The following is a 131,402-nucleotide window of genomic DNA, read 5'->3' as shown; positions in this document are numbered from 1 at the left end:
AAGTGGTTGTTAGGTCCTCACAGTGAGTCACTATCTCCTTAAGAGACTTGACTAGAAAAACACAAAGGGTCCGCTATTTGGGTCACAGAGGTCTAATAAGAGGAGACACTGGTGCTCCTGCACCACTCTCTGAAGATCGTCCATTTATTCTGATAGACATCATTAGAAGATTGCCTTCTGTGATTGCCTCTGCAACCGCTTTAGAAAATCCTTTCTTTCTAAGGAGTTTCTTGACGGTTTGAAGCCTGTCAGGGCCAGAGATGACAGGCCTTGGTGGAACCTCTGGAAGTGTGGTTATCTGAGTAGCTGCCTCTTTTGAGGAAGCAGCCTCGGTAAATCCACTAGGTGGTCGATGACATCAAGAAATCATTCCTTCAACGGGCAGAAAGGTGCTTTCAGAATTAGAGACATTCTGGTATGACAAAAACTTGTTTAACACGTCTTATCAAAGTGCCCTGAACTGGTACACCGTCCCGTCGAGGATAAAGCGGAGGTACTTCTTGGAGGATTGATGGACAGGTACCTGGAAATACGCATCCTTCAAATCCACAGAAAGCATGAAGTCGTTCTCCCTAATGGAATCGAGCACTGAACGTGCTGTTTCCATCGTGAACCAAGTCTGGCGAACGAATCGGTTCAAGGGAGAGAGATCTATCACCGGGCGCCAGCCCCCCAAAGACTTCTCCACAAGAAAGAGGCAGCTGTAGAGGCCAAGCGACTGATCCTGAATGATCTCCACAGCTCGTTTGCTCAGCATGGCTTCTACTTCCTGCCGAAGCATCACGTCTTTGGTCGAGCCAGGAATGTAGGTTTGGAGATGGACCGGGTTGGAGGTGAGGGGTGGCCGTGACTCGAAGGGTAGTAAATATCCCTCCCGAATGACATTTACTATCCAGGTCTCCGCACCGTAGCGCTGCCATGTTGCCCAATGGCTCGCCAGGCACGCCCCCACTTCCAGCAGCAGGTGAGGGGGAACGCCATCCCTAGCGTTTCCCACCTCTCTTCGACTTCTTCTTACCCGTCCCCCTCCCCCCCCCCCCCCCCCCCCTCGTGAGAAGGAGGGCTGGGAGGAGGGATGGTGACGGTCGCCCCTTGAAGAAGTTGAAGGTAGAGTCTTTCCTTTGGGCTTTGACGATGCGATCGTCTTGGCCACAGAGGAAGCGCTAACCAAACTCTTAGGTTTGGCCGCAGTAACTCGAGGCTGCCTAGACGCCTTTGAGACTGCCTGGTGTACTAAACGGTCACTGTCGCCAGTGTGCCGTCTTTCCACCGCAGCGTCCACCATCTCTCCTGGGAAGAGAGAGGAGGAACTCTGCATCGGTCCGTTGCGAAGATCCAGAGCCGCCTCACGCCCGGCCGCCCTGGTCACTCGGGTGAGAACAGCGTCTCTACGCCGGAGAACCAGGTTGGCCCACAGGTTGGCCGTCTGGTGGGCCAGGTAGGCGATAGCCCTACCCCCAGACTGGCACATTCTCACGAAAGCCGGGTCCCTTTCAGGAGTGATGTTCCCTAAGGACGCCGCGGTTTTTGACACTGAGAGACCACAGGTCGAGCCATGAGACTGCTTGGAAGGCTGCCATTGCGGTAGACTGCTTGGAAGGCTGCCATTGCGGTAGACTGCTTGGAAGGCTGCCATTGCGGTAGACTCCAAGGCAAGTGCCTCTTGCTGCGAGAACCAGAGGTTCTCCGACAGGAGCTGCGGCAGAGACACCCCCGGAGTTAGCCTGGCTAGCTCCAGGTTAACCTGTTTGGGCGGCAGAGGGTCCTCCGAAGGCACGTAAAAGCACCTCTGTCGCGGTAGAGGTGGAGGAAGGAGCTTAGCAGACCTACTGGACCGAAGCGAACCCTCCTGTCTGGAGACGCTGTCAGCCAAAGCTGATCGTGGCAGACCCACCGCCGTTTTGGGGACCTAAGAATGCTGTCCTGGGTTCCTTCTTAGGTCCCCAGAACGTCTCCAAGCCCGATGTGGGTTTGGTAGGTGGGAGCGGCGATCCTTCTCCGAGGTCGTTGTGCTGACGGATCAGCGCAATTACCTCTGCGAACGACCTCTGGATCTCGGGAGTGACTGCATCCTGTGAAGATGGACCGTCAAGCCCTTCCAACGAGAATGCCTCCCGAGAACCTCCTCCTTCCACAGGAGGAACCACGACAGACCCCTCCTGGTCTCCTCCTACCACTTGCGCATACGATCTGGTTGGTCCGAGGACCGTGCCAGGTTCGTAGGGCGTCGTGGCGGGATCGCGAGGGGCACGCCCTTCGTGATCACTCCTGATCACCTCGCTCTTCCCGGTAAAGCCCGAGGAAGTTGAAGGAATCAGAGAGGCAGACCTGACGCTCCCCCTGTGCCCACCGGCAGAGCCGGTGTGCTGAGGGGGCTGCAGGCGATCGCCAACCCGCGGTGGCGATCGGTCTGCAGGCCTGGTCGAGAGACTCTCCCGGGGAGAGCGGCTGGACCGAGAACAGCGGCGACAGTCCCGAGCGTCAGAAGAGCTGCTGCTGGTCCCCCTCTCCGCCCGGTCCCGGAAGGAGCGGCGGTCAGGGGACCTGCAGAGTCCACTGTCGCAGTAGGAGCGAGAGGCCTATCTTCACGGCGCGTCACGCCGCCTGGACCAGCCGAGGCTGGTTCAGGCGACCGAGGGGACTGCTTCCTCGCCTCAGCCCGCGAGCGGTCTGGGACCATCACGTCAACCCTGGGTACCAGCGCATCTCCGCGAGAGCGATCGCTGGTCTGGTGAGAGTCGCCCGAGCAACTCCCTCCAGTCTTCTGTCCCGTGCCTGGATCCTGGCGCTGAGCGAACTCGGATGCCTGGGTCTTGGCTGTCCGGTCAGGTGACTCTCGCGAACAAGAGGCCGAGACGGTACCTGGCGCCAAGGCACGAGACTTCTTAGCAGGGAAGGAGGCAGCCTTCTTCTTCGGCTTGGGGACCTTAGAAGTTGAAGGGGAAGCGGCGGCAGGCAACGACGACAAAGATGATGATGATGAAGATGAAGACGACACCTTCCTCCTCTTCCTCTTCGTCAGCACCACCGTCAGGTCTTCCATCCAGGACGGAGCCGGGACAGTTGCCGAAGCAACAGGGCCCAACTGCACCTGTCCTGAAGGACCTGGGGTGGGAGCAGCAACACCACAGGCAGGAACGACGGCGACAGGAACTGGTACCAAGGCTGGAGCGGCAACGAAATCAGGAACAGGAGGTGGGGCAGGAACCGGCAGCATCCTCTGCACAGGAGGTAGGTCTAGCGGTGAGCTCTTGGGACACCGGAAGTCCGGGGCTGTGGCAGGAGCGGGAAAACCAGGAGGCGGTGTAGCAACGGGCAAGGATACCTCCGGCAGCGGAGCCTGCACAGCAGCTGTCGGGGTCACCATGGCTACATGCTGCATATAAACCAGGTGAGGCGGAGCAGCGTAGCCCGGCGTGGACACAGTCGTGGTAGTCGTGGTGGTAGGCCTGTGCGTAACCGGCGTAGCCCCTTTCGCCAGATGACTAAGCAGCCCCTGGACCGTCGGTGTACCTTGCAGCCCCAGCAAGTACCAGGCCCTACCGAGATCATCGCCCGTGGTCAGCAAGTCTGAGGGAGGAAAAGTCGGTCAGATTAGTGGGGGGGTTCCCCCCCTCACCCGGGGGGGGATAGTTCCCAGCCTGAGCGAATGGAGGACCCCGAGTACAAATGGATGTCGGGGTATCTCGCCCCCTCCTCTACGTTCAACTGATCGAGGGAGGAGAGGGAGTGAGAAACCTCCCCCGAAGGGGAAGGAGCCATACGAGGGAGCTGAGCCGGAGGGAGAAAGGAGGAAGACATATCGGTAACCAAGGGCGTAGCCGGGGAGTCCTCCTCCGACTCATTAGCCAGCTTCCGCGGCTTCTTACTCCCCCTGTAGCGCTCCCACTGTGCCTCCGACCAAAAAATACATTTCACAAGTCTCAGTGCGAGAGCATTCATGCCCTCTACACCGAGCACAAAAATCATGAGGATCAACCTCCACAGAAGAGCGGAAAGCCCCACACTTACAGCCCCCAATACCCGGGCATAGTCTACGGTCGATGGGGGGGCGAGGGGGTTTCTCCGGCTCTTGTTGCATAATTTCCATAATAAAATAAAACCAAAACAGACACGCACTTACTTTTGTACTTGCAAACACACACAAGTAAAAGAAAAAGCAAAAAAGTCTTCACACAGTGAAGTAAACCAAGCATACGACAGAAGCGGGCAGAGAGACAAAGAGCAGCACGTCCATCCACGAGTGCAGCCGAAAGCAAAGTGACTTCTTGCCTCGCAGTCGAGCGTACCGCTAACTGCCGGACAAGTAGTTAACTACCGAACCCATTGTTCGAAAGCTTGTGACCAGTTCAGCTGCCGCTAAGTACCTTTCTACTGTAAAGGACCGAAGGTTTGTATTCCGTATCAGAGCAAACTTCTTATTCCCGGGGTCATGGTTTGAACTGAAATTCATTTTTACCTTGTATTCAGAGGTTTTATCTTTACTACCATCACAACTGAAACTCCACAGTGCTTATTTGATTGTAATTATACATGTTTTACTCTTAATTCACTCCAATTGTACTCGAACTACGTTGTGGTTCCTGGTTCCTAAGCTCTCACTCCACAAACACAGTTACGGGCACCACAAGAGTACACGGTTTATGAGATGCAAAGCTTTATTCCCTTAATTGTTTACTTTACTCATTATTTAGTTTAATTTTACTTTGTTACTTCAAAATGTTTATTTAATTCATGTCTATTATCCCTTTTTTGCAACCAAATTAACCCCGAAAAATTACAGATATTTCTGAAGTACATACGAGCAGACGACGGCAAAATGACTCATTGTTACCAATCTAGTGGAGCTTTACACATACGCCGATGCATTTGCAAACTATTTCCATGAATTCTAGTTGTCATCGTAATGCAATAATGATAAAATTGCTCTAATATGTAAATATACTACAAATAGATACACTAATTTCATTTATTTCCCCAGTTTTGTATAAGTCTTATACCCAGTTTGGAGGGTAAACACATACCAATTGGCAACACTGATAAACAATTGAAGAGCGCGAACAACGCCGTAGGTACCGTTCATATGCAAAACTGTTGATATTTGCGTCAGGAATCTAGTTACTTTTTCAACAACGAACACTTTCAAATTAATAATCATGAATATGTAAAAATATTTATGCAATTCATGACCTTCTACTGCCATTTAACTATTTATTTAAATAATTTTCTAGTGCACGCTTCTTCTTCTTCTTCTACCATAAATCGTAGTTTCCTTAAAAAAGTAGTGGTTGGAAGTCGTTGTTTATGATTTTTGTGAAGAAAGTGCCCCAGTCTATGGGTACAAGTGGTGTGCGGATTTAGCACATGGAATGGGAAGTTTGTTGACACAAGCGACTTTGCAAACATCAAGATGGCGTCAATCTTCTAAATATTCCGAATTGTAAGTAAAAATTTTGAAAGCGTCATGGAGGTATGCGTGCACTGCGTAGAGCCAGACTTTTCATTACCCTCTGTTTAATCTTAAAATATGGCCTTAATTTCTAACTTTGGAGAAAATACTTACTTCAAAAGGAGAGTAGAGGTCTCAAGCTCCTCCTCTCACCACCAACAATGGTGTCAGGATGTGTTAAAGTACTTTTTCGGAGGGTGGCCTCAAACGCGGTAGTCAGTGGCTCAGCTAGTCCAGTCGGTTGTGTACCCTAGTTACTATTTCAACAAATATTTTCATATTAATTATCATGAATACATAATAAAATTATGTAATTCATAACCTTACACTGATGTTTAACTATTTATTTCAAAATTATTCTATGCACTCTCCTTTCCTCCCGAAAAATCGTGAGTTTCCTTGGACTCAAGGGCGAATGTCGTCATCGTTTCAGGTTGTTGGGAAGAAAGTGTCCCAGCGTCTATGGGTGCGAGTGGCGTGCAGATTTAGCGCATGAAATGGAAAGTTTATTGACACAAGTGACTCCGCAAACATCGAGATGGCGTCAATCTTGTACACGTAAGGTGTTTTAAGTAAAAATTTCAAAAGCATCATGGAAGTGTCATGGAAGTAAGTTTGCACTGCGCATGGCTAGACTGTCATTAACCTCTGTTTAATCTTAATTTATGACATTATTTTGTACTTTAGGAGAAAACTTATTTCGAGAGGAAAGTAGAGGTCTCGAGGTACTGCTTCCACGACCGATGACTCGTGACTGGTGTCCATCTCTAGTGTCAGGATGTGTTAAAGTACTTTTTCTAGAAGGTGGGTTGGTAATTCTAAGCCCTCATTCCGCGGTAAAGTAGATTATGGCAGTTGACGTTTTCGTACGTTATTTTACTTACTGAACAAAAATTTAAAATATTCATTCAGACGATTGTAATTAACCACCAGGGGCCAGTACTAAACACAGCGAAATACATTGGACACCACATTCCCTAGTGGATGTCGTATCTGCGGTTAGGTTTTTTGCAGTCCATGCGGAACTAGGGTAAACAATCACGGACGATCCATCATCATCACACTGGCCGGGTCTTATTCACTCGATATTTAATAGGTGAAACAAGAATACAATTACAACTCTAAGCATACCATTCAAAAGATTGAAGTTTCGTCAACATAGTGTGATATATGAAAGCCCCATACGAACTAAAATAAGCATGTGACGCTCTTCGTAAAATAAAAATTTGTCAAAAATTGTATTTTTCCTAACTATACAAACCTGAGGTCCTTTACAATAGGAATGTAACTTGCGGCAGCTGGAACCGGTAGTAAGCTTTGAACAAGGGAGTTCGGTAGTTAACTGCTTGTCCGACAGTCAGCGCACCGCGCAACTGGGAGGTGAAGATCCACTTTGCTTTAGGCCCAGGAAAAAACAGAGTGAGGGGTGGCATGAGGTGGGACTATGTGTAAAGGACCTCAGGTTTGTATAGTTAGGAAAAATACAATTTTCGAAAAATTGTTATTTGTTCCGATATGAATACAAACCCTCAGTCCTTTACAATAGGAAGACTCACTTTTGGTGGGTGGAATCTGAGTCTTATGAACAGACTGGTGTTCGTCCAACCTTGGTTCCCTCCCTGGTCGTAAGAGCAGAGGGAGGGATCCTAGCCTCTGCCCAATGATCGGGGTATGTACCGCAGGATCAATGGTCAGACCTCTGGACCAAATTCATAAGAGGGAGGCAAGCGGACCTCTTAAAACTAGCAAGAAAGAACTTGTTCCTATTGCAAGAGGCAATATGAAGTCATGGGTTTGTCTCTTGTTGGCTTCCACCTCCCTCCCCCTTGTTGGGGAAGTGGTGGATAATCGCTCCTATCCCTAATGAAAGGGATAGGATGGAGCTCGGTCAAGTAGCTTACCTGCATCGCTTCCTGTTCCAGCTTAGTGACGACCTCGTCCCTCTGCCCACAGGTAGAGGGAGAGAAAAAGATGGAGAAGAGAAGGCCAGTCACACACTCATTCACTCATCCATTCATGCAGTCACACAAGGATGTGATGCTGTTCTGTCCGCTCGGGTGCTGGGTAAGCTACACAACGTGTTGAGCAGCCACCATGGATCCCAAGGAAAAAGTGTCCAAGGACCTGTGGGCTATATCCCGAAGGTAGGAGGTGAAGGTGGTCTGGTTGGACCAGACCCCGGCCTTCCGGACCTGCGCCACGGAGAAGTTCTTGCGGAACACAAGGGTTGGACCAATACCTCTGACTTCGTGGGCTCTCGGACGAAGGGTACGGATGTCGTCGCTACCATCAGCTTCGTACGCCCTCCTGATCACCTCACGCAGCCAGAAAGAAAGTGTGTTCTTGGATACTTCTTTCTTGGTCACCCCGGTGCTAATGAAGAGGCGTCGACACTCAGGCCTGAGGTGCCGAGTTCTCTTCAGATAGCGCTGTAGCGCCCTCACAGGTCAAAGCAGCATCTCATCCGCATCGTTGTCGGTGAAGTCCATTAGGGAGGGGATTGTGAAAGACTCGAACCGGTCATCAGGGACGAAGGATTCTGAGTCTTCGCTACGAAGTTCGGGACGAAATCGAGCGTCACAGATCCCCATCCCCTGGAATGCTTAACATCGAAGGAAAGACCATGCAGTTCCCCTACTCTCTTCGCCGATGCCAGGGCCAGCAAGAAGAGGGTCTTGAGGGTCAGATCCCTGTCTGACGACTCTCAGAGTGGCTCGAAGGGACTTTGAGTTAGACTCCTAAGGACGAGAGTCACGTCCCACCCAGGGGGCCTGAGTTCCCTGGGTGGGGAAGACCTCTCGAAGCTCCTCATAAGCAGGAAGATCTCGAACGAATTCGAGATATCCACTCCCCTCAGTTTCAGGACTAGGGCCAGGGCAGCTCTGTATCCTTTGACTGTGGGGACGGAGAGGAGCTTGTCTCAGCGAAGAAACACAAGGAAATCCGCTACCTGATGAAGAGTGGCTCTGGGAGGAGATAGACCCGGTCTATGACACCAACCACAGAAGACGGCCCACTTTCCCTGGTATAAAGCTGCAGAGGACTGTGATGTACCCAGACATCTCTGTTGCTGCTTGGCAAGAAAAGCCTCTCGCTCGCAAGAGATGGTGGATAACAGCCAGCCGTGAAGATGTAGGGACTGGACTGCTCAGTGGTACCGTTCCACGTGTGGCTGGACGAGAAGGTTCTGCCAAGGGGGAATCTCTCTCGGTGCTTCTGCAAGCAGAGCCAGCAGGTCCGGGTACCAAATGGCCGCCACCAGGATCATCCGGAGATTCAGGGTGACCAGCAATTGGCTGATCACCTTGCGAATCAGGCAGAACGGGGGAAAGGCGTACGCGAAGAGGTTGTCCCACGGGTGCTGAAGAGCATCCTCTGCAGCTGCCCATGGGTCCGGCAAAGCCGAGAAGAAAACCTGAAGTTTTCTGTTGTGCCAAGTGGCGAACAGATCCACTACTGGACGCCCCCACAGGTTGAAGAGCCTTTCCGCCACGTCTGGGTGTAGGGACCATTCGGTCCCTATCACCTGATCCCGACGGCTGAGCTTGTATGCTACTACATTCATCTTGCCTGGAATGTAGCAGGCTGACAGCTCTACCGAGTGGGCCTGGTGCAACGGGAGAGACAAAAGGCCCCCCTGTTTGTTGACGTATGCCACTACTGTGGTGTTGTCGCACATCAACACCACCGAGTGTCCCACCAAGCGGTCCTGGAACTCTTGGAGAGTGAGGAACACTGCCTTGAGCTCCAGGACGTTGATGTGAAGGTGTCTGTCGTGACGATCCCACACTCCTGCAGCCAGCAAATCCTCCAGGTGTGCGCCCCTTCCCTCAGTTGACGCATCCGAAAACAGCAACATCTTGGGGGGGGGGGGGGGGGGGGGGGGGGGGGGGGGGGGGGGGGGGGGGGGGGGAGGGGGGGGGGGGGGGGGGGGGGGGGGGGGGGGGGGGGGGGGGGGAGTGGGGAGAGGCACTCCTCTTAAGAGGTTCCTGTCGTCCAGCCACCAGGCTAGGTCCTGCCTCACCTCCTCTGTGAGGGACACGGGGAAGTACGGTGGGTCTGTTGCCTGTGACCAACTCTCCTTTAATCTCCACTGGAGAGACCGCAGGTGAAGACGCCCGTGAGGGACTAACTTCTCGAGTGACGACAGGTGGCCGATCACGACTTGCTATTGCTGAGCTGGCTGTTCTTGCAGAGACAGGAACTAGTAGGCTGCCTCCCTGAATCTGCTGATCCGCGAGTCTGCGGGGAAGACTCGCCCTGCTACCGTGTCAATCAGCATACCCAGGTACTTCATCCTCTGCTTGGGCTTGAGATTGGACTTCTCGAAGTTCACCACGATCCCCAGATTGCAGCAGAACTCGAGAAGTCGAGCCCTGTCCTGTAGCAACTGCGAGCGGGAGCTCGCCAGGACCAACCAGTCGTCGAGATACCTCAGAAGACGTATCCCTGACGAGTGGGCCCAAGCAGACACCAGAGTGAACACTCGCGTGAACACCTGTGGGGCGGTTGAGAGACCGAAGCAAAGTGCCCTGAATTGGTACACCATCCCGTCAAGGATGAAGCGGAGGTACTTCCTGGAGGATTGATGGATGGGTATCTGGAAATACGCATCATTCAAGTCCACCGAAAGCATGAAGTCATTCTCCCTGATGGAGTCGAGCACGGAACATGCCGTCTCCATCGTAAACTGAGACTGGCAAACGAATCGGTTCAGGGGAGAGAGGTCTATCACCAGGCGCCAGGCCCCCGAAGACTTCTCCACCAGGAAAAGACGGCTGTAGAAGCCCGGTGAACAATCCCTGACGATCTCCACAGCTCCCTTGCTCAGCATGGCTTGGACTTCCTGCCGAAGGGCTACGTCCTTTGATGTTCCAGGTACGTAGGTCTGAAGGTGGACCATGTTGGAGGTGAGGGGTGGCCAAGACTCGAAGGGTAGTAGATACCCCTCCCAAAGGACGTCTACTATCCAGGACTCCACTCCGTAGTGCTGCCATGTTGCCCAATGGCTCGCCAGGCACCCCCCCACTTCCGGCAGCAGGTGAGGGGGAACGCCGTCCCTAGCGTTTCCCACCTCTCTTCGATTTTTTCCCAGCCCCCCTCGTGGGAAGGAGGGCCGGGAGGAGGGCTGATGGCGACCGCTCCTGGAAGAAGTCAAAGGCAGAGTCTTTCCCCTGGGCTTCGACGATGCAATCGTCTTAGCCACAGAGGAAGTGCTAACCAAGCTCTTGGGCTTGGCCGCAGTCGATCGAGGCTGCCCAGACACCTTCGAGACTGCCTGGTGGACTAGACGGTCACTGTCATCATGCGCCGTCATTCCACCGCAGCGTCCACCATCTCTCCTGGGAAGAGAGAGGAGGAACTCCACACCGGTCCGTTGAGAAGACCCAATGCCGCCTCACGCCCAGTCGCCCTGGTCACTCGGGTGAGGACTGCGTCCCTACGCCGAAGTACCAGGTTGGCCCACAGGTTTGCCGTCTGGTGGGCTAGGTAGGAGATGGCTCTACCTCCAGACTGGCACAGTCTCCCAAAAGCCAGGTCACCTTCGGGAGTGATATTTCCCAAGGTGGCCGCGACCTTAGACACCGTGAGGGACCACAGGTCTAACCAGGAGACTGCCTGGAATGCCGCCATGGCAGTGGATTCCAGTACAAGTGCCTCTTGCTGCGAGAACCATAAGTTCTCCGACAGGAGCTGCTGCAGAGACACCCCCGGAGTTAGCCTAGCTAGCTGCGGGTTAACCTGTTTGGGCGGCATAGGATCCTCCGAAGGCACATAGAATCTCCTCTGTCGCAGTAGAGGTGGAGGAAGTAGCTTGGAAGACCTGCCGGACCGTAGCGAACCCTCCTGTCCGGAGACAAGAGAGTCCACCTGGCCCAGCACCAAGTCAGCCAGAGCTGATCGCGGCAGACCCACCGTCGTCTTGGGTTCCTTCTTAGGACCCCAGAACGACTCGAGCCGGGACGTGGGCTCAGAAGGTGGGAACGGCGATCCTTCCCCGAGGTCGTTGTGCTGACGAATCATCACAATAACCTCTGCTAATGACCTCTGGATCTCCGGAGTGACTGTGTCTTGAGGAGTAGGACCGTCAAGTCCCTCCAACAAGAACGCCTCTCGAGACCCTCCTACTTCAGAAGGAGGAACTGCGACAGACCCCTCCTGGTCTCCTCCTGCCACTTGCGCATACGACCTGGTCGGTCCTAAGACCGTGCCTGGCTCGTAGGGCCTCGTGGTGGGACCGTGAGGAGTGCGCTCCTCACAATCACTCCGGATCACCTCGCTCTTCCCGGTGTAACCCAAGGAAGTTGAAGGGATTGGAGAGGAAGACCTGACGCTCCCCCCTCGCCCACCGGCAGAACCGGCGTGCTTGGGGGGCTGCTGGCGATTGTCAATCCGCGGTGGCGATCGAGCTGTAGGCCTGGTCGCGCGGCTCTCCTGGGGGGAGCGGCTGGACCGAAAACTGCGGCTCCGGTCCCATGTGTCAGAGGAGCTGCTGCTGGTCCCCCTACCCGCCCGGTCCTGGTGGGGGTGGCGGTCAGGGGACCTGCCTGCAGAGACCAATGTCGCAGTGGGAGCGGTGCCTGTCGTCACGGGGCGTCAAGCCGCTGGCTGGTTCCGGCGACTGAGGGGACCTCTTCCTAGCCTCAGCCCACGGCCGGTCTGGGACCGTTGCGTCAACCCTGGTCACTTGTGGATCGCCACGAGAGCAATCGCTGGCCTAGCGGGAATCACCTGTTCGAAGCTTACGACCGGTTCCAGCTGCCGCAAGTTACATTCCTATTGTAAAGGACCGATGGTTTGTATTTGTATCAGAACAAATATGTTTTCAAGGCAGTTTTGAAATCCAATATGGCGGCTATCGTCAGGCTGGCCGGTCTAATCACGGACAAACCACCATCTTTCCCAGCCTTCCCAGCACTCATTTGAACAATGTTAGCATATATATGTAACGTTTATTGATCTTACTCAAGATTGCAGCTGTAATCAGCACAATAAAACAACATTTTGTTGCCTATATTACTGAAAGTATGAAACTTCTTATTCCCAGGGTCATGGTTTGAACTGAATTCATTTATACCTTGTAATTGGTGGTTTTATCCTCACTGCCATCACAACTGAAACTCCACAGTGCTTATTTGATTGTAATTATACACATTATTGGTCTTAATCCACTCCACATTGCACTTGAACCACGTTGCTGTTCCTGGTTCCTAAGCGCTCATTCCACAAACACAGTTATGAGCAGCAGACGACGACACTGTTTATGAGGTGCAAAGCTTTATTCCCTTAATTGTTTACTTTACTCATTATTTAGTTTAACTATACTTTACTTCAAAATGTTTATTCAATTCATGTCTATTATCCCTTTTTTGCAACCAAATTACCCCGAAAAATTACAGATATTTCTAAAGTAGATACAATCCAATGTTTCTAACCTTGTACATCTGGCTGCCGAAAACCATCGCGGAGCAGACAACGATTAGTGGATTATATATATATATTTTTTTTTGCTAGCACTTTTCATTGATTTAAGTCTATATTAGTATTTTGATTTTTTTTTAATAACTGTATGCCAGAAATAAATGTAACCTTTAATGTTTGCATGCTAAGAATGGCAAAATCATCCTTGCCACATTAGTGGAGCTTCACACATGCGATAATACATTACCATAAACTGTTTCCATGAATTCTAGTTGTCATAGTAATGCAATAATGATAAAATTGCTTTAATATTTATGTATATATACTTCCAATACATAGGCTAATTTCACCAATTTCCACGTTTTGTGTAAGTCTTATACCCAGTTTGGAAAGTGAACACATACCAATTGGCAACAGAGAGAGAGAGAAGGGAAGGTGAAGGAAGGAAGAAGGACAGGGGTGGTGGTGGTGGGGGGGAGGGGTGGGGAGGGGAAAGGGTAGGTGGAGCTGTTTACGCGTGTTCGTATCCATTTCTGGATAATGGAATTTTTGTCTCTTGGTACAAGGACAAGTGTCGTTATTCTTTACGATTAGTGATTCACGATACCCTTATAAATTACGGCACTGGTTGTAATGCACTATAGCAAAATCTCGTTCTGATACGAGTGTTCGTTACAGAAATAGGTATTGCCCCAAAAAATTGCTTGCACTGTCTCTGAAACCCATAGTAGGTATGCTGCTTAGTTGTCAATCAAGTTTTTTGTAATCAAGTATTTTATACAAGCTAGCTATTGAATAAATTTGTATTTTTCTCAATCAAAACATATGCCCCTCAATGCTAACTTTCTTCTTTTAACGACTTTCTGGTCATTGCAAATTCGGCCCCATAATTTCTTATGGTGCGAAAACAGAGGCCAAGGGAGCGAAAGCGATTGCGTCACACTACGGCGGTAATCCGGCTGTAAAACATCTTCATATATCCAAAAAGTAAATAATAAAAATATATATGCGCATTACGATTATAACAATTACATGAATAGCTGATAACAATCTGCATGAATAATTGGTAAACTGTTCTGCAAGAAAGTTGAGTATAGCAATTCATTTACAATAGGTACGAAAGTCAAGATGTCGTGATGTCATAATACAGGACTTAAAAAAACGTTCTAACTCCAAAAAACAATTACTTAAATTTGAGTCAAGAATAGAATTACTTTTTCAATAACGAATATTATCAAATTAATCATCATAAATATGTAAAATATGGCAATTTGTCAAAAATTGCATTTTTCCTAACTATATAAACCTGAGGTCCTTTACACAAGGAAGATTACTTTAGCGGTAGCTGGAACGGTCGTAAGCTTCGAACAAGGGGTTAAGTAGTTAACTGCTTGTCCGCCAGTGCGCGCACCGCGTGACTGGGAGGCAAGGAATCACTTCTGCTTTAGGCCCAGGAAAATGCAGAGTGAGGGGTGGCATGAGGTGGGACTATGTGTAAAGGACCTCAGGTTTGTATAGTTAGGAAAAATGCAATTTTCGAAAAATTGCCATTTGTTCCGACACGTTATACAAACCATCGGTCCTTTACACTAGGAAGAATCACTTATTGGTGGGAGGACCTGAGTCTTAAAGAACAGACTGGTGTTCGTCCAACCTTGGATATCCTCCCTGGTCGTAAGAGCAGAGGGAGGGATCCTAGCCTCTGCCCAATTGATCGGGGTGTGTACTGCAGGATCAGTGGTCAGACCTCTGGACCCAAGTACTAAGAGAGAGGTAAGCGTATCTCTTAGAACTAGCAAGCAAGAACTTTGCTCCTGTTGCAAGAGGCAACATAAAGTTATGGGTTTGTCTCTTGTTGGCATCCACTTCCCCCCCCCCCCCCCCCCCCCCCCCCCCCCCCCTCTTGTAGGAGGAAGTGGAGGATATTTACACCTATTCCTAATGAAAGGGATAGACTGGAGCTCTGTCGGGTAGCTTACCTGCATCTTTTCCTCTTCCAGCATGGTGACGACCGAGACCCTCTGCCCACAGGTAGAGGGAGAGAAAGATGGGGGAAGAGAAGCCAGTCACACTCTCATTCACCACATTCATTCCTTCAATTGCACCAAGGAATCGATGCTGTTCTGCCTGCTAGGGTGCTGGGTAAGCTTACACAACGTGTTGAGCAGCCACCACAGGTCGCAAGGAAAAGGTCCCACTTTTTGTGGAAAAGGTATCCAAGGACTTGTGGGCAACATCCCGAAGGTAGAGAAGGTAAAGTGGTCTGTGGTTGGACCAGACCCCTGCCTTCAGGACCTGTGCCACGGAGAAGTTCTTGCGGAACGCCATTGACGGGGCAATGCCTCTGACTTCCGTGGGTCTCTCGGACGATGGGGGACTGGATGTCGTCACTTACCATCATTTCGTATGCCCTCCTGATTCACCTAACACACACGCCAGAAAAGAAACTTGTGTTTCTTGGATACTTCTTTCTTGGTAACCCCAGTGCTAATGAAGAGGCGTCGACACTCAGGCCTGAGGTGCCGAGTTCTCTTCAGATCGCGCCATAGCACCCTCACAGGACAAAGCAGCATCTCATCCGTATCGTTGTCGGTGAAATCCATTAAGGAGGGGATTGTGAAAGACTCGAACCTGTCGTCAGGGATCGACGGATTCTGAGTCTTAGCCACGAAGTTCGGGACGAAATCGAGCGTCACAGATCCCCATCCTCTGGAATGCTTAACATCATAAGAAAGACCATGAAGTTCTCCTACTCTCTTCACCGATGCCAGGGCCAGCAAGAAGAGGGTCTTGAGGGTCAGATTCCTGTCTGACGACTCTCGGAGTGGCTCGAATGGTCTTCGAGTCAAACTCCTAAGGACGAGAGTCATGTCCCGCGCAGGGGGCCTGAGTTCCCTGGGTGGGCAAGACCTTTTCAAAGCTCCCTCCATAAGGCAAGGAGATCTCGAACGAATCTGAGATGTCCAATCCCCTCAGTTTCAGGACCAGAGCCAGGGCGGATCTGTATCCTTTGACTGTGGGGACTGAGAGGAGCTTCTCTCGGCGAAGAAAGGCGAGAAAATCCGCTATCTGTTGAAGAGTGGCTCTGAGAGGAGAGATACCCCGTCTACAACACCAACCACAGAAGACGGCCCACTTTCCCTGGTACACAGCTGCAGAGGACTGCCTGACGTGTCCAGCCATCTCTGTTGCTGCGCTGCGAGAAAAGCCTCTCTTTCGCATGAGATGGTGGATAACAGCCAGCCGTGAAGTTGAAGGGACTGGACTGCCTGGTGGTACCGTTCCACGTGTGGCTGGGCGAGAAGGTTGTGCCAGGGGGGAATCTCTCTTGGTGCCTCCACTAGAAGAGCCAGCAGATCCGGATACCAGACGGCTTGCGGCCACCTGGGGGTCACCAGGATCATCCTGAGATTCGGGGTGACCAGCGCTCGACTGATCACCTTGCGAATCAGGCAGAATGGAGGAAAGGCGTACGCGAAGAGGTTGTTCCAGGGCTGTTGAAGAGCGTCCTCTGCAGCTGCCCATGGGTCCGGCACGGCTGAAAAGAAAACCTGAAGTTTTCTGTTGTGCCGGGTGGCGAACAGGTCGACGACTGGACGCCCCCACAGGTTGTAGAGCCTTTCCACCACGTCTGGGTGTAGTGACCATTCGGTCCCCCTATCACCTGATCCCAACGGCTGAGCTTGTCTGCTACTACATTCCTCTTGCCTGGAATGTAGCGTGCTGACAGCTCTATCAAGTGAGCGATGGCCCACTCATGCACCTGCATTGTCAACTGGTGAAACGGGAGAGACATCAGTCCCCCCTGTTTGTTGACATATGCCACTACCGTGGTGTTGTCGCACATCAACACCACCGAGTGTCCCATCAAGCGGTCCTGGAACTCTTGGAGAGCGTAAAACGCCGCCTTGAGTTCCAAGACATTGATGTGAAGGTGCTTGTCGTGATGGTCCCACACACCTGCAGCCAGCAACTCCTCCAGGTGTGCGCCCCATCCCTCGGTGGATGCGTCTGAAAACAGCAACATCTCCAGGGGGGGAGTGCTGAGAGGCACTCCCTTTAAGAGGTTCCTGTCGTCCAGCCACCAAGCGAGATCCCATCTCACCTCCTCCGTGAGAGCCACAGGGAAGTACAGCGGGTCCTGAGCCTGTGACCAACTCTCCTTTAGTCTCCACTGAAGAGACCACAGGTGAAGACGCCCGTGAGGGACTAACTTCTCGAGTGACGACAGGTGGCCGATCACGACTTGCCATTGCTGAGCAGGCTGCTTCTGTCGAGACAGAAACCGGATGGCTGCCTCCCTGAACCTGCTGATCCGCAAGTCTGTGGGGAAGACTTGCTCTACTACCGTATCGATCAGCATGCCCAGGTACTTCATCCTCTGCTTGGGTTCGAGATCGGGCTTCTCGAAGTTTACCACGATCCCAGATCGCGGCAGAACCTGAGAAGTCGATCCCTGTCCTGCAGCAACTGCGAGTGGGAGCTCGCCAGGACTAGCCAATCGTCGAGATACCTCAACAGACGTGTCCCATTCGAGTGGCCCCAAGCAGACACCAGAGTGAACACTCGTGTGAACACCTGTGGGGCGGTTGAGAGACCGAAACAAAGTGCCCTCAACTGGTACACCGTCCCGTCGAGGATGAAGCGGAGGTACTTCCAGGGGGACTGATGAATGGGTATCTGGAAATACGCATCCTTCAGGTCCACCAAAAGCATGAAATCGCTCCCCCTGATGGAATCGAGCACAGAACGTACCGTTTCCATCTTGAACCGAGTCTGGCGAATGAAACGGTTCAGGGGAGAGAGATCTATCACCGGGCGCCAGCCCCCCAACGACTTCTCCACCAGGAAAAGGCGGCTGTAGAAGCCCGGTGATTGGTCTCTGACGATTTCTACAGCTCCTTTGCTCAGCATGGTCTGGATCTCCTGTCAAAGAGCGATGTCTTTTGCAGATCCTTTGACATAAGTCAGAGGTTGGACCGGGTTGGAGGTGAGGGGTGGCCGAGATTCGAAGGGTAGTAGATATCCCTCCTGAAGGACGTCCTGGTTGATCCTAGGACAGAACCAGGCGTGTACTGCATCGTGACGGGATCACGAGGAGCGCGCCCCTCGTGACGCTCCTGGTGTCTCGCCCCTCCCGGTGTAACCCGAGGAGGTTGAAGGCACAGGAGAGGAAGACCTGACGCTCCCTCCACGCTCACCGGCAGGACCGGTGGGCTTGGAGGGCTGCAGGCGATCCCCAACCCGCGGTCGGGATCGAGCTGCAGGCCTAGTCGTGACGCTCACCTGGGGCGAGCGGCTGGACTGAGCACAGCGGCGCTGGTCCTGTGCGTCAGATGAGCTGCTGCCGCTCTCCCTACCCGACCGGTCCCTGTGGGAGCGTCGGTCAGGGGAGCGGCAGAGCTCGCTCTCGCGGCTGGACCAGTGCGTGGGCTCACGGCGCGTCGAGCCACTGGCGCCAGCCGAGGCTGGTGCTAGCAGCCGGGGGGACCTCTTCCCTGCCTCAGCCCTTGGCTGGTCAGCGACCGTCACGTCCACCCTGGGTACCGGCAGGTCGCCACGAGAGCGGCCGCTGGCCTGGTGAGAGTCACCTGAGCGGCTCTCACAAGCCTTCTGCTCCGTGCCACGGTCCTGGCGCCGAGCGAACTCAGGCGCCAAAACTTTGGCTGTACGGTCTCCCGAGGGAGAGCGTTCACTCGGGATCTCTCGCGAACGAGAGGCCGAGCCCGATCCTGGCTTAGCGGCAGTGCTGCTAACACCAGGCGAGGAAGAACCGGTCAAAACCGGTGCTCCTCTGGTCCCTGCCTTCCTCTTCCTTGCGGAAGGGGAGGCGGGCCCTGCTCCCGAAGGAGCAGGAGGACCAGCAGAAGGACCCCCCGTCCCACCGAGGTGAGACGGGCCCTTAGAAGTTCCCGAAGGAGACTTCTTAGGGGGGGGGGGGAGGCAACCTTCTTCTTCTTCGGCTTGTGGGCCTTAGAAGTCGAAGGGGAAGAGGCGGCAGCAGACGACGAAGACAAAGACGACACCTTCCTCCTCTTCTTCCTCTTCTTCGTCAGCTCACGCAGGACAGTCGTCAGGTCCTCCATCCAGGCCGGAGTCGGGGCTATTGCCGAAGCAACACAGCCCGACTGCACCTGTCCGGAAGGACCTGGGACTGGGGAAGACACACCGTGGGCAGGACCAGCATGGACAGGGGCAGGAACAGCAGGAACAGCAGGAGCGGCAGGAGCGACAGGTACAGCAACCATCTCAGTAGCGGCAGGAGCGACAGGTACAGCAACCATCTCAGTAGCGGCAGGAGCGGCAGGAACATCGGCAGCGGCAGACACAGCAGGGGCAGCCAGGCCAGCAGCAGGGACCAGATCAGCGGCAGGTACGGCAGGTACGGCCGGTGCAGCCATCATCATATCGGTAGTATCGGCAGCCAGCGGGAACCTGGGTACTGGCAGCCGGTCCAGGGGTGAGCTCTTGGGACAGCAGAAGTCTGGGGCAGGCAACACGAAGAACCCAGGTGGCGGCGGCATACCCACCCTCGGTACGGCGGCGACCGGCCCTTGTACAGCGGCAGACGGCGTCACCGACACAGTATGGGGAGTGTAGACCAGGTGGGGGGGAGCAGCATAAGCGGGCATGGAAATCGTGGTGGTAGTAGTGGTGACCGCTCCATGGGTCACCACCCCAGACCCTGCAGCAGCCCCTGGATGCTAGGCACGCCCTGCAGCCCCAGCGCAGCCCACACCTGTCCAAGGTCGTCACCCACGGAAGTCTTACCTGCGGGAGCAAGAGTCGGGTTAGATAGAGGGGTTCCCTCACGCACGGGGGGAGAAGTGCCCCACCCCGAACGCACGGAAGACCCCGAATACAATTGAACGTCCGGGTAACGGGTGCCCTCCTCCACACTCGACGGATCAAGAGAGGAGAGGGTCTCCGAAACTACCCCCGAAGGGGAAGGAACCAAACGCGGGAGCTGAGCGGGTGGAAGGAAAGAAGAAGTGTCCGTAACCAGGGGAGTCACAGGAGAATTTCCCGACGACTCCCTGGTAGGCCTTCTCTTCCTCCTCCCCTCGTACAGCCCCCACTGTGCCTCGGACCAATGCACACATACATCACAAGTATTAGACCGAGACCAATCACGCCCTCGGCATCGTGAACATAATTCATGTAGGTCAACCTCCACAAATGAGCGAAATGCACCACATCGGCGCCCATCCACTCCAGGACAGACTCTACATGAGGTGGTAGGGCGCGGCATAATCTCAGCACTTTGATCCATATCAATGATTGCAATAACAAATGAAAATGAGAGATACAGTACTTACAATCACTTTTTCACACTATCAAACAAACCAGATTTAGGTGCACAAATACAATCCAAAGCGAACGACGATCAGCGGGCAGAGAGCGCGACGAACACGTCCTCATCCATCACGGCCGAAAGCAAAAGTGATTCCTCGCCTCCCAGTCGTGTGGCGCGCGCACTGGCGGACAAGCAGTTAACTACTTAACCCCTTGTTCGAAGCTTAGGACCGTTCCAGCTGCCGCTAAAGTAATCTTCCTAGTGTAAAGGACCAATGGTTTGTATAACGTGTTGGAACAAATTGATGTTTTACTATTTATTTAAATAATTATCTAGTGCACGCTTCGTCGTCGTCTTCTACCAAAACAGTAGTTTCCTTAAAAACGTTGTGGCCAGGGACCGTTTTACGATTGTTGTGATGAAAGTGCCCCGGCATCTATGGGTACAAGTGGTGTGCGGATTTACCACAGGAAATGGGAAGTTTGTTGACACATGCGACTCCGCAAACATCAAGATGGCGTCAATCTTCTAAACTTTTTTAATAGTAAGTAAAAATTTCGAAAGCATATTGGTGAAGTTTGCACTGCATTGGCTACCCTTTTCATTACCCTCTGTTTAAAGCTTTAAATTTGGCCTTAATTTCTAACTTTGGAGAAAATACTTACTTTGAAAGGAGAGTAAAGGTCTTTAGCTACGTCTCTCACCAACAACAACTCGCGACTGATGACCATCTCCGGTGTCAGGACACGTTATAAGTACTTTTTCGGAGGGTGTCCAGCCGTGACCGTTGGTGTGTTGGCCAGTTCATGCGGTTGTTTACCCTATTCTTTAGAATTTGCTATCCTGCAAGAAACGTAACCGCGAATACAACATCCACTAGGGATTGGGGTGTCCAATGTATTTCGCTGTGTTTAGTACTGGCCCCTGGGGGTTAATTACAGTCATCCGAATAAATATTACTTTAAATTCTTGTTCAGTAAGTAAAATAACGTAGGAAAACATCAACTGCCATAGTCTACTTTACCGCGGAATGAGGGCTTAGAATTACCGGTGGGTCAACAAGCTGGCAAGACTGGCCCAGGTAGTCCACTCGGTTGTTTCCCCAAGTGCCACCCCTCCATTATGCAGCTGTGCCCCAAGGTGCCCAGCCACTGACAGACTCCTAGCTACGCCACTGCGTGTCTCTGTTAGGGGGAAACACCAGCGACTACCAACCCTTATCACGGTGGACAGGTCTTATTCACTCGATATTTAAATGGTGAAACAAGAATACAATTACAACTCCAAGCATACCATTCAAAAGATTGAAGTTTCGTCAACATAATGTGATATATGAAAGCCCCATACGAACTAAAATAAGCATGTAATGCTCTTCGTAAAATATGTTTTCAAGGCAGTTTTGAAATCCAATATGGCGGGCTAACGTGTGGATGTACAGGTTCTGATCAGTGACGACAATCATCTTTCCCAGCCTTCCCAGCACTCATTTGAACAATGTTAGCGTATATATGTAACGTTTATTGATCTTACTCCAGATTGCAGTTGTAATCAGCACAATAAAGCAACATTTTGCTGCCTATATTACTGAAAGTATGAAACTTGTTATTCCCGGGGTCATGGTTTGAACTGAATTCATTTATACCTTGTAATCAGTGGTTTTTATCCTTACTGCCATCACAACTGAAACTCCAAAGTGCTTATTTGATTGTTATTATACACATTTTGGTCTCAATTCACTCCACATTGCACTTTAAACAAGTTGCTGTTCCTGGTTCCTAAGTGCGCATGCCACAAACACAGTTACTAACAGCAGACGACGTTATTTAGTTCAACTTTACTTTGTTATTTAAAATTTTTAATTTAATTCATGTATATTATCCTTTTTTGCAAGCAAATTACCCCGAAAAATTACAGATATTTCTAAAGTAGATACAATCCAATGTTTCTAACGTTTTCGTACATCTGGCTGCCCAAAACCATAGAGGAATGACTACAGATAAGTGGATTATATATATATTTTTTTTTTTTTTTTTTTTTTTTTTGCTAGCACTTTTCATTGATTTCAGTCTATATTAGTATTTTGAATTTCTTTAATAACCGTATGCCAGAAATAAATGTAACCTTCAATGTTTGCATGCTAAGAATGGCAAAATCATCGTTGCCACATTAGTGGAGGCTTCACACATACGCCGATTCATTATAGTAAACTGAGTAAAGCAATAATGATAAAATTGCTTTAAAATATTTATGTATATATATACTTCCAATACATAACCTAATTTCACCATTTCAACGTTTTTGTGATTTTGTGTGTAATCTTATACCCAGTTTGGAGGGTTAACACATACCGAATGGCAACAGAGAGAGAGAGAGAGAGAGAGAGAGAGAGAGAGAGAGAGAGAGAGAGAAAAAAGGAATGAAGGCAAAGGAACGAAGAAGGAAAGGGGAAAGGGTGGCGGTGGAGGGGGGGGGGGGGGGGGGGGGGGGGGGGGGGGGGGGGGGGGGGAGAGGGTAGGTGGAGCTTTTTACGTGTGTTCGTATCCATTTCTGCATAATGGAGTTTTTGTCTCTTGGTACAAGGACAAGTGTCGTTATTCTTTACGATAAGTGATTCACGATACCCTAATAAATTACGGCACTGGGTGTAATGCACTATAGCAAAATCTCGTTCTGATAAGAGTGTTCGTTACAGAAATAGGTATTGCCCAAAAACGTGCTTGCACTGTCTCTGAAACCCATAGTAGGTATGCTGCTTAGTTGTCAATCAAGTTTTTTGTAATCAAGTATTTTTTACAAGCTAGCTATTGAATAAATTTGTATTTTTCTCAATCAAAACATATGCCCCTCAATGCTAACTTTCCTCTTTTAACGACTTTCTGGTCATTGCAAATTAGACCCCATAATTTCTTATGGTGCGAAAACAGAGGCGCATCGACCGAAAACGATTGCGTCACACTACGGCGATAATCCGGCAATAAAACATCTTCATATATCCAAAAAGTTAATAATAAAGATATATATGCGCATTACGATTATAACAATTACATGAAAAGCTGATAATCTGCATCAATAACTGGTAAACTGTTCTGCAAGAGAGTTGAGTAAAGCAATTATTTACAATAGGTACGAAAGTCAAGATGTCGTGACATCATAATACAGGACTTAAAAGAACGTTCTAATTCCAAAAAATAATTACTTAAATTTGAGTCAGAATCAAGTTACTTTTTCAATAACGAATATTTTCACATTAATCATCATAAACATGTAAAATATTGATGCTTTACTATTTAGGGGGAAACATCACAACAGGCCAACCCTCATCACGGTAGACGGGTCTTATTCACTCGATATTTAATTGGTGAAACATGAATACAATTGCAACTCTAAGCATACCATTTAAAAGACTGAAGTTTCGTCAACATATTGTGATATATGAAAGCCCCATACGAACTAAAATAAGCATGTGAGCTCTTCGTAAAATATGTTTTCAAGGCAGTTTTTAAATCCAATATGGCGGCTACGTTTTTCATGGACGGTTCTCATCAGTGACGGCCACCATCTTTCCCCAGCCTTCCCAGCACTCATTTGAACAATGTTAGCGTATGTATGTAACGTTTATTGATCTTACTCAAGATTGCAGTTGTAATCAGCACAATAAAACAACATTTTGTTGCCTATATTAGTGAAAGTATGAAACTTGTTATTCCCGGGGTTATGGTTGGTTGGAACTGAATTCATTCTTACCTTGTAATCGGCGGTTTTTATCCTTACTGCCATCACAACTGAAACTCCACAGTGCTTATTTGATTGTTATTATACACATTTTGGTCTCAGTTCACTCCACATTGCACTTTAAACCCGTTGCTGTTCCTGGTTTCTAAGCGCGCGCGCCATAAACACAATTACAAACGCAGCAGACGACGACAGACGACGAAAACTGCAAAGTTTTATTCCCTAAACTGTTTACTTTACTCGTTATTTAGTTTAAATTTGCATTGTTATTTAAAAATTTTGATTTAATTCATGTATATTATCCCTTTTTTTGCAACCAAATTACCCCGAAAATTACAGATATTTCTAACGTAATAAAATCAAAGTTTTCTAACGTTTTTCGTACATCTGACTGCCGAAAACCATAGAGGAACGAATACGGAAAAGTGCATAGAGGAACGACTACGTTTTTTTTTTTTTTTTTTTGTTTTTTTTTTTTTTTTTGCTTTTTGTTTTTGCTAGCACTTTTCATTGATTTCAGTCTTTATTAGTATTTTGAATTTCTTAAATAATCGTATGCCAGAAATAAATGTAACCTTTAATGTTTGCATGCTTTAATGTTTGCATGCTAAAGAATGGCGGCAAAATCATCGTTGCCACATTAGTGGAGGCTTCACACATACGCCGTTCCATTATCCTGTTAAGCGTCCGCCCCTGATGAGCTCGCTGCTAACGTACCGTCACGCTTTTTTTGTAATCAGCGATCATAGCACTGATGATAGTTTTTCAAAGTAATATTGATTTTTATGCTTGTTTTATTCATACTGTAATTAACTGTAGGAAATTCTCTCTCTCTCTCGGTTAGTCCAGTCACTCGGCAAAGAAAAGTCATCTTCACTCCCGCAATTGGAAGAAGAAAAAAGTTTGTATCATCACTGGAGGATTCAGAACTAGAGCTCTCATCATCAAATAGTTATCAATACACACTCCTCATCTAGTATTTGATTGGATCTCACCTAAAGAAAATATTGCCTCCTCTTTGGGACATTCATTGTGAAAGACGCGAAATCAAATTTTGTCTCGATAAACGCCCGAAGCGTATTGAAAGAAAACCAACAGGGACAGGCAGTTTTCTAGCATAAGCGACCACCCAGGAAAGGAGTTGCCAGGCTGGAAATAAGTTTCCCATGTGCTGAGAGTGTTACCAAATGATGTTCCTACACTTTCTATACGAGTAAACGTATTATTACGGGGCTGACGGCTTGACAAGCACAGTTAAAGTCTTGAACGTAATATCCCGTTGAAGGCGCTACCGAGTAGATCGCGGTAAACGTATTATTATGTGGGTGACGCTTAACAGGTTATAAACTGTTTCCATGAATTCTAGTTGTCATAGTAATGCAATAATGATAAAATTGCTTTAATATTTATGTATATATACTTCCAATACATAGCCTAATTTCACCAATTTCAACGTTTTGTGTGTAGTCTTATACCAGTTTTGGAGGTCAACACATACGAATGGCAACAGAGAGAGAGAGAGAGAGAGAGAGAGAGAGAGAGAGAGAGAGAGAGAGAGAGAGAGAGGAAGGCGGAGGAACGAAGAAGAAAAGGGATGGCGGTGGAGGGGGGGGGGTTGGGGAGAGGGTAGGTGGAGCTTTATACGCCGTGTTCGTATCCATTTCTGCATAATGGAGTTTTTGTCTCTTGGTACAAGGACAAGTGGTCGTTATTCTTTACGATTAGTGATTCACGATACCCTTATAAAATTACGGCACTGGGTGTAATGCACTATAGCAAAATCTCGTTCTGTTAAGAGTGTTCGTTACAGAAAATAGGTATTGCCCAAAAACCTGCTTGCACTGTCTCTGAAACCCATAGTAGACATGCTGCTTAGTTGTCAATCAAGTTTTTATAACCAAGTATTTTTTACAAGCTAGCTATTGAATAAATTTGTATTTTTCTCAGTCAAAACATATGCCCCTCAATGCTAACTTTCCTCTTTTAACGACTTTCTGGTCATTGCAAATTCGGCCCATAATTTCTTATGGTGCGAAAACAGACAAGAGGCCCATGGACCGAAAACGATTGCGTCACACTACGGCGATAATCCAGCAGTAAAACATCTTCATATATCCAAAAAGTAAATAATAAAGATATATATGCGCATTACGATTATAACAATTACATGTATAGCTGATAACAATCTGCATGAATAACTGGTAAACTGTTCTGCAATGACAGTTGAGTATAGCAATTATGTACAATAGGTACGAAAGTCAAGATGTCGTGACGTCATAATACAGAACTTGAAAGAACGTTCTAATTCAGAAAAATAATTACTTAAATTTGAGTCAGAGTCGAGTTACTTTTTCAATAACGAATATTTTCAAATTAATCATCATAAATATGTAAAATATTGATGTTTTACTACTTATTTAAAAATTAGCCAAGAGCACGCTTCTCGTCATCTTCTATCCCACGCCTGGCTTGTTGTTGATGAGAAATCGTGTTTCGATTGTTGTGATAAAAGTGCTCCAGCGTCTGTGGGTACAAGTGGTGTGCGGATTTATCACAGGAAATGGTTAGTTTATTGACACAAGCTACTCCGTAAACATCGAGATGGCGTCAATCTTCTAAATACCTCGAGTTGTAAGTAAAAATGTTGAACGCGTTTTGGTGAGATTTGCACTACGTTTGAGACCGTTTTCACTACCCTCTGTTTAAATCTTAAAATTTGGCCTTAATTTCTAACTTTGGAGAAAATACTTACTTCGAAAGGAGAGTAGAGGTCTTTAGCTCCGTTTCTCACCAACAACAAGTCGCGACTGATGCCCATCTCGGGTGTCAGGACGCGTTATAATGTACTTTTTCGGAGGGTGGCTTGCATTGATGGTAGGTGGCCTGCTTGGCCTGCTGTGATGATCTACCCTATTTAAAAAATTATCGAAGTGCACGCTTCGTCGTCGTCTTCTACCAAAACAGTTGTTTACTATTAAACAAGCCGGTGAGGGACCGTTTTCCGATTGTTGTGATGAAAATACCCCACCGTCTGTGGGTACAAGTGGTGTGCGGATTTATCACAGGAAATGGTTAGTTTATTGACACAAACGACTCCGTAAACATCGAGATGCCGTCAATCTTCTAAGTTATTTAATTGTAAGTATAAATTTCGAAAGCGTTTTGGTGAGATTTCCACTGCCGTGGACACCCTTTTCACTACCCTCTGTTTAAATCTTAAAATTTGGCCTTAATTTCTAACATTGGAGAAAATACTTACTTAGAAAGGAGAGTAGAGGTCTTTAGCTCCGTTTCTCACCAACAACAAGTCGCGACAGATGCCCATCTCCGATGTCAGGAAGCGTTATAATGTACTTTTTTGGGGATTGTTCACGTTGATCGTACATGGTCCACTCCTGTACCTTGCGGTTTTTTACCCTACTTAGATCAAACCAAATATCTTATTCTTCAGGTGGTTTGGGACTTCATTTTTCAATAGGAGGTCCGTTACTATACTACTTCAATAACGATCTTGTCTTACCTTTTAACTTAACCACAAATCACGGCCGCAACCCGATTCGACGATCTACGACAAGTAATGACATTTGTATTAATAGTGGTAGTAGTAGTAATAGGCGCGATTTGCTTCTGAAACAGCTCACTTGTTCGTATTATTCCTCCTTTGTTTGCGTTTGTTTAATTTTGTTTTACTCTAATACCAAAAATCTGGTATAAATTCTTTTCTATTTTCGACTTCGCACGCCAGCAAGTCGTAAATAAGAAAATATCAGCTATCAATTACACATTATTTTCCTGTTATGGCTGTTACACTAAATTATATGTTTCTAATCTCATTATATGCTGGGCAGTAGATTAAGAAATGTTCTTCTAAGCTTTCATTTCTTTCCTCCCAGCATAAACATCTTGTATCTTCCCATTTTAGCCTATTCTTATCATTTAATAATTATTCTAGTGTGCCTAGTCTAGCCCTGCTGATCAGCATAGTTTTTTCAGTGTTATCATACCAGATTATTTATCTTGTATTTAATCTTTGTCTTCTAGTCTTGTTACTGATTTATCTCTACCATGCTTTTTCGTCCCAGGTATTTATGATTTTTTTGTAATTGCCTACCTTTAAGTGATTCAATTTTACTTAAATTTATGTTGAATCTTTCAGACACCATTGTATTTGCAGACTCCAGGGGGTTTTCTCATTTTCGTATTGTTTGTTTGTATGGTGCTTTTACGTTGCATGGAACCAATGGTTATTCAGCAACGGGACCACCGGCTTTACGTGACTTCCGAACCCCGTCGAGAATGAACTTCTATCACCAGAAATACACATCTCTGACTCCTCAATGGAATGGCCGAGAATCGAACCCGCGACCACCGAGGTGGGACGCTAATACCATACCAACCACGCCACTGAGGCGCACTCATTTTCGTATTGACCCATATATCTCCCATAGGAGCCTATTTCCACTACTCTCAAGGGTACCTATGTTCCAAATTGAATAGTTTATTCTTCATACCTCTTGCGTGGCAGGAATTATTATTATTATTTGTTTAAGCAGGAAGACCCCCCATTTCAGATCTTCAAGCACAACTTGCTGTGTAACTTGGTGCTTTTAGAATTGTTCCATATAATTGGTTGTCTAATCTTTGTATCATTTATGAGTTTCTTGTTGTGTATCAGACTTCCATGGCACACATGAGGGGTGGCATCGCTAATCCTTTCCAAAACAGTTCTCTTATTTTCACCCTGCTACAGCTTTTACTGATGACTGCATTAGCCACATTTGCCTTTTTCTGCTTTTCTTAATTTGGGCCCTTTTAGTCTCTTCTCTGAAGCTTTTATCTTTCGTGTTGCCGATTGTTACTCCTGGATATTTTATGTGCTCAACTTTTTCTTATTCCTTCTAAGTGCTGCAATTTTCCACATCATCAATACTACTATACCAGTTGACGATATATATATATATATATATATATATATATATATATATATATATATATATATATATATATATATATATTCCTATATATGTTTGTTTATTGTTTGTTTGTATGGTGTTTTTATGTTGCACGGAACCAGTGGTTTATTCAGCAACGGGACCAACGGCTTTACGTGACTTCCGAACCACGTCGAGAGTGAACTTCTATCACCAGAAATACACATCTCTCACTCTTCGGTGGAATGGCCGAGAATCGAACTCGCGACCACCGAGGTGGGACGCTAACACCATGCCAACTACGCCACTGAGGCGCTTGTCTTTGTTTATATTTAGGCCACATTAGCTTGTTATTTCCATAAGGGTTTGTATTGCTTTTGTTATTTCTTCAAGGGTGTACTAGGATTAATGCATCGCCTGCATAAAATAATGCCACATTCCCTATAACTTCATTTCTGAAACCTTTCGTTGTACTTAATATTTTTCTGATTATCAAGCAAGTTATTAGCTTATTAACCGAAAGGATATGGTCGAGCCATTGCACCCCTGCCTTATTCCATTTGTTGCATTTAGCTCTCGACTTACATGCAAATTGCATATATCTTTGCTACTGCACTTATCACCTCTGCATGAGAGAAGGGTTGGAGATTGGCAGGGGTCTTTAGAGAGGGGTGGCTTAAAGGTGAATGTGAATAAAAGAGAGGTTTTTGCTGAGCAGTAGGGAAGATAGTGACATAAAAGTAATACAAGAAAGAAGAGGCACGTTATAAAACAGACGTTAAAGTTTAAATACTTAGGATCTACTTTAAGCCAAGAGGGAGGATGTGAGGCTGAAGTTGACAGTAGGACAAAAGCTGCAATGGGGGAAGTGGAGAGAGGTAGCTGGATTGGTATGTGATAATTATTACAGTATATCAATAAACTATTAAAAAGAAGATGAATTAAGTATGCTATCCGAAACTTAAGAAAAATTGCCTAAGTTACGTCACCAGCTAATGCATGAGCAGATTTACACAAACCACCATAGAGTCTATTTGAATACTGTATGCAAAATCACTTCAAAATATCTTCCAATACATGTTATGATATTAAAATTTGTATTTTTTTATATATAAAATATCCTTGTAAAATAGGAGCACTTTTCATAGCCTCTTTATGCTTTAAGAATGTGACGTCATTATTGGTGGGTGAATACCAACAGAGGGGGAACACTGACCGAATGCTCTAGCTGGTACGAAAACTATTTCAAATTTTGCACCGAAACTCGACACCAACACAGCAACGATCTCAGTGAACAATATGAAAAGAACAGGTTTACGCCACGTCGTCTGTGTTTATCAGGTAAGAAAATTGATTTTTTGTTGTGATTTTTCACCTTCTCATATAGTTTCTCACGTCCGTGAATATGGTGTGAGTTTCATTATATTTAGCCATATTAACACATTATAAAGTGAAATGAAGTATGTCCTTTTGAAGTGGCTGCCAGGCATTGTTTAGTGCGGCGCGTCGCTAAAATCGACGCTTTATATGCGGCGTAAGGACGACGTCGATTTGATGGAAGTTTTATTTTCAAATATCACGGTTAATTTAGCACCTCCCCTTAGTTCTGTTTCAGTGACGTCAACAGTCTCACCAGCCATTTAGATTTCTCTTAATCATAGGTATCAAATAGCATAATTGCAAACTTCCGTCAGTCCCGGTGGGGCCGGACCAGGGAGGCTTTCATATCTTGAATTTACAACGTCCGAAAATTTATATAAATCTTTGTTGATATTGTAAAGTTTCGGTGATAATGGCTTTTGATGATGATGCTTATTCTTTTCCATCAAATACTGATATAGAGACATAATTATAGCGACAGTGACGATAGTAATATACACCGATTCAACCAGTTATTAACTGCTGTATATATTTTGCAATTTTATAGGTGTTTCTTGAATAACTAAGGAGTATAATGTCATGAAAAAAAATGTGAAATTATCTAAGAAAATATGGAATAAGCATTCCAAAACTAAAATGCATTTTTTTAAAAAGAACGTTTTCTTTCCAAAATATTTTTTTTTAAATATTAATTTTCTAAATATCTTGTATTTCATATTCTATTTCTGGGCTCAGCTCGTGTCGCTGCGCGAAATATCCTTTAATCTATTATTTCTAGGGTAAATGTACTAACACATACCAGAGAATAAATAAAATAAAGAAAAAGGTCAGTATAACTGACTCGCTCACCCTCCAAGAGGGTGTCGGTATGAACACTAGGCGAGTGAGACCACTACCACGAGCCAAATACCAATAGAAATCTCCCACAACAAAAAACCCTCCTATGAGGAGAGCCGACCCCACAGAGTGAGCAGCTCGTACTACTACTACTCCATCCCATGCTGCCAACTGCTGCGCCTCTGGTGGACATCCTTGTTCAGTTAGCGCACACGAGTCACACGTGATATTTTTCTCTCTGTGTTTTTTGTGCCCTTTCGTTGGATTTATCTATGATGGAGCGTGCAGCTATTGCAGCAGCTAAGTTAAGTACTCAGTATTTATGGTTAGTTGGTTTTTTCCGGCCCTCAGTCAGTATTTGCCGTTTTTTAGGTATAAATACGAACTCGGGGTCGGAAGCATGGCAGCATGGTTCTGCCGTGTGGTGGGTTCGTTCTCGGGTTCTCCCATACCTAGAACATCCCCTTATCTATATACGCTCTATATTTATTATCCATTTTACTTAGGGTACTGTCTACTCAGGTTTGTCATGCATGCATGTCTTTTACCTTATGTAGGCTTCTTCTTTCCAGACCCTAGTCCCGGCTCTTAGTATCGGCCTCTGACTAGCTTTGAGTGGTAGACTTTCCTTCGGGTTAGTCGTACACTCCTGGATTTTTTCTCCTACTATATTGTTTTCTTTCTTTTATTTTATTTTATTATACCATGTATTTTGTTGTGGCTAGGTTAGTTAGGTGTCTGGCTTAGCCTAGGTCCTGGCTCCTTGAGCCTATGCTACCGCTCATCAGTTCGGTTGCTTCCTTTAGCATCTCTCTGATCAGTCGGTTTTGGCCCAGTAGGTCTCCATGCTACCGCTTTTTCAGTTTCAGTTGCTTCCCGATAGCATCTCTCTGATCAGTTGGTTGGTCCTAGGCTTAGTTGTCTTATTTTAGTCTTACCGCCTCGTGGTCACTACGCGATCACGAGACAGCCAGACCAGACGCCTGCCCAGTCCCCTTCCCCCTCCCCCCCTCCTCCCGCTCTTCCATAGAGTCGGGGAGGGTGGGTCGGTCTGCCCACGCTCGCTCCACATACCCGAGCATGCCTCCCTCTCTCCCCCCAGGCGGAGGGGCCAGGGAGACGGGACAGACCCAGACTGGACGCGACCATCCTGACTGCCGACCTCTTTTTTCCCGGCTTCTCGGTCCGGCCCGTGGTGATGTGGTGGGGGGTACTGGCCCTTTCCCCCCATCCGTTGCTTCCTTGTCGCTCCGGTTCGCTCGAGCCTGTATGTCTCCTCGCTCTTCCCGACCTTGCTAGGACTCCTTTCCTGATCGGAGTCCTGGCATCCAGCGGGAAGATGTTAGTCCACCCAGTAGAGTGGACCGGAACATACAGTGGGTCCCTGCTAACCTTACCGCATTGCTGAGTTTCTAAACTCCGCTACGTACTGGACTTGGTCCGGTTCGTTTGAGTTTTAGGTTTAAGTGTTATTAGATTAACTATAAGTTTATCTTAAGTACCTAAACCTTTTTCCCCCCTTTTCCCCCCCTCCCTTGCATGTCTTACCGGATATCTCCGGGATTATAGCCTATTCAGCGAGGCAGGGGGGGGTTATGCCCAAATTTTTTCCGAGCTCCGGCATGCAACGGAGTTCTTCTGTCCTTTAGCCTGTAAGTGTTTATTCTTTAAGATACTCATGTATCTTCCCACTTACAGGCCACCAACTGTGAGCATCCGGGATGCGCCGCCACACTTCAGGACCCATGTGGACACGAAGTTTGCCGGTCCCATGCTCCATGCGCGACGCTGCACGGGGACATCCAGGTCTGGTACCATGAGACGTGTACCATATGTTACGATATTGGTGAGCCAGCTTTTAGAAGGGGTGAGTATCCCATCTCCGGTAGCTGCTCCGCTTCTGTTTTAGTGCTTAAGTTTTCATCATCCACTTAACTTAAGGCATCTAAGTTTAAGTTATATTTTAAGTTTTAGTTTTAAGTGATTCTTAAATCTAATCTACGCCCTCTCTTTCCAGGCGCCGGCAGTTGAAGGATAACCGCACTGGCAACCCTGCGGGCCCCTGGGTCGGCGGTTTTGGGAAGAACGCCGCCAAGGGTATGCCCTACATCTTGGAGAAGCGGTTGGCGCTGTTAATCTTCCCCGGAGGCAAGGCGACAGGATACGTCGACCCAGTAGAGGCGGCCCCTACTATCGCCTTCATCCAACAACAGCTGGCTGCCTCATTAACTGATCAAGACCAGGATATCTCCACGGACGTCGCGACTCTAGATATTAATGTGGAACCTATGGTAGGTGTAGACGACCTGTTGGTCGAGGTAAGTAGGGTGGACACCCAAGGGTCACCCTTGGGTGTAACTGTTTCTTCTACTCCTGCAACCTCTCCATCCTTCCAAGGCTTTACAGGTGATGAATTATATACTCTCCTGACGCTTCGTTAGACCCAAGTCAAGGGTCAAGCAGTGAAATCCTTGACTAAGACGTCGTCGTCGTCTAAGAAGTCGACTTCGGCGTCATCCTCCTCACGTAAGTCTCCGGCTGCGAATCCCGAGCAGACAGGTCTAAAGCTTCTAGCTCCGGCTCTAAGTCCTCGAGGAGTAAATCCTCCAGAGAGAGATCTCGCACCCCGGCAGAGTCACCAGTTCCGCTACCCTTGGTTCCGATTCAGAGCCACCCCTCCACCTCCGCAGCAGCTCCGGCCTTGGACTCCAATGCTGGCCTGTTGCAACAGGTGGGCGACCTGGTTGGGTCCCTAAAGAGTAGCATGGAACAAATGATCTCTCGTCTGTCGGATAGGATTACTTCCCAAGACTCCATTATAGCCGGACTGAGAGAAGCCCCTCTAGCCTCTCCTCCACTTTCCAATACGAGTGGAACTCAGCTTCCTCCGTATGACTCGCTACCTCCAGTTCTCGGGATGAACAATCCATGGAGAGTAGCGTCATACGCCCCCTTCCAAGACGGTCTCATTTCCATACCGGAATTCGGAACTCGAAGGATAGAGGACTTCGAGTTCTTCCCGGAAGACCTCCAGCCGCCCCCCGTTCTAGGGCTAGGTACGCAAGGCTTACAGCGTCAGCCATGGTTCGGGATGATAGGGTACCAAAGGAGACAGTCCTCTATTCACGAGACCAGGCTCAGAGAGAATGGCTCAGATGTTTAGAGGACATGGGTTGTTCTAATACCAGGATACAACCTTTCAAGAGTCCCTTTACCATTTTTCACAATGGATGAGAGTTACCCCGCTCCCGTTCCTGACAAAGATCGGAGGCTACCATCCCAGCGGCCCAGAAGGGGGAACCCATGCCTCAATTGAAGGAAGCAGATCCCACATCTCCGTTGCTCCCCCTCAGCCGGAGAATTGTGGGAGGACTTGCCAAACACCTTCTCAGCTGGCAAACTCAAACCGGGACTGTGCTATGGAGCAGTTTGGTGAAAAGCTACCCAGGCTCCCAGATGGCCTTATTCAGGCTGAATTTGACGCGAAATCGCGATTAGCCAGATCAATTAACTCTATGGCTATAGTCGAGGTAGCAACCATAGCTTTATGGCTCAGAACCGCTTTTTAAGCTCATGACCAAAGCCCTGACTCAAACGGTACAGTCGGATATGTTTGAGTTTGCCACTGCTAGAACGAATTGTAGGAAGCATGTCCTAACAAGAGGCAACCATTCGACATGAGCCGAATAGGTTACTCTCGTCTAACATCTGGGGAGCAGATCTCTTCCCAGAAGCTATGGTGAAGGAAGTCCAGTCAGAGGCTACGAGGCTGAACCAGAGCCTTAAGGACCGTTGGGGCCTTACGGCTAAGAGGAGACAAGACCTAACACCTAAAAGGTAAGGGACAGAGGAAACCTAGGCGAACCATCCTTTTATACCAGAAAAAGAAACAGCTACGCTTTCCTCAGCAAGTTCCAGCGGTGCCCTTAGTGCAAACAGCCCAACCTTCCACCTCTAAGGCTCAAATCACAGCCAATTTATGTGATATCCCCTCAGCCTCAGCCCTCCACCTCTTACGCCATCTCTCCAGCTTACAATCAAGCCTTCGAGAGTCAAGCTTCACAGAAGTATGACCGCTCGGGTAAGGGAGGCAGAGGTAAGCGTTCCTTTCGTGGGAGAGGATCGGGAGCCCCTTTAACAGGGGAAAGCACTTCAGAGGAGGCCGAGGCGGTTACCAGAACCAATGAAGAACTTCAGGTAGGAGGGAGGCTGTTTCACTTTCGCCACCGGTGGAACTTCAGCGAATGGGCTCAGAGCATAGTGTCAAAAGGCCTGGGTTGGAGCTGGTTGACGAACCCACCTCCATCCAGACCTTTCCGTCAACTTCCTTCCAAAGAATTGACAGAGTACGCAGAGGACCTCCTTCAGAAAGGAGCTATAGCGAGAGTCAAGAGATTAAAATTTCAAGGTCGCTTGTTCAGCGTGCCAAAGAAAGGCTCACAAAAAAGAAGGGTAATCTTAGACTTGTCCCGCTTAAAACTTAAGCCATCCGCTGCGACAAGTTCAAGATGCTCACGATCTCACAGGTGCGGACCTTACTTCCCCGTGGGGCCGTCACCACCTCTATCGATCTTACAGACGCCTACTATCATATCCTATTGCAAGACACTTCCGTCCGTATCTGGGTTTCAAGATAGGAGACCAGGCATTCTCCTTCAAGTAGTTCCCTTCTGGACTCAACGTGGCACCCAGGGTGTTCACGAAACTAGCGGAAGCGGTAGTGCAACAAACTCAGATCACAAGGGATTATGGTAGTAGCGTATCTCGACGATTGGTTGATCTGGGCTTCAACAGTCGAGGAATGCAACAGAGCTACACTGAAAGTAATTCAGTTCCTGGAATATCTAGGCTTCAAGATAAACAGGACCAAGTCAAGACTCACTCCAGAGTCAGTCTTTCAGTGGCTGGGCATTCAATGGAATCTATCCTCCCATACTCTGTCGATTCCATCAACCAAAAGGAAAGAAATAGCGAAGTCAGTCAAGCAATTTCTAAGTCACAAACTGGCGTCAAGGAGAGCTCAGGAGAGGATCCTGGGTTCTCTCCAGTTTGCATCAGTGACGAACGTCTTAATGAAAGCCAAACTGAAAGACCGTAACCAGAATCTGGCGCTCACGAGCAAATGTCAGGGGCCAGGGACAAACTATCCTCAGTCCCTCTGATTCTAAAGAATCGTCTTCGGCCGTGGGCGAAAGTCAAGAATTTGTCAGTGTCAGTACCCCCCCCTTCAGTTCCCTCCACCAGGGATTACCATCCACACAGACGCGTCCTTAAGCGGTTGGGGATGGGTATTCACAGGTCCAAAAGGTTCAAGGAACTTGGTCACCTCAGTTCAGTCAGTTCCATATAAACGTACTGGAGGCAATGGCAGTGTTCTTGACTCTAAAAAGGTTGCGCCCACCAAAGTACTCCACATAAAGCTAGTTCTGGACAGCGCAGTGGTAGTACATTGTATAAACAGAGGAGGCTCCAAGTCACGTCATCTAAATCATGTGATGGTAGCCATCTTCTCCCTGGCAGACAAGTTCAGTTGGCATCTCTCCTCCACTCACATAGCTGGAGTGAGAAACGTCATAGCAGACGCGTTATCCCGATCAGTGCCCCTAGAGTCGGAATGGTCACTGGACAACAGTTCGTTCCAATGGATCCTTCAAAGAGTCCCAGGGCTACAGGTGGATCTCTTCGCATCTCAAGCGAATCACAAACTTCCCTGTTATGTAGCCCCCGAACCTGGACCCTCTGGCCTATGCCACGGACCCGCCCTGGCTCTAGACTGGAACAACTGGAAGAAGATTTATGTCTTTCCCCCAGTGAATCTTCTTATGAAAGTTTTAAACAAACTCAGGACGTTCAAGGGTCAAGTGGCTCTAGTACCCCAGACTGGCCGAAGAGCAATTGGTATCCCCTAATTCTGGAGCTGGGCCTTCGTCCTCTTCGGATCCCCAATTCCCAAGCTCTCCCAGTCAGTACAAACGAAGACTGTGTTCGCTTCCTCAGGGATTCTCAAAACCCTAACTTTATGGATTTCATGAAGTTTGCGGCAAAAAGAGATGCGAATATTGACCCTCAGAATATTCTCTTCTTGGAATCCGATAAAAGGGATTCAACTTTGAGACAGTACGATGCTGCTGTCAAAAAGTTAGCAATCTTCCTGAGAGAATCTGATATTAGAATCATGACAGTTAATTCAGCTATATCCTTTTTCAGATCCTTATTTGAAAAAGGTTTAGCAGCTAGCACGATTACGACAAACAAGTCAGCCTTGAAAAAGATATTTCAATTTGGGTTCAACATAGACTTGACGGATTCCTACTTCTCGTCTATTCCTAAGGCATGTGCTAGACTTAGACCTTCTGTAAGGCCTACGTCAGTTTCATGGTTCTTAAACGATGTTCTAAAACTGGCTTCAGAAACCGACAATGACACATGCTCGTTTATAATGCTCTTAAGGAAAAACCCTGTTTTTATTAAGCTTAGCTTCAGGAGCAAGAATTTCAGAACTGTCGGCTTTATCCAGAGATCCGGATCATATTCAATTCCTTCCCACAGGGGAAGTACTACTTTCTCCGGAACGTAGCTTTTAGCAAAGAATGAAGATCCTTTGATGAGGTGGGAACCTTGGAAGGTACTACCCCTTCCACAAGATGTATCTCTTTGCCCAGTTACAACCTTACGAGCCTTTCTGTCCAGGACCTCCTCATCCTCATCGGGTCCCCTCTTTAAGAGGGAAAAAGGTGGTACTTTATCCGTTAAGCATCAGGCAGCAAATCCTGTACTTTATTAAGCAAGCCAATCCTGACTCTTTCCCGAAAGCACATGATGTTAGGGCAGTAGCCACCTCAATTAATTATTTCCAACACATGAACTTCGATGAGTTGAAAAAGTATACCGGATGGAAATCGCCGACAGTGTTCAAACGCCATTACCTTAAGTCCTTGGAAGCTCTGAAATTTTCAGCAGTAGCAGCGGGAAACATAGTTTCCCCTGATTCTAGTTAATTTGTAGTAGAAGATTCAGTCCTCCTTTCTGCCTGCTTCACCCAACAGTTCGTCTATTCCTACCGTGTTCATTTACATTCACCTGGTGTCTTAGCTGCTTTTATGATGATGTAGTGGGTGCCCCTTAGTTTTGCTAGGGACACTCACAGATGATTATGGATTTTGATCTCATGGATGTTACCCCTTATTTTTATGCTAGGGGATACATCTCATTTATAATGGTTACGGGTTTTGTATATTAAGTCATATGCATTCCTTATATATTATCATTGTTGTTTAATTTGTTCATTTGACTACTCTAATTGCTATTATATTTTGATACATGCCTTTACACAGATACCATTTTGTTACATGTAAACCATTTACCTCTGTACATATGTAAATTACCTTATGATAAGAAACATGTTTAGAATTAAGGGTAATTTAAGCATATTTCTATTTTGTATCACTGTGTATTTGTATCTTTTTAGCAATTATATTCTTTTTTATATTTACATTATTTTTTATTTGAGACCTATTCTGATTTATTTTATTACTTTTGTTTACAATCTTGTGCTATTTCTCTGGTACGATTTCGCGCAGCGACACGAGCTGAGCCCAGAAAAGGGATTTTGACGTAAGGAAAAATCTATTTCTGGGCGATTGGCTCGTGTCGCCAGCGAAAATCCCACCCTACCCATCCCTTCGCCCAAGATTGTCTGCTAACTTCAGGATGGCCACCAGAGGCGCAGCAGTCGGCAGCATGGGATGGAGTAGTAGTAGTACGAGCTGCTCACTCTGTGGGTCGGCTCTCCTCATGGAGGGTTTTTGTTGTGGGAGATTTCTATTGGTATTTGGCTCGTGGTAGTGGTCTCACTCGCCTAGTGTTCATACCGACACCCTCTTGGAGGGTGAGCGAGTCAGTTATACTGACCTTTTTCTTTATTTTATTTATTCTCTGGTATGTGTTAGTACATTTACCCTAGAAATAATAGATTAAAGGATATTTCGCTGGCGACACGACCAATCGCCAGAAATAGATTTTCTTACGTCCAAAATCCCCTTTATTAATCTGCGAAACAAGGAGAATACAACCATGTATAACATTAGGTGATAAGTTAAGAAATGAGCAAGAAAATATTGGTTCTATTACTGATGTTGCTAATGCATAATATTGCCGTCATCCTTTGGTAGCAACCCCCTAGCACCCCTTGGGTTAAAAAAAAAAAAAAAAAAAAAAAAAAAAATTGGTGTGGAGGACTACAGACTGTAAACATGCAGGGAAACATCGACCGCCAACACAGATGCGTGAAATTATGAATATTTCTAAATCCTTTTTAAGTTTTGAGTATTTTGAAAATTTGAATATTTTCGAAATACATAAAAAAAGTGGAAGAGTGTTTTTTGTGTAAAGTTATAAGTGATATTTAGTGAATTGTGATGCAATATCAGTGTCATTATGCTAAAAACAGGAAATTTTCATTGGGCGAGTTCAACTTTACCTATTCATATGTCTATGTCATTAGGTCTTCTGGTCTAGCCTCTGCCTCCTTGGAAGCCTGAGCATCAGTGGCATTATGCTAAAAACAGGAAATTTGGTTTTTGGAGGGTTCTCCTAACCCCCATCGGTGTTTCGCCGCGTTGTCGGAGCACCAACTGAGGTCCCAAAAATTTTTAAAGAGCTAAATATGACACTTATTCTCCGAGTTAAGGATTTATGAGTATACCATAGGTGAGCCATGTTGAACAGTTTGTTTTGGGCACAGTGTGCTCTCTCTCGGGTATAAAATGGATTTTTTAAGCAATTTTTTCTACTAATAGGTTGGTATTTCCCCACCTATCCCTAATATCAGATGGAAGTAGATCCCCATAAATGTATTCCTTTAAAATTGGAAAGAGTCCCAATATTAACGATAACTGGGGAACTATCAATACCACAAAGCCCTTTAGTTTGATTGTAAAATACTACCAAGAACATAATGCCCTTTAGTAAACGACAAGGTTAGCTCATAGGTCAAGTGCAACTGGGAACAACGAATAATGAACAGAGCAAAATGTTTTGGGAGACATAAGAACTGCCTGAAACTGATATATTATACACACATGTAGTACTTCATTTAATTTACCACGTTTATAAGTAAAGTAACTACAATTCTCAAACCCAGCTTTCGTTTGTAAATTAAGTTCTCTACGGCAACTAAAGACAGTGATCATAACAGTAAAATGAAATCAGCTGATTTTTTAAGAATGTAAACGAAACCAGAATGCAAATGGCAGATCACTCTGCTCATATTATGATTCCATATGGTAATAATACATGCAATATGATTAGATACAGTAAAACAAGGGTTTTATTAAAATCATTATTCTCAGCACACAACTATTATTCAACTTTTGCTAATGGATATCTGTCAGTGTAACAACCTAACCTGGGCAACAGAGTCAATCAGTTTCCTTCAACCAAATCATGAGACTGGCGATTGCCAACATCATTTGTCGTAACTATAAAAAAAATTAATGGAGCAGGCGAAATTTATGTCCAGAATTAGCGAAATCACACTTAACACTTATACAATAAAGTATTGTGGCCGTTCTAAACTCAACTTTGTTAACTTACAAGAAAAAGTATCCCCAAATTACATCTCTTCTACCAGCCAATTAATGGCAATAAAGATATCAATAGTACTCAGTCAATAATTACAGTTGTTTTGTTAACAGTATCAAAAAACTTGATATCTAGTGAATTCACCTATGAATAACTAATTTTGTTAACAGTATCAAAACTTGTATCTAGTGATTCACTTGAATAACTAATGGTTTTTACCATTATATTAGATGTTTTGTTACAGTCTCGATAGTTGTGACGGTAGTTAACTATTGACACAACTATCGACACTTCAAGGATTAACATATCATTTAAAATCTTGGTAGGATTTTAAGATTGCCCCAGGAATTCCTCTATCATCATAATTTTCCATAATCTTCTTAGGTTAAATTGTGGTTCCTACCCGTATACCTCTTCTGCTTGCTCCAATGGTTGTCTTGGGACCAGTGATTGAATCAAAATAGTACACTATGGAAAGCAACAAAAACTAAGGAAATACCTGTACAGGTGTGCATTACTTGCTCAAAACAATAGCAGCAAAGCAAGAGGCTTAAACAAGCAAGGGAACAATGCCAACTAGCGGCAACTGACTGAACCTCTTTTGTTTACAAAACCATGATTCATTGGGTGTCGGATTCCAGTTTTATTTTTGAGATCTGATACAAAATTCAACAATGAAATCCGATTATTTCGAGTTCTAGTACAATCGATGACCAGGTGTCTACACACACACACACACACACACACACATATATACCTATACGTATAAGCAAATACCACATGAAAATGACAGGCAGAAGGTCAGTACTAAGCACTTTCTCCTGTTTATTCAGGCATCATCGGGGCACAAATGAAATACAGTTGGAAAGAAGGTTACAAGGTTAACAAAAAGACCAAGAATATCAGATTGTTCATTGTCAAAATGGTAAAAATCTATGAGATAATTCTGTCACAACAATTCTGACTGGTTAACTTAAATCAGAATACAGTGACAGAGTATTATAGTCACTTACAAAGCAGGTCTGGTTTCAACACTTCTGATGGGTGAACTTAAAACTGAACAGTACAATAATACAGTTATTTAGTCAGTCCACTGTGTCCAGTGGGTTAATACAAAGGATTAACTAATGCTGTATCACATTCTTTGCAGAGTATTAAAACATAGAACATATAAAAAAAAGTAATCAAATATAAATGGACCTAACATTAATTGATGTTTAATGAAAAATCAGTCTTTTCATTTCCAATATTCATGACATTTCATGGAAATATTCAAGCTTACAACTACTTATGCATATAATTTGAAAATCATACAAAAAGTACATAGGAATAAGAAATGTTAAGTATAGACACCAGACAATTTCTTAACCTAGTACTGAACAGTATTCAATGAGCACAATTTAAAAAAACTAAAATTAATTTACCTTTGTATAAAGGCTATTTATACAACCATTTCACATCAAATTCACTATGGTCAAAATATTCTGGTTCTGCTTTGACTTCTAAGAAAGTATCATCTGTGTTTTCAGTATGATCCTCCTCCAAATTCTCCTTCTCTTCTGTGATTAAAAGCAATGATAATGATATTTCAGCTTCCATTTTCTCACGATGTTCTATGTACAATATTCAATCCTAGTGAGAATCTATGTACTAGTAATTTTCTTCCATTTGAAATACTCTTGAATAAATAAAATACTGCCAGTCAAAAAATGTCATTCTTATAATAAAATTAGATTTTACACATGTGACTTACCAAGTAATTACATGTAGCTGCAAACTTCCTACCACGGTAGTCAAAATATTCCAAATTCTGTGGTGGCGACACCATCACTAGTGTAGGTGAATAGGACCCACCCACTTTTGGGACCGATGGGTACAAACTGCAGGAAACCAATTTGTTTGGCCTGCCATGTCCATCTGTGAGGAGGGGGGAAGGGCTATGATCATGTAATTACTTGGTGAGTATGTGTAAAAACTAATTTTACTATAAAAATGTCATTCTTACACATGTAATTTACCAAGTAATTACATGTAGCTGACTCCACATTTATGGAGGTGGGAATCATGGACATGTACTACATTAGACATTAAAAGTAAGTACAGGCAGTCCCCGGTTACTGGCAGGGGTTCCATTCTGGGAGGGGTGCTGTTATCGGCGCCATGGCACCATAACTCATTACTGGTGCCTTATGGATCTGATAACAGAGTATACAGATCTTATGGCGCCATGGCACCATAATTCATTACTGGTCCCTTATGGCGTTGGTAACAGAGTACAGGCAGTCCCCGGGTTACGACAGGTTCAGCTTACGACGTTCTGAGGTTAAGGCGCTTTTCAATTATATTCATCAAAATTATTTCCAGGGTTATGGCCGCCCTACAACGCTGATCTGGCAGAAGAAATATGACACCAAAAATGCAAAATAATCAATATTTGAAGGTTTTTTGATGAAAAATGCAATAAGAATGCAGTTTACATAGTTTTTAATGCACCAAAAGCATTAAATGTAAGGTTTTCTTAGGATTTTTGACGATGTTCCAGCTTACAACGCGTCTCAAGAACGGAACCCCCGTCGTAACCTGGGGACTGCATGTATACAGATCTGCAAGTATTTTCAAAATACCCATTGTACCTTACCTGGTAAGAAAGCATTGCAGAGGATTACTGCCTCTGTTCAGCATTCCCTTCACCTGTAGAAGGCGTGGCAGTTTTGGCTAATGATCACCCCTACTTAGTAGGAAAAAACTTTGTAGTCATGGAAGTTCACCGGATGACTGATGAAGATTAAAAACTTGGCGCCCTTGCCCTGGGAGTAGGTCAGATAAAAATAACATCATCACCTACATTATGAAACCAACCAATACCACCCTACAATAATGACTGGGTAACAAGTGCTGCCAGGCTTCCCAAAACTCAACACCTTAACCAAGAATAGAGGATATTAGAGGGACAGTTTGCCCGGTATGCTTCCTCCCCCAACACCTTGCCAGCCACCGACAATGGACCCAACGTGGAACAATTCTTGAAAGCTGTTTCAATTTCCTCTAAATAATGTACTGCAAACACTGACCTACATTTCTTAAATGTAGACTGCATCATCGAATCCACAGACATATTATACCTAAAGGCAAGAGAAATGGCGACTGCTCTAACTTCATGCGCCTTAGCATTAATGGAAGGTAACATATCTTCCTGGAGTTGAGAGCATGCCTCAGCTATAAAACTCCTCAAAAAGAAGGAAATGTCATTCTTTGACATTGGACGAGACGGAGATTGGATTTCACAGAACACCAAAAAATATTTGCAGGTCCTCTAATCTTTTCTGTTCTCTGCAAATAGTAGTGTAGAGCTCTTACTGGACATAAAAGTAATTCTTCCTCCTCTGGTCCAATGATGTCCATCAGATTCTTAAAAGAAAAAGAACGTGGCCAAGGTTTGTTCATGTCATTCTTGGCAAGAAATCCTAAAGAAAGGGAATAGACAGCATCTCCTTCGGAAAACCCTTTTCTTCTATCTGTCGCCTCTAATTTACTAACCCTTTATACCATACCCAGAGCTACTAGGAAGAGGGTCTTTTTTCATGAGATTCTTGAGTGATACCATGCAGAGGGGTTTGAAAGAGCCACCAGAAAGCAACTTCAGAACTATGTCCAAATTCCATGAAACTGCTTTCGCATTCTCCAATTTGGAAGTCCCCAAAGATCTAATAAGATCGCTAAGGTCCTGATTGAGACCAACAACCAAAGCCCTGTGTTTGAAAGATCTGTACCCCTTAATGGTACTGGAGGATAACTTTCTGGAGGACTTCAAAAACAGCAAATAATCTGCTATATGGGCTATAGTGGACTCAGATGATGTTATGCCTTCGACATCAACTTGGGAATACTGCCCACATTGATTGTAAAGCCTACTAGTAGAAAATCGATGACATCTAGCAATGGCTTCTGCAGCTTGTTTTGAAAAGCCTTTCGCTTCAACCAGTCGTCTGACAGTCGAAATCCTGTCAGAGACAGAGCGCATAGTCTTTGATGGAACCTGAATAGAAAGCAAAAGGCTTTTCAAAACAAGCTGCAGAAGCCATCGCTAGATGTCATCGATCTTCTACTAGCACGCTTTACAATCAAAGTAGGCAGTATTCAGAAGTTGGTGACTTCTTTGGAGGAAGAAGTCTTAGGAAGTCCACACTAAGAGTTGAAGAAGGTCCAGAAACCATTCCTTACTCAGCCAGAATGGAGTCATGGAGACATTCTGGTGTGTGGAGAATTTGCTTACTACCTCCTGCATCATGGCGAACAGAGGGAAAGCATAGAGGTCTAATCTTGTCCAGTTGAGGAGAATAGCGCCCGCTGCCCATACTAGAGGGTCCAGGACTGGCAAGCAGAAGATCAGGAGACGATGATTCTTTGCTGTTGCAAAGAGATCTACTGTTGGTCGTCCCCAAAGTCTCCAAGTCCCTTGCATCCTTGGAGGTCCAAGGTCCACTCTACTGGAAGGACTTGGTTTTGTCTGCTTAATTCATCCGCCAAGATGTTTAATCTGCCCTGTACAAAACGAGTGAAGATCGTCACTTGTTGTCGTTCTGTCCAAAGAAGAAACTCCTACAGTGTTTGGTAAAGTGTGAAGGAGTGAGTGCCCCCTTGTTTGTAGATGTAAGACAGGGCCGTTGTGTTGTCTGCAAACACTGCTTCTATCTTTCTGGACAACGATATGTATTGCGAGTGAATGAGAAACATCACTTGGGAATAATGTATGTATTCAATTGTGCCTGTTGTTTAAGCAGGGAAGTGGGCATTTGTTGTTATTGTCGAGAGACTTCCTGCCATTCTTAGCGTCACGCTCTGCAAAATGTATTCCCAGAGGTTGTGAATAAAATTGGAATGTCACCTCATGTTTCTGTCAAACTACCTAGTAGTTAGTCGGGTGGATGGAAATACTACAGACACCTGGTGAGAAAAATGCTGTAGACCTAGAAAGATCACTAAATATTCCTTCACATTGATGTGAAGGGCTTTCTGATCCCATCCATAGGCCCGACACCTTTTGCCATTCTAGGATGGCCCCCCATCTGAGATCTGGCATGTCTGAATAAAATTTCAGCTCTGGGTTCTGAGGTCGGAGTGACTTCCCTTCCTGAGGTCTGTCCACAGATAACCACCACTGAAGGTCTGTTTTTATTTTCTCAGAAATGGGAAAGACGAGAGAGTCCTGCTGAGTCTTCCTGGACCAAAGTACCTTCAGGTAAAACTGAAGTGGATGCATGACAAGCCTTCCCAGTTTTACAAAGGTCTCCAGTGAAGCTAGGGTTCCCCGTAAGCTCATCCATTGTAGAGCTGAGAAGGACTAACGATTTAGGAATTCTCAGACTGTTTGAGGACATGCATTTATATGCTTGGGACAGAAAACCCCGAAAAATTTGAGTCCAGAATCATGCCCAAATACAGAATTGTCTGTAACAGAGTAAGCCGCGATTTTTGGACATTTATTAAAATTTCCAACTCCTGAGTCAAAGTCATTAGTTTTTTCAAGTCCTCCATGCACTGTTCCTTTGAGGGTGAATGAAGAAGCCAGTTGTCCAGGAAAAATGAGATTTTGATCCCCATCAGGTGAAGCCACTTTGTGAGAGGGGTTACAACTCTCATAAATACTTGAGGCGCCAAGTCAGACCTAAACAGAGAGCTCTGAATTGCAAAACTTTGCCTCGGAGCACGAAGCAAAGAAGTTTCCTTGACTCCGGATGAATGGGAATATGGTAGTATGCATCTTCCACATCCAGAGTTACCATCCCATCCCCTGAATGTGGAGAGGACATGACTGAGGCACTGGTCTCCATATGAAACTTCGTCTTGCAATAAAGAAGTTCAGGGCACTGACGTCCAGGACTGGCCTCCAGCCCCCCGATGATTAGGGGAGTACGAAGAGTCAGTTGTAGAACCCTTCTGTGCCATGATCTGACACCTCTTCCATTGCTCTCTTGCAGATAAGTGCTTCCACCTCCTGCAAGAAGGCTAAATGTCTCTCGGATCCTACCAAGTACTGTTAACACGATCAGTGAGCTGGATAACGGCAGCTTATCTATGAGAGGAATCAAATACATAGCCTTCTCTCAATGGCTGTACCACCCAAGGATCTGCCCCTCTGTGGTTCCATTCCCTCCAAAAATGAAGGAGCCTTACTCCTACAGGGATATAGAGGACATACAAATCACTTTTTGGAAGACAGTTTAATGGAGTACTTTTTGATAGGTCTTGCACTAGAGCGCAAGTTAGCTCTTGGTCTGGACTGTGATATGGATCTAACCCCCAAAAGGGCTGAGACTGCAATGGAGAGAACAACTTGGAGGAGGCTACAGGCTCCTTTGGCCTTCTAGAAGACTGAGTCAATAAGTCCATAGTGGACTTATTCTGAAGGTCTGACAGGACGTCTTTCACCATACTTTGTGGAAAAAGATAAGCCTTATCAAAAGGCGAGAACAAGAGGGCAGACTTCTGAGTAGATGTGACACCCTTGGAAGTGAAAGAGCACCACAGCTCTCTCTTTTTCAACAATCCCATTGAGAAAAGGGAAGCAATTTCACTGTAACCATCCCTAACTGCTTTGTCTGTACAAGACAACACTCCAAGCCAATCTGCAGACAGATCTTCTGCTACTAGAGAAGGACAATTTTCTATCTTTCTAGCCAAGGCATCCACAGTCCAGTCTAAGAAACTGAAAATTTCTAAGACTTTGAAAATATTCTTCACCAAATGATCGATTTTTGGTGAAGAGAAGAAAACCTTTGCAGCAGCAAATGCCGACCGTCCCTCTGAGTCCACTGGACTGGACAAGTCCCCCTGGGAGGAGGCAGAAACTCCCAGGGAAGGAGTCTCACCTGTCACATAATAGCAGTCGCTTCTTGATAAGTTTAGAGGGAGGAAAAGCAAAGGTGGCGTTCCCTAGCTCCCTCTTGCCAGCCAGCCAGCCACTCTTCCACTTCTCCCAGAACCATCTTAGAAGAGGAAAACAAAACCATCTGAGGGAGTCCATCTAAAGGAATTTTCCCTATAAGTAAGGTAGAAGCAGGAGCTACTGGAGTCGCAGGAACGAAAAACTCCAGGTAATTCTCCAGAAAGAATTTCATAAGCAACGGCATAAGCAGAAGAGGAAGCTGTCTCTTACTCTACTGCTTCATCTTCCGATGAAATCGCAGACAAGTTACTCTCCTTGCTTTTAGAAGACGGTTTCTTTCTTAAAAAGTCCATCACCTGCTCTAATTGGCATTTAAGAGGTGCCAACGACTCATCCACATTGATAATGGCGCTATGCGCCCCGCAGCGGCGCCGCTGATACGGGCGCCGAGCGGTCCGAGACAGGCATCGAGCTACCAAAAATGGGCATTAAGAGTCTAGGTATGGGCACTGTGCGGTCCAAGATTGGTGCTGAGAGGACAAGTGCAGAAAAGCCGAAAAGCCAAGAGAGGATGCCAAGCGGTCCAGAGAAGCTCATCAATGAACAGTAGCAGACACTACAGTGTCCTCACGAGATGGGCGATCAGAAACAGGTGGTCATTTGACGGGTAAAAGTGATCGCAAAGCTTGCTCCTGAAAAGGACTCCGGGCTATCCCAATTACAAAAATAAAAGTGTGTGTGTGTGTCTTGAAAACTACATGAAGGTTGTGGATTGTCCCCAACCTCCCTGTATCTCTTTAACAAGCGCAGCATGCCTCTTCAGAGGCCTAGAGGTCGATGATTTACGAAGATGGTGTCTCTTGTCTGGAGAAGAGCCCATAGTCTGACGACAGACGGTGAGCACTGAAAGAGACACCTTTCCAACGGCACTCTATCGCAGCCTGGGAGCCATCAACAGGTACGACGGAGAGGGTAACTGTCTGGGAGCAAGCCCTCCAGCCTCCCTTGTCTACTCCCCGGTGCGGGGGGAGCGGGACAGTGACCTTCTGGCAATGGTGTTGGGTTTGGAATCATGGGAGCCTGAAATTGGAGTTGCTAGGAGGGCTAACAACTGGGGAAGTAATAGGAGGTTGAGCAAGCGTAGGTAATTCCTCAACTACTAAAGGAGAAGTCTCTATAGATGTCCTACTTTCAGCTCTGGGCGCTGCCTTTCTCTTCCTATCTCTAGATAGTTTGTCTAAATGAGATCTTAAGCTTTCCATTTAGATTCATCCCAATTTACAAACACTGAGCAAGTTAATTCCCTTGAACAATCCTGCTCCCTACATTTAGTAATGCATTTGCTGTGCAAGTCATATGAGAACTTAGTCAATCTAATTCTACATCCTTCTGAACAATATCTAATGTTGGAAGAGCTTGAATCTGATATAATTGGTCTAGCTAATTATGCAAACAACCACAAAATAATCTAGTATGTCACTAAAGATACTGGAAAATATCCAAACAATGATGAAAGATGACTGCTAAAACCACCGATGTTAGTCAGGAGCCAGCAAAAAAAGAATGGGTTCTCTTTTTTGAACACATCGCTCCCAAAAGTGGGTGGGTCCTATACACGTACACTAACGATGCTGGCACCGGCACAAAATTTGGAATATTTCAACTGCCATGGTAGGAAGCCTTCAGCTACATGTAATTACTCGGTAAGTTACATAGGTTTTGGCATTCTGTACTTTACATCTAATTGACCTGTAAATATTATGAATTTTCAAGAGTAACCTCAAAGTGTTTGAAAATGGCTAACATTTTTTACATTAGGACTGGAGAATATCCCTCTCTAAAATTATTTCCAATGTGTGCTTTGAGAATTTCAGAATTAGAAATACTACTTGGACAAAGATCAAGAACATACACAGTTTCTGTCTATTAGGAATTCTTGTGTTTTGAGTTGACTTAAACCAGGAAACTTCTTTGACATACACAACAAGTGAATGGTTTCTTTCTGGCTTACGTTATTCTTAACTTACAATTTATATCAGTGGTGCAATGGGCCCCAACCTGAGGGTTTATGGTTACACCTCCATTCCACTAGCCTTATATCCGAGGGCTCTTTACAAGCTGTTTCCTGTTCCTTTGAGGGCAGCAATCTGCACCTCATTTACACTTGGGCAACTTGGTACTGCCTAAAGATATTTTCTCAGGTTTTTCTTTATTAGTCTTGTTGCCCCTACCACCACGGGTATTTTTTCTATTTCCTTCAGTTTCCATGTGCTTTTCAGGTCGTTTTTAGGTCTTGGTACTTTCTTATTTGTGCCTTTTGGCTCTACTGATCTTGTATGACTTTTCATGTGTGTTTTGAGATGATTATGTTGATAAAAGCTTTTTTGACATATAGAGCACGTATATGGTTTCTCTCCTGTATGATATCTCATATGTGTTTTGAGATTACTTGATTCAGAAAAACATTTTTGACATACCGAGCAAGTATATGGTTTTTCTCCAGTATGAGTTTTCATGTGTTTTTTGAGATCACATTTTTGAGAAAAAGCTTTCTCACATACAGAGCAAGTAAATAGTTTCAGCCCTGTATGAGATCTCATGTGTGTTTTGAGATTACTTTGACTAGAAAAACTTTTCTCACATACTGAGCAAGTATACGGTTTCTCTCCCGTATGAGTTCTCATGTGTGTTTTAAGATCACATTGATGAGAAAAACTTTTCTCACAAACTGAGCAAGTATATGGCTTCTCTCCGGTATGAGTTCTCATGTGGGATTTGAGATGACTTTGATGAGTGAAATTTCTTTGACATATAGTGCAAGTATACGGTTTCTCTCCTGTATGAGTTCTCATGTGTTTTTTGAGATTACTTGAATGAGAAAAACTTTTTTGACATACAGAGCAAGTATATGGTTTCTCTCCTGTGTGAGTTCTCATGTGTTTTTTGAGATCACCTGATTCAGAAAAACTTCTTTGACATACTGAGCAAGCGAAAGGTTTCTTCTTTCCGCTTTCCACGTCAAAACTTGGATGGTCTTCTTCACTCTTTCTATCCTGGCATGTATATCTTACATCAACTTCACATTCAATATATTCTGGGTCCCCCATTGCTTCTATGGAAGAATCTACAAATAAAGATCCATCAACTGTGGATTTGGTATGTTCATCCTCAAAATTATCGTTTCCTTGTTTGAATAAAGAAAAAACTGAGTTTTCTGCTTCCATTCTCAAAGGATGTTGAATACGTATACAGCTTTGAAAAAAAGTCTGTTTTATGTCAATGAATATTCAGTTTCATCCAAGAAAAGCTCTCAAAATGAACCAACTATTGCCAAACTTTCAGATAGTGAAATTTTGGGAATAAACAGTTTTCATCCAAGTAATCATAAAATCTACGTCTCACAGAATGGTAGATTGCATCCAGGTGTTTTGCAAGTTCAAAATAATCCTAGCTCATTTACAGCCTGCTTTCAATTATACTGGAAATCAAATATTCCTGTGAAAAACAGGGCTCCTGTCACCACAAAGGAAACAATTTGGCAAACATATAAAACACAATTGCATTCGTTAAAAACCAAAATATTTCATAAGACCAACTACACTTCGTAGCATCATAAATTATTTCTAAATTAACAATATGTAAAGACAACAAAATATTCAGTCATCAATGCAAACTTTCGTATCACATAACAAAAATTCAGTAATAATCTTCTAAAATTCCCATTGCGTTACATCCAGGATCTCATGAAATTTTCCTCTGCTTGCGATATTCTGAAATAAAATAAATAAACAAAGTAAAAATGTACTCTGAATAGCAATTGCTTATAACAAACACAGCATCAGATATTGAAAATTTTTCACGTATCATAATAAGAGAGCTTGTTTTACTCTAAAACGTATCCCTTGGGAAAATTAAACATTTTCAAATGAATTTGTATTTTTCCTAACATGCAAACCTGAAGGTCTTTACATATGGATTTGACTTATAGTCTGAGCTAGGGGGAGCTGTTTAATTTCTAAGAAGGTAGTTAACTACCAATGATAGGGTGATAGGGATAGGAATCCCGCCCACCCAGCCAATACGCATTCACTCTGCCTTTTGACCCAGGTACCAGAATGAGGGGTGGCTGAGGTGGTTTGTAGTGTGTTAGGAAAAATACAAATTACTTTGCAAATTTGTATTTTTTTCCTAAACCAATACAAACCTTTGGTCTTTACATGTGGACACTTACTCTCGGTGGGTGGAGCCTGAGTAAATCTCTGAACTGACTGGTAGTTCTGTTCATGTAGGGCTCTCTTCCTGGTCTCAAAGAGCAGAGGGAGTCCCATACCTCTGATCTGTTGAGCATCTGGGATGTTCAACTGTCAGACTTCTGGGCCTGCTGAATTAAACCTTAATGGATGGATACCTACATATGAGTAACAATATGAGGTTTTGAATGGTGGATGGATTACCTTCTGGTAGGTGTCAATTTTACACGTCATGGACCTGGAGTAATCGGGCGGGAACGAGGTTCCATTACTTCAATAGCCCATTCATTTACTAATGGCAAGTTTTAGATTGGCTCAGCTCACCTATTCTAGGTGGCTCGTGATTCAGTCGTGTACTTGACTTAAAGGGGGCACGTACTGCCTCTCTCTCTCTCACATGATGTCTTTTTATATATTTGCTCATAAATATACCCAGGGGTTGCTGTTGGTTTTCAGCAGGCCCAGACGTCTGACAGTTGAATAAATAAATAAAAATAAATAAATAAATAAAAATAAATAAATAAATAAATAAATAAATAAATAAATAAATAAATAAATAAATAAATAAAAATAAATAAATAAATAAATAAAAATAAATAAATAAATAAATATAAATAAATAAATAAAAATAAATAAATAAATTATAGAAGAAATTGAATGTGGTTTGTCGAGACCACACTCCCACCCTTAGTACCTGTGGAACTGACAGGTTCTGCCTGAATGCAAGTGACGGATCAATGCCCCTAACCTTGTGAGCTCTTTCCTTGAAAATACTCCTGTCCATGTCATCAGACACAGAGGAAGCTCACTTGATTGTCTCATGAAGCCAAAAAGAATAGAGTTCTTGGACATCTCTTTCTTGGTCGAGCCAGTACAGTGGACACCCCGTATTCGCTGACTCACACATTCGCGAATTTCTCTCTGGAGAAATTTATTCGTGGAAGATTAGCCTATTCGCAGTATTTTTCTATGAGAAATATCCACAAATTCCTGCTTTTTTTTTTTTTTATTTCAGCATAAAATGCACTTTTTGTGATAAACATATTAAAAAAACCAGGTATAAAAAATTTTTAGTGGTTTTTTCTTGAGTTTTAACTAACAAAATATGAGGTTTTAAGCATTTTAATAGGGGTTCCAACTATTCGCGGGTTCTAACTATTCACGGGGGGAAGGGGGGATCTGGTATGCATCCCCCGCAAATATAGGGGGACCACTGTACTAAGAAAGTTGTCGACACTCAGGCCTGAGCCGTTGAATCCTCTTAAGACAGCACTGCAGTACCATAACTGGATACAGTAGCATCATGTCCTGTTCATTAATAAAGTCCTCTTGATGAAAGGGGATTGAAAAGGACTTGAATCTGGTGTCAGGGACTTACAGATTACAAGTCTTCGCTACGAATTCCAGGGGCAAACTTAGTGTGACAGAGCACCATCCCAGCATATGCTTAACGTTGAAGGAAAGTCCACGAAGTTTGCCAACTCTTTTCATTGATGCCTAGGACACAGTCTTGAGGATCAGATCCTTGTCTGATGACTTGTAAAGGCTCGTAGGCTACAAAAGTCAGGCTCTGTAAAACAAGACACGCATGCCACTCAGGAGGTCAAATTCCCTGGGAGGGCAAGACTGTTCAAAGCTTCTCAATAGCATAGAGATATCACACGAGGAAGAAAGATCAATGCCTTCCAGGTGAAGGACTTGGGCCAGGGCAGATCTGTAGCACTTAATAGCTGAGACAGAGAGAAGCTTCTCTCGGTGAAGAAAGACGAGAAAGTCTATTACCTGCTGAAGAGATCTCTCTCGGCACCTCGGAAAGCAGAGCTAGCAGGTCCGGACACCATTCAGCTTGTGGCCACTTGGAAGCCACCAGGGTCATCCTGAGATTCAGGATGATTATTACTTTGTTGATCACTAGTTGAATCAGATAGAACTGAGGGGGAACATTAGCCTCGAGATCGTCCCAAGAGTGTTGAAAGGTGTCTTCTATCGCTATCCATGGGTCTGGGATGATAGAGCAGAACACCAGCAGCTTCCTGTTGTGTTGGGTTGTGAAGACATATATCACCGAAAAGCACCAAAGATCAAACAATCTCTTCATGTCTGGGTGCAGGGACTACTCTAACCCTGGCAGCAGAGCTTTTCTGCTACTACATTCCATTTCCCCAGAATGTACCTGGCTGACAGCTTCACTGAATGTGTTACTGCCCACTCATGCACCTGCACAGCAAACCTGTGGAGCTGAGGGAACACCAGCTAAGAATGCCACCTTGAGTTCCAGAATATTGATGTGAAGGTGTCTGCTGTTCTGGTTCCACACACCTGAAACCAGCAACTCTTCCTGGGGTGAGTGCCCACCCCTCAGTCTATGCATTTAAAAACAGAAGCATCTCAGGACGGAATATGTAACGACACTCCTATTACAAGGTTCCTGTCATCTAGTCACCAGGCTAAGTCCTGTCTTACTTTCTCTGAGAGGAATGGGAATTAACAGAGAGTGCCTTGCTGGAGACCAGAAGTCCTTCATTCTCCACTGAAGGGAACAAGGTGAAGCCACCCACGAGGGACAAGCTTCTCCAAGGACGACAGGTGACCGAGAATGATTTCCCACTGCCAAGCTGGTTGCTCCTGTCAAGACAGGAACAACTGCACTGCCTCTCTGAGCTTGCTGATACAAAAGTCTGAGGGGTAGACTTTTACTGCTGCAGTACCTATCAGCATGCCCAGATATTTTATCCTCTGATTGGGTATGAGCTCAGACTTCTCGAAATTTATCACGACTACCAGATTACAAAAAATTTGAGAAGTCCATCTCTGTCCTGGAACAAATGTGAACAGGAACTTGCCAGAACTAGCCAATCATCAAGGAACCTCAGGAGATGTATTCCATTTGTATGGGCCAATTCGACACATGGGTAAACACTCGTGTAAACACCTGGGGAGCAGTTCAGAGCCGGAAACAGAATGCCCTAAAACTGGAACCCGTCTCCCCGAGGACAAAGCGGAGGTACTTACAGAAGTATTGGAGGATGGGTAGTTTTAAAAAATATGCGTCCTTCAGATCCACCGAAAGCAAAAAGTCGGACTCCCTGATGGCTGTGTCGTTTCCATCTTGAACAGAGTCTGGCAAATGAATTGGCTAAGGGAAGAGAGGTCTATGACCAGCCTCCATCCACCCACCACCTTCTGTATGAGAAAGAGATAGTTGTAGAATACCAGAGATCAGTCCGTCATGACTTCTACAGCACCATTCTTCAGAATTGCCTTCCCCTCCCCCACAGGGCAAGATCCTTCAGCGAGCTGGGAACATACATACGGAAGTGGACCAAATTGTTGGTGACAGGTGGCGGGAACTTGAAGGGAAATAGGTATCCTACCCAAAGGACATCCACTACCCTGGTTTTTGCTCCATAGGTGTGCCCCATCCCTCGGTTGATGCATCCGAGAACAGAAGCATGTCATCACAGGGAGTGGAGAGGTCCCCTCTCCACTCCTATTACGAGGTTCTTAGCATCAAGCCTTCTCACACCTCCTGTGGGAGGACTGAAGGTCGCAGGACCAAGACCAATACTCCCTCAGTCTCCACTGGAGAGACGAAGGTAAAGCTGTCCGTGAGGGACCAGCTTCTCCAAGGACGACAGGTGACACATCACAACCTGCCAGAGCCTTGCAAGCAGAGCCTCGCTGCCTTCCTGAACCTGCTGATACAAGAGTCCGAGGGGAAGACTCTGGCTGCTACCATATCCATCAGCATGTCCAGGTACGTCATCTGCTCGGGCTTGAGATCGGACTTCTCGTGATTTATCAGGATCCCTAGATTCCAACAAAACTTGAGGAGTCAATCCCTGTCCTGTAGCAACTGTGAGCAGGAGCTTGCCAGGACCAGCCAATCATCAAGATACCTCAGTAGACATCCTGTGCAAATGTGCCCAAGCTGCAACCAGGTTGAACACTCTCGTGAACACCTGGGGAGCAGTCGAAAGCCCGAAACAGTGCCCTGAATTGGTAGACCATCTCTCCAAGGATGAAGCAGAGGTACTTGCAGGAGAACTTGTGGATGGCTATCTGGAAATATGCATCCTTCAGGTCCCCAGTAAGCATGAAGTCGTTCTCACTGATAGAGGCAAGCATTTTTCATGTGTCCTCCAACTTGAACCAAGTCTGGCAAACAAATCGGTTCAGGGGAGAAAAGTCTATGACTGGTCTCTATCACCCCGAGGTCTTCTCTACAAGACAGACCCGGCTGTAGAATCCTGGGGACCACTCCGACACAACTTCTACAGTGTCCTTGCTCAGCATCTTCTTAACTTCTTCCACTAGGGTCTAGTGCATCAGTGACCCTATTAAGTACAACTGTTGCTGGACCAGGTGGTTGGTGAGGGGTGGCAGAGACTCGAAGGGGAGTAGATATCCCTCCCATAGGACGTCTACAACCCAGGTCTCTACTCCATGTCGCCCAATGGCTCGACAGGCAACCCCCCCCACCAATTGCAGGGTCTGGAGGGGTACGCCGACCCTAGCGCTTCCCCTTCTTCTTATCCTACCCCACCTTGCTGAAGGCAAGGATGGCTGAAAGGGAAGTGATGTCGCTCCCTTCAAAGAGGAAGAAGATGGCTGGGTTGTTTCTCTGGTTCCCTTAGAAGAGTTTGTCTTCTTCAGGGCTGAGGAGGTGCTAGCTAGACTCGAGGGTCTAGCCACAGTGGAACGCGAAGAGCCAGAGGTCTTTGCCACTGTCTGGTGGACAAGCCGGTCTTTGTCGTCATCCCTGTGCTTGTCCACCGCAGCATCCACCTGCTCTCTGTTAAAGAGAGGTGGAATCCAGCAACAGTCCATTACGTAAGGCTAGTACCAACTCAGGGCCAAGGGATCTTCTGACTCGAGAGAGAACAGCACCATGTCTCTTGAGCACTTGGTTTGTCCACAGGTTTGCCGCCGTCTGGTGGGCCAGGTAGGAGATAGCCCTACCACCAGACTGGCACAGTCTCCCGAAAGCAGTCTTTCCCTGCGACTCTAGACAGTGTGAAGGACTACAGGTCTAGCCAGGAGACTGCCTGAAGAGCTGCCATCACAGTAGCCTCCAGCATCACTGCTTCCTGCTAAGAGAGATACACTCTCGCTCGTCAGGTGCAGCGACAGACTGCGACCCAGGCGAACCAGGTCCGGGTCTACCTGTTTCGTCGGTAAAGGCCTCACCGAGGGCATGCAGAAGCACCTCTGATGAGGTAGAGGAGGGAGAAGCAGCTTGTCCGAATGATTGGACCTAAGAGAATTTTCTCGCCCGGAGACAAGGCATTCGCCTGGTCTACCAGATGGCAGTTACTGCCTAACCACTTTGTTCAAGAATTTGATGGCCATGTTCCAGCTCCGTCATAATGTAATCCCTAATGTAAAGCCTAATGTAAAGGACCAAGGGTTTGCATATTGTGTAGGAACAATTTTGTGTATTTTGTAAGTGCATAATTAGTTCATTATAGGTGTTGCCTTGGAAAAAAGTTATGGCAAGTTGCTCTTCCCAGCTTTTGTGACGTCATTGTACCACCACCATCCCTGTTATCACGCACCTTGGAAAAATGATATTGTTATGATACAATAAAGTTCATACATACTTACCTGGCAGATATATACATAGCTATCGAGCTCTCCGTCGTCCCCGACAGAAATTCAAATTTCGCGGCACCTCGCTACAGTAGGTCAGGTGATCTACCGCCCTGCTCTGGGTAGCAGGACTAGGAACTATTCCCGTTTCTAATCAGATTCTCTCTTCCACCTGTCTCCTGCGGGGAGGCTGGTGGGTCTTCAATTGTATATATCTGCCAGGTAAGTATGTATGAAACTTTATTGTATCATAACAAGATCATTTCATACATTCAACTTACCTGTCAGATATATACATAGCTGATTGACACCCTTTGGTGGAGGGCAAGAGACAGCTAACTAACTGACTAGACAGGTAAACAACATATGTTGTAGGTATAAATAAACCTTAGTTCCTACCTTATTAGATGGAAGACTTCGTGGCTACTGCCCAGGAGTCTGCTTCATCTCAAGAGCCTTAGCGAGATAGTGATCTGTGGCCAAGAGTTCTTGCTGGTCTGTCGATGGGGTCTTATCCACTTACTCGGCAGAGCCTAACTGGCGTTTGTCAAGGGGTGCTAATCCGCTTATATGACAACACGCCTTCTTTAAGGAGAACACAACCGATCCCGATCACCCGATCCTAACCCGTGTTAGTTCTAAGATTGCTAAGAGTCCATCCCAAAACTCTTAGCAAACAACCACAAACTCGAAAACTCATACATACAAAAATAAAAATTTTGTACCCCTCTAATAGTCAGCTGTCACTCGATTTCCTAATGAAGCGAAGTGAAGGCCGCCAGTGCGACATCTGACACTCCCATGCACAGGAAAACACGAGAACACATCCGACAAGAGGGTTACGTACACATATTAAGGATCGGTGCTCTCTCCTTTACCCAGAACCGTCTGTGCTGACACAAACGGACCTAAAGAAAAACATTTCTCATACGTTACTCGACATCTTTTAAATAATGAGATGCAAATACTGAGTTGCATCTCCAATAGGTTGCATCCAAAATATTTTTAAGTGACATATTTCTCTGGAATGCAATTGATGTCGCGATTGCCCTTACCTCATGAGCTCTTACTCTAATAGATATAAAAGAGTCATCTGGGCAGTTCTTATGAGCCTCGGTAATTACACTCTAACAAAGAAGGCCAAAGCATTTTTAGACATAGGTCTCTTGGGGTCTTTTACCGAGCACCAAAGACCATGTTGTGAGCCTCCCAACCGCTTCTTTCTGTCCAGATAGAATTTCAGTGCTCTAACTGGACAAAGTGATCTTTCTATTTCTCTGCCTACTAGCTAGTAAGTCCTTTTACCTCGAAACTCCTAGGCCAGGGATTCGAAGGGTTCTCGTTTTTGGCAAGAAAAAGAGTCTGGAATGAACAAATCGCAGAATCTTCTTTGAAACCAACTCGTGACTCAAGGGCGTGCAACTCGCTGACCCTTTTAGCCATAGCCAGATTAGAAAAAAAATATACACTTTCTAGTGATATCACGGAATGAAGCCATATGAGGTGGTTCAACTTTTCCGAGGATAGAAATTTCAGAACCACATCTAAGTTCCAGCTCGGAATCCTAGGCTCTACTGACTTGGACGTTTCAAAAGAGCGGATAAGATCGTGCAAATCTTTATTATTCGTCAAGTCTAAGCCTCTGGTTTCTAAAGACTGACGAAAGCATACTTCTGTATCCTTTAATTGTTGGCGGTACAGAGAGAATGTGACTTTTCCCTCAGGAAAAGAAGGAAATCCGCAATTTCGGTTACAGAGGTATTGGAAGAGGACAGCTTCTTCGACCTGCACCAGTTTCTGAAAACTCCCAACTTCAATTGGTACACTCGCCTAGTAGATGCTCTGCGGGCTCTAGCAATTGCGCTTGCCGCCTTGCGAGAAAACCCTCTCGCTCTGACCAATCTTTCGATAGTCGAAAGGCAGTCAGAGCAAGAGCGGGTAGATTTTTGATGGTACCTCTCGAAGTGGGGTTGTTTGAGCAGATCTATCCTGTTGGAAGAGATCTGGGGAAGTCCACTGTCCACTCCATCACCTCCGTGAACCAAATTCGGGATGGCCAATATGGGGCTATCAGAGTCATTCTGGTTCCCTTCGAGGCCACAAAACTTTCTGACTACTTCCCCCAGAATCTTGAATGGGGGAAAAGCGTACACGTCTAGCCCTGACCAGTCCAGGAGAAAGGCGTCTATAGCATAGGCCCTGGGATCCTCTACCAGGGCGCAAAATGTGGGTCTATCCTTTTGGAGAGAAACGTGGCGAATAGATCTATCTGTGGTTCCCCCAAAGATACCAAAGGGTCTGACAGACTTCCGAGGTGGAGGGTCCATTCTGTAGGAAGGACCTGGAACCTCCTGCTCAGTCTGTCCGCTCTCTCACGTTCCTCTCCCCTTGAACAAATCTCGTTAGAAGGACCACATTCCTTTGATTTGCCCAAATCAGCAGATCTCTTGCCAGTTCGTATAGGGCGAAAGAGTGAGTTCCTCCTTGCTTCTTGACATAAGCCAGAGCAGGTCGATTGTCGGAGTTTATCTGAATTACTTTGTCTCTGACTATCTGCTCGAAGCTCCTTAACGCGAGGTGAATTCGCAAAGAGCTCCTTGCAATTTATGTGCACGACACCTGCTCTTTCCTTCCGACCAGGTGCCTGACACTTCTTCGGACCCTAGAGTTCGCCAAAACGACCCCAAACCTGTCTCCCCCCGACGCGTCTGAGAACAATGTCAGGTTTGGGTTCCGAACTTCTAAGGATACTCCTCTGTTTTTCTTCCAAGGGGGTCAACCACCACCTTAACTGTTGTTTTACTTCTAATGAGATCGGAAACGTGTCCGAGAGCTGTCCTGTCCTTCCAACTCCAACTGCTTCTCAGGAAGTACTGAGCGGACGGAGATGCAGTCTTCCTAGAGGAAAGAACTGTTCGAGCGAGGAAAGGGTCCCAGAAGGCTCAACCATTCCCTCGCTGAAGTACGCTCTTTCTCTAAGAAGTTCAATACTGTGGCACAGCCTTTCCTTACTCTCTCTTGAGAAGGAAATACTCGAAAACCCCGAGAATCCATCTGAATCCCCAGATAGACTACGTTCTGGCTGGGACCATAGGGATTTCTCGAGGTTCACGATTAATCCTAATGTCTTTGTCAAATCCAGGATTGTTGACAGGTCCTCCAGACTGTTTTTGAGACCTGGCCCTGATGAGCCAGTCGTCCAGGTATAGGGAGACGTTTATCCCTTTCATGTGAAGGTGTTTTGACACATTTTTCATCAAGTCTGTGAAGACTTGGGAGCCGTAGAAAGGCCGAAACACAGGGCCCTGAACTGATAGATCCTTCCCTCGAACATGAAACGAAGGTACTTCCTCGACGACAATGGTGAATCGGGACGTGGAAAATATGCGTCTTGAAGATCTAGAGACGCCATCCAATCTCCCTGACGAGAGCTGCAAGTACTGAGGCAGACGTTTCCATGCTGAACTTCTGTTGTTGTACGAATTTGTTCAGCGAACTTACATCCAGTACCGGTCTCCCATCCCCCCGAGGCTTTCGCTACAAGAAACAAGCGATTGTAAAAACCCCGGGGAGCTTTGATCCAGTACCAGCTCTATTGCTCTTTTGTCCCACATCTGCTCCACCATTTGACGAAGAGTATCCATCAGAACAGGGTCCTTGTATCTGGCTGACAGTTCCCTCGTGACGTTGTCAAGGGGGGTCTGTCCTTGAATGGGATATAATAACCCTTCTTGATTACTGACATTGACAAGGATCGGATCCTATGTCTTCCCATGCTCCCGCAAAGAATTGTACCTGGCTCCTACAGGTGTCGGAGGAAAGATTTTCTCATTTTCCCTTCTTAAAGGGACGGAAGGCAGATCTTCCCCTTTTTTTCAGATGATTTCCTTCTGACGATGGATCTAGCCTGAGCGCCTCCTCGAAAGGGCTGCTGTTGTTGAGTTGGCTTAGATGCTTTCTTTTCCTCACTAGCCACAGGTCTATTCTTCCTTGAGGATTGCCTTAAAGATCCTGAGTGGCTTTCTCAGTTAGCGAATGGGCAATGTCTCTCACCAACTGCGAAGGAAATAAATGCTCAGAGAGAGGCGCATACAGCAAAGCGGATCTCTGCGAAGGAGAGACGGCCTTAGTGAGAAAGGCACTATGAACCGCTCTCTTCTTTAGTATTCCCGCACCGAAGAGGGAGCCACACTTCCCGCCGATCCATCTTGAACCGCCTTATCTATGCATGTAAGGATGCTATGCAAGGTTTCAGGGCTTAGTTTGTTCTTTTTTTTTCAATGGGACTTCTTAGCAATGACCCCAAGGGACCAATCTAGGAAGTTACATACTTCTAAGGTGTGAAAAAGTCCCTTGAGGAGATGGTCCATTTCCGAAAGACCCCATGTTGCTTTTGCTGAATTCAAGACATGTCTGCTCGACGAGTCTACGAGACTGGAGAAGTCCGATTCAGCTGAAACAGGCAGAGACAATCCCATGTTTTCTCCCGTTTCGTACCATATGCCTCTCCTGCCCCTTAGTTTAGCGGGAGGCATGCAAAAGATCGTCCTTCCTAACTCCTTCTTAGTCTTGATCCAGGAGTCCAGAGATTGTAAGGCCCTTTTCATGGGATATGGCCGGCTTCATTTTCAGGAAAGACGAAGACTGTGTGCCTTCGTACTTGAAAATAGAGAGCGAGGAGAAGGAGGAGCGGCTGGAGTTAATGCATCTCCATATTCTTCTAAGAGAAGAGCAGAAAGAACTTTGTAATTCGAGAGCCCTTCTCTGTTAGTAAACTTCGTCCTCCGAGACGTCATCTAAATTAATAGGATCGGAAGGAGAAGGCTCCCTTCCCTCCTCTGTCTCCTCTCTAGATTTCTTTCCTTTCCGAAGAAGAAGCACTTCTATAAGGAGATGGGCTAGGAGTAACTCTCTCCTTACGTTTATCATTAGGAGAGTCACGTATCACTGCTCTACGCCTGGTTTTAGACTCCTGTCGGATGTCAAACTCTTCACGAGGAGAATGCGCCTGGCGTTTAGCAGGAGTATCTCGCTGAAGAATACTCCTGAGGCCTGGTAGGAGTAACCTGTTTGGAATACTCCTGGCGCCTGACAGTCGTTACACTCTTCGAATACTCCTGCCGTCTGGAAGGCGCATCTCGCTCCAAATACTCCTGGCGCCTGTTAGGAGTATTAAGCTCAGAATACTCCTGGCGCTTGGTAGGCGCATCGCGCTTCGAATACTCCTGGCGCCTGGTAGGAGTAAAAAGTCCAGAATACTTCCTGGCGCCTGGGAGGAGTATCGAGGCCAGAGTAATCAAGGCGCTTAGCAGGAGTATCTCTTCCCGAATACTCCTGACCTACGGAAGGCGCATCTAGTTCCGAATACTACCTTGAGGCTTGGTAGGAGTATCGCTCATGGAATGCGCCTTTCGAATAGCAAGTATATTGCGCTTAGCGGGCGCTATACTCCTATCAGGAGTTCTCTCTTCTCCAATTGGCTCTTGTTGCTTGGATGAAGATCTGGGCCTAGAACGATCTACAGTAAAGTCAGGCTCTTTGCGCCTACTTGGCGCCTGGCTCCTAGTTGGCGCCTGGCTCCTAGTTGGCGCCTGACGCTTGGTAGGAGTTACTTCCTTTCCCACATCTCGCCTGCCTAACGCACCGCTCCCCCCAGAGATGGCCGCTTGTGCGACAACTCCCCTGGAGGGTTCGTCGCGCCCGACAGGAGATCGGTATTTGGATCTCTTAATCGGAAGCCTGTCATCCTTTTTACGAGTAGGCTCCTTAGAAAGTACTCCTACCAAAGACGCTATTTGCTCCTGTACATTCATCAAAATTCTCCTGGTCGAAGGCTCATTCGAATCAGGAGAAGGAGATCTGGAAGGCGCTCGAGAGTCTTTTCCCTTCCAAGGATCTAAATCCTTTCTAGCTTTTCTTGATTACCGAAGGCGCCTCCTCTTCAGAGAAGCGCTCGAGGCTAGAATTAAGCTCATGTTCTTTCCAGTTCCTTTTTGCGGACGTGAAAGCTTCGATTCCTTCATCCTCTTCTCGAGAAGGCGAACTAGAAGATGAAAAGCACTCACGAAGGACGCTTTTTCTATAGCTGTCCTGGCAGACTGAGATGCATACGATTCTGCCGAAGGGACGCCTGATCGTTGGGGATTCCCCACGACCCCCGTAAGGCTTTCGACTTTCCTTCTCCTCTGGGCCAGGGAGCTTGGAAGAGGTCTAGGCCTGGGAGCGTCGCAGGGACGACCAGACGCCCCCTCCACTACACTGGGGACACTAACATCACTCGAGAAACCACATTCACTTCTCTTACCTTCACTTCTCTTACCTTCTAATGCTTCCATTTTCTCTGAGGCGGAATCAGAGGGATAAACTTGTGAACGGGCTGAAACAGAATGGGCATAATTAAGAGAAGAAGAAGAAGCTACAGAACTACTAGACATTTTCCGGCTTTTGTAAGCCGCCTTCCTCTCTCTATCCTTCTCTAACTTCTTCAAGTAAGAAGTCAGATTCTTCCATTCTTGCGCACTCAATCTCTCACACTCGTTACACGTATTCTCAATTGAGCATTCAACCTTTCTACAACCACTGCATGTAGTGTGAGGATCTACGAAGCTTTCGGAATCCTCACCTTACAGCCTTCATTCACACACACTCTGAAGCTAACACTAGAATCAGACATATTCACGAAAATCCAAAGCGAAGTCCAAAAACCAGTCCACGATAGCGAATGCCAAACAACGATCCAAGTACGTCACCAAAAATCAGTCGAAAGATGATCAAAAGCGTTGTGAAAAAAAGAATTCCAGTCAGGAGGAAGTAACAACAATGTTGATACTACCGGCGACAGAGAGAATCTGATTAGAAAACGGGAATAGTTCCTAGTCCTGCTACCCAGAGCAGGGCGGTAGATCACCTGACCTACCTGTAGCGAGTGCCGCGAAATTTGAATTTCTGTCGGGGACGACGGAGTCGATAGCTATGTATATATCTGACAGGTAAGTTGAATGTATGAAAATGATATTGTTATAATACAATAAAGGTTGTTCATACAATACTTACCTGGCAGTATATACTTAGCTAAGACTCGTCGTCCCCGACAGAAATTCAAATTTCGCGCCACTCGCTACCGGTAGGTCAGGTGATCTACCTGCCTGCCCTGGGCGGCAGGACTAGGAACCATTCCCGTTTTCTATCATATTTTCTCTTTTTCTTCCCTGTCTCCTGCGGGGAGGCTGGGTGGGCCATTAATCGTATATATCTGCCAGGTAAGTATGTATGAAACTTTATTGTATTATAACAATATCATTTCATACAATGACTTACCTGTCAGTATATACTTAGCTGATTGGCACCCTTTGGTGGAGGGTAGAGACAGCTAATATGGAATAGACAGGTAAACAACATATGTTGTAGGTATAAAAGAAAAAACTTGGTTCCTACCTGATAGGTGGTAGACTTCGTGGCTGTAGCCCGGTAGTCTGCAATCACCTCAAGACTTAGCGAGATATTTGATCTATGGCTAGAGTTCTTGTGGGTCTGTTGATGGGTATATGAACCGCTTACTCGGCAGAGCCTGAAAGGACTTTGTCAATGGGTACTGGACCACTTCTATGACAACACACCTTATGAAGGAGCATAACCCAATCCCGACCACCTGATCCTAACCACCATGTTAGTATATAGAATTGTTCTGAGTTATCCCCGAACTCATTACAAACAACCCATAACTCGAAACTAAAACGCATTCATACAAAAATTCTTAAAAAAAAATTTTAATACTCCTCTAAAAGATATCACAAGAGTTCCTTACTGAACAACAGTGACTGGCCGCCAGTTGCAGCACCGAGCCCTCTTTGCCAGCAGAAATCTAGAACATATCTAGTAGAAGGTATGTACAAAGTTAAGGATTGGTCTTTGCTCCCGTACCCAGTATCGTATCCGCCGATACAAAAGGCCCCAGAGAAAAACATTTCTCGTAGGTCACGCGAACGTCTTTAAGATAGTGAGATGCAAATAACCGAATTGCAGCTCCAATATGTCGTATCAATGATTTTCTTTAGCGACATATTCTTCTGAAAAGAGAGAGACGTCGCCACTGCTCTAACTTCATGAGCTTTTACTCTTAAAAGCGGAAAAGAGTTGTCAGGACAGAACTTGTGAGCGTCTGTAATGACGCTCCTAATGAAGAAAGCTAATGCGTTCTTAGACATGATTCCTTTGGGTCCTTAATCGAACAACAAAGACTTTGTCAGGCCTCCATTGTTTCTTCCTTTGGTAAGTAGAACTTCAAGGCTCTTACCGGGCAAAGAGACTTTTCTGTTTCTCTACTAGACTCGATAAGCCTTTAATCTCGAATCTCTTGGCCAGGGATTCGATGGGGATTGGGCTCATTTTTCGCTAGGAGAAAAAGAGTTCTAAACGAGCAGAAGGCCGAGTCTCTGTTAAAGCCGACTTCATCTTCCAGGGCATGAAGTTCCCCAACTCTTTTGGCTGTCGCCAAAGATAGGAGAAACAAGCATTTCCTTGTTATATCCCTGAACGAAGCTAAATGGGGAGGCTCAAATCTGTCAGACCGAAAGGAACTTGAGAACTACATCCATGTTTCCAGCTGGGAGGAGTTAGTTCCTGAGATTTTGTCGTTTCAAACGATCTAATCAAGTCGTGCAGATCTTTATTATCAGCAATCTCTAGGCCTCTGTTTCTGAAGACTGCCGAAAGCATGCTCCTGTATCCTGATCGTCGATACAGATAAGTGAGAGACCTCTCTCAAGAACAAAAGGAAATCAGCGATTTCGGTTATAGAGGTACTGGAGGAGGACAAACTTCTTAGACTTACACCACCTTCTGAATACCTCCCACTTCGACTGATAGACTCGTCTAGTGGAAGCTCTGCGGGCTCTAGCGATAGCGCTTGCAGCTTCGCGAGAAAAACCCCTCACTCTGACAAGTCTTTCGATAGTCAAAAGGCAGTCAGCGCGAGAGCGGGGAGGTTTTGATGAAACCTCTCGAAGTGTGGCTGTCTGAGAAGATCCATCCTTTTTGGAAGGGATCTTGGAAGTCTACTGTCCACTCCAGCACCTCTGCAAACCAATCTTGTGCTGGCCAAAACGGGGCTATCAGGGTCATCCTTGTCCCGTTGGACGCTACAAAACTTTCTCAACACTTGTCCCAGGATTTTGAAAGGGGGGGAAAGCGTACACGTCCACATGAGACCAGTCTAGCAGGAAGGCGTCGACCACGAGAGCTCTTGGGTCTTCCACCACTGAACAAAAGACTTCCAGCCTTTTTGGAAAGGAATGTGGCGAACAGATCTACGTTGAGGAGTGCCCCAAAGATCCCAAAAACTCTGACACACCTCTGAATGAAGGGTCCATTCTGTATGAAGGACCTGGCTTCTCCTGCTCAGTCTGTCCGCCCTGACGTTTCTCGTACCCTGAACAAATCTTGTCAAGAGGGAGATGTTCCTCTGTGAGGTCCAAATTAGCAGATCTCTTGCTATCTCGTATAGAGACACGGAGTGCGTTCCTCCTTGCTTCCGAATGTAGGACAGGGCGGTAGTGTTGTCCACATTCACTTGGACCACACTGTTTGTCACAAAGGGTTCGAAGAACTTTAGCGCCAAGTGAACTGCTAGAAGTTCTTTGCAATTTATGTGCCAGGACACCTGTGCTGCCTTCCAGGTGCCTGACACTTCTCTCGGTCCTATGGTGTTGCTCCCCAACCCTTCTCCGATGCTCTGAATACAACACTCGGCTTGGGTTCGGAACTTCCAGAGAAATTCCCTTGTTCTCTTTTAGAGAGGGACAACCACCATTGCAGGTGTGGTTTCATCTCCATTGGAAGGAGAAAACTGTCGGAGAGAAGTCCCGTCTTCCAGTTCCATGATCTCCTTAGGAAAAACTGAAGAGGACGAAGATGCAGTCTTCCTAGAGGAAAGAACTGTTCGAGCGAGGAAAGGGTGCCTAGAAGGCTTAACCATTCCCTCGCCGAAGTCCGTTCTTTCCCTAAGAAGAGAGAGACTTTTTCCAAGCCTCTCACGATTCTCTCTTGCGAAGGAAATACTCGAAAACCCCGAGAATCCATCTGAATCCCCACCAGATAGACCAAGTTCTGTCTGGGAATCAGCTGTGACTTCTCGAGGTTCACGAGTAGTCCCAACGCCTTTATCAGGTCTAGGGTCAAAGAAAGGTCCTCCAAACACTGTCTCTCTGTTCTGGCCCTGATGAGCCCATCGTCCAGATATAGAGAGATGTTGACGCCTTTGAGGTGAAGAAACCTCGCCACATTCTTCATCAGGTTTGTGAAGACCTGAGGAGCTGTGGACAGGCCGAAACACAAGGCCCTGAACTGAAGATCCTTCCCCCGTCATGAAACGGAGGTACTTCTTCGACGAAGGGTGAATCGGGACATGAAAATAGGCGTCCTGTAGATCCAGCGACACCATCCAATCTCCTTGACGCAAAGCCGCCAGGACTGAGGCCGAAGTCTCCATAGAGAACTTCTCCTTTAGAACGAACTTGTTCAGAGCGCTGACATCTAGTACTGGTCTCCAGCCCCCCCGAGGCTTTCGCAACCAGGAAAAGCCGATTGTAAAACCCCAAGAGAGTTTTGCTCTAGAACTAATTCTATAGCTCTTTTGTCCCACATTTGATTCACCATCAGACGAAGAGTATCCCTCAGTACAGGGTCCCTGTATCTGGCTGACAGTTCCCGCGGAATGGTCGTTAGGGGAGGACTGTCCTGGAAGGGGATAAGATATCCCTTCCTGATTATGGACATCGAAGAGGCGTCCGAGTTTATGAGTGACCAGGTGTCTGCAAATTCGAGAAGCCTGGCACCCACTGGTGTTTGGAGGTTGTCTGTCTCACTTCCCTTTCTTAAAGGGACGGGAAGAAGCTTTACCTCTCCTCTCAGGACCTCTTCTCTTGAGGGAGCTCTGGAGGGAGGGAGGGCCTCCTCGAAAGGGCTGAACCGTAGAAGTCGGTCCTTTCTTGTCACCGAAACTAGGGGTCTCTTCTTCCTTGCAGTTTGCAGGAGAAGATCCTGTGTCGCCTTCTCAGTCAGTGAACGAGAAATGTCCTTCACTAACTGAGAAGGAAACAAGAAGTCCGACATGGGAGCGAAAACCAGGGCTGCTCTCTGTGAGGGAGAAACCGCCTTGGTTAAGAAGGCACTAAAAATACTCCTCTATTCTTAAGGAGTACCACTCCAAAAAGAGAGGAGATTTCTCCCGATCCGTCTTGTACTGCCTTGTCAATACAAGAAAGAATACTCAGAATGACTTCGGGGTCTAGACCTTCCGAGTCATGAGCCTTCTTAGACATCACCCCAAGGGACCAGTCTAGGAAATTAAACACTTCCAAAATATGGAAGAGGCCCTTGAGGAGATGATCCGTCTCAGAAATCGCCCAAGACACACGAGCTCCATTCAAAGCGTGTCTCCGCGATGAATCAACCAAGGTTGAAAAGTCCGCTTCGGCTGCCGCTGGGAGAGAAAGGCCCATGTTCTCCCCAGTTCGGTACCAGAAACCTCTCTTGCCAGAAAGTATGGCTGGAGGCATACAGAAGGTGGTTCTGCCCAGATCCTTCTTTGACAACATCCATTTGTCTAGAGACTGTAGCGCTCTCTTCATAGAGATCGTAGGTCTCATCTTCAAGACCGACGAAGACTTTGGTACAACCGCACTCGAAAACAGTGATCGAGGCGAAGGAGGAGCCGCAGGAGTCAAAGAATCTCCGTACTCCTGCAAAAGAAGGTCTGTCAGAACTCTATAGTTAGAGACTCCTTCTCTACCGTTACCCTCTTCTTCCGAATCTCCTTCTACACCGTGCGGAGAATCGGCCTGAAAAACGAGAGGATCTTCATCCCGTTCTCTCTCTACTGGTGACAAAGTCCTACTAGGAGAGGGACTCATAGAGTGAACAGAATCTCTCTCAAGTCTAAAGAAGTCTCGCGTCTGCTTGACTTCTCACGCCTGGAAAGCTCCTCGCGCTTGTCTGGCGCCTCGCGCTTGGCTGGCGCTTCTCGCTTGGCTGGAGCTTGTTGCCTGGCTGACGCCTCGCGCTTGTCTGGCGCCTCACGCAAAGCTGACTCCTCGCGCCTGGCTGGCGTCTCGCGCTTGGCTGAATCCTCGCGCCTGGCTGGCGCCTCGCGCTTGGCTGAATCCTCGCGCCTAACTGGCGCCTCGCGCCTGAGCGTATCCTTATCCAGAGCAACTCGCTCAGATAGCTCCTGACGCTTGCAAGACTCTTCGCGCCTGGAAGACGTCCCATGTCTGGAGGACGCTTCACGTCTGGCCGGTGAAAGAAGACGAGACTTCTTAATAGGAAGTCTAGCGTCCTTCTTGCGAGGGGGATCCCTCGAAAGAACTCCAACCAAAGAGGCTATCTGCTCTTGTACTGCAAGCAATATCCTCTTCGGAAGCCACACCAGCGTCCTCTTCAATAGAAGAAGGCAGGAGAACTCGAAGGAGTGCGATCCTCAAATACCGTTCGAGGAGGCGTCGAAACCAGCTTAGCCTTCTTGATACGCTTCTTCTCCGAGAAGCGTTCCGGGCTCGAGTCGAACGCGCGCTCTTTCCAGTGCCTTTTCAATGGCCTAGAAAGATCCGAGTCCTTCCACCCTCGTTTAGGTGAAGGAGAACCGGACGACGAGAAACAATCTCGTAGGACGCTTCTATTAAAGCGGTCCTGAGCAGACTGTAGCGAAACAGAACCTGCTGAAGGGACGCCTGACCGTTGGGGATTCCCCACAACCTCCGTACGACTTTCGACTTTCCTACTCCTCTGGGTATGTGAGTTTGGAAGAGGTCTAGGCCTGGGAGCAGATCGCAGGGACGGTCAGACGCCCCCTCCACAACACTGGGAACACTCACTTCACTAAGTAATTCACTATCACTTCCCTTACCTTGCATGGCCGCCATCTTTGTCTTCATTTTACGAAGAGTAGCCTTCAGATTGGCGATTTCCGAAGCCGAATCCGAATGCAAAAGCCTGTGAGGATTCAGATACATAGGGAGAATCAAATTCATTAATAAAAGGAGAGTTAGACTCAGAAAAAGGCTCAATAGGCCTTGTACTCAACCTCTTTGTGCAGCCCGTCTAATTCTATCCATCTCTAACTTCTTCTTCAAGTAAGAAGTTTAGAGTCTTCCATTCATTAGCATTCAACTTTTCACACTTAATACAGGGTGTTTCGAGCCCAAAGAACAGTCAAACCCCCACCTACATTTACGACATACAGTGTGAGGATCAACCGAAGCCTTCGGTATCCTCACCTTGCAGCCTACATTCACACACTCTCACACTAACACTTGAATCAGACATTCTATCAGAAAAATCAAAAGCAAGTCCAATAAACCAGTCCACAGTAGCGAATGCCAAAACAACGATCCAGTACGTCACCAAGAAATCAATATAGATGATCAAAAAAGTCTTGAAAAGCGAATTCCAGTCAGGAGGTAGTAACAACAATGTTGATACCACCGGCGACAGAGAAAATATGATAGAAAACGGGAATGGTTCCTAGTCCTGCCGCCCAGGCAGGCAGGTAGATCACCTGACCTACCGGTAGCGAGTGGCGCGAAATTTGAATTTCTGTCGGGGACGACGGAGTCTTAGCTAAGTATATATCTGACAGGTAAGTTCATTGTATGAAATGATATTGTTAGAATACAATAAAGTTTTGTACATACTTACCTGTCAGATATATACTTAGCTTACGTCTCTGACGTCCCGACAGAATTCAAAACTCGGGGCACACGCGACAGGTAGGTCAGGTGATCTACCTTACCCGCCGCTGGGTGGCGGGTGTATGAACCAATCCCGTTTTCTAGTCAGATTTTCTCTTCCACCTGTCTCCTGAGGGGAGGCAGGGTGGGCCATCAATCGTATATATCTGCCAGGTAAGTATGTACAAAACTTTATTGTATACCAACAATATCATTTTTGTACATGAACTTTCCTGTCAGATATATACTTAGCTGATTGACACCCTTGTTGGAGGGTAAGAGACAGCTAAATAACATAGAAAAGGGAAACAACACATGTTGTAGGATATAAAAACCTTGGTTCTTACCTGTTTAGGCAGAAGACTTCATAGTTTCTGTCTATTAGTCTGCATTGCCTGAAGAGCTACAGCGAGGGCGTGACCTACAGCTGAAAGACTCTTTGGGTCAACCAAAGGGATTTATTATCCGCTTACTTGGTAGAATCCAAGTAGGATCTTGTCAAAGGGGGTTCGCCCGCTTACATGACAGAACCTGTCCACTACCATTGCAAGGAGCTCAAACACAAACCCGATCACCTAACCAATCTAATCCTTGTTAGAAATACGACATGAAAGAGATGCCTACCCGCATCCTCTTTCATACAACCATAAAAACACAATACCAAAAAAGGGAATTAAACTAAAAAGGATATGTTTCAGCTCCCTGCCCCAGCACTGAATCCGCCGATACGTATGGGCCTAATGCGCAAGCACTTGTCATAACGTTAACTTTTCATGTCTCTCAGGTAGTGGTTAGCGAAGACAGAGTTTGCATCTCCAAAATGTTTGCTTTCATAAGATTCTGCAGCGACATATTCTTATTGAAAGCCAAGGATGTGGCAATGGCCCTCACCTCATGAGCCTTGACCTTTAAGGAGCTTTAATTAATCTTCATCTCATGCAACATGGGCTTCTCTCACAAGGCTTCTAATAAAGAAAGCCAGTGCATTTTTCGACAATGGCCTACTGGGATCTCTTACAACACCAGAGGTTATCCATATTGCCCTTAAGTTTTTTCTTCCTATGAAGATAAAACTTTAGACTTCTAACGGGGCAAAGAGTCCTCTCTGTTTCTCCCCCTATAAGGGCAGATAAGCCTTGAAACCTCAAAACTCCTGGGCCATGGATTTGAGGGGTTCTCGTTCTTGGCTAAGAAAGAAGGAAGGAAGGAACAAATCAAGGAATCTCTTTTGAACCCTACTCTTCCTTCTAAGGCATGCAGCTCACTTATCCTTTTGGCGGATGCCAAAGCCATGAGGAACAGTGACTTCTTCGTTAGGTCTCTAAAGGAAGCTGACTGAGGCGGTTCAAACCTCGAGGACCTCAGGAAACGAAGAACTACATCAAGATTCCAGCTTGGAATCCCAGCAGAAACTATCTTGGATGTTTTGAAAGACCTTAACAAATCATGCAGATCTTTGTGTCCGAAATGTTCAGGTCTCTGTGCCTGAACACTGCCGCTAGCATGCTACGGTAACCTTTTATGGTAGAAACCGCCAGACCACATTTTTCCCTGAGGAAAAGGAGGAAGTCTGCGATTTGGGTTACAGAGAAAAGGTTCTGGTTCCTGCACCAACGACGAAAGACGTCCCACTTCGACTGGGTAGACTCTAAGGGTAGAGGGTCTTCTTGCTGTGGCGATAGCCTTTGCAGCCTTTGCAGAAAAACCCTTCGCTCTGACAAGACTTTGACAGTCTGAAGCCAGTTAGATTGAGAGCGGAGAGGTTTTTGTTATACCTGTCGAAGTGGGGTTGTCTGAGCAAATCGATCCTATGTGGCAGGGATCTTGGAATGTCTACTAACCATTCCAGTAACCTCTGTGAACCAGACCTTGGGCAGGCCAGAACGGAGCTATTAGCGTCATCCTTGCCGCTTCTGAGGTCGCAAACTTCTTGAGTGTCTCTCCCAGAATCTTGAAGGGAGGAAAAGCATACAGGTCTAGACCTCTCCAATCTAGGAGAAAGGCATCTACTGCTACTGCCCTTGGGTCTGAGATCGGGGAGCAGTAAAAGTCTATTCTTGCATTCTTGGCTTGGCGAAGAGGTCTATGTGAGGTCTGCCCCCACATTCTCCACAGGTCCTGGCAAACATCTGAGTGAAGAGTCCACTCCGATGGAAGGACTTGATTTTTCCTGCCTCAGGAGGTCGGCCCTGACGTTCCTTTCTCCCTGTAAGAACCTGGCGAGGAGTCTGATCCTCCTTGCCTCCGACCACAGCAGAAGGTTTTTTGCTGTTTTGTACAGGGAGAAGGAGTGCGTTCCCCCCTGCTTCCTGATGTACGCCAGGGCTGTGGTGTTGTCCGAGTTAATCTGAACTATTGCATCTCGGACGTGGGCCTCGAAGGCTTTTAAGGCCAGCCAAACCACCATCAACTCTTTCTTGTCGATGTGCCAGCCACCTGTTCCCCCTTCCAGGTGCCTGACACTTCTTTTGTTTTGATCCAAGCGTCGCTCCCCAACCTGTTTCCGACGCGTCGGAAAACAACACTAGGTTGGGGTTCGGTATGTGCAGGGACAAATCTGAGAGGGTCCGCCCACCATAAAAGGTCCTTCTTGATCTCCTTTGTGATCTTGAAGGAGAACTTTAGGTCTTGTGAGAGACAACGCCAGTTCTGGTGCAGAAAGAACTGGAGAGGTCTGAGGTGCAACCTTCCTAGAGAAACGAATTGCTCCAACGAGGAGAGTGTCCCCAACAGACTCATCCACTCCCTCGCTGTGCATGCATCTTTCTCTAGAAAGGTTGTGACTTTCTCGGAGCATCGAGCTATCCTTTTCTGGGGACGGATACGCCTGAAAATCCAGAAACCATCCGAATCCCAGATAAATCCGCTCTTGACAGGGGATTAATTGAGACTTCTGGAAGTTCACCAAAAGTCCCAGAGAACTTGTCATGATAAGGGTCTTTTGTAGGTCCTCCAGACATCTTTCTTTTGACTTGGCTCTGATTAGCCAGTCGTCCATACAGAGGGACACCCTCACTCCCTCCAAATGTAGCCACTGCGCTACATTTTTCATGAGCCCTGTGAAAACCTGAGGGCTGTTGAGAGGCCGAAGCACAAGGCCCTGAATTGGAATATCCTCCCTCCCATCATGAACCTCAGATACTTCCGTGAAGAAGGATGGATAGGCACATGGAAGTAAGCGTCCTGAAGATCTAGGGACACCATCCAGTCCCCTGGACGAAGAGCAGCCAACACTGAAGACGTCGTCTCCATGGCGAACTTCCTCTTTTTCACAAAGAAGTTCAGGGCGCTTACATCCAGAACCGGTCTCCATCCTCCTGAGGCTTTTGGAACTAGGAAAAGGCGGTTGTAAAAACCCGCCGAAAGAGGATCGTTCACTAGTTCTATAGCTTCCTTCTCTAGCATTTGCTCTACCGCTAGAGTAAGGGCTTGGCTCATGATGGGGTCCTTGTACTTGGCCACCAACTCCCTCGGAGTCGTCGTCAAAGGTGGTCTTGATGTGAAGGGAATGAGGTACCCTTTGCGGACAATCGAGAGGGACCAGTTGTCCGCCCCTTTCTGGGCCCAGACGTCGGCAAATCTTAGCAGTCTGGCGCCTACTGTTGTCTGGAGGACTTGTATACTATTTCTTTGATTTGATCGATCTAGAGAAGGTTCTCCCTCTCTTAAACGATCTTGCTCCTCTAGAGGTAGAAGCTCTGATAGGAGGGCCCCCTTGAAAGGCTCCTGCCTCAAGGGAGTCTCTTTCTTGGTCTTAGCCTGGAAGGCTGCTCGAGGTTTCCTTGCCGACTGAGCCAGCATATCTTGAGTCGCCTTTGCAGAGAGAGCACTAGAGATGTCTTGAATTATCTTCTTCGGGAAGAGTAGAGGCGAGAGCTGCGAATACATCAGAGAGGATCTCTGCGCGTGTGACACTGACTTTGTTAGAAAAGAACAGTACACAGCCCTCTTCTTGATGACTCCTGCTCCAAACAGAGACGCACTTCACTCGAACTGTCTCTCACTGCCTTATCCATACATGTAAGGACAACTATGGAGATCCTCGGGCGAAAGGAATCCGGGGTCTGAGTCCTTTTTGCTAAAACTCCTAAGGACCAGTCTAGGAAGTTGAAGACTTCCAGAATCTGGAACAGTCCCTTCAAAAGGTGGTCTAAGATCATTCATCCCCCAAGTAGTCTTAGCCAGACAGAAGGGCAGAGCGTCGAGAGGAATCCACCAATGAAGAGAAGTCCGAGTCCGCAGAGGAGGGAAGAACCAGGCCAAAGGTTCTCCCAATTCATACCAGAATCCAAGTTTCCCTGTAAGTTTGGAAGGAGGGAAAGTGAAAACTGTCTTCCCTTTTTCTTCCTTGGAGAGAAGCCATTCTCCAAAACCTCTCAGAGCCTTCTTCATAGAGATGGTTGGTTTCATCCTAACACAAGCTGAAACCTTCGTTGTTTTAGAGGTTGAAAACAACGAGGAGCGACAGGAGTAAGGGCATCTCCAAACTCCTGGAGAAGGAGGTCTGTCAGCTTCTTGTACGAAGATACCGAAGAATCCTTCGACAATTCCTCATCCGACCCTTCTTGTTCTTCTTCAACCGAAGAACCACCAAGATCCTTATTAGGGTAGGCGGCCTTATCAGAAGACGTGCGCCTATCCTGGGAGGGGCGTCTGGCAGAAGTCTGGCACCTATCAGGGGAAGCCAAAGCTTCGGAAGAGCGCCTATCCGAAGAATCCTTCCTCCCCAGATGAGGGCGTTCTCTAGGCTCTTGGCGCCTGACAAGAGAAGGGCGGCTGCCTGGGGGAGAGCGCCTGCTTGGAGAGGAGCGCCTGCCAGGCTCTGAGCACCTGCCAGGCTCTAGGCGCCTGTCAAGAGGAGAGCGGCTGCCTGGAGAAGTGTGCCTGCTGGGTGAGAAGCGCTTGCTAGGCTCTTGGCGCCTGCCAAGAGGAGAGCGGCTCTCTGGCGAAGAGCGCCTACTAGGGAAAAGGCGTCTGCCAGGCTCCATGCGCCTGGATCAAGAAGAGCGGCTATCCGGAAAAGAGCGCCTACCAGGAGAGTGGCGCTTTTCAGGCTCTTGGCGCCTGACAGAAGAAGAGCGGCTGACTGGCGAAGAGAGCCTACTTGGTGAGCAGCGCCTGACCGGCTCTAGGCTCCTGTCAAGAGGAGAGCGGTTACCTGGAGAAGAGCGGCTGCATGGGGAGTAGCGCCTACCAGGCTCTTGGCGCCTGACGAGAGGAGAGAGCCTGTCTCGAGAAGAGCACCTGCTGGGGGAGGCTCGCTTGCCGGGAGACTGACGTCTGCCCAGCAACGAGCGCGTAACCGAAGACGTGCGTCTATCGGTCAAAGAGCGCCTATGAGGAGCTTGGTTCAAATCCGAAGGTGAAAGGATGCCAACCGGAGAGCACCTACTAGGTGACTGGCGCCTATACGAGGAAGGGAGCTTGTCAGTGGATGAGCACCTCACGCGATGATCCACTGGTCCGGGAGAGAGAGCAACCTCCGACGAAGAGCGTAAGGCGGGAGAGGGGCGCCTAGACTTCTTAACAGGGAGCGAGACGTCCTTCTTATCGCAAGAACTCCCTGCCAAGGAGTCAGCCAGAGCCGAAATCTGTGCCTGCAGACCCGCTAAAATCCGAGCGGGTGATCTCTCAAATCCTCTACCGGGGACGAGGCTCGAGGCCTACTAGAAGAAGAGTACTCCTGAGCTCTCCTGGGCTTCTTGATGTCCACATCAGGCTCTTCCGTAAAGCATTCAGGGCTGGAAGGAAGGGCGCAAGGCGCCTTCCAGGCTCTCTTCAACAGGCAACGAGGCATCCGATGCGCTCCATCCGCGCTTAGGAGAGGGCGAAGAGATGAAGAAGAGAAGCACTGACGCAAAACTTCCTTCTTGGCGCGATCTAAGGCAGCCTGGGAAAGTACATCAGGAGCTACCGAGGGGACGCCTGACCGGTGGGGGTATCAGGAACCATTCCCATTTTCTATTCATAATTTTATTTCCACTGTCTCCTGAGGGGAGGTGGGTGGGTACTTAAATTATATATATCTGCCAGGTAAGTAGAACAAACTTTATTGTATCATTACAATATCATTTTGTTCATGAAACTTACCTGTCAGATATATATAGCTGAATCCCACCTTTGGTGGTGGGAAGAGACAGAATAGAATTTTAGGAAAACATATAACATGCAGATAATTAAATATCTTGGTTCCTTACCTGTTAGCATAGCTGGCTTCGTGGTTACTGCCACGTAAGTCTTGCTTGTGCTACTAGAGTTGCCAGCGAGGTAGAGACCTATAAACTGGTGCATCAAGATGATCTGTCAACGGGGGCGTGACCACGATGTGACTAGACCATTGACCATACAATGAGGGCAACGAAGTAAAAAAAAAAACCACCTGGCCTAGTCTACCAAAGGTATCCCACTAAACTAGACTAAAGAAGGGAGATCCGCCTCGGGCGGTCGACCCCAACAACACACACAATTAAAAGCTCACCTAACCACTAAAGGAAAGGATGAGTGCTACCTCCTGCCCCCAAAACAGTGTCTGCAGCAATGTATGGTCCAAGCGACGAGCAATGTTCGTATGTCGCTTTCACCTCCCGCAGGTAGTGTGAAGCGAACACCGAGTTTGCTCCGCCAATAGTGGCACTCAAAATGTCACTGAGTGCCATATTTCTGTGAAAGGCTATCGAGGTCGAAATAGCCATCACCTCGTGGGCATTCACTTTTAAAAGCTTCATGTCACTATCACTACATGTGGAATGAGCTTCCTTAATGGTGTCTCTCAAGAAGAAAGAAAGCGCGTTCTTTGACATGGGAAGATCAGGCTTCTTGACAGAGCACCACAAGTTGCCCGAAGGTCCTCTACATCCTTCGTTTTGTCTAAATAGAATTTGAGAGCCCTGACAGGGCACAGGACTCTCTGGCTCACTACCCACAATATCTGTCAAAACCCTTGATTTCAAATGTCTTGGGCCAAGGTTGGAAGGATTTTTCGTTCTTTGCTAAGAACATAGGGCTTAAAGAACAAACTGCATCGGAGTTCTTAAACCCAACATGCTTGCTTATTGCCTGGATCTCACTAACTCTCTTCGCCGTCGCCAGAGCAGTTAGAAAAAGTGTCTTCCTTGTAAGGTTTCTAAGCGAAGCTAAGTTGAGCGGTTCAAATTTACTGGACATCAAAAACTTTAGAACAATGTCTAAGTTCCAAGAAGGAACTCTTGGTTGAGATACCTTCGAAGTCTCGAAAGACTTCAGGAGATCATGAAGGTCTCTGTTATTGGGACTAAGTCCAGCCCTCTATGCCTAAAGACTACAGAAAGCACACTTCTGTAGCCTTTTATCGTAGGCACCGGTTAAGCGAACTTCATTCCTCAAGTAGAGAAGGAAGTCTGCAATCTGGCTCACAGAGGTAGAGGTGAGGAAATGCCTTTCTTCCTGCACCAGCTCCGAAAAACAGCCCACTTGGATGGTATACGGCAATAGAGGAAGGTCTCCTTGCCGTTGCGATTGCTTTAGCCACAGGTCTTGAAAAACCCCTCACTCTGGCCAACTTCTGGATAGTCTGAACGCAGTCAGACTCAGAGCGGGGAGGTTTTTGTGATACCTCTCGAAGTGGGGCTGTTTGAGTAGATCTATCCTTGGAGGCAGAGTCCTCGGAAAGTCTACTAGGAAAGACATGACCTCTGTGAACCAGTCGGTCGCTGGCCAGAAGGGGGTGATGAGTCATCCTCGCTCCCTCTGATGCCGCGAATTTCCTTATTACCTCCTAGGATCTTGAACGGGGGAAAGGCGTATACGTCTAGTCCCGTCCAGTCCCAAAGAAGAGCGTCTACTGCTACTGCTCCTGGTGGGTCTAGAACTGGTGAGCAGTACACAGAAGTCTCGTTGTCCTGGAAGTTGCGAAGATGTCTACGAGCGGACATCCCCATAACTTCCACAACCTCTGGCATACTTCCTGATGAAGGGTCCACTCCGTCGGCAGTAGTTGACCTTGCCGACTGAGAAGATCTGCACGGACGTTTTCTACTCCTGATACGAATCTCGTCAGGATAGAGACGTCGTGTGCCTTCTCGCCCAGAACAGGATCTCTTTTGCAAGGAAGAACAGGGATCGAGAGTGGGTTCCTCCCTGTTTCTTGAGGTATGCCAGGGCTGTGGTGTTGTCCGAGTTGATCTGCACCACATTGCCGGAGACTTCGTCCTGAAAGAACTGGAGCGCCAGATGAACTGCTGCCAGCTCCTTGAGGTTTATGTGCCAGGACACCTGTTCCCCTCTCCAGGTGCCTGACACTTCCTCCCCCCCCAGTGTTGCTCCCCACCCCGCGGAAGACGCGTCGGAGAACAACACTAGGTCGGGGCTCTGAAGCTTGAGGGAAAGACCCTCTGCGAGCTTCAAAGGGTCGGTCCACCATCTTAGATGTTCCTTCACCTCTTCCGATAACACCAGAATCGATTCAAATCGTTTTGGTGCTTCCAATAGTCCGCCAGGAAGATTGAAGAGGTCTGAGGTGCAACCTCCCTAGGGAAACAAACTTCTCCAGTGAGGAAATGGTCCCCGGCAAACTCATCCATTCCCTCACCGAGCATGATTCTTTCCCCAGAAAGGCTGACACTTTGCTTAGGCAATCTAGTTGTCGCCCCTGGGACGGAAAAGCCCGAAAAGCCACTGAGTCCATCTGAATCCCCAGATAGACTAAAGACTGAGAAGGGGTCAGATGTGACTTTTCGAGGTTCACCAGAAGCCCCAGGGACTTCGTTAAGGACAAGGTCGTGTGAAGGTCCTCCAGACACCCGTCTTTCGAGGGAGGCTCGTACGAGCCAAGTCGTCCAGGTAGAGAGAGATCCTGACTTTGGAAAGATGAAGCCACCTCGCAATGTTCTTCATCAGTAGGGTAATACCATCGGAGCAGTGCTGAGTCCGAAGCAGAGAGCCCTGAATTGAAACACTTTTCCTTTCAGGACAAACCCGCAGGTAATGTTCCTCGACTGGGGGTGGATGGAGGGGACGTGAAAATACGCGTCCTGGAGATCTAGTGAAGCCATCCAATCCCCCGGTCTTAAGGCTCCCATCCCTGACTGAGGTGTCTCCATCTTGAACCTCTGCTTGATGACAAAGAGGTTCAGGTTGCTGACATCGAGTACGGTCACCATTCCCGACTGCTTTGGCACCAGGAACAGTCGGTTGTAAAATCCGGGGGAATTCAGGTCGGAGACCTGTTCTACGGCATGTTTTCACGATCATCTGATCTAGCAGATCGTATAACACTTGTGATTTCTCCCCGATAAGAAGGTGACATGTCCCTGGGTGTCGTAGACAGCGGGGGTGGTTTCAGGAACGGGATCCGGTAACCCTTCTTTATGATGTCCAAGGACCATTTGTCCGCACCTCTCTCTTCCCAGGCTTGCGCAAAAAGCTGAAGCCTGGCTCCAACCGTGACTGAAGGACTTCTGTCTCACTTCTTGTTCTTGGCAAGCGCAGTGGCTCTGCCTCTGGAAGTGAACTCTTCCCTCGAGGGCTGGTCTCGAGGAAGAACTACCTCGAAAGGGCTTCGATTTTCTTGAGAATCGAAACTCCCGAGGACGAAGGTACTGCAGGTCTCCTTGAAGAATGTGCGAGGAGATCTTGCGTGGCCTTCTCCTGTAGGCTGGTAGCAAAATGTCTTTTACCATAGCCTGGGGTGAAGAGATGATCCGAAAAAGGAGCGAAGAGCAAATCTGCCTTTTGTGACGGAGAGACAGATTTAGCTGTAAAAATTGCAAAACAGGGATCTCTTCTTCAAGAACCCTGTGCAAAAGTGAGCTGTAAGCTCCTCCGAACATCTCTGACGGCCTTGTCCATACACGACATTACGCTGGACAGCTCCCCCAGACTAATCGAGTCGGAACTCCTAGACTTGGCATCCAGAACTCCCAGACACCAATCTAGAAAGTTAAAGACCTCTAACGTTCGAAAGAGGCCTTTAAGGTGGTGGTCCATTTCCGTAGTAGACCAGGAAACTTTCGAAGAGGACAGGTGAGACCTCCTCGAGGCATCCACAATGCTTGCGAAGTCTCCTTGGGCTGACGAGGGAAGTCCTAACTACACCTACGTCTTCTCCCGTCTCGTACCAAATGCCTGCTTTCCCACTAAGTCTTGAAGGTGGAAGAGCAAAAGAGGTCTTTCCCTGACTTCCTTTTCTCCATCCAGTCATGGACTTTACGAAGAGCCCTCTTTGTCGAAAGGGACTTCTTCATTCTGATAAATACCGAGACTTTGTTGATCTAGAAGAAGAAAGTTGAGAGGGAGGAGAGCGAGGAGCTTCAGGATGAAAAGTATCTCCAAACTCCGATTGAAGAAGGCGGGTCAATACCTGGTAATCAAGAAAGACCGCCGCCAACGGTTTCTCATCATCAACTTCAACCGAAGCGTCGCTAATCTCTGCTTCCGACACAGGTGAAGTCGAGGAAGTAAGGCTGAACCAAGACTATCTGGTCTAAGTTTCCAAGAGGAGCGTTGCTGTGAAGTGGAAGGCAAAGCTGACTCCTTAATAGAAACTCCGGTTGTCTCTCTAAGCCCCGAAAGTAACTTGCAAACCGTATCATCAAAAACAGGTGGGTGACGACGAAAATCCACATCCGCGTCCACCCGAGCGTCCGCTGGCGCACACCTAGCGCCCGCTGGCGCACACCTGGCGTCCACTGGCGCACACCTGGCGTCCATGGCTCCACTGGCGCGCGCCTGGCGCTACTGGTGCGGGATTGGCGTCCACATCGCGCGCTGCTGGCGTCCGCTGACCCACGCTTGGCGTCCACTGGCGTGCGTATGACGTTCACTAAAGCGCGCTTAACATCTCGCGCGCGCTCTGCTTCCGCTGGTGCACTCTTAGTTGTCACTGGCGCTCGCTTGCTTCCGACCGAGCGTCAAGATCCTGAACTTGCACCGAAGCGTCCACGCAAAATATCGAGATCTTCGCACAGCAAGTTTACGAGCGGGTAATACCGCTTCATGCGAAGAGCGTGTAACTTCCTCTTCACATCCTCTAGAGAGCCGCTGGGGAGTCACACGAACTCTAGCAGGAGAAGAAAGTGGACGAGGCCGAGAGAGACTGAGCGAGGAGAGGAGAGGGAGACCTTCTAGATCTCTTTACAGGTAGACGGTCATCCTTTCTCCGGGGTGGGGACGTGGTTGCGTCCCTCTCTTAGAAAGAGCATCAGCAAGTTGCTGCTGCAACGAGCGCAGGATCTTCTCAGTAGGAGAGGATTCCTTGTCAGGTGACGGGCTGATCCTGTGAGAAGGTGAGGGGCGAGGGGACACCTTCTTCCTTCTCCCAGGAACTGCCGCAGAAGGCGCTCGGGAGCGACTGGGGCGCTCAAAAAAGTTCATCATCCGATGACTCTTTACGTTTTCTTCTGTGGCGGAAAGGCTGCGAACACACTCTCAGGTGAAGATCGCCGCTCGAGAGCAAAAAAACTGGACGTGAAGCGTCACGATCACCAACACTCCTTTTCAGCGGGCGTGAAACTGACTGAGAGCTCCACCCCTTGTGCGGGGAGGAAGCCTCTGAAGAAGAGAAACACTATTTGAGGAGGAACGTGCACGCGCACGCTCCTTGGCAGTCTGGGTAGCGTCAACAGATACTGCCGAAGGCACGTCAGATCGGTGGGCGTTCCCCTTAACCCTCCTGCGGCTTTCGACATGCCCCTCTACCCTGAAACCTGGGAGTCCGGCAGCGGTCTAGCCTAGAGGTGAAATGGGCCGATCTGACGCACCCTCCACAAACGAAGGAGCACTGTCACTGCACTTTGCACCTTCACTTTTGCCTTTTCTAAGGCGAGCACTTTAGATTCTAAATTACGAATCGACTCTAAGATAAGCATAAGGGTATTACCCTCCACAGACACTGTTTCAGGGCCCGAAGGCAACACTACAGGGTTAGGAGTAGTGATTAAAGGAGGGTTAGTAGGAGAAACATGAACTTCCTGACGTTTACCTGAAACGCTCCTGGAGGAAGACCTCCTTAACCTATCCCGTTCAAGCTTACGAAGATAGGACTCGTACGCTCTCCATCCAGAATCAGAAAGACACTCACATTCCTTGCAGTGGACTTTCATACATACAATCATGCTCCCTGCAACTCTTACACAAAGTATGAGGGTCTACTGATGCTTTCAGTAGCCTACCTTGACATTCACTCTTGGTACAAAACCTGGCGCTAGCCGAACTAGAACCAGACATCTTTATTTAAAGAGAAATCAAGCCAAAAATCAATCAAATCCAAATTAAACGTGTGCCTAGCCCCAATCCAAAAGGCAAGATACCAAAAATCAAAAAGGGGTACTTATAGTAGCCAAGTTTCCTAAATTCAAGACAGAGGTGCTGAAAACTGTGTTTACAACACCGGCGACAGAAAAATTATGAATAGAAAATGGGAATGGTTCCTGATACCCGCCTCCCAGCGGCGGGAATGGGTACTAACCACCTGAATCCCACTACGTGTGTCGTAGGTTTTTAATTTCTGTCGGACTTCAGAAAATACAGCTATATATATATCTGACAGGTAAGTTTCATGAACAAACATTTTTTTGTCTATATTAGTGAATGTATGAAACTTCTTATTCCCGGGGTCATGGTTTGAACTGAAATTCATTTTTACCTTGTAATCGGTGGTTTTATCCTTACTGCCATCACAACTGAAACTCCACAGTGCTTATTTGGTTGTAATTATACCTGTTTTGGTCTTAATTTACTCCAAATTGCACTTGAACTACGTTGCTGTTCCTGGTTCCTAAGCGCTCACTCCACAAACACAGTTGCGGGCAGCACGACTACACGGTTTATAAGGTGCAAAGCTTTATTCCCTTAATTGTTTACTTTACTATTATTTAGTTTAGCTTTGCTTTATGTTGCTTCAAAATATTTATTTCAATTCACTTCTATTATCCCTTTTTTGCAACCAAATTGACCCCGAAAAATTACAGATACGTATTTCTAAAGTAGATACGAGCAGACGATGGCAAAAATCGTTGCCAATTTAGTGGAGCTTCACACCATGAATTCTAGATGTCATAGTAATGCAATACATATAATGAAAAATTGCTCTAATATGCATATATACGTATACTACAAATAGATATGCTAATTTCACTTATTTCCCTGGTTTTGTGTAAGTCATATACCCAGTTTGGAGGTTAAACACATACCAATTGGCAACACTGATAAACAATAGAAGAGTGCGAACAATGCCATAGGTACTGTTCACAGCAAAACTGTTGATATTTGAGTCAGAAATCTATTTACTTTTTTAACAACGAATTTCAAATTAATAATCATGAATATGTAAAAAATTTATGCAATTCATGACCTTATACTGCCGTTTAACTATTTATTCAAATAATTATCTAGTGCACGCTTCTTTTTCTACCAAAAAATCGTAGTTTCCTTGGATAAGTCGTGGTTGGAAGTCATTGTTTACAATTTTTAAGAAGAAAGTACCCCAGTGTCTATGGGTACAAGTGGTGTGCATATTTAGCACATGGAATGGGAAGTTTATGGACACAAGCGACTCCGCAAACATCGAGATGGCGTCAACCTTCTAAATATTCGGAGTTGTAAGTAAAAATTTTGAAAGCGTCATGGAGGTATGTGTGCACTGCGTAGAGCCAGACTTTCATTAACCTTTGTTTAATCTTAAAATATGACCTTAATTTCTAACTTTGGAGAAAATACTTACGTAAAATATTGCATCAGAAAGTTTTATTTTATTTGCGAAAGTGGCGTTTGTTCGTAAAAGGCTGGCCTTTTGTTTCCGTTTAGTTTAGTGTTGCATTGAGTGTGAGGTGGCTTAGGGTAAACAACCGCGCGGACTGGCCAACTCACCGACTACCACGGCTAGGCCACCCTCCGAAAAATGAAGTTTTTATTGTAAAACTAATATTGTAATACCTACCTGAACACCTGAATAAGCCCTGGTCACTTACAGCCCGAAAAACACCATCATTTATTAAAAATTTACCAAATCTTTGGTTAAAATAAACAAACGATCAGTGTTGCCAATCTCCTGGCAAACACCCTCGTTACCTAGTTACCAGCCCACCGCTGATAGCCCTGCCTCCAGCGGGCCGGTCACACCTGCCCTCTCACGTCAATCATAACTCAATAACTCTGTATGAGAGGGGAGGAGGGTGGGAATCATTCAGGTGTTCAGGTAGGTATTACAATATTAGTTTTACAATAAAAACTTCATATTGCAATACACCCCCTGAACACCTGAATAAGCCCGAGTTAACCACATTAATTTGGGAGGTTGGGGAATCCAAATCTACTCGGCCCTCCACTGTACCAGTTGTCAGCTCAATATAATTGAGTACGCGGGTCCAGTCTCAAGTTCATTTGTCACTCGTCCAAACTAATCTCCCATGTGTGGCCTTCTAGGCCTCCCATATGTGGAGGGAAAAACTCCCTGCACCTCTACCCTAAGGTCAAAAACTCATTGAGTGCGGGAGGGATACAAACCGTTTCCTCCTCAGCTGGCTAGTGCCTCACCTGAGTAGAGGAAAAACTGAAGACCTCCCATGTGGCTCTCGGCCTCTCATGTATGGAGGGAATCTGAAAGACCTCCCATATGGCTTCTCGGCCTCTCATGTAAGGAGGGAATCTGAAGACCTCCCATGTGGCTCTCGGCCTCTCATGTATGGAGGGAAACTGAAAAGACCTACCATGTGGGCCTTAGGCCTCTATGTACGGAGGAGACAACCATGTCCACGGTTGCGTCTGCGTCGTGCGTCGATCGTAGTGATGTCCTCTCTTGTAGTGTTGTACCTGCCGGTCTGCTACTCTGCCCTGGTTGGCACTTGGAACGAATACCCTCAGATAGACCCAGACATGTTATTTCCTATCTGTCCTAATACTTAAAATCCTCTCGTGATATATCATATCATGAATACCTTATACATATTCCTAATATTCGCTCCCTACTCTAATACTAACTCAGACAGCAGATTGTTGGGTTTAAAAATAGAATTTAGGCCAAAGGCCGAGTATTGGGACCTATGAGGTCAGTCAGCGCTGAAGGGAAATTGACAAAGTTTGAAAAGGTGTGAAAGGAAGAAAAACCTCTGTTGCACAATGAGTCCAGTGTTAGGAGAGCGTGGAAAATAGGATGAGAATATGAAATCAGAGTAGAGAGAGAGAGAGAGAGAGAGAGAGAGAGAGAGAGAGAGAGAGAGACGAGAGAGAGAGAGAGAGAAATACAATCGTCTAGGATAAAGAGAGAAGATAGAGATGAGAGAGAGAAGAGAGAGAGAGAGAGAGAAATACTCAATTCGTCTATATAAAGATAAGAATATAAAATCAGGGAAGTGAGAGAGAGAGAGAGAGAAATTACAATCGTCTACATCTCCACCTCCGTAAATTGCACCCTCTTCTAAGTTAAAAGGGTATTATCTTAACGATAATATACTCGTATAACTCCGTACAGCTATGAACAACCGAACGAGAACTTGTTGTTAATGCGATCGACTCCTATAACAACATCACTTTATTGTATTGATCAGCGTGTGACAGTAATCGAATCCGATAGCAACATCCGTTATTGTATTCATCCGCGTGCGACGGTAATTACTGTATTCATGTTATAAATGCAGCTGAAGCTAATAAGGCAAAATTACGTGCATCAGCAACCTGGACAGAAGTCCCGAGCTTTTGTATGAATTCAAACGCAGCTGTGGTAAAAGAAACTAATAGCATGAAAGAGCTCATTTACTGTTGGTTTTTACACAGACAAAGGATTAATAAAGTATATAAAGTGTAAGGTTCGTAATACCTATGAAAACGAGTAAAAAACAGACTAGCCGGCATCCTTGTCTGTCTAAGCCACACCTCCTTACAATAGTGCTGTTTGACGACAAGCTAGTGTAATTGTAATTTGATTGAAAAGTAATAAAATATATTTAAAGGTAATTAAATTAACTTATTTATTGGCCTAATATTAATTTCAGTTGTCATTGTAATTGATGAATACGACTGGTAATAATTTGTAACTGTAATTGACATAAGCGCAATGTAATTACTGACGGCAATAGTCGGTTAAACGTATGAAGACGCCATACATACGAATTCCTTATATCTGATATCTGATTATATGCCCCAAGATAGATACATTGACTATGTTTAAATGTCAACATAGTAGAACAACGTCTCCTTCAAGACGTTTGTACAAACTTGGCATAAGTGAGTGTGTTGTTACGTTAGTCATTTTAGGCAATCAGGAGAGAATGAGATGGATACGGCGACGCAAACCCGTATTCGTCATCCGCTGATTCCACGTGAATGACTGCCGAGTTAGTGTTTATACTACGCTATATGATGATACATATAATACAATTATAATGCTTTAGTCGGACAGAATCTGATCTTCATTCTGTTCGATTACATTCATATTAATTATCATCAGATCGGATTCTCGTTCGTTTTTAATTACACCTGTACTGAATTATCCGAAGTCAGAATGCCTTGAGCCTACAGCGTTAGCCAATATAAAAAATAAACTACCGATATGTTGTACAGCGAATACTTTAGGCTAGGCTAGGCTACTGAATATGCATACGAGATATCATCGTGAACACTAGGCTAACCGTAGTTAATTTTATTCGATTTCTCTCCATACTGAATATCATAAGTCAATATGCATTGAACGGAGAATTAGTTGATATTAACAATTATTGTATCGTATAAGTAGAGGGGAAAGTAACCTTAAAGACGAAGGAGCATATCTGAAAGACCAACCATGGCCTAAGAGCTTCTGATGCAAGGAACTCGAAACAGGAAAAAGCCTAAAGATGCTCTAAGGACACTATGCCTCTATAAACTACTACTCTTAATAGAAAACCACGACCCGAAGAAGCCTGCACTTCTCTTCCTAAACTAAACACTATGTAGCCTATTATCCCTATCGTCTATATCTGACCTAAGTTTTTATCATCCTGAGAACTTACACATCGAGGGAAGGGGAATCTGCTGCCAACACTGCCTGCTCCGCGCCAGGGGGGACGGCGGATCCTGCCCGCTGTGGGCTTGCGGTATCCCCATAACCCCCAGCAAACCGGTTAGGGCTGGTTCTGGAACAGGCAGGGGAGCTGGAAAAGAACGATTAGTAATTTCAGTATCCCTATTGCTCGATCTATCCTCACTTAATCTTGACATAAAATCGGTAACAGATGTCATACTCGATGTCAGCCTACTCTCAAGTCTCTTAAAGAGCACTGTCTCTAAGTCTTTATCTTGATCTACGTTAGTCTCTTCTGCCTACACTTACTTCTTAATACGAGACCTTTCCTACGTTTGAGATACCCTAACATCTGGTCCAAAGACCACTCTGACATTCCAAACATCTTGGTCTTTACATTATATTGAACAGGCCTACAATTTACGTATAAGGAATGACTATCGTGTCATAGGGTGGGTACTCATCCTTTTCTTGCATTGTTGGCAAAGACATACGTTGTTGAACTTCCGCTCGTCGTTTTCTGTGATGTCGTGGCCGAGAATGCAGTAGTCGTTGTCGTAGCTTGTGTTGTTTCTTCCTTTGCAGAATCAATGTCTGATGACAAGGTATTAAGAGCAATCCAACCATAATCCAAAGGGGTGCGTATTCATCACCAAAATCAATCAAATCAAAGGTGCAAATGAAGGCGGGCAAGACCAAAAGAGAATTCGCTGTGGATCCATCTGTACTCCACCGCGAACGATAAGTGATTGACGTGTTAGAAGGGCAGGTGTGACCGGCCCGTGACGGCAGGGCTATCAGCGGTAGGCTGGTAACTAGGTAACGAGGGTGTTTGCCAGGAGATGGCAACACTGATCGTTTATTTTAACCAAAGATTTGGTAAATTTTTAATAAATGATGGTTCGGGCTGGTAAGTGACCAGGGCTTATTCAGGTGTTCAGGGGTGTATTGCAATAGTACTTTTAACACGTCCTGACACCGGAGATGGTCATCAGTCACGAGTTGTTGGTGGTGAGAGAAGGAGCTCAAGACCTCTACTCTCCTTTCGAAGTAAGTATTTTCTCCAACGTTAGAAATTAAGGCCATATTTTAAGATTTAAATAGAGGGTAATGAAAAGGGTGGCCAACACAGTGCCCACAACCCCAACACGCTTTCGAAATTTTTACTTACGATTAAAAAACTTTAGATGACTGACTCCATCTCGATGTTTGCGGAGTCGCTTCTCTCAACAAACTTCCCATGTCCTGTGCTAAATCCGCACACCACTTGTACCCACAGACGCTGCGGCACTTTCATCAAAACAATTGTAACCCCGACCTCTTACCAGCACTTATTCGTACTTATTCAAGGGGACTACGGCATTCTTTGCGGCATTTTGCGCTCTTCAATTGCTTATAAGTGTTGTCACTTGGTATGTGTTTACCCTCCAAACTGGTTATAAAACTTACACAAAACCGGGGAAATAAGTGAAATTTGCGTATCTATTTGTAGTATACCTATATACATATTACAACAATTTTATCATTACTGCATTACTATGACAACTAGAATTCATGGAAACATTTTGTAAATGCATCGGTGTACGTGTGACGCGCCACTAGATTGGTAACGATGAGTCATTTTTCCCCACGTCGTCTGCTTGTAAGTATACATCCGAAATATTTGTAATTTTTCGGGGTTAATTTGGTTGCAAAAAAGAGATAATAGACATGAATTAAATAAACATTTTGAAGTAAAGTTGAACTAAATAATGAGTAAAGTAAACAATTAAGGGATATAGCTTTGCACCTCACAAAGTGTCGTCGTCTGCTGCTCGTAACTGTGTTTGCTGAGTGAGTGCTTAGGAACCAGGAACAGCAACGTGGTTCAAGTGCAATTTGGAGTAATTAAGACCAAAACAGGTATAATTACAACCAAAATAAGCACTGTGGAGTTTCAGTTGTCATGGCAGTAAGGATAAAACCACCGATTACAAGGTAAAAATGAATTCGTTTCAAACCATGACCCCGGGAATAAAAAGCGCATTACTAAATTTCACTAATAGTTATAGGCAAAATGTTGTTTTTATTGTGCTGATTACAACTGTAACCTTGAGTAAGATCAATAAATGTTACATATACACGCTAACATTGTTCAAATGAGTGCTGGGAAGGCTGGGAAAGATGGTGGATTGTCTGTGGTTAGACCGGCCAGCCACACAATTGCTGCCATATTAGATTTCAAAACTGCCTTGAAAACATATTTTACGAAGAGCTCACATGCTTATTTTAGTTCGTATGGGGCTTTCATATATCACATTATGTTAACGAAACTTCAATCTTTTGAATGGTATGCTTAGAGTTGTAATTGTATTCTTGTTTCACCAATTAAATATCAAGTGAATAAGGCTGGCCAGCGTGATGACGATGGATCGTCAGCGGTTGTTTACCCTAGCCTATATGCGAAATGACAATTTGTCGAAAATTGCATTTTTTACCTAACTATACAAACCTGAGGTCCTTTAACAATAGGAAGTAGCTAGCGGCAAGCTGGAACTACGGTCGTAAGCTTCGAACAAGGGGAGAAGGGGAGAACGGTAGTTAACTGCTTGTCCGACAGTCGCGCGCCGCGCGAAAACAAATCACTTTTGCTTTTGGCCCATGCAAAATACGCAGAGTGATGGTGGCATGAGGAGGGACTATATGTAAAGGACCTCAGGTTGTATAGTTAGGAAAAATGCAATTTTCGACAAATTGTCATTTGTTCCGATACGTAATACAAACCATCAGTCCTTTAACAATAGGAAGACTCACTTCTTGGTGGGAGGAATCTGAGTCTTTTGATGAACGACTGTGTTCGTCCTCCCTGGAATGCCTCCCTGGTCGTAAGAGCGAGGGAGGGATCCAAGCCTCTGTCCGATTGATCGGGGTGTGCACCGCAGTATCAATGGTCAGACCTCTGGGCCGAGTATAAGAGAGAGGGCGAAGAGTTATCTTCTTCGTACCAGCAAGCAAGAACTTGTTCCTGTTTGCAAGAGGCAACATAAAGTATGGGTGTCTCAAGCTGGCATCCACTTCCTCCCCCTTGTTTGGAGGAAGTGGTGGATATACGCTCCTATCCCTAGTGAAAGGGATAGGATGGGGCTCTGTTGAGTAGCTCACCTGCATCTTGTCCTTAGTCCAGCAGGGTGACGACCGTGTCCCTCTAACCACAGGTAGAGGGGAAGAAAAAGATGGAAGAGGAGCCAGTCACACTCTCATTCACTCATCCATTCTTACGGTCCACAGCCAGGGATTTAGATGCTGTTCAGCTGCGAGGGTCTGGGTTCACTACACAACGTGTTGAGCAGCCACCACGGGTCCCAAGGAAAAAGATCCAAGGACCTGTGGGCAATATTCCGAAGGTAGAAGGAAGGGCATGTGGTCTGGTTGGACCAGACCCCTGCCTTCAGTACCTGCGCCACGGAGAAGTTCTTGCGGACAAGGCAGCATCTCCTTCGCATCGAAGGCGGTGAAGTCCATTAGGGAGGGGATTGTGAACGACTCGAACCAATCGTCAGGGACCGAAGGGTTTGGAGTCTTCGCTACGAAGTTCGGTACGAAATCGAGCGGTCACGGATCCCCATCCCCTGGATGCTTGACTTCGCAGAAGTCATGCAGTTCCTCAGAGGAAAAGAAGGAAATAGTCGCATGACCTATCCCTCTTCTCTACTTCGGTGATGTCCAGTACCCATACTGGTCTGTCCGTTTGCCACGAAGTCTCTCGCATCCTCCTATCCCCATGCAGCGAAGTTCTCGGTGAGTGGATAGGACACCGACACTCCATGGTGGGTGTCGATGGTATAGGTACTGTGACAAGCTATTAAAACGAAGTAATGATTGCTCTGTAACAACCGAACTAAGTCAACAGCATAGTTCGTAACTGACTCGGGCGCTCTGACAGCTGCCGACTGACTGCGTTCCGGTAGGAGGCAAGTTGTCAAAAGCATCCGAGTAAGTCACGTGACCTTCGCCTTTAAAGGGTTATGCCGAGAGACCAAACAAATAATGTATTTTGTTTGTCCACCAATCTCACCAGGGACAGGCGAGGGTGATGATTCTCTTAAGGCATGTGCCCAACAGGCGAAAGTCAATTGCCTTCTAGAGACCAAGGTCCCTGAAGGTAAAACATCTCATGGTTGTTGAATCTCAGCTAAGGAGAAACAACACTATGTACCGTTGAAGACGAAGGTAGATATTGAATGCAACCTACGTCTTCACAGATGAATCGAGAGAAGGATTTCTCCAAGATTCATAACCTGTGCTTACAAATGACTGAAAACGCTAACCGCTGTTTTCTGCTTTACCTTACCTTACAGACCTTACATCTTGTTCGGGTTGCCCCAGGTCCCTCAGTGTGAGGCACCTCTAATGTCTACCGAGAGTTGCTAGTACATCTTCCGGTATATTTTGCATCTTCCAATCTTGGATGGTCTGGGATGCAGTTTAGATATTTGTCGAGCTTATTCTAAACACATCTACGCTCACTCCTGTATATTCCTCAGATGAGCTGGCAACGCATTGAATAGACGCTGCATTATCGATGCTGTGCGTAGTGGAATTAATGTCCTGTGTGCTTTCCTTATTTTTCCTGGTATAGTTTTTGGGCACTATTAATCTACCTCTGCTTGCTCTTTTCTGATATTTTTAGTTCCATGATATTTTCTGCTATTCCTTCTATCTGTTTTCCATGCCTGAATTATCATGTAGCGTTCTCTTCTCCTTTCTAGACTATATAATTTTAAGAATTGTAGTCTTTCCCAGTAGTCTAGGTCATTAACTTCTTCTATTATAGCTGTTAAAGGACCTTTGTACACTCTATTTGTGCAATATCCTTTTGATAGTGTGGGTACCATATCATATTGCAATATTCAAGTGGACTACGAACATATGTTTTATAAAGCATAATCATGTGTTCAGCTTTTCTTGTTTGAAGTGCCGTAACAACATTTCCACCATTTTTGCTTTACATTTTGCCAACAGAGTTGCTATTTGATCATTGCATAACATGTTTCCTATTCATCATCACACCAAGGTCTTAACTGCTTCCTATTTGTGATGGTCTCATTATTAGGTCCCTTATATGCATATAGCTTTCTTTCTCTGTCTCCATAATTTATTGATTCAAATTTATCAGAGTTAAATACCATCCTATTTACCTCTGCCCAATCATATACTTTGTTAAGGTCTCTTTGTAGAGCGTTCCTATCTTCATCACAAGTAATTTCTCTACTTATTCTTGTGTCATCTGCGAAACTACTCACTACCGAATCCTTAACATTATTGTCTATGTCTTCAATCATAATAACAAACAGTATTGCAGCTAACACCGTACCTTGCGGCACACCGGATATACCTTGGCTTCATCCGATTTCTCGTCGTTTGCAATAACTATCTGTTTTCTGTTGTGTAAAAATTCTTTTAACCATCTTCCTACTTTATCCAACGATATTGTGTTTTCTAATTTTCTTCGCTAATATATTATGGTCTACTTTATCAAAAGCTTTTGCAAAGTCCGGTGAGAAGTCGTAGTTGCAATGAAAACACAGGGGAAAGCCGCCTGAAGAACTGCTTCTCATGGGCTGAACATTTGGAAGTAGAGCTGTCAGGTCGGAGAGTAGGCGATGTCTTCTGACACATCTTGTAATTCGGGTTGAACAATGAACAATTGTACACCTACGAATACGAGATATTTTGAAGACAAACTCAGATGTCTGCAAAATCATTCGCATTATCGCAGTGCGATGCAGCGGGAGACTTGTACAGACTTCTGTTACCGTGCGGTAAACAGAAAGATGAAAGAGTCCAAGAGATATCTCTGTTGAAAATTCTCGCAATGTCGAAGGCGATGGAATCTAGCGTCACAGCAGTAGATGGTCCTTCATTATTGCGAGAATCCCCGTTAATCAGAGACCTAAGTCCATGATTGTTGGGCAGAGATACGGTTCGGTAGTCAATCAAAGCAGGGGAGAGAGAGACATACATGACCGTGCATATCGGAGGCCCAGCTGATACTGAGCTGCTATCAGCAGTTCAATACGCAGTAGTTGAGCCTGAGCTCTCGCTGACTCGTATCCTGAGTTTGCAGGTAATCTATTATTCCACGAAGGAATGTGTTCGGCTAGAACTACCGAGCATAAAAAGATATGCTCGAGCATAATTTAGGCGAAACGAATTTCGGTAAATATAAAAAGTTGAAATGGTGTTGTCGTGACAAACCATAAAGTATATTAAAATTGAAACTGAAAACTCCTGGGAGGTTGCAGGCAACCCCGAGTTGCAGTTCAATTAGAATACTTGTCTTATAAGTCACAATCCGTAAGATTAAACTAGGATATGCGCCTACCCCTCGGACAATTCAACTGCTTAGTAGAATTTTCATGTCGCGAGGTTAATTAGACGTTAGTATATTTGTAGGATTCTGGAACCAACGATCTCCATCCTAAATTATTTCCTTTCCAAAAAAACAAAAAAAAAAAAATAAAGGATTGGCAGATCGACCACCTGCGATCTCTATCAAAGAGACCGGGGTGAAGGAGAAGTCTTCCTCGAAGGAAAGCTTCAATGGTGAACAGAATACTAAGACGATAGTTCAAGCCAAACTGGATATTCCCGTCCGATCTTCTCTATTCCAGGTTGGTCGCCTACTGTGAGAAAGTTTCTTCAGCAGCAGTCTTCTTCCCCATGCTAGAAATTCCAGGAATTCGAGCATAGGCGAGGTTCCCGATTATCGTGTAACATATCGGGGATTCTCGTCTCGCTCACTTTGGACCGTGGTCTCACCCAAGTGTTGGGAGATCGTAAAAAAACTCGAACCACTCCTGAATGCGCTAGAAAAAAAAAAAAAACATTTTTTCCGTTAGAATTGCTAAGCAGTCTGCGAAACCCCCACCGAATTCGTCAAACGATATCGGCTGGTGGTCCTCTCGATTCCCGTAGAAATCGAGGAATGGGGCAGGATTCCTCCTCAACGACCGGGGCTTACGTCGGGTAGGACCCGAAGGTCCCCGGTAGCGCAGTCCCGAACGTGGGATCCTACAGAGAAATCTCCGTAGGATCCCTCCCCTCCCCTTTCCCTCGTAGCCGTAAGGAGAGAGGGAATGGGGAGAAATTGGAACTCGCTCGCCTTCCCAGTGGAACTAGCAGTTGGAGAAGAGTAGGAGCAGCCATCGCCTTGCGGCGATGGCCTCTCAGAGTCTGGGAAAATGACAATTTGTCCAAAATTGCATTTTTCCTAACTATACAAACCTGAGGTCCTTTTACAATAGGAAGGTACTAGCGGCAGCTGGATAGGTCGTAAGCTTTCGAACAAGGGGTTCGGTAGTTAACTGCTTGTCCGACAGGCGCGCGCGACTGGGAGGTAAACAAATCACTTTTGCTTTTGGCCCAAGCAAAAACTGCAGAGTGAGGGGTGGCATGAGGTGGGGCTATGTGTAAAAGGACTCAGGTTTGTATAGTTAGGAAAAATGCAATTTTGGACAAATTGTCATTTGTTCCGACCACGGCCATACAAACCTTCGGTCCTTTTACAATAGGTTAAGACTTCACTTCTTGGTGGGAGGAATCTTGAGTCTTTTGTGAACAGGGAACGGTGTTCGCCCAACCTTGGAAGTCTCCCTGGTCGTAAGAGCGAGGGAGGGATCCAAGCCTCTGTCCGATTGATCGGGGCGTGTGCACCGCAGGATCAATGGTCAGACCTCTGGACCGAGTACTAAGAGAGAGGCAAGCGTATCTCTTCGTACCAGCAATGTAAGAACTTGTTCCTGTACAGGAGCAAATATAAAGTCATGGAGGGTTTGACTCTTGTAGGCATCCACTTCCCCCCCCTTGTAGGAGGAAGTGGTTGGATATTCTGCTCCTATCCCTAGTGAAAGGGATAGGATGGGGCTCTGTCATATAGCTCACCTGCATCTCGTCCTCATCCAGCGTAGTGACGACCGTGGCCCTCTGCCCACAGGTAGAGGAGGAGGAAAAGACGGGAAGAGGGAGCCAGTCACTCACTCATTCACCATCCCATCCACACAGTCACACCAGGACTTTCGATGCCTGTTTCAGCCTGCCGAGGGTCTGGGTTTGCTACACAACTTGTTGAGCAGCCACCAGGGTCCCAAGGAAAAGGTATCCAAGGACCTGTGGGCAATATCCCGAAGGTAGAAGGACGTAAAGGTAGTCTGGTTAGACCAGACCCCTGCCTTCAGGACCTGCGCCACGGAGAAGTTCTTACGAAACGCCAACGAGGGGCCAATACTTCTGACTTCGTGAGCTCTCGGACGGGACGTACGGATGTCGTCACTACATCAGCTCATACGCCCTCTGATGACCTCACGCAGCCAGAATGAAAGAGTGTTCTTGGATACTTCTTTCTTGGTTACCCACCCCTGTGCTAACGAAGAGGCGGTCGACACTCAGGCCTGATGGTGTCGAGTTTTCTTCAGATAGCGCCGTAGCGCCCTCACAGGACAAAGCAGCATCTCATCCGCATCATTATCGGTGAAGTCCATTAGGGAGGGAATCGTGAAGGACTCGAACCTGTCGTCAGGGATCGACGGTTTTCTGAGTCTTCGCAACGAAGTTCGGGACGAAATCGAGCGTCACAGATCCCTATCCCCTGGAGTGTCGTACATCATAAGAAAGACCATGAAGTTCCCCTACTCTCTTCGCCGATGCCAGGGCCAGCAAGAAGAGGGTCTTGAGGGTCAGATCCCTGTCTGACGACTCTCGGAGTGGCTCGAACGGCGTTCGAGTCAAACTCCTAAGGACGAGAGTCACATCCCACGCAGGGGGCCTGAGTTCCCTGGGTGGGCAAGACCTTTCGAAGCTCCTCATAAGCAAGGAGACTCGAACGAGTTCGAGATGTCCAATCCCCTCAGTTCAGGACGAGCGCCAGGGCGGCTCTGTATCCTTTGACTGTGGGACTGAGAGGAGCTTCTCGGCGAAGAAAAACGAGGAAATCCGCTACCTGCTGCAAGAGTGGCTCTGAGAGGAGATAGACCCCGTCTACGACACAACCACAGAAGACGGCCCACTTTCCCTGGTACACAGCTGCAGAGGACTGACGGACGTTTCCAGCCATCTCTGTTGCTGCGCTACGAGAAAAGCCTCTCGTTCGCTTAAGCCGTGAAGACGTAGGACTGGGGACCTGCTCGGTGGTACGCTCGACGTGTGGCTGGGCGAGAAGGTTGTGCCAAGGGGGAATCTCTCTCGGTTCTCCTGTGAGAAGCAGCCAGCAGGTCCGGATACCAAATGGCCTGTGGCATTTGGGAGCCACCAGGATCATCCTGAGATTCGGGGTGACCAGTGCTCGCCTGATCACCTTGCGAATCAGGCTGAACGGGGGGAGGGGGAAAGGCATAGACAAAGAGGTTGTCCCACGGGTGTTGGAGAGCGTCCTCTGCAGCTGCCCATGGGTCCGGCACGCCGAGAAGAACACCTGGAGCTTCCTGTTGTGCCGGGTGGCGAACAGATCCACGACTGGTCGTCCCACAGGTCGAAGAGCCTTTCCGCCACGTCTGGTGTAGAGACCACTCGGTCCCTATCACCTGATCCCGACGGCTGAGCGTGTCTGCTACTACATTCCTCTTCCCTGGAATGTAGCGTGCCGACAGCTCTATTGAGTGTGCCTCGGCCCACTCGTGCACCTGCCGAGTCAACTGGTACAACGGGAGAGACACTAGGCCACCCCTGTTTTGTTGACATAGGCCACTACCGTGGTGTTGTCGCACATCAACACCACTGAGTGTCCCATCAAGCGGTCCCTGGAAACTCTTGGAGAGCGAGGAACGCTGCCTTGAGTTCCAGTACATTGATGTGAAGGTGCTTGTCGTTCTCGTCCCACACTCCTGAAGTCAGCAACTCCTCCAGGTGTGCGCCCCCACCCCATCCCTCGGTCGATGCGTCTGAGAACAGCTGCATGTCCGGGGGGGGGAGTGCGCAGAGGCACTCCTCTTAAGAGGTTCCTGTCGTCCAGCCACCAGGCTAGGTCCTGCCTCACCTCCTGTGTCAGTGACACTGGAAAGCTTGGGGGATCCGTCGCCTGTGACCAACTCTCCTTTAGTCTCCACTGAAGAGACCGCAGGTGAAGACGCCCGTGAGGGACTAACTTCTCGAGTGATGACAGGTGTCCGATCACGACTTGCCATCGCTGAGCTACCTGTTCCTGCCGAGACAGGAACTGGTTGGCTGCCTCCCTGAATCTGCTGATCCGCGAGTCTGCGGGGAAGACTCGCCCTGCTACCGTGTCGATCAGCATACCCAGGGTACTTGCATCCATCTGCTTGGGTGTTCGAGATCGGACTTTTCGAAGTTCACAACGATCCCCAGATCGCGACAGAACTCGAGCAGTCGATCCCTGTCCTGTAGCAACTGCGAGCGGGAGCTCGCCAGGACTAACCAATCGTCGAGATACCTCATCAGACGTATCCCGTGCGAATGGGCCCAAGCAGGACACCAGAGTGAACACTCGCGTGAACACCTGTGGGGCGGTTGAGAGACCGAAGCAAAGTGCCCCTGAATTGGTACACCGTCCCGTCTGAGGGATTGAAGCGGAGGTACTTTCTGGAGGACTGATGAATGGGTATTTGGAAATACGCATCCTTCAAGTCCACTGAAAGCATGAAATCGTTCTCCCTGATGGAGTTGAGCACTGAACGTCCGTCTCCATCGTGAACCGGGTCTGGCGAACAAACCGGTTCAGAGGAGAGAGATCTATCACCGGGCGCCAGCCTCCCGTAGACTTTTCCACCAGGAAGAGTCGACTGTAAAAGCCCGGTGACTGATCCGTGACGATTTCTACAGCTCTCTTGCTCAGCATGGTCTTGATCTCCTGTCTCAATGCTACGTCCTTCGATGACCCTGGAACGTACGACTGCTGTTGGATCCGGGTTGGAGGTAAGGGGTGGCCGAGATTCGAAGGGTCAATAGATATCCCTCCGAAGGACGCTACAATTTTTTTTTCGCCCCAGGTCTCCCGGCGCCGTAGCGCTGCCAAGTTGCCCAATGGCTGGCCAGGGCACACCCCCCCAACTTCCGGTCAGCAGGTGAGGGGGAACGCCGTCCCTAGCGTTTCCCCCCTTTCTTCGACTTCTTCCAGAGCCTCCACGGGAGGAGGAGGTTAAATGGGGAGGAGGGCTGGTTACGGCTCCCCTTTGTAGAAGTCGAAGAAGACAGAGTCTTTCCCCTCGGGGCTTCGACGCAGCTACCGTCTTAGCCACCGAGGAAGCGCTAGCCGAGCTCTTTGACTTGGCCGCAGTCCGAGGCTGCCCAGAAGCCTTCGAGACTGCCTGGTGAACCAGACGGTCACTGTCGTCAGTGCGCCGTCTGTCCACCACAGCGTCCACCATCTCTCCTGGGAAGAGAGACGTGGAACTCCGTAAAGGTCCGTTGCGAAGTCCCAACGCCGCTTCACGCCCGCCAAGCCCTGGAAACCCGAGTAAGGGACAAAGCGTCCCTACGTCGGAGAACCAGGTTGGCCCACAGGTTCACCGTCTGGTGGGCAAGGAAGGAGATGGCTCTTTCCACCCCAGACTGGCAAAGTCTCCTAAAGGCCGAGTCATCTTCGGGAGAAATTCCCCCGGAGTTGGCTGCGACCTTAGATACTGTGAGGGACCACAGATCTAACCAGGAGACGGCCTGGAAAGCTGCCATGGCAGTAGATTCCAGGCCGAGTGCCTCTTGCTGCGAGAACCATAGGTTCTCGGACAGGAGCTGCTGCAGAGACACACCCGGAGTCAGCCTGGCTAACTCCGTGTTCACCTGTTTGGGCGGCATCGGGTCCTCAGATGGCACGTAAAAACGCCGCTGTCGCAGCAGAGGAGGTGGAAGCAGCTTGCTCGACCTGCTAGACTTGAGAGAACCGTCTTGCCCGGAGACAAGCGATTCTACCAGGTCCAGCACTGAGTCGGCAAGCTCGGAACGCGGCAAACCCACCGTCGGTCTGGGTTCCCTCTGCGAGCCCCAGAACGACTCGAGCCGGGACGTGGGCTCGGATGGTGGGAGCGGCGATCCTTCCGCGAGTGTCGTTGTGCTGACGAATCAGCGCAATAACCTCGGCAAAGTTCCTCTGGATCTCAGGAGTGACTGCGTCCTGCGGAGTCGGACCATCCAGTCCCTCAAACAGGAGCATCTCCCGAGACCCTCCTCCCTCGGTGAGGGGAGGAACAGCGACAGACCCCTCTCGGTCTCCTCCAACCACTTGTGCATACGACCTGGCTGGTTCGAGAACCGTGCCTGGTACTTAGGACGACGTGGTGGGATCCTGAGGGGCGCACCCCTCACGATCACTCCTCAATACCTCGTCCTCCCGGTGTAACCCGAGGGAGGTTGAAGGTATGGGAGAGGCAGACCTGACGCTCCCTCCTCGCTCGCTGGCAGAACCAGTGGGGCTTGGAAGACTGCAGGCGATCGTCAACCCGCGGTGGCGATCGAGCTGCAGGCCTAGTCGAGCCGTCTCGCTGTGGAGAACGGCTGGACCGAGAACAAGCGGCACCCCGGTCTCGTGTGTCAGAGGAGCTGGTGCTGGTTGCCGTACCCGATCGCTCTCTGTGAGAGTGACGGTCAGGCGACCGGCGAGCTCCACTGTCACGGAGACCGGTGCGTATCCTCACGGCGCGTCACGTCGCTGGTACCAGCCGTGGCTGGCGCCGGCGAACGAGGGGACCTCTTCCCAGCCTCAGCCCGTGGCCGGTCATGGACCGTCACGTCCGCCCGGGTAGCCAGCTGCTCGCCGCGAGAGCGAGAGCTGGTCTGGTGAGAGTCGCGTGAGCGGCTGTCACCAGTCTTCCGCTCCGTGCCGTGAACCTGACGCTGAGCTGGCTCAGAGGTCTGGTTCCTAGCTGCACGGTCGCTGATAGGCGACCGTACACTCGGTACCTCTCGCGAACGAGAGGCCGAGACGGATCCTGCTGCCGTGGTCGAACCACTAACAGCAGGTGAGGAAGTTGCCAGTATTAGCCGGCACTCCTCTGGTCCCCGTAGTCTTCTTCCTTGCGGAAGAAGAGACGGGTCCTGCCCCCGAAGGAGCAGGGTGACCAGCGGAAGGACCCCCCGTCTCACCAGAGCGAGACGGGCCCTTAGAAGTTCCCGAAGGAGACTTCTTAGGGGGGGGGGAGGCGACCTTCTTCTTCTTAGGCGGGGGAGCCTTAGAAGAAGAAGGGGAAGAGGCGGCAGACGACGACGACGACGAAGAAGACGATGAAGACGACGACGACACCTTCCTCCTCTTCTTCTTCGTCAACCTCCTCAGGACCGATGTCAGATCTGTCATCCAGGGCGGAGCCGGGGCTGCTGTTGCCGAAGCAACAGGGCCCGGACGCACCTGTCCGAACAGATCAGCATCGGGAGCAGCGGAGCCAGGAACAGGAACAACGTCAGCAGGTGCAGGCATCACAGGAACAGCAGTGGAGACGGCAGGAGCAGGTACAGGAACGGCAGCAGTGGTCGGCAACGTCACGTCCGTGAACAGCGGCTGGGCAGGTACGGTAGGTACGGCATGCTGTACAGGCGGTCCAGGTGGACGGACCAGCGGCACAGACATCCTTGGTACTGGTGGGAGGTCCAGGGGCGAGCTCTTCGGGCACACGAGTAGGATCGCGGCAGCACGGCAAACCCAGGCGGCGGCATCACACTCCCCCGTGGTACGGTGACTGGCCCCTGCACGATGTAGTTGGTGTGACAGAGACCCGCGTGCGGGGTGTACACCAGGTGAGGAGGTGAAGCATAGCGGGCGTTGTAAGGTCGTGGTGGTGGTCGTAACCGTAGCATGCGTGACCGCCACAGAGCCAGCGAGATGGTAGAGCAGCCCCTGGACACTCGGCACGCCCTGCAGACCCAACGATGCCCACACCTGTCCGAGGTCGTCCTTCGCGGCAACCGCACCTGAGGAAGCAAAAGTCGGGTGATTAGCAGGATCCTCTACCCGCTCGCGCGAAGAGGACCCAGATAGAGGACCCAGAGTACAACTCGACATCGGGGTATCTAGCGCCCTCCTCCACACTCGACAGGTCGGGTGAGGAGAAGGACCTAGAAACCCCCCCCGAAGGGGAAGGCGCCAAACGTGGGAGCTGAGCGGGCGGCAGGAAAGAAGACGAAGTGTCCGTAACCAAAGGAGTCGCGGGAGAGCTTTCCGACGACTCCTTTGCAGGCCTTCGCTTCTTCCTGCCTTCGTACAAAGTCCACTGCGCCTCCGACCAATTAGAACATACTTCACAGGGCTCGGCTCGGGTGCATTCGCGCCCCCGACACCGAGCGCACAAAATATGTGGGTCAATTTCCGGGAATGAGCGGAACTTTCCGCATTTACGCCCTTCGGTACCCGGGCATAGTCTCCGTGGGGTAGCGAGGCGTGGAGATTCCATTATTGATCAAATCAAAAATGAAGAAATAAGAGAGGAAATGATTGTACTTACAAATGTTCACACACAAACACAACCAAATACTCATGAAAGCAAACGACGAGAAGCGGGCAGAGAGCGTCGAACACACACGTCCACTCGCTGTGAGGCCGAAAGCAAAAGTGATTTGTTTACCTCCCAGTCGCGCGCGCGCGCCTGTCGGACAAGCAGTTAACTACCGAACCCCTTGTTCGAAAGCTTACGACCTATCCAGCTGCCGCTAGTACCTTCCTATTGTAAAAGGACCGAAGGTTTGTATGCCGTGTCGGAACAAACGTATCGTCAGGAGAAAACGTTTTCCCGCGGAGGGTTACGAACTCTCACTGTAGGTAAGGGTCTGCCGCCACTGTGAACGTCGTCTGGGTGGGGCTGATCGACACCTGACAGGAGAGAGCCGATACCGTCCTCCGACTCATTCCAGTCCTCGTCGAGGTCGAAACCTCTCAGGAGGACCGAAGGAGTATTTAAATACGGTGTCCGAAGACACATAGAAACGCCGCTGTCGCAGTAGAGGAGGTGGAAGTAGCTTGATCGACCGGCCAGAACTGAGAGAGCCTTCTTGTCCGGAGACGAGAGACTCTGGTTCGAGACAGAATCGGCAAGCTCCGATCGCGGCAGACCCACCGTCGGTTTGGGTTCCCTCTCGGGCCCCAAATCCTCTGTATCTCGGGAGTAACCGCGTCTTGCGGAGTAGGACCGTCCAGTCCCTCCAACAAGAACAGATCCGAGATACTCCTCCTTCAGAAGGAGGAACAGCGGCAGACCCCTGACGGTCGCCTCCAGCTACTTGCGCGTATGTCCTGGTCGGTCCTAGAACCGTGCCTGGTCCATACGGCGTCATAGCGGGATCGCGAGCGGCGCACCTCTCGCGATCACTCATAGGTACCTCGCTCCTCCCGGTGTAGCCCGAGGAGGTTGAAGGTACAGGAGAGGCAGACCTGACGCTCCCCCCTAGCTCGCTGGCAGGACCAGCGTGCTTGGAGGGTTCTGCTGCTGATCGTCAATCCGCGGTGGCGATCGAGCAGCAGGCCTAGCCTTGCTGCTCGCCTGGGCGAGAGGCTCGGCTGAGAACGTCGACGCTGATCTCTAGCGTCAGGCGAGCTGTTTGCTGGTTACCGTCTCCGCCCGGTCCCGATGGGAGCGGCGGTCAGGTAACCTGCTAGGCTCGCTGTCGCGGTGAGACGGCGAGCGTCCTCTCGGCGCGTCGAGCCGCTGGTACCAGCCGTGGCTGGTACCGACGGCCGCTGGGGGACCCCTTCCTCGCCTCAACCCGTGGCTGGTCAGCGAACCGTCACGTCAACCCCGAGGCAGCCAGCTGGTCGCCCTGCGGATTGGAGAGCGTCCACTGGCCTGGCGAGGAGTCGTCTGCACGACACTCGCCAGTCTTCTGCTCCGCGCTTCGGTCTTGACAGCGAGCGAGCTCGGGTGTCAAGACTTTGGCTGGACGGTCTCCCGCGGGAGACCGTCCACTCGGTACTTCTCGCTAACGAGAAGCCGAGGCGGATCCTGGTTTAGCGGCAGAACCGCTAGAACCAGGCGAGGAAGTGCCAGCCGAAGCTGGTACTCCTCTGGTCCCTGTCTTCTTCTCCTTGGTAGAAGAAAAGACGGGCCCTGTTCCCGAGGGAGCAGGAGGACCAGCAGAAGAGCTCCCCGAATCGCCGGAGCGAGACGGGCCCTTAGAAGGTCCCGAAGGAGCCTTCTTATGGGGGGAAAACCCGGGTTACCAGCTGGTCGCTGCAAGAGCGGCCGCTGGCCTGGCAAGAGTCACCTGAGCGTCTCTCACCAGCCTTCTGCTCCGTGCCGCGTCTTGGCGCCGAGCGAACTCTGGCGCCGAAACTTGGCTGCACGGTCTCCCGAGGGAGAACGTACACTCGGGATCTCTCGCGAACGAGAGACCGAGCCAGAACCTGACGTAGCGGCATCGCCGCTAGCACCAGGCGAGGAAGTACCAGAGCTAACCGATACTCCTCTGGTCCCCGTCTATCTCTTCCTTACGGAACGGGGAGACGGGCCCCGCTCCCGAAGGAGCAGGAGGACCAGCAGAAGGACCCCTCCCCCCGTCCCACCGGGGTGGGACGGGCCCTTAGAAGTTCCCGAAGGAGACTTCTTAGGGGGAAGGCAGCCTTCTTCTTCGGCTTATGGGCCTTGTGAAAAGTCGAAGGGGAAGAGCAGGCAGCAGCAGACGATGAAGACGAAGATGACAGCTTCTCTCCTCTCCTCGTCAGCTCACGCATGACAGTCGTCAGGTCCTCCATCCAGGCCGGAGCCGGGGCTATTGCCGAAGCAACACGGTCCGACTGCACCTGTCCGGAAGGACCTGGGACTGGGGAAGACACACCGTGGGCAGGACCAGCATGGACAGGCTCAGGAACCAGGAGCGACAGGAACAGCAACCAGCTCAGAGCGGCAGGAACAGCGGCAGCGGTAAGACCCAGAAGGGACAGCCAAGCCAACAGCGGGAATCACAATCAGCGGCAGGTACGGCAGGCCCAGCGATCGACCTCGTAGAATCATCGGCAGCCAGCGGAACCTGGGTACTGGCGGCCGGTCCAGGGGCGAGCTGCTGGAACAGCGGAAGTCTGGGCAGGGCAACACGAAGAAAACAGGCGGCGGCGGCAACTCCCCCTCGGTACGGCGGCGGCCACCCTAGTAGCGGCAGACGGCGTCACCGACACAGCATGGGGAGTGTAGGAACAGGAGGGGGGGGAGCAGCATAGGCGGCCGTGGTAGTAGTGGAGACCGCCCCAGACCTCGCTAGACGCTGCAGCAGCCCGTGGATGCTAGGCACGCCCTGCCGCTGCGGTGGTCCATACCTGTCCAAGGTCGTCTCCCACGGATGTAGCACCTGCGGTAACATAGATAGATTAGTAAGAGGGGTTCCCTCACGCACGGGGGGAAGACATGCCCCACCCCACGAACGCAAGGAAGACGCCAAATACAAAATACAACGAAGAAGCTGAGCGGGGGCAGGAAGGAAGACGAAGAATCGGATACCAAGGGAGTCGCGGGAGAGCTTTCCGACGACTTCCTGGCAGACCTTCGCTTCCCCTTCCCCACCCCCCGCACAGCAGTGAAAAGTAATATGAAAAATGAAACAGAATACTGCCCTTGCGATTCGCTTCATAGAACTTAAAGGGGAAAAGATCAATTCCCGGGTAAGAACGGAAACTTGATCCAAATAATATGATGCTATCATAAAATATATATGAAAATGAAACAGAATACTGCACTTGCGATTTCACTTTCACATAAAATAATCGTAAGGATCAATTCCCGGGTAAGAACGAAAATTGATCCAAATTAAATTTCATGCAAATAAATAAATGAAAATGAAAAGAATATTGCAATTGCGAATCCACTTCATTGCATTCTATATACAAAATAAAAGGCTCGTGCTGAGCGCAATCACACTCTCGGTAACGAACGCACAGGGCAAAAATATAATGAAAAGAGTACTTACATTTTTCAATTACACACTTTCGCCCAAAATAGGTACATGACTCGGCGCAAGAGCGCCCGCCCTCGGCACCGAGACATAATTCAAGGGTTCAATTCATGAACAGAGAGGAAATCGCCGCATCTACGGCGATAGCTCCATGTTGGTTCATAATTAAGTAATGAAATGAAAACAGTGTACTTACAGTTTCATTTTCAAGTCAAACAAACCATTAGTAGAAAACACAATATAAACAAAGCATACGACGATGAAGCGGGCAGAGAGCGATGACGAACACGTCCTTCACACCCGCGGCCGAAAGCAAAAGAGGTTTGTTTACCACCTCCCAGACTGTCGGACAAGCAGTTAACTACCGTTCTCCCCTTGTTCGAAGCTTACGACCGTTCCAGCTGCCGCTAGCTACTTCCTATTGTTAAAGGACCGATGGTTTGTATTACGTATCGGAACAAATGCATGTTCAGTGAGTAAAGAATTGCCTGTATTCATTTATTTCTTTTGATGTTGGCCTGTTTATTGAATCAGATGTAGTTTAGTTGGGCAAATATTTCAAAGTTTTGAGTTTTCCCGCTTTTGCGCATGAGCAGTGCATCAGATTTTGGCGAACTCTTTAGATGGGACCTCGCTGATGTGCCATACTGTTTTGGTGAAATACTGCTTTAGGCTAGTGTTAGGAAATTCATTCCCAGTGGTATTCCCGATTAAGGAGCCACTGTCATTAAGTCATGTGTGGTGTACAATCACCAAGCAGCTACCTAACCCACCACCCTATTCCTTTGTCGTACTGGACACAACCATTATTTATTTGCGTTTATCTAATGTGCTGGGGTAAACAACCGACTGGACTGGCCAACTCACCGACTACTGCGTTTTTGGCCACCCTCCGAAAAATATGGCCTTCATTTCTAACTTTGGAGAAAATACTTAGCTATACCTCGAAAGGAGAGTATAGAGGTCTAGAGCTCCTCCTCTCACCACCAACAACTCATGACTGATGACCATCTCCGGTGTCAGGACGTGTTAAAAGTACTTTTTCGGAGGGGGGCCAAATAACTAAGCGGTAGTCAGTGAGTTGTTTACCCCAGCATAGCCTACCATTGGGATAGGTCCTATTTTTCTTGTTTAGTATTCAAAGAATTTCCTGATTTGTTCATATTAGATATCAGAGTACTGTAATAACCTAATGTTTGTGTTGCTGATTGAATTAGCTACCTACTACTACTACTACTACTACCTCGTATACTACTACTACCTATAGGTAGTAAGTAGGTAGATACCTAACACCAAAATTCTTCTTCAGATGGTTTGGGACTTCATTTTCTCCAAACAGGAGGCCCCATGACCACACTACTTCCATAACGAATTAACGATCTTGTCTTACCTTTGAACTCGACCACTAATCCCGCCCTTAATCCGTTCCGATGATCTACTACTAATCGGTAGTAACAGATGTGATGAATGACGCAGACGCAGAGTCTGAGGCAGTGTTGCCAACCCGAAGACGTCGGAATTCCCTGAACCACAGACCAAAAATTCCCCAGATTTCCCCATTTCATATTATTGAGTTATATTTCCCAGGAAAAAATATGAGATTGCTATTTAGATTCATCTGAGAAGGTTACAACAACGAAGACGTAATAGTTCTTTACTGTTTATTTAACAAAAATATTTTTTTCTACAAATGAAAATAATAATTCGCTCAATCACATTTATCCTGGGGGAAAAATAAATAGCTTCTTTAGAAAATAAAGCAAATCCCTTTTTTCACTACTTAATGTTAAAAGAATTACATTTCTCTTGGGGGAACTAAATAGTGAGTTTTTTAACAACACTATCAATACTTTTAATCAGAATCACTTGTATTATAGCAGCATTATGCTCATACATAGCCAGAGTTGTTTACAAAATTATTTTAAGCGTGATTCACACAAGTAGCCTAACCTGGGTTTGCAACCTACATGAAAGTAAATTTCCTGATTTTTTCCATAAAAATATTCGCAATATTTAATATATTCTTCTATTCAACTTACCTAATGGAGATTAAGTAACTGATAAAGAAAGTAGGTCTATAGTGACCTGTTATTCAGGGACTGTTGATGCTATATACTATATAGGTAGCGCTGGCTGATGCATGGGAGTGGGACTGACAGTGACAGCTTGTCAGAGCATGCTCTTCAAGATATAAGCAACGTATATATATGTTGGATTTTGTTTATTTTGGTCAGGAAATTTCTTACGCAGTATAAATACTAAAAGCTATTTTACATAACCCCCAAATTCCCCAATTTCAAAGGCCTTTTCCCCATTGGGACCTCTGATTCCCTAAATCTAGGGAACATTTCCCAGTATTGGCAACACGGTGAGGCGCAGGTGTAGTAGTAATACAGGGGACTTGTCTTTGAAACGGCTCTCCTTCTCGTTTTATTCCTCCTTTGTTTATGTTCAAGTGCTTTGTTTCCGTAATACCACAAATCATTTATACATTCTCTCCTAATTTTAATGCCTTCTTTCGACAGATCTGAAAATAGAAGTATTTGCTATCTACTCGTCTTTAATTTCCTGATATGGCTGCTGCACAAAACTATATTTCTGAAGTCACTATATATTGGGCAGTAGAGTAAGAAATGTTCCAAGTTTTCATTTTCTTCTTCAAATCACAAACATTTCGTATCTTCCCCTTTTAACCTCCTATTCTTTTATGTCTATCCGTCTGTCTGAACTTGTAACTCAATTTTCTACCCGTTCCCTTCGTCCGGACTTGAAACACAACCTTAAATTATCTGTAGGTCAGCTGTGACGTACAGTGATCTCCCCCAGTATCTCAGGATTTGTACGAAACTTCACATTTTTCGCAACTTCTTTGACTCGGCAGGAAGTTTAATAACAAACAATACGCATTTGTAAACTACCTTCTTTGAATCGGTAGGAAAAGTCAATAACTGCATATTTTTCAAACCTTCCTTGGCTCAACGGGATACCAATTTCGTTAGATACCAGGATTAATAAGTTATTATTCCTGGTTAGATACAATACCAATTTCGTTAGTTACCAGGATTAATAAGAGTTAATCATAAATCGATTACAGTTGCTTTCATTACTAAAAAGTATAAAACACAAAAAATTAAATACAAAAATATAAAGTAAAATGTTAAAATACGCTTTTATTAAAATGAACTATAAAGTGAAAATTAATTTTTTTGAGACACCAAGATTTTCAAACAAATAATCCTGTCTACAGAAATAAAAGTGTGGCTGCCAAACATGGAAGGAAGTGATACGAGATAAGAAAAAAGAACTATTTTTATTTTCTCATAGCATTTCCTTCCAAGTTTGCAGTGGTGAGGGAAAGGGGGGGGGGGTGGCTGCATGGCCGCTGCACTTTTAAAAGTGGAGGGGACAAGTATCCTTTGCCCCCCCCCCCCCCCCACCTTTTCAACCACAGCCAATAATAATAATAAAAAAATGGACATTTGTCAAGATTGTTGTTGTCAGCGATTTTTCGATTTTGAGTGCGCTTTCATTTGTCAGTGAGTGTTATATCGTTGCTATATCGTAATTTCTGGTGGTATTTTGATGTTTTTGTTTTTGGTAGTTTATCAGCAGTGTCACAGAGGATAATTATGTAGTCAAAAAAATTAATATAGACTAGAAAAGAGAAACTCCAAGATATAAAACGGTAGGCAAGCCTAACATATCGGTGTCATTTCGAGAATTTTATTATTTGTTCGTTTGTTAGTGTGTGTGTCATTTTGTTAGCATATAGTTATTTCTGGGTTTCTTTTTATATTATTGGGTTTGTCTGCTATAAGAAGTTTCAGAGACAAAAAGTATGTAGTCCAAGAACGTAATATTGGAATTGAAAAGAGAAAGACTAAGATAAATTATGCGAGTGTTATCCAAGAAGTTTGTGCGTAGCTACTATGATATTATCTTATTACGATATTTATTGGTGTAATTTTATTGTGTGTGTATTTATATTGTTGGCAGACAATTATCAACTGTGTATTATAATTTTATGTTGTTTTCTTTATTGTGTGCGTGTGTTTGCGCATGTGTGTGCCAGGGTGTCAAATGATCAACCAACACTTGGCATGCCGGAGAAAGTAGAAACACTATTATTAGATTCTGCAAATCAGAAAAGTCCTGAAATACCAATTGATGTGAAAGAACTCTATCGGAATGAGCTGGGCTTTGAACGCTTGTCCATTCAATTGAAGATGCTCCCTGATGCTCTGAAGGAGGGAAGAGATGTGCACAATAAATAGCATCGCCGAAATATGCAGTGGGTACTCTCAGGGGAACCTGTCATACAAGGTCTGCTTAGTCAACTGCATAAACTACTTAAGCTATACTTAACAGTCTCAGCCACCTCTGCAACTTTAGAAAGATGTAACTTTGTACTGAAAAGAATAAAGAACTCGCTAAGAAGCAGAAGCACCATGGCGCAGAAAAGAGCAAATATTACTACATCCATTTGTCATGCTCTCAAGCAAAGAGCTGATGATCTGGATCTGGTGATCTTATAATCATGATGATATGTTTTTAGTTCATGTTGTTTTCATTTGCGCTAAACATTGCATGCAAAATGGTATTCAAGCATCATAAATTATTATATGTTTGTATGATTGTATGATCTACGATGTTATTACGATGTATGGTATCAAGTCATTAGAGTCTATTATAAAGTTTTGAAGAGGTCTGGCAATTTTACATTTTTTATTATACCTTTAAGATTTTGAGATCTTGGTTCGTTTTCGTGACATATTCACGTTGATTCTGATTGCATTATTATTGCCATTGCCTTCATATGATTATATATGGGTGTGTATAATGCTTGGATAACATAAATTTTGTTTTGCTTTAGTTTTTGCATTTTGATATTGCAAACTGATTTGCAGCAATGCTTTCTTTAACAAACTGATGCAATTAAACTGTATTGTGGCCAAACCATTGAAGATTACTTAACCAGTTATTAAACCTTTAAGATTTACATTATACACCATTTGTGCACTTGATTTAGTTTGAATCAATGATGCAGTACTCTTAGCTGTTGGTTTATTTGAAATAATGTTTTATACGTTCAATAAAGAATTGAAACTTTTCTGATAATTCATGTGTATTTGAATATTGGAATACTTGAGTATATTGGTTTGGCAGAAACTATCTTGCACTGTTGTCTCGTGTGACATGGAGGGTATTATAACATTTATTAAATGTAAGATAACACGATATCGCATTGACTTTTCACCAGATCTATCATAAGTCTCATCAACATTGTGTTTGGCGCCCACGCTTTTATTTCTGTAGACAGGATTAATTGTTTGAAGATTCTGGCGTCTCAAAAAATTGTTTTTCACTTTATTGTGCATTTTAATAAAGGCGTGGTTTATAAACTATATTTTTATTTTTTCCATGTTACCATACCAGGTTTCTTCTTCTATGTTTTCTCCTTAGAAAAACTCGCGTTGACTTAATAACAAAAGGGGAAGAAGTAGCAATAGTAGTTTTAAAATAGATCTGACTTCTTTGGTACAGCTCCCTCGCGAGTTATATTACTCCTTTGCTTCTGTTTATTAAGATTATTGTAAATTCCTTCCCATTTTCAATTTCTTTTTTTGACAGATCTACTCTTTATTTTCTTGATGAAGTAATGGAAGTAATTAGTGGTAGTTGAGAGGACTTCCCCAGGGACAGCTCTATAGCCCTTAATGTTTGAGACAGAGAGAAGCTTCTCTCAGCAAAGAAAGACAAGGAAGTCCGCTGCCTGCTGAAGAATAGCTCCGACTGGAGAGATACTACTCGTTCCACATCACCATCCACAGAAGATGGCCTATTTCCCCTGGTACACAGCCACAAAGAATTTATGCAGGTATCCAGACATCTCTATCATTGTGTGGTGAGAAAAACCTCTCACTTTCAAAGACGGCTGGATAGTCTCCAGGCATGAAGTGATAGTCCTCTCTTAACCTGAATTGCTCTCTACTTACGGCTACTACAGCAGGTTGTACCAAGGGGGAACCTCTCTCGGTAACTGGGAAAGTAGAGCTAGCAGGTCGGGAATACCACTTGGCATGTGACCAATTGGGAGCCACCAGGGCCATCCTAAAATTTGGGGTGATCATGACCCTGTTGATCAAACAACGCATCAGACAAAACGGAGGATAGGCGCAGGCATCGAGATTGTCCCAGGGGTGTTGGAAGTTGTCTTCTAATACTGCTCATGGATCAGGCATTATAGACCAGAGCCCCAGAAGCTTTCTGTTTTGCAGGGTTGCAAAGAGGTGTATTATTTTTCTTCTTTCCCACCGTTGTCCCTACATTACAGGGTCGGTTGCCTGATGCGCCTTCTCCACTGCCTTCTATCAAAGGCATCAACCTCCACCAAACCTTTTTCTCTCCATATCTTCCTTCAATTTATCTCGCCATCTGATTCTCTGTCTCCTCTTGATCTTCTTCCTCTAACAGGTTTTCCTCCAAAGCCTTCTTCACTCCCTCCTCATCATCCATCCTCAACACATGCCCATACCATCTCAATCGTGACTCTCTTATCACCTCTGTAATATTTACTAAGCCTGCCCTTCTTATTTCATCATTTTCCAATCTCTCAAGCAGCGATATTCCCATAAACCACCTCAGCATTCTCATCTCTATTCTCTCAAGCTTTACTTCCTCTTTTCTTTTTAGAGCCCATGTTTCTGCTCCATACATTAACACTGGTCTTATCAATGTGTTATATACCTTGACTTTCAGCTTGATTGGCATTTTCTTATCACATGCCACTCCAGCTATCTTTCTCCACTTCGCTTCAGTGGCGTGGTTGGTATGATGTTGGCGTCCCAACTCGGTGGTCGCAGGTTCGATTCTCGGCCATTCCATTGAGGAGCGAGAGATGTGTATTTCTGGTGATAGAAGTTCACTCTCGACATGGTTCGGAAGTCATGTAAAGCTGTTGGTCCCGTTGCTGGATAACCACTGGTTCCATGCAACGTAAAAGCACCATACAAACAAACTTCCCCCATTCAGCTTTTAACCTACTGTCAACTTCAGCCTCGACATCCTCCCTCTTGGCTTAAAGTAGATCCTAAGTATTTAAACTTCTGCCCCAAAGATCAACCAATCTTTCTGTAATGTCTGGGTGTTGGGACAACTCTATCATCACCTGACTCTGGTGACTGAGATTGTCTGCCACTACGTTCCAGTTCCTCAGAATGTACCTGGCTGATAACTCTTCTGAGTGTGCTACCAGCCTCTTGTGCGCATGTACTGCCAACATGTGGAGCTGAAGGTAAACCAATCCACCATGCTATTCGATGTATGCCCCATCACTCCATCCTGAAACTCTTGTAGAGCTAAGAAAATTGTCTTGAGTTCCAGGATATTGATGTGGAATTGTGTTGCTCTGGTTCCACACACCTGAAACCAGTAACTCTTCCAGGTGTGTGCCTCATCTCTTACTCATTGCATCTGAGAACGGGAGCATCTTGGGAGGGGAAGTGTGAAGCGACACTCCTATTACGAGGTTCCCATCATCTAGCCACTAGGCTAAATCCTGTCTCACTTCCTCTGAGAGAGGAATGGGAAGGAACAGGGAGTCCCTTGCCGGATACCAGAACTCCTTCATTCTCCACTGAAGTGAACAAAGGTGAAGCTGCCCAAGAGGACCAGCTTCATCTCCGAGGATGACAGGTGACCAAGAAATACTTGCCACTGCTGAGGTGGTTGCTCCTGTTGAGACAGGAACAACTGTGCTGCCTCTCTGAACCTGCTGACATGTGAGTCTGAAGGGTAGACTCTCACTGTTGCCATATCTATCAGTATGCCCAGGTACTTTATCCTCTACCTGGGTATGAGTTCGACTTCTCAAAATTTATCACAACTTTCAGGCTGTGACAAAACTTGAGAAGTCGATCTCTGTCCTACAGCAACTACAAACGAGAGCTCACAAGGACCAGCCAATCATTGAGATACCTCAGGAGACAAATTTCGTGCAAATGGGCCCAAGTCGACACCAGGGTGAACACTTGTAAACACCTGAGGTGTGGTTGAGAGCTCAAAAAAGAGTGCCCTGAACTGGTACACCGTCTCCCCATGGATTAAGCGGAGCTGCTTGTGGTAAGACTGATGGATGGTATTTGAAAATAAACATCCTTCAGTTCCACCAACAGCATGAAGTCAGACTCCCTGATGGCCATGAGTACTAAACATGTCATTTCCATCATGAACCGAACCTGGTGAACGAATCGGTTCAGGGAAGAGAGGTCTATGGCTGGTCTCCATCCACCCATCACTTTCCCTAAAAAAAAATAGACAGCTGTAGAAACAACGGGGCCGGTCAGTCACGACTTCTACTGCACCTTTTTTTAGCATCACCTTCACTTACCCCTGCAGAGTGAGATCTTTCTGCGAGTTGGGAACATATATGCGGAGATAGATCGGATGGCTGGTGAGGAGTGGTAGGAACTTGAAGGGAAGTTGATATCCTACTCGAAGGGCATCCACTACCCAGGTTTCTGCTCCATATCACTTTCATGATGTCCAGTGACTCAGCAGGCAACTCCCAACCAACACCAACTTGCAGGGAGAAACTCCATCCCTATAGTCCTCCTCCCTTCTTACCCCTGCCTCCTCTCCCAGGTTGGGAAGAGGGATGAAAGGGGAGCTGCTGCGCACCGTTCCTGGTGAGGGCAGAAGAAGGCTGGGTGTTCCTATGAGAGCCCTTGGAAGTTTGGGCACTCCTAAGACCTGTAGAGGAAGTGCCAGCCTGACTCAAAGGTCGGGCTGCAGTGGCATGTGGAGACCCAGAGGCCTTAGCCAATGCCTAGTGAATGAGACAGTCTTTGCTCTCCATCCTCCATCTGTCCACATTAGCATACATTTCTTCTCTAAGAAAGAGAGAAGCAGTCCATTGCGTAAGGCCAGGGCTGACTCGGCACCAGCGAACTTCAACACCAAGTTAGCCCACAGATTAGCTGCCTGGTGAGCTAGGTAGGGGATGGCCCTACCTCCAGACAGCATCAGTCTCTTGAAAGTGGCTTCCTCTTCAAGGTTCCCTTAACCCAAAGTGGAAGAGGAAGCAATCTTGGATACTGGACTGGAGTGAGTTCTCCTGCCCTGATACAAAAGAAATCACTTGGTTCAGAACCTGTTCGGCAAGATCTGACCAAGACAAGCCCACTGACGTAGCAGTCATACGATCTCAAAGTAGGTCCTCTGCAACTTGAGGGTGTCCGTGTCCTGGAGAAAAGGACCATTGAGCCCTTCTAGGTCACAGTCCTCCCCGGATACTATCTTTACAAGGGAGAGACCCACTGGCAACGTCTCCGCTACTCGAGCATACGGCCAGTCGGGTCTGAGGACTGTACTCGGAGCGTAACCTTTCATGGAATGGATGGGACAGAAAAATGAACATGACCAGTCCCAAACCTTACACCTGTCCGACTCCCAGTATATCCCCAGGAGGTGCCTGGGCCTCGTTTAAGCAAACGTGGACAGGCACTGTCCCACAGATGTGCTACAGTCTTCTTCAAGCCTGGGGCCTCTACAGGTGAAGGAGACTTGACGAGGGACATCCTCTTTGCTTTTCCAGGTGAGTTTACCTGTGGGCTGGCACCACCTTTCCAGGTCCCTGGTATTATTCCGCTGTCATCGGGTTTCATGGACCCAGTGTATTGTAAGCAACTGTTGTACTGGACTCCACAGACCCCTGTGCCACGAGAGCTACAGGTGCATGGGCTCCACAGATCCTGGGAAGTCACTTCCCAAGGTTGGTAAAGTTTCCTCTACTGATGCTCAGGATCCCACAACCCATGTGATACCAGTAAGGATTCCTGGTTTACAGACCAGGGCCCAGTTGAACGAGAAATGGCGGGTGTCCTGCGTGCAGGTGCTGCCTCACCTTCTACATGCGTGGGACCCCGTGCAGCAGTAGAAGAACCTTTTCCAGCCTGGAGAAGTGACTTCCTAAGGGTCTGTGGAGCCCCAAGCAACAGTTGCTTACAATACACGGGGGCTTGTGCAGTGGTGGAAGGTTCTTAATAGGCCTAAGAAGGCAACTTCCAGGTGTCAGTGATGGGGGTCCATGGAACTCTGTGCACCTGATGCTTCCATGACATGAGGGTCTGGAGAGCCCTGTGCAATGGTTCCCATGGCTGTAAACAGGGGAGAGGTGACACGTCACATTAATTGCATCCTTTCCAGGTGTGGGGATTGGATTTATAATAGCTTTACGCCATTCATCAGGAAATAAATTTCGAAGTCATAAATTATTATACAGCTGTGGTAAGTATGACTTTGCCCAATGTGCCAAGTGGCAGATCATCTCAAAACAAATATTATATTGTCACCTCCCAGAGCAGATTTTTTTCTTTTCATGAGAGCATACTCTACCTTTGCCATATTAAATTTTCTGTTATAATATATCTTTGGTTTCAAAATTTATTGTTATTAAATGTATACGTATTAATTTTCTTTGAGCGGAAGTGTTCATCCAAATTTTGATCACTACTTCCATTTGCTAAGTTTTTTCCTATTATGTTGCTTATTTCTTTTGGATCAAGTATTCTTTAAGATGATATGGAGAGAAGAGGTTTGGTGGAGGATGATGCCTTTGACAGAAGGCAGTGGAGAAGACACATCAGGCAACCTAACCCTTAACCCCTTCGCCACCGGCCTGTTGCATTGCTGCAAATGCTTGCATACCGCATGAGACCCCTTGTCGACTGGTAGTAGTATATCAATCATCACTTGCTCCCACTAAATTTTATGTTATTCATATTTTTCCTTTATATTCTTATGTGAAAACATTGTGTATATATCAATTAATATTTTTACCTCATTGGCAATATATATATATATATATATATATATATATATATATATATATATATATATATATATATATATATATATATATGTATATATAATAGGGATATCAGAAAAATGAATAATATTTAGTGAAAAAAAGTAATTGCAGAAACAGAAACAGTTATAAAGAGGTAGAAATAGTGGTAAAATAGCAGAAAAAGTAGTAAAGTATTAGTAAAGTAGTATTAGTAGTAGTAATAGCAGTACTAGTTTTCTTACGGAAACAGTTAGTTCTAGGTTTCATACAGAAACAGCATATACATCAATGAATGTTTACAGCGTTGGTAATGTCAATAATAATAATATAATAATAATAATAATAATAATAATAATAATAATAATAATAATAATAATAATAAAAGCAACAGCATCTCGTGACCAATACATATACATATGGGGCATTTTATTCACCCCCATTATCATCAGCAAGCTATAAAAACATACATCTCACCACGAGTAACAGGCCTCCCTAGAAGTCCATTCACCTTACGCTTTCCTGTTGAGCGAAAATACTCCTCTGCCCAAGCATTCACCCGTTCACACAATTTGTCAATTACATCACCACAAAAATAAAAAATAAATAACAAAATGCATCACATAAGCAGGTTAAATCTGGTGTGTAAGCAGGAATTCCATTGTCACCCTCCTTGACCCAGGGGCTGGGTCTCGGTGCATGACACAAGATGGATCAGTTATGAACTGCCAACCTTCATCAGCAGTAGGTTCAATGTCTTCCAAACACTCGTTGTCATTGTCATCCTCTAAGGAACTATCACTATAATCATCATCTGATAGATTTGGCAGGTATTCAGACCCTGACTCTGAAACACTTATCATCCGACATGATACAAAAAAAAAATAAATAAATAAATAAGGGGAAAAGGTTTAGAATTAAATCTATGTGGTTTATAGACCAATTCATGATCATCCTTCTCAGATAATAGTCTAAGGCTAATGGCAAGTGTTGGACAATACACCTACTGATATCCCTTTTGACAATGACGTCACGGCATCCATCGGATGCTCATTGGCGAGAATGAATAGTGGGTAGAGCTTTAGAACATCTCTCATATACAATACAAAGTTTAAAAACCTGTCCAAGCTAAAGAAAACAGCTTTGCTTTTCAAGGAGGGATGAAAGACATATAAGCATACATCGCGGTCTTTTATTGCTGGACGATAAAAGACGTACATGTGAACGTCCCAGTGGCAAAGGGGTTAATGTAAGGATAACAGTGGGAAAGAAGAAGATTCTGTTCCCATCTTTTAAAATGGCACGTCTAGGTGTATTAACATGGGTAGTACCATTTATTCTCCAAAATTTTTCCCATATCCTTTGTATGGGAGTATTATTAGAGTTATCAGGTACATATTTCCTCCATGAAATGATTCTTCCTTGAATTACTTCCTTTTTAATTTTTGCAGATATTTTGTTATGCAGAGGTTCCAATGTATCATTTCTATTAATAATTTAGTAATTTTATGCAAAGTTCCTTCTAATATTGGTAATGTTTTATTTATTTTACTGAACTTTCTGTTCAAATGATCTAAGTGCCTTCCAATTTGGTGTTTTATTTTTATTAGTTCTGTTAGTTTGTCTAACAACCAAGGAACTTTGTGTTCTGTTGTATGAGACTTTGATTTTGGTATCGATTGTAATGGGGGACTATATATGTGTCTTTGATTTTGTATTACTTTATCAACAACACTTTTTATGAAATCAACAAGAAACCTACTTGGTTCATTATGATCTTGTATATATTCAAATGGTGGGATATTCCTAGTGTGGAGTTCATATCGTTCCCAATCTGCTTTATAAATGTTATATCAAGGGACAAGCTTGGGAGGATTATGTTGTAAAAATGAAATTAATATTGGGAAATGATCACTGGCATGCAAGTCATCAACTGTATTCCAATCTCCAATCTAATCTGTCTACCATGATTGTTGTACAGAGTCAAGTCTACCAAGGAAAATATTTCATGTGATTTTGAAAAATATGTGTTGATTTCGTTATCATTTATACAGCACACGTCGTTTCGAATCCATAAATTCTTCTATCTTATTTCCTGCTCTATTGGATTTTGTACAATTACATTAATGTAGGTTCCTTGGTATTGTTAAGTAGACCTTTAAGTTTATCAATGTCAATTTTCATTAGATTGGTTGAATAAATTATAAATTAATAATTATCGTTTTTTATTTGTTAATTTAATACTTGATATTTGTAAGTTAGTAAAGTGTACAGGTACTTTGTCATAACATACTTTGTAATTTCCTTCCTCCCAGGATGCTGATGCTAAGGTATATTTACCTATTGTTGATATTTTTTTGTTCACATGTTATAAACACAATGTCATTGATTCATGTTCTTTTAATACCGTCGAACCTCGCCTAGGTGTAATCTTGTCTGTAGACCATAAAGATTCATTGTATAATATAACTATTGAAAAAATTATGTAACTCTCTTAGGTATGTTATGGCACCTTAATTCTTTTATCAGCACCTTATGGCTCCAATAACCAAAACTGACAAGCGCCATAAAACTTGATCGCCATTAACTGAAACCACCAATAACCAGGGACTGTCTGTAGTAAGTGTTCGACGCCCATGCATCCTTTTTCACGAGTACTCAAAATCCGTGGTTTCTTTTTTCCTACATCTCATAAAATTACTTATAATGTTTGTTAAACCATCTTTTGTTATGTTTTTGCTATTGTTACACAATGCAATGTCACGGGCGGTTTTTCCCCGCCACGACATTAAGATATACGAGAATAAGAATACTATTTGTATACATATACACTTTTGTCCGTCTTCTTGCCTGGAGACACAGGTCGGAGAATGGTACTGTCATAGTTGAAACGGTGGGTATGAAGACTAACGTTTACGCTGCCTAGAAAATAGGGTAGGCCTGTCCTACCTGCTATTACATGATATTCCTTGTGTGTATGGGTTTTACTACTGATGAGGCCAGGTGATATCTTCCCACTGGGAGGCAATTGAAGTGATGATTTCCATTTTAGGGGTATTGAAGAAAATTCCTGGTATTCAGCTTGTTTCTTTATTACTCATTACATCATGCCAAATTTCTCCCAGGCCTAGTCTCCTGGACTTGATTAATTTACCTAGTCTTCAGAACTCCTGGACTAGATCTCTGGACTAGATCCCTGGATTAGATCCCTGGATTAGATCCCTTGCAAGGGATAGATAATCATTTGTATTAATAATTTGGTAAAATAGCCAAAATGAAGAGCAGACAGGTTGACGTCCTCACACAAAAGCATTCGTGATTCTTACATGTGTCTTTTAGTGTTACCAAAATGCAGACGAAAGATTCAGGGCAGCGCTCCCATACTCAAAGTGAAAGATAAACAAAACAAGGGACTGGCTACACTGCCACACTCGTCCACAACAAAAACGAAAACACTTTATAGTTCCAATTACTTACAACAGCAGTGTAAAGATATTAGAGGAGGATGATGAATCAATTCCTAAATAAATCACTGATAATTAAAGTAATATTTTTCCCATTACAAAGCTTTTCCCTCGGGGAAGAATTGATTCATGTTCACTCTAATATCAAGGACAACTTTTCTTAACGGAACCAAACTGCTCCTTAGATGGGTCTGCGACTGCGGAAAAACAGGTCTTGTACAGTAGAAACAAGCAACGATCTCAACTAGAGACTAAAGGGGCTCTTGCAACAACATAAAACAAGGATATACTTGAGTACTAAATGGGGACACTACCCTATAGGTGTGCGTTCAATACAGCTTTCCTAATAGCTTTGTCTAGCCTAATACTGGGGTTAGATTGACTCCACTTACACAGGATGTCACATCACTCTGACAATTTCCTATTAGACAAGACCCATAAGACCACAATCACATTCCCAACCAGGGCACTATGTGAATTCTTGTACAAAATGTTTTACATTATACCTTTGTTCATTACCTCAAAACCATAAAGTTTTCACATTACTGGCCACTGCAAACAGAAAAAATTACATTTTCATCAATCTCAAACTAAGAAAAAAACATACAAAACTACAGTACTGTACATCATCACACAGAGTCTATACCTCTTCAATGAGACGTGAGGGAGGCACAATATTCCTAGCACCTTACGAACTCCTTCAGTTACTATATCAGGCACATTTTCAGAGTGCTCTTTCATGGTAACTAACCATTCTTCATCACTTGGAATGTGAGATGTATGTGGTGTAGACATTATGGGTGGTTGAGTGTTATTATGTTTGGGTGTTAAGTGTTGTATTGTTCCCTGTATGTCAACCAACTTCTGGTCCAAGTCCTTGATTTGATTTGATAAATCTCCCACTTGAGACCAAACGTCCAGGTAGGATTGAGTGAAGCTCTTAACTGTCTGTAATGTTTGTTGTGTTTCTTGTTCTAACTGAATTAGATCAATATATGATTCATCAGTACCAGTCGCCATTGCTACAATATTTCAAACACTTACATATATAATCAAATAATACAAGGTAAACTACATCAAGAGACAAGGCCATACATCTCCCTACAGAAATAATGAATATGCATGTAAATAAGTCATGACCTTAATCAGACAAAAATCAACAATATTGTATAAAGAAATGCATAAAATACAATAGACAAAACATTATAAGTGACCTACATAATATATATATATAGGCACAGTGGGTCTGGATCAATAGCACTGGGCTACAGATCCAACACAGCTGCCACCAAATGTCACGGGCGGTTTTTCCCCGCCACGACATTAAGATATACGAGAATAAGAATACTATTTGTATACATATACACTTTTGTCCGTCTTCTTGCCTGGAGACACAGGTCGGAGAATGGTACTGTCATAGTTGACACGGTGGGTATGAAGACTAACATTTACGCTGCCTGGAAAATAGGGTAGGCCTGTCCTACCTGCTATTACATGATATTCCTTGTGTGTATGGGTTTTACTACTGATGAGGCCAGGTGATATCTTCCCACTGGGAGGCAATTGAAGTGATGATTTCCATTTTAGGGGTATTGAAGAAAATTCCTGGTATTCAGCTTGTTTCTTTATTACTCATTACATCATGCCAAATTTCTCCCAGGCCTAGTCTCCTGGACTTGATTAATTTACCTAGTCTTCAGAACTCCTGGACTAGATCTCTGGACTAGATCCCTGGAATAGATCCCTTGCAAGGGATAGATAATCATTTGTATTAATAATTTGGTAAAATAGCCAAAATGAAGAGCAGACAGGTTGACGTCCTCACACGAAAGCATTCGTGATTCTTACATGTGTCTTTTAGTGTTACCAAAATGCAGACGAAAGATTCAGGGCAGCGCTCCCATACTCAAAGTGAAAGATAAACAAAACAAGGGACTGGCTACACTGCCACACTCGTCCACAACAAAAACGAAAACACTTTATAGTTCCAATTACTTACAACAGCAGTGTAAAGATATTAGAGGAGGATGATGAATCAATTCCTAAATAAATCACTGATAATTAAAGTAATATTTTTCCCATTACACAATGAAACAATCATGACATCCACATGTGTTATGGAGGAGTTAAGGCGTTCCATTTGACAACGTCTGTGTGTGTGTGTGTGTGTGTGTGAGAGAGAGAGAGAGAGTGTAATTGCTGTTTGGATAGTTAATGACTGTATTGGCTGTTAGTGAGTTCTGGCTGGGTTGTCTGCTGGTAGAGATCAGAGTTCTGAGTTTTTTTTGAGTCAGTCTTTGGTGAGAGCTGGTGATAGTCAGTAGTGTTGGGAGCAGTATATCGAAGGCATTGAAAGTCGGTTAAGTTTTTGTGTGCATTTGATTTGTTTGCTTGTTGTTAAGTTAATGTTTTTTTTTTTTTGCTTTGGAGTTGTTGTGCCTGTGCTGTTGTCTTTGTTGTTATTCTTTGGCGTTGTTAGTGGGTGTGTATGTTGCCTTTTGTGCTGTTACATTTTTTGTGTTGGTTGTGTTGTTTGTGCAGTTGTCTTGGGTTGTGATTGTTCCTTTTTTGTTGTGTTCCTTTTTTTTGTTGTGTTGGGTTGTGGTGTCGTGGTTCTTGGTTGTTGTTGTTGGTGTTGTTGTTGGTGTCCCAGTGACCTTAACCAGCGGACAGCATGAAGAAAAAATAAGCCTATCATATTTCCTTTTTATTTTTTGATTAAGAAATAACTTAATTTATTATTAAATTTTGTCATATTTGTTTTCTTTCAAAGTATGATTGATTTTTTAAATTTAATGTTACGATGTTCTTGGGTCTCACCCGACTGAAATAGTAATAACCTTTGTAAAAGTGCTTGCATTATGTTCGTTTACGATCAACAAGCCCATACGGTCGTTTGAGATCTCGGAACATCGTCTGTTGGTTGACGAAGGAAGTAAAGGCTGCCCCGTAGTTACTGATTTCTTTCAGTTGGAGAGTTGATTGGTCGGTGTGCACCAGGACAGTCAGAGAGTCAGTTGGTGGGTGTACACTATTACTTCATCCTGATTCATTATCATTAATATGGCAAGCTAAAACCTTAGCGGCCGAGGATGGCTCATGGACTTGGACGTCAGAATGGCAGCAAGCTTAATAACACCTTTTTTCCGAGCTACGTATAGTCCATTCCACCACAGGACTTTGGAACCTCACTTCAGCGGATCGGGACTAATGAAGATGTGAGTACAATGAGTTAATGCAAGTTAAAGTACTGTCCGATCATTAGTTTAAAGTTTTTTTCCGTATCAACTTTGATCCCCCATCACGCTCATTAAATAAATTAAAAGGACCTAAAGAATATTTAACATCAAATTTATCATTATACTTATCTCATTATTCAGTGCTATCCGATAACAAATTTTTGTATTTCTCTTTCATTTGTTTTTACGTAATTCATCAAATAGAAAGGGATGTCGAATAGTTATTTTTCTTTGACGTAATTTATACACGCATTGTAGAATTTTTCGACCCTTTATAATTTCTAATTTGCTTTATATGTAAATAAATTCTACATAGAGTATTACTGACCTATAATCTTTATATCGATAATTTTTATCGTACTTATTTGTGTTGTCAGGTCCTTGTATTTCCTTTGATAATTAATGGACATCGGGAGGAGGAAGTTCATTACCTCACTTTTGACGGGTTCCTTCTCAAGACGGAGGATCCTGTGCAGTGACTCAACTCCTTTCACGCCATTCCGTCGGAATAACTACAGTTTTTCGCTATTTCATATATAGACAATTGTCATTATTATTAATAGTTGACTATCTTAATCATGTCTTGTTAATTGTTAATTAAATATAATTTTAAGCCTAAAATTGTTTATTTTAAGATTGTTCCATACATTAATTTTATCAAACAGCACAGGATAGCCCGGATTATCTGGAGAGTTGGTAAGTACTACGTGTGTTTTGTGTTGTTTTTGTTTTGTTTTTTGTAGCTATAGGTCAATTGTCCTGCTGTATTTTGTTGTGTAAAGAAGAAAGTGTGACTGGGTGGGTTGGGCAGCAGGAGTGATTAGGTTAATGTGGGGAGGGTTTTGCAACTTGTTTTTCCTAGCTTGTGATCCCGCCACAGTGTTATCATGCATATTTATTGCTTTATTTGTTCTTGTTGTACCAATTATTAATGATGGAGTAATCTCTTCTCCCTTGACTGAGTCATTGTCATTAATGGTATAGTTCTCGTCCACTTCTTTGGTGTTTTGGACATCTGTATTCATAGGTTTTATTATTATTTTAGGGGATAAATTAATATTCTTAGTTTGTTTTAGTTTTTGTTCTTTCTTTATATCCTTTGTCTTTGGTTTGACCAATGTTTCTCTACTGATAGTGGGTTTCTTTGTTTTGGGTGGTGTTCTCTCCAAAGGTCATTTTTTTTTTTTTTTTTTTTTTTTTTTTTAGCTTTTAATTTCCGATACATCACAACTTTCCTCTTCTCCCTCTGTGGTAGTATCTTTTTGTGCTATTTGCATTAATACTTCAAATGAATTTGATGGGGGTATTAGCCATATAATTAGCACCAGTTTCTTGATTCTTTACTTTTATCTGTATATTACTAATTTCTTCTTGAGATTTACTTATCTCTATCAGCATGTGTTTTTGTTTCATTACTGGTTTTTGTTATCGAAGAATATGAGTATTTTTTAGCAGGATCTTGAATTCCCCTCACTTTCAATTCCAATTTAGTTTCTTTTATTGACATCCCTGTTCTTTCTTGTGATATTTTCAACTGTATTGTATTCATAGTACATACATTATTTGGACCTAACATGATGATACAAGCATCAAATTTGGCACAATTGTTCTCCAAGGGATACTAATCAAATTTGCTTGATTGGCCAATTGAAAATCCAAAATGGCTGCCATTTTTCAAGATGGCTGCCAAAATAACCACCCAAAGTGGATGTTTTGCTTAGAAATATTTGTAGTTGTCCAAATTGCATGATCTAAGTGTGGATTCCTATGTTTTTAAGCCTGCTGATGTGTATTTTCTAGTTTATAAGATGGTTAAGGCACTGTATTAAAGGAGTGATTGACGGGCACTACCAAGACACATTGGTGACATCACTGCTGTGAAACTCAGCATGGGGTTCAGTGTCAGCTAAGTAGGAAATCTATGTTGGCATCACACCCCAACAACCTACTAGTATCCCAATTGCTGCATAATCAACCCCAAATCAGTTAGGCGGGAGAGCCGAACCAAGGATAACAGGGTTTTAGCTATCTGGATGGTGTACAGATCGCATGGGACTTATGACACTGGATGAACAATCGAACTAGGTGTATGGCACAGTGCAAGAACCTAGTTGTATCTCATACAGGAAAGTGCCTATTGTATATTAGAGGACATAAGAGGCCTATTATACTATTACATGTACAGGGTGGTAAAAGGATAAACCCTCGACCCTGAACATCATCATAATTATGGATGCAAACTCTACTGGATGATCAAGGAAAACAGACCGAACCAAGTGTTGCCTATGTCAGGAGGTTTAAGAAGAAGATCTAAAATCTCCCCTGGCCAATCCTGCCAGAAGAGGGGATGATGGATATACAAACCTGGCAAAGAATATTCCTGTTTCAATCACTCAATGCGCTACCAATCAAGCTAGACACCCTGCAAGACTTGATGAAGGTTCTGGGATAGAGGAAATGTTGAGAAAAATAAGGCACAATATCATGAGAGTTGCAGGCTTCTGTTCAGCATCAAAAAGTTACACCGAGCTGAAAAAAGAGCAAGTCATGCAGGTACTAGTGATGAGGGCAGTAAAAATAAGACTCCACAAAAGCTCCAAGAAACTAAAACAAAAGAATGCTTCTTCTGCAAAACTGAAGGAGGGGAACTTAAGAGAAGCAATTTACAAAGCAAGTCTTGTCTCAACATTTCTGACTGGTTAGTTTAAAACAGAATACTGTACAATAACCCAGGAGTTTAGTCAGCCCACTGTGTCCAGTGGGCTAACACAAAGCATTAGGACTTATATAAAAAGTAAACAAATAAAACTGCATCTAATTTTCATTGATGTTTAATGAAATTATCAATCTTTTTACTTCCACAATACATGACTTTCATTTTTACTTCCACTATGCATAACATTTCATGGAAATATTCAAGTTTACAACTAGTACATACTTATACAAGTCCATACACAAAATGCTGTATAACAAAAGGATGAAAAATTAATGTCAACCAATGACAACACTAATTCCTGATTTGGAAATCATATGTATATGGGAACAAGAAAAGTGAAACAGACACCAGAAAATTTCTTAAACTAGTGCATACAGAACAGAGTTCAAAGAGTAAAACTGAAAAAAAAAACTATTTTATTTTACCTTTGTATAAAGGTTATTTATACAACCATTTCATATCAACTTCACCATGGTCAAAATATTCTGGATCTGCCTTGACCTCTACAAAAGGATCTGCAAATAAGTTCAGTACAAACTTCCTCCAAATTCTCCTTCTCTTCTTTGATTAACAACAATGATGATTTTTCAGCTTCCATTTTCACAGGATGTTCTATGTACAATTCTTAATCCTACTGAGAATCTGGTGTAATTTTCTTCAATTTGGAATATGTACTCTTGAATAAATAAAATTTCACCTATCAAAAAACATAACAAAATTTTAAAGTGATTTGTATTTTTCCAAACTATACAAACATGAGGTCTTTCCAAAAGGAATATGCTTTAGCGTAGCTGGACACGGCCGTTTAACTTTTAAACAAGTTGGTTAGGTAGTTAACTAACGGTCACTGGGTGAAAGTCCTGCCCAATTGGCCGTTAAGCATTCATTTTGCCTTTGGGCCCAGGTGTCAGACTGAGGGGTGGCATGAGGTGGACACATAACACTAAAAACCTAAGGTTTGTATAGTTGGGAAAAATAAAAATTACAGTGGACGACCCCATATTTGCGTTCTCGACGTTTGCAGACTCACGTATTTGCAGATTTCTCTATAGACAATATCTACCAATTATTTGCAGGAAATTTGCCTATTTGCAATATTTTTCTATGAGAAATATCCACAAATTACTGAATTTTCAGATCAATTTCATGATTAAATGCATTTTTTGTGATAAAACTATTTTTAAAAAACCAGGTAAAAGCATTTTTAGTGGGTTTTTCTTGAGTTTGAACTAACAAAATAGGCAGTTTTAAGCATTTTTATAGGGTTTTAAGTATTCACGGATTCTAGCTATTTGCGGGGGGGGGGGGGGGGGGGGGGGGGGGGGGGGGGGGGGGGGGGGGGGGTTTGTGGGGGGGGCGGGGGGGGGGGGGGGGGGGGGGGGGGGGGGGGGGGGTGGGGGGGGGGGGGGGGGGGGGGGGTCCTGGGGGGGGGGGGGGGGGGGGGGGGGGGGGGGGGGGGGGGGGGGGGGGGGGGGGGGGGGGGGGGGGGGGGGGGGGGGGGGGGGGGGGGGGGGGGGTCTGGTACGCATGCCCCGTGAATGCGGGGGGGTCCACTGTACTTTTAACTATCTGCCATTTACATGTTCCTACATAATATAAAGACCGTTGATCTTTATATATGGAAGACTTACTTCTAGGTTGGAGTAGTCTGAGGACGCTTCTAAACTGACTGGTAGTTCGCCACACCTGGGTCACTTCCTAGTCATGTATCGTGAAGGGCCCATTGCCTCTGACATCTGAACGGAGAATGGGAAATGCTTGTTCAGCTGTCAGGTTTCTGAGCCTTTTTGAATGAATGGGTATAAAGCAACATTATTCGAAAAGGGGCTAGCAATGGTTGTTAGAGAGAGGGTTGGCATTGCTTCTACATCTAACTAAAATTATAGGAAATAAAATGGGGAACTAGATTATGAAACTTACCTGCATCAATGCCAGTTCCAGCAAGTGATGGCCTGACCTATCCTCTGCTCACAGGGGGAGGAAGGATGATGAACAAAGGAGAAAGGAGAGTCCAGTCATTCACACACATACTCTCTCTTTCATAACTGAGCACCTTAGGCAAGATGCTTCCTGTCCTCTTAGGGAAGCCAGGTACCTGACTTGTTGAGCAGCCACCACAGGACCCATGGAAAACATGTCCAAGGACTTAAGGGGTAATGTCCCGAAGGTAAAAGGAGGTGAAGGTGGTCTGGCGCAACCACACCCCTGCCTTCAATACCTGAGGAACTGACAGAAGATTCTTCCTGAATGCAAGGGACAGAGCAATGCCCCTGACTTTGTGGGCTCTCACTCGACTCACAAGGATTCTCCTCACTCGAAGCAGAGTACACTCATTCCATCATCTCACAAAACCATAGACATGGTGTTCTTTGATACCTCTTTCTTGGTCAAGCCAATACAGGCAGTCCCTGGTTATCAGTGGGGGTTCCATTCCTGATGGTGTGACAATAACCGAAAATCTGCGATAATAGCGCCAATCCCAGGTTATCGACCCTGATAACTGGGATTGGCGCCAATAATTGGGGACTGGTGCTGGTAACCAGTGATCGACGAATATCAGCACTGAAAATACAGTTATCGTCATCGCTAGAAAAGCGCAGTAAAACTGGATTGCTGAGAACTGGGGATACTCTTTAGATAGTACCACAGCATTCTAATTCGACAGAGTAGCATCTCATTTGGATTATCAGCAACCAAGTCCTCTAGAGAGGGGATCATAAAGGACTCTAATCTAGCGTCAAGAGACCGACGGATGCTGTGTCTTCACTCCAAAGTCCAGGACAAAATCAAGAGTAACTGATCCTCATCTCATGTGTTTCACATTGAAATAAAGAACATGAAGTTTGCCCACTCTCTTCGCTGATGCCAGGCCGAGCAAGAAGACGGTCTTGAGAGTCAGATTCCTGTCTGATGATTCTCATAAAGGCTTGTACAATGCACAAGTCAGGCTCCATAAAACTAGAGTCACATCCCACTCAGGGGGACTGAGTCCCTTAGGAAGATAAGACATTTTGAAGCTCTTCATCAGCAAAAAATTTCCAGTGAGGAGGAGATATCTACATCCCTCAGATAGATGACTAGAACCAAGCCAGCCCTATAGCCCTTAACACCTGATACAGATAGGAGCTTCTCTTGGTGAAGAAAGACAAGGAAGCCTACTACCTGTTGAATAGTAGCTCCAACCAGAGAGAGACCCTGCCTACGAAACCAACCATAGACGGCCCACATCCCTTGGTATACAGCTGCAGAGGACTGTCACAGGTATCCAGACATCTCTGTTAACCCTTAAACGCCGACTGGACGTATTTTACGTCGACATTTTTTGTCTCTCGGGTGCCGACTGGACGTATTTTACGTCGACATACAAAAGTTTTTTTAAAAATTCGCGGAAAAATACTTTTAGGCCTACCAGCCGAAAACTCTTGAATCACGCGCCTTGGGGGATGCTCGGAGTTCACTGATCAAGGTTTTGTTTTGTTTACAATCGTTATGCAGGCGCACAAGCGCGAATTTCTTTCTTGCCACACTAAAAAGTATCTGTGACACATCTCGGAAATTATTTTGTCACTTTGACATAATTTTTGTACCATTTTAAATTAGCCGTTACATGGAGTATTATATGTGAAAATATGCGCATTTTTATGTAGAATACAACAACAAAATACTCATGATTGTAGCTTTTATCAGTTTTGAGATATTTTCATATAAATAACGATAAGTGCCAAAATTTCAACCTTCGGTCAACTTTGACTCTACCGAAATGGTAGAAAAACGCAATTGTAAGCTAAAACTCTTATATTTTAGTAATATTCAGTCATTTACCTTCATTTTGCAACTAATTGGAAGTCTCTAGCACAATATTTCGATTTATGGTGAATTTATGAAAAAACTTTTTCCTTACATCTGCACGGTAACTCTTCCGAAAAAAATCAAACATGCGATTGTGGTAATGTTTGCACCATTTTAAAATTAGTCTTTACATAAAGTTTTGTATATGGAAATGTGCGCAATTTCATGCACAATACAACTAAAATCAACCCATGGTTGTAGTTTTTATCAATTTTGAAATATTTTCATATAAAAAATGATAAGTGACAAATTTTCAACCTTTGGTCAACTTTGACATCTACCGAAATGGTAAGAAAAAACGCAATTGTAAGCTAAAATGCTTATATTCTAGTAATATTCAAGCATTTACCTTCATTTTGCAACAAATTGGAAGTCTCTAGCACAATATTTCGATTTATGGTGAATTTATGAAAAAAATAACATTTTCCTTACGTCCGCGCGGTAACTCTTCCGAAAAAATCATACGTGCGATTGTGGTAATGTTTGCACCATTTTAAATTAGCCGTTACATAAAGTTTTATATATAAAAATGTGCGCAATTTCATGTAGAATACAACAAAAAATAATTGAAGGTTGTAGCTTTTCTCATTTTTGAAATATTTCCATATAAATCACGATAAATAGAAAAAAAACCACGTTCGGTCAACTTTGACTACCGAAATGGTCGAAAAACGCAATTGTAAGCTAAAAATCTTAGTCTAGTAATATTCAGTCATTTATCTTCATCTTGAAACAAATTCGAAGTCTCTAGCACAATATTAAGATTTATGGTGAATTTAAAAAAAAAAAACCCCTTCCCTCCGCGCGCGGATTCTCCGCCACAAATCTCCGAAATGCGTACGTCCCATTCTCAGAATATTTGCTCTGTTTCATATTAGGTATTTCGTAGAGTTTTTATATATGAAAATGTTGCGCAGTTTCTGTAGAATGAAACGAAAATATTTGAAGGTTGTAGCTTTTCTAATTTCCGAAATAATTGCATATAAAAAATATATATAAAAAAATTCGACATTTGGTCAACTTTAACTCGTCAGATATGGTCAAAAACTGCAATTGTAAGCTAATATTCTTACAGTATAGTAATATTCAATCATTTGTCTTCATTTTGAAAGAAATTGGAAGTCTCTAGGACAATATTTAGATTTATGGTGAATTTTTGAAAAAAAATATTTGTTTATGTCCGCGCGTTACGAATTCATGCATTATTTTGTGATAATATTTTCTCTGTGATGCTTTTATTGTTTTACAATGTGTTATATACCAAAATGATTGCAATTTAGTGTACATTACAACGAAAAAAAAGGGATTTTGACGTAGGAAAAATCTATTTCTGGGCGAGGAAGCCGTGTCGCCCAGTGAAATATGTCTGCTTTAGCACTATTTCTAG

The 131,402-nt window shown here is 45.7% G+C and overlaps 1 protein-coding gene across 1 annotated transcript; it reads right to left on the bottom strand.

Annotated features, from left to right (window-relative positions):
* Positions 1-41,430: 41,430 nt before the first annotated feature.
* Positions 41,431-107,391, bottom strand: LOC135200179 (zinc finger protein 84-like). Its single transcript, XM_064228542.1, has 2 exons — positions 107,292-107,391; positions 41,431-51,286 (listed from the first exon to the last, which is right to left on the bottom strand). Exon 2 carries the CDS (start codon positions 50,738-50,740, stop codon positions 49,700-49,702), a length of 1,041 nt encoding a protein of 346 aa, XP_064084612.1. The 5' UTR covers positions 50,741-51,286; positions 107,292-107,391; the 3' UTR covers positions 41,431-49,699.
* Between the last annotated feature and the right edge of the window lie 24,011 nt (positions 107,392-131,402).

Source organism: Macrobrachium nipponense, chromosome 26 (genome assembly GCF_015104395.2).
Source record: "Macrobrachium nipponense isolate FS-2020 chromosome 26, ASM1510439v2, whole genome shotgun sequence".
Classification (NCBI taxonomy): Eukaryota; Metazoa; Arthropoda; class Malacostraca; order Decapoda; family Palaemonidae; genus Macrobrachium; species Macrobrachium nipponense.
Note: the sequence above shows the minus strand (reverse complement) of the source record. Positions and strands in the feature narration are given on the sequence as shown.

Coding starts and splice junctions, on each gene's coding strand:
- LOC135200179 (XM_064228542.1), bottom strand. CDS start 50,740: ATGGAAGCAGAAAACTCAGTTTTTTCTTTATTCAAACAAGGAAACGAT.